The sequence below is a fragment of the Hordeum vulgare genome, chromosome 5H (genome assembly GCF_904849725.1).
Source record: "Hordeum vulgare subsp. vulgare chromosome 5H, MorexV3_pseudomolecules_assembly, whole genome shotgun sequence".
Taxonomy (NCBI): Eukaryota; Viridiplantae; Streptophyta; class Magnoliopsida; order Poales; family Poaceae; genus Hordeum; species Hordeum vulgare.
Window position 1 is genome coordinate 3,383,996 of NC_058522.1, and position 144,179 is coordinate 3,528,174.

Sequence of the window (144,179 nt, forward strand, 5' to 3'; positions counted from 1 at the left end):
TGGCTCCATGAGACAGGCTATCCCAGCCGGCGTCTCCCTCGAGCAACTCCATAAGCCGTCTATCAGGCCGTCTCCCAAGTCGGCATCGATCTTCATACCGGCTGACTCTACGGTGCAAGCGCCGTCGGCTCCACCAGCTACGCCGGCTACAGCTCCTGTGCCGGCTACGGAGGCCATGCCGACTCCAATAGCGGCACCGGCTGAGCCCACGGTGCAAGCACCGTCGGCTCCACCAGCTACACCGGCTACAGCTCCTGTGTCGGCTACACTGGCCATGCCGACTCCAATAGTGGCACCGGCTACAACAACGACTCCGGCTCCGCCCTGCCTCGAATCCTGTCGTCTCAACACCCAGTGGGTGGACGTCATGGAGGTAGACGGCAAGCCAGCTACCGCAGCAACACCAGAGACACCTCGTCTCGAGTCCACGACCGCCGCTCCATCAAGCTCAGGGGCTACAGAAGCCCCTAACAGTCAGGGTGAGGCGGAGCCAGCCCTTGTGTCGGCTCCGTCATGGGCTCAAACTATCATGGCCTTCCTCCTTCGCGGCGAGCTTCCTCAAGACGAGGCGGAGGCGAGGCAGATCCAGCGCAGGTCTGCAGCCTACGCCATCATCAATTACGAGCTGGTACGACGCAGCATGACCGGCATGTTCCAACGCTGCGTCGAATCAGAAAAGGGACAGGAGATCCTCAGAGACATTCACCAGGGGGAGTGCGGGCATCATGCCACCTCTAGAACCCTAGAGGCGAAGGCGTTCCGCCACGGATTCTACTGGCCCACGACCCTCGAGGAGGCCGTGGATCTGGTCGACAAATGCGAAGGCTGCCAGTTCTTCAGCGCAAAGAGCCACATGCCGCCTTCGGCCCTCAAAACCATCCCCCTATCATGGTCGTTCGCCGTCTAGGGGCTGGACATGGTAGGACCCTTCAAGACGGCTCGTGGTGGAATGACCCATCTCTTGGTAGCCGTCGACAAATTCACCAAGTGGATTGAAGCCAGACCTGGTTGATGACCCAGTTCCAACTGTTGTGACAGTTGTACATCTGGTTTGGAGCGGCTTGGTATTGAAACCAAAGGACACACAGTCCCGGGACACACAGTCCCTACCATATTCTCCTTGGGCTAAGAACACACAGTCCTCGCCCAACACTCGTGGTAAGTCTCAGGGCAGACTTCCAAACCCTCACAAACTTGGTCATCTGGCGATCCACAATTGACTGGTGGATTGCTCTAGACCATGACGCCTAACCGTCTGGAGGATGTACAGTTCTCAAAGGTAAAAGTTTCAGTCCCACACAGGGAAAAATTCTTCAGTGATGCTCAATCACTTGGTTTTCGATTTGTGGTTTGGTGTTTGGGGTATTACCTCACTGATGAATTACTCTCGAAGACTCTGAGGAATTTGGGTTGCTCTTATGACAAGTGTTAGTTTCTAACGGAGCAGCCAACCAACTAATGGTTGTGGGGGCGGCTATTTATAGCCTGGGAGCATCCCGACATGATTTGACATTAATGCCCTTAATAATATGACCGTTGGTGTGGATAAGACCAATGATGCGGCGTGGCTATCGATAACGGTCTGGACCCTCAACTGTGAGAGTCCTCATGTCTCTCATATTCCTCACTTGAGGCTTTTGGTAGGATTAGGCTTGGGTTGAGCATCATGAGGAAATGCATTCCAATGTGTTACCTCGACCCCCTTTAATAGTACGGTGTTCCTATTACTCAAGTGTGAAGAAAATAAAACAGAAAGGATAAATCTTCATGATTCAAAGTCTTCAGATTGATTTTCTTCAGAACACACCGAATTCCTCAATTTCAATATCTTCATGAGGAATATCAATTTCATCGCAAATTCTTCGCGATTCAATTCTTCAGCTTCAGACCAATTTCTTCAACCGAAGATATACATTTTTAGGGGTCGATATTCATCGAATATTTCAAACTCCTCAGCGACTTATAGATCATGTGTACACTCATGAACACATTAGATACTTAACCTATAAGTCTTCAAACCACCAAAATCACTAAGGGGCACTAGATGCACTTACAATCTCCCCCTTTTTGGTGGTTGATGACAATTAGGTTAAGTCTTCAATAGGGACAAAAATATGAAGTGTAAATACTCATTTGAGGAATTTGAAATCAAGATTCAGAGAGACTCCCCCTGAAGATGTGCATATCTTGAGGATTTTGCTTTTCACAGCAAATGCACATTGATGATTTATATCATGGAGATCTCCCCCTGAGTCTTGTAAATCATGCATACATGCGACATATAGTATGAAGAAATTGAGGATGCATGATGACAAATGGTATCTGACGAATTCCAGCGTGCGTGCATTAAAATTTTAAGGAATAAGCATGCGGAGAAAAATGTTCAAAAGCGTCAGAGTACCATCGGGCTTAAGTTATAACTCATTACATAAAACACTTCAGAAGACCAAGAGTTTGTAACTTAAATAAAGTTATAAGCCCCAAAATATCCTGCGTGAAGACTAACTCTCAAGTTTCTCCCCCTTTGTCATCAAGTGACAAAAATGGACAAACTGAGGACTAACGTCCGTGAAGACTTTCACTCCTTGGCGGTTGAGGAAGATGCGTGAGGATTCTTGGGAGCAGACTTCCTCCTTGGACCGGTGGCAGTGTCTTGTTGTTCTTCATCTGATTCAGCAGTGCGGAATGAAGAAAACGAACTGTCCTCAAGGTCTGGTACTGGGATTGGCCTGAATTTCTTCTTTGGTGGCCACGACCAGTCGAAGTCCCGCACAAACTCCAATTCTTCAAGTTCTGCTGGAGTCTTCAAATGAGCCAGTGTAGCCCAGGTGCGATCAAAAACCTCATGAAGATAATAATGGTGAAGCTTCACAGCATTCTACGTTTCAATGAGGGTTTTCACAATGGCGCCGAACTGGCGTTTGACCCACTTGTGATTCTGATCGACATTCTGGTGAAGACTGAGAAGAAGCTCTCTGGTATTCAACACCCTAGGAGCAACAGGACTTGGAGGATGGGTTTCAGTGTCATCCCATGAAGAATAAGCTTCGGACTCTCTGAACTGGCCATCAAGGGGCCGACTGCCTTCATCAATGACAGACTTGCCTTTTCCTTCAACAGGCTCGAAAGTCTTCTTGTTGACCCTTAGAGGAGGCATATAACCGATATGGTTGTTAAAATCAGCATGGTAGTTGATGCCTGACCTGCGTCTGATGAATCTCATGATCCATGGAGCATATATCGTGTGGTCAAAAGGGGCCATAGCATCCAAAGTTGACAAGATAACAACATGAAACCATCAAAAATTATAGATACGTTTGAGATGTATCATGCTCCGACTTCCTAACATAGTGGTTCACCATACGTGCATGCTACGGGAATCACTAACTTCAACACAAGTATTTCCAGATTCACAACACCCTGCTAACATAACTCTAATATTACCATATCCATGTCTCAAAACTAATTGAGAGGAATCAAACTTGTCTTTACTAATCAATGCACATGAATATGGAAGTTTTATTATATCCTCATTGGATGCCTATCATCTTTTGGACTACTTTCATAGCACAAGACAATTACCAAGTTTCTCATAGAGAGCACTCTCAAAAAGATATAAGTGAAGATCGAGAGTTTTTATTTCTCCAAAATATGACGCCGCCGTGCTCTAAAAATATCTAAGTGAAGCACTAGAGCAAAGTTATCTAGCTCAAAAGATATAAGTGAAGCACATGCGAGCTAAATTGCCTAACTCAAAAGATATAAGAGAAGCTCAATGAGTATTCTAGCAAATTCACGATGAGTGCATGTCTCTCTCAAAAAGGTGTGCAGAAAGGATGATTGTGACACAACAAAAAGAAAAGACTCCTATAATACATGACGCTCCAAGCAAAACACATATCATGTGGTGAATAAAAATATAGCTCCAAGTAGCGTTACCGATGGATTGAAGACGAAAGAGGGGATGCCTTCCCAGGGCGTCCCCAAGATTAGGCTTTTTGGTGTCCTTGGATTTGGCTTGGGATGCCTTGGGCATCCCCAAGCTTGAGCTCTTTCCACTCTTTATCCCATTGTCCATGAGAACATCACCCAAAACTTGAAAACTTCACAACACAAAACTTAAACAGAAACTCGTGATATCATTAGCACAAGAAAACTATCTACCAACTCTTTAGGTACTGTAGAAAAATTTATTTCTATTTATATTGGTGTTATATTACTCGTATTCTCACTTTTCCATGGCTAGTACCCCCCCCCCCCCCCCCCGATACTATCCATAGTTTCATCAAAATAAGCAATCAACACAACAAAACAGAATCTGTCAGAAACAGACTAGTCTGTAGAAATCTGTATACTTCGTATACTTCTGGTATCTCAAAAATTCTGAAACATTATGACAATTTGGGCAATTGGCATATCAACCAGCAGCAAAAATAATCAACTCAAAAGCACTTTCTGTATAAGAATTCAAAATAATTTGGTGAGCAAAAAGTTTCTGTCTTTTTCAGCACGATCAAACAACCATACCAAAACTAGTCATAAAGGTTTTACTTGGCACAAACACAAAAAGAAACAGAAAAAACACAGTCATAACAGAATTATGATGGTGTGGACACAACAAAACAGAAAGCAAAAAAGCAAAGATAAATTCATTGGGTTGCCTCCCAACAAACGTTATTGTTTAACGCCCTTAGCTAGGCATTGATAATTCAATGATGCTCACATAATAGATAGCAATCGGAAACGAAGAGAGCATCATGAAACATGTGACAAACATATCTAAGTCTAACATACTTCCTATGCATAGGCATTTTATAGGAAAACAGATTGTCAAGACAACCAATAGTTACCATATGCAAGGAAGAAGAAAGAGACAATAGCAATCTCAACATAACGAGAAGTGATTTAGTGATATGAAAGTTTCTAACACAATATTTTCCTCTCTCATAAAAATTACATGTGGGATCATATTCAAATTCAACAATATAGCTATCACATAGGATATTCTTTTCATGATCCACATGCATGCAAAGTTGACGCTCTTCAAAAATAGTGGGATTATCATCAACTAAAGTCATGACTTCTCCAATCCCACTTTCAATATTATTGCAAATATCATATTCATCATGAGGCTTAAACAAATTTTCAAGATCATAAGAAAACTCATTACCCCAATCATGATCATTGCAACAAGTAGTGGACATGGCAAAACTAGCATCCCCAAGCTTAGGGTTTTGCATATTTATAGCATGATTGACACTAATAGGATTTATAGTGAAACCATTGCAATCATGCTTTTCATTCAAGGAGCCCTCGTAAATCACTTCATAAATTTCTTCATCACGATTTTCAGATTCACGCATCTCAAGAAAAACTTCATAAATATAGTCAAGTGCACTCAACTCACTAGCAATTGGTTCAACATAATTAGATCTCTTAAAGAGATTAGCAAGTGGATGAGGATCCATATCAATAGATTTTCAGCAAGCGAAGATGCAAGCATATTGAAGGCACATAGCACACAAGCAAAGGAAAGGCAAACGAAAAAAGGCAAATATTTTTGTAAATTTTTGTTTTTCAAAAGCGGGGGAGAGGAAAATGAGAGGCAAAAAAGTAAATGCAAGAGATGAGTTTGGGACAGTTACTTGGATAAGCTTCACTTAGAATAACCCCTGGTGCCAGAAATTCACACGTTGAAGGAAGACTATTCTTGACTTGATGCTCCCCGGCAACGGCGCCAGAAATTGGCACGTTGACGGGAGACTATGCTTGACTTGATCCTCCTCCCCGGCAACGGCGCCAAAAATTCTTCTTGCTACCTCTTGAGCTTGCGTTGGTTTTTCCCTTGAAGAGGAAAGGGTGATGCAACACAGTAGCAGTAAGTATTTCCCTCAATTTGAGAACCAAGGTATCAATCCAGTAGGAGTATCAAGGCAAGTCTCCAAAGTACGTGCGCAAAAACAACAAACTTGCACCCAACGCTACAAAGGGGTTGTCAATCCCTTCACGATTGATTGCAAGGTGAGATCTGAAGGTGGAAAGTGTAACAAAGTAAAAGTATAGAGCTGAAAATATGATGTGAAGTAGACCCAGGGGCCATAGTATTCACTAGAGGCTTCTCTCATGATAGCAAATATTACGGTGGGTGAACGAATTACTATCGAGCAATTGATAGAACCGCGCAAAGTCATGACGATATCTAAGGCAATGGTCATACATATAGGCATCACGTTCGAGACAAGTAGACAGATACTTTCTGCATCTACTACTATTACTCCACACATCGACCGCTATCCAGCATGCATCTAGTGTATTGAGTTCATAAAGCACAGAGTAACGCCTTAAGAAAGACGACATGATGTAATAAGTTGTAGGCATAACATTAGGTGAAATTATCTAAAACAAAGTTAGGTAGAAAAAAATTAAAACAGTTGTGTTAGAAGTGAAGTGGACTTTAATTATTAAGCAATTGTGGCCATGTTATATCGTGCAAATTCACATGTATTGTAATTGTATAACTCGCAAAGATATTTCAAGAGCCCGTGGCAACGCATGGGCGTTCTACTAGTTTGTATAAGTAGGCAACTGGGTCATCCAGTTTTTGGGGAGCAACTAGTTAGCGAGCGCTCCCTCGGGAGCCTCACAGCGATCGCTCCCGCGCGCCGTCACTTGGCGCGTTTCCAGCCGTCGCCACGTGTCGTGCTCCGAGTGTTCCCCTTGGATTTTGTTTTTTTATATTTTTTTCCATGCATTTTCACCTTTCTAAAATAGTTTTTTTCTGATTTTTTTTGTTGTTACGGTTTTTCACCGGTCTTTCGTAAATTTGGACGGGAATAAAATTTTAAAAAAAAATCCATGAAAAAATGCGTTTTCTGTTTTTTTACGCAAAAAAACGTGTTTTCTGTTTTTTTTTGCTAGAGGCACGGCTTTGCTTCCGCGAGTCTCGGAAAGGAAAAAATGTGTTTTTTTGCGGGAGGCACGGTTTTGCTTCCGCGAAAGGCACGGTTAAGCCTTCGCGAGAGGCATGCCCGTGCCTTTCGAAAAGGAAAAAAACATGTTTTCTGTTTTTTTTTGCGAGAGACACGGTTTTTAATTCTCATCCGTTTTTAAGGATATGGTATGCACTTTCATTGTAACACCCTGTGTTTAGCTTTTCTGACTAAATTAACTTATTTCAAAAATTAAGACCAATTAAATTTTTTGTGAATGCTTATGATGCTTGAGGTGATGTTTGCTTGCTTGGCTGTTGCTTGTGTTTGAATCCAATACTCCTGCTACTCTCCAAACTCAGCTCATTGACTCACACCCTTGCCTAATAATTATGCCATGTGTGTAGGACCAAAAACTACCTTTATCAAATATTATTTTCACCCAAAAAGCATTTCTTTGATTTAAGCTTTCAAAACCCCTGAGTTGGGATTTGTACTACAAGTCCTCAAGTTAGGGAAGTTATTTTTCACAAAATGTTTTATTTAAAATCCATTATCAAAATTTCTTCCCAAAACCACAATATTATTATTTTAAAAGTTATTTTACTATTATATTTAAATGCCTTCCTGTGAGGCCAGAAATGATCTCTTATGAAGGAAAGTTATTTTTATTGCTTTCAAAATATTTAAGGAAATTTAGGGAAACTCAGTGGACATATATATTCCATATATATGAGTTTCAACGCATGGTCATGTTAAAAATATTGGGCAAACCCCTTCAAAACCCTTCGTGTCTATTTCAAACTTTTGGAATATTTCTAAATTCTTGTAAATTTTTAGCATGCCACATATGATATATGTGATGATCTTACGAAGTTTTATCTCAGACCAAGTTGATTTTATTCCCCTAATTATTCTAAAACCCTATCTGTCTAGATCCAAATTTGAGCAACTCTACATTGCCAAGTATCTTCAATTGCGCTCAAATTTGGTAGACGTGTTCTTATACTCCAATAACGCATCCACACCAAGTGGTGCATCAAGGAGAATAGAAGAACTTGTCCCAAGCCCCTCGAAACCCTCTGTGTTGATTTTTGACTTTGGAAACTTTACATTATAAAGTTTCTCCAATTGACCCAAAACTTTTTGGGTATGATTTAATGCTAAAATAATGACGCCACACCAGATAATGGATTTGTGGGAATTGATTTGAATAGATTTGTAAGCAGAAGGTCATTTCTGCCCATTTCATGGGTTTTCCAAGTCTACATTGGAACCTTCTCCACCACATATAAAATTTGATGCCCAAGGTTATTTTCATCTATTATTTGATCCTGTTAAGTTTCATATCAATTGAAGTCCATCTTGTAGCCCTGACACTCATCAAACACCTTGTGTGCACTCACCAAATTGGCTACTTTGACCCCTTCCACTATTACCCTTGAGCTTAAATCTTTACCGCGGCCTTGGCTAGTTACCTTTTACACCAGTAGCTTTGCCATGGCCACTGGTCAATTATTGGAGAGAGACCCCTTGTAGCTACCCTTCATTTTCACCATGGCAGCACACTTTTTACCTCTCTTCCTATATTTCTTCTTAATCCAAAGGCCCCACATTCTTCCAGGGAATCTCTGCTATGTCAATACATCATTTAAAACCAAGAGATGGCATGCTCATGTAGGATAAATGAGCAGCACATCTACAAGTTGATTTCTGGCTGAATTGTATCTTTGTAAAGCAAGTACTAGCTACCCTCCTTTTCTTGAGCTCAAACTTGGTAGTGTTTTAGTCCTTGCATAGCTTACATTGCCAGACATTGTTTTTCCCCAAGACTATCCATTTGAATTTCACTTTTATTAGCTCTAAGTTTACTGTTGCAAACTTAACCACACTAAAAGGCCATTCAAACCAACTCTGTGAGCTCAAACCAAGCTGGAACTGGGCCTCTGTGACCGGCTGCTTCAGCTTTCGCTCTGAGAGGGGTGTCGTCTCGTGGGCTAGGGCCACGAGACGGTCGACCTGTCTCCTCTCCTCGGCGATGATGAGGGATTCAGCCAGCTTGGAGCCGGCTAGGGCGCACTCGGACGACATCTTGTAGTCGCTTTTGATGGTGATGATGTTGTGCGGACCCAATAGCTTCATCATTAGATAAACGTAGTGGGGAACTACCATGCACTTGGCCAGGGCGGGCCGGCCCAAGAGTACCAGGTAGGGGCTGATGAGGTCGACTACCTCAAACCAGATGGGCTCGCGGCAGAAGTTCTTCGGCGAGCCGAACAACACGTCTAGCCGGACCTTGCCGATCAGGGAGAAAGAGTGGTGATGACGAGTTGATAGATATACTTCTCGACCCTCGTTGGTTACCCCAAGTGGAAGGTTGAGATGTAGTCAGCAGCAGATTTCCCTTACATGGGGACAGTAAGGTTTATTGAACCAGGAGGACTCCAAGGTTCAACAAGTAGGTGTCGCTGCTCTGGCACTAGAAGAAGACGTGGACCTGCACACAAAACAAATAACTTTGCTCCCAACGAGTTCACAGAGGTTATCAATCTCTCCGGCCTTGTAGTTTGCAAAGGATCAAACACAAGCGGGAATAGTGATAGTGATTGCAATGGAAAATTAAATAAAAGCAGTAAATGGTGGAGGTGTAAACAGTGGTGGAAATATGGACCAGAGTCTCATGATGTTCACTAGTGATGTCTCTCTCCCAAAAGACGATAAACAGTTATGTTGGGTGAACAAATTACAGCTCGACAGTTGACAGAATTATAAACGCACCACAATGCTAATCATGCTACTAGAAAGTTAGAGGCTCAAAAGTAATGGGCAATACGCCAAGGCAAGTAGACCGTTTATTCATCACCATCTACTCACTAATCATCCACCTTGAGATATCTATCCAGAACATCTTGCAGGTATTAAGTTGCGAGCCCCACCCAAAGTGTAAACTGAAAGCAACAGACAACTAAATTAACGAACTTTGCGTAAGGTAAACAATCCTTGCAACCATGGTTACAAGCACCATTGTTTTCTCCCTGGTGGCAACAACACATCCCATAGTCTCATGTTTCTGTCACTCAAGCTAGACGTCAGGGGGCATGAACCCACAATCATGCATAGCGCTCCCTCTTGGAGTTACAATCTACTACTCGGCGAAAGCAATAAAAAGCAACGGAGAACATGCATGAATCACTAAAGAACATAATATAAAAGGAGAACCAAATATATAACACATAACAATCTGAACATAATCTCATAATCCATCGGATCCGAGCAAACTCAGCATAGCAAGAGCATGTAAATTACATAGGGCGGCTCACAAGGGCTCAGAATTGAAGAACAAGATTGGAGAGAAGACATCACATAGCTATTGGTCATGGACCCATGGTCTAAGGAGGACTACACTCGGCACGTCCGGGAAGCGTCCATGATGGTGGAGAATCTCCGGGAGGTCCATCCTCCCTCCGACAAGGTGCCGAGAAGAGGTCTTCTAACGCTCCCGACCTTGGAAGCGCTGCAGCGGCGGAACGATGGAGAAATTCGCAATTCTGGATCTTATCATAGGGTTTTCCCGTCGGGAGGTAAATATAGGCGAAAGGAGGGCACCAGAGGAGGTGGGCCCCACCTAGGCGGCCTCTCCGTGCGACCAGGGGGCAAGTCACGTCACCAGGTTGCCTGGAGGCCTGGTGGCCCCCTCTAGCCCACCTTGATGCTTTGTGAAGCTTCCGTCACACTGATTTTTATATATTTTTCTCGGGATTTTTGGGACTCTGGTAATTAGGGTAAAGTCCCTGCAAATAAAGTCATCAGCAGACAGAAACTAGCACTGGGTGCACTGAGTTAGTACGTTAGTCCAAATATGTGTAAAAAGGTATAAAAGTGTAGCAAAACATATAACAATGCCACCCAAAAGATCATGTAACAAGCAGAAATTATAGATACGTTTGGGACGTATCAACATCCCCAAGCTTATTCCTGCTCATCCTCGAGTAGGTAAATGATAACATGAATAATTTCCGTGGTGACATGATAACACACATATAATAACTGCAAAGTAAAGCAAGTAAGATATGAAATTCAAGTCAAGACAATAACTGGCAAGAGTCTATATCTAGTATTAACATTAGCAAAGTAAGAACATAAAGGTGCAAGAGCTCTCGCTATCCGTGACTTGAATGTCTCCAAATGTTGTTTGCATGCAACAAGTGGGATATGGGTTGAGAGCATAAATATAGTTTTAATTGAGAACTCAATCTACCAAAACTTCACACTTGGTCTCCTTCAAAATCTTATTTTGACTCATCCCCAGACCACTAGTGAGGCACAAGTCAAAATGATCCTCTCCCTTTCGACTTTGAGCACTCATGCAATGGATGAGCGCAAGCAAGATATATTGGCACTTAGGATGACAAAGATAATAATGATGGGGAAGGAAGACAAAAAAGGTGTGAAAGTCTCACATCAATGAGGACAATCATAGGCGAGAGAAAGCCAAATGAGATATGATGTGAGGAGTAGGGATTGCCATGCAACGGATGCACATATGAGCTAAGGTAAGCTCTCCAATGGAACTAGTGGGGGTGCATCCAACTTGCTTGCTCATGAAGACCTAGAGCTCATTTGAGGAGGCTCATCATTGGAATATACAAGCCAAGTTCTATAGTGTAAGGTTCCCCACATAGTTATGCATTAATGGTAATCTCCATGGATCACAAATATAACAATGGAGTACGAGTGTGGATCATTCAAAAGAAATAGTAGTGTTGCCCCCTTCTCTCTTTTTTTCTCTTTTTTCTTTTTTCTATTTTTTGTGGCCTCTTTGGATCTTAATATTTATCTCTCATTTATCCTCTTTGGGATATTTTCATGTGTCCTCTTTTGGGATCTTTTAATTTGTCTTGTTTGGGATCTTTTCCTCACTTAAGGGCAACACTCTATTTTTTTACAAGAATAAAAAGAAGATCTTCACACTTTATAAGAAGTACTCAACATAAAGATAAATGAAAACTATCATGATGTATGAAAATGTATGCCTCTGCGAGTGTAGCAGGATATGCAAGGATACTGGCGCGTCATGTAGCAATAATAAGGGCAAAGCCCAACTAACATGTGGCTCCTTGATCAAGCAAAAGCATGTATGGCATGAAGATCAAGTCATGAAATGGTGGATGTTGCATGGCACTGTATCTCGGAAAGGCTATGGAAATGCCTTAATAGGTAGCTATGGTGGCTGTTTTGAGGAAGGGTATAATGAGGCTTATGATGACAGAGCGTATCATGCCAAGGGTTTGGATGCACCAGCGGAGTATGCACCAACTCTCAAGATTAGAAAGGGCAATGCATGGTACCGAAGAGGCCAGCAAAATATGGATGGTGGAAGTGCCAACAATCGAATACTCACATTAGTCCGAAGAACTCATGCATTTATTATCGGTAACTCTCTATCTAGTCAGGAGATTCACAAAGAGACAAGTACACCAGGGAGGAGTGTTTGGGGGTTTGGTTATCCTTGCGCATCCTCGACCCATGATAATGTGAGGGTACTCTATATATTCCAACCCCTCCAGAGGTTAGCGATCCATCTAGTATCTAGAATTCTCAACTTTTTTTTTTGAAAATACAGACGGATTTCCCAAAATACGACACCTTTCACTAATAGGTTCAAGCTCTTGACACCAATAGTCCAAACATTACTCAAATCAATACCTCAAAACTATTGCAAGTTACTACTATACTTAAATAGCAACCTCAATTACCTACTCATGCAAGACACACAACTCAGTGCAACTAGCCAACTCTCTAAACAAGATAAGCATGATAACTCACAAGAGTTTAAAAAAATCTCTTAAAAAGAATAAGCATGAAAACTAAGAGCTAAGCATGACAACGGCTATGAAAAGATAAAAAACACACAAAAAGATAAGCATGAAAACTCATGTTGTGTTCTATGGTGGAGCGTGTTTTGCTCCCAAACAAAGAAGGCTAGGGTCCAACTCTTTATGAACAGCAATAAAAACTAAAACAAACTAAAAAGTAAAGAGCGGGACGCTCCAAGCATAGCACATAACATATGAAGTGATAAAAATATAGCATGGAGAAGGAAGAACTGATGATTGTTGATGGAGAAGGGGATGCACAGGGGCATCCCCAAGCTTAGACGCTTGAGTATCCTTGAATATTTATTGGGGTTGCATGGGGGCATCCCCAAGCTTGAGGGCTTGACACTCCTGGATCTTCTTTCATCATCTTCCGTCGCATACTTGAAAACTCCCTTCATACAAAACTCATCATAAGCTGATTAGAGTGGTTAGTGCCCATTATAAAATAATTTATTCCTTACTAGAAATAAAGATTTTCGAAAAGATCTACTGTTTATCAAGATTGACAAAGGTTTTTTCAAATAAAAAACAAGCTTAAGCTTTGCAAAACAATCACAACGCAAAACAGGGCAGAATCTGGGAAAAACAGACCACCAGGTAGTAAATAATTTTTTCGGGGCACTTCTGCAACTCAAATCAAAAAACTCAAAACATACACGAGAAAGACAATTATATAGATCATACTTCCAAACAAATTCAGATCAAAAAGATAATATGGTGATTTTTGGCCAATTTTTCCGTCAAGCAGACAAAATCTGTTTCTGGACAACATGTCACAGCTTTTGAACTTTCTTGCAATCGGAGGCCAAAACTTGGCACAAAGCTTGAAAATAAAGATACAATAATTTTTCTACAGTAGTAACTAGCATCAAGACCACTAAAACTAAAAGTAAAAACAAATTGGGTTGCCTCCCAACAAGCGCTTACTTTTATGCCTTTGAGCTAGGCATGATGCAAAAAAGATCAAGTTATATCAACTGCAAAAGAATAACTTGCCCGCGTAACGGGCTCATAAGGTAACTTAATCTTCTTTAGAAGGAAGTGTTCCATTCCCTTTTTAAGGAGAAATTGGAATATTATGGTCCCTTCTTTCATGTCAATGATAGCGCCAACGGTGCGGAGAAAAGGACGTCCCGAAATAATTGGACATGAGGGATCACACTCAATGTCCACAACAAGAAAATCAACGGGAACATAATTATCATTGACAACAATAAGAACATCATGAATCCCCCCTAAAGGTTGCTTTATGGAATAATCAACAAGACGAACACCAAAAGAACATTGATCAAAAGGTTTCAAATCAAGCATATCATACATTCTTTTGGGCATAACGGAGGCACTAGCTCCAACATCACATAAAGCAAAGCAAGAGAAATTATTCAATTTAATCTTGACCATAGGATCCCAAACATCTTCTAGTTTTCTAGGAATAGAAGTCTCTAGCTTGATCTTCTCCTCCCTAGCTTTGATAAGAGCATTGGTAATATGCTCGGTGAAGGCAATATTGAGTGTACTACTGTGGGGGTCTTTAGCCATTCTTTGCAAAAAGGTGATATGTTCAGAAAGACTACAATCGTCAAAATCGAGATTACTACCATTAATTGAAGTGGTGGTGATGTCATTTAAGCTCATTCTTTTGGTAGTCTCTAAGTTCGAAGGACCTTCTTGTCCTAAATTTGAGGTATTAGCATCACCATTAATAGGTCCATTGGGACTAGGGATGTGATGGGTGCTAAAAGTTTTGAGATTCTCAATAACTTGTATAGTAGCAAGGGTAGTGTGTGTAGGAAGACTCTTAATCCTATCTTCCTCTTCTTGAGATAAAACCACTTCGGGTTCGGCCGCCATTTGATTTATCAAAGTGGCCTGGGTCTGAGACATATTGGAAACTTGGGTCTCCGTGGTGGTGAGGCTAGTCTGGAGATTGGAAATCTCACTATTCACGCTCTCAAGCTGCCTTCCAATGTTTTGCAAAATAGAAGAACGCTCATCTAATTGTCTAGAGAAGGCCTTGTTTTGTTCATATTGGGTGTGCATATAATTCTTTGTAGCCTTCTCTATCTCTAGAAGTTTTTCATAACTAGTCATTCTTTTATAATTAGGAGTGTAACTATAGGTGTTGCTGTTCCCATAGTTGTTGGATGGGAACGGTCTAGGATTGCTACCAAAATTACTCCTATAAGCATTATTATTAAATTTGTTCCTATAGATAAAATTAACATCAACTTGCCCTCTTTCTTGAGCAACCAAAGAATTTAAAGGAACATGATGAGGATCAATAGAAGATTGCTTAGTAAGTAGAGTAATGATCATGTCAACCTTATCGTTAAGGGAGGAGATCTCCTCAATAGAGTTTACCTTCCTACCTGTTGGAGCGCTCTCGGTGTGCCATTGAGAATAATTTGTCATCATCTTGTCAAATAGTTTCATGGCAGCACCAAGTGTAGTTGACACAAAGGTTCCTCCCGCTGCCGAGTCCAACAGATTCCGCGAGGTAAAGTTCAATCCTGCATAGAAAGTTTGGATAACCATCCAAGTAGTCAAACCATGTGTACGGCAATTCTTAACAAGAGATTTCATACGTTCCCAAGCTTGGGCAACGTGTTCATTATCCAGTTGCCTAAAATGCATAATGTTACTTCTCAACTGGATAATCTTAGTAGGCGGGTAATACTTCCCAATAAAACCATCTTTGTACTTATCCCAAGAATATATGTTATTCCTAGGCAAAGATTGAAGCCACACTTTAGCTACTCCTCTCAAGGAGAAAGGAAAAAAGCTCAAGTTTAACAATATCACCATCTACTTCTTTGTACTTTTGCATATCACAAAGCTCAACATAATTATTCAAGTGCAAAGCAGCAGCATCTCCAGCACCGGAGAATTGATCTATCATAACAAGGTTCAGTAAAGCAGGATTAATCTCATAGGAAGTCGCCCCAGTGGAGGGAGCAGCAATAGGAGTGCAGATAAAGTCATTATTGTTGTGACTAGTGAAGTCACGCAACTTGGTGTTCTCAGTGGAACCCATAGCAGCAGCAACAAGCAAGAACAAAGCAACAAAAAAATTTTGTGGTTTTTGGTATAAGACTCTAAAGCAAAAACTAGAAAGCAAACTAACAAGATTAAAAAGCAAAGGTAAAAGATAGTGTGCAACTCCCCTATCTTGAGGACTGGAGTCCCCGGCAATGGTGCCAGAAATTTGCTTGATGATGAGTTGATGGATATACTTCTCACACCTTGTTGGTTACCCCAAGTGGAAGGTTGAGATGTAGTCAGCAACAAATTTCCCTTACACAGGGACTGTAAGGTTTATCGAACCAGTAGGACTCCGAGGTTCAACAAGTAGGTGTTCGCTGCTCTGGCGCTAGCAGAAGACATGAACCTACACACACAACAAATAACTTTGCTCACAACAAGTTCAAAGAGGTTGTCAATCTCTCCGGCCTTGTAGTTTGCAAAGGATCAAACACAAGAGGGAATAGTGATAGTGATTGGAACGGAAAAGTAAATAAAAGCAGTAAATGGTGGAGGTGTAAACATTGGTGGAAATATGGACCAGAGTCTCATGATGTTCACTAGTGATGTCTCTCTCCCAAAAGACGATAAACAACTATGTTGGATGAACAAATTACAGCTGGGCAATTGACAGAATTATAAACGCACCGCCAAGACAAGTAGACTGTTTATTCATCAGCATCTACTCACTAATCATCCACCTTGAGATATCTATCCAGAACATCTCGCTAGTATTAAGTTGTGAGCCCCACCCGAAGTGTAAACTCAAAGCAATGGACAACTACATTAATGAACTTTGCGTAAGGTAAACAATCCTTGCAACCGTGGTTACAAGCACCATTGTTTTCACCCTGGTGGCACCAACACATCCCCTAGTCTCATGTTTCTATCACTCAAGCTAGACATCAGGGGGCGTGAACCCACAATCATGCATAACGCTCCCTCTTGGAGTTACAATCTACTACTCGACCAAAGCAATAAAAAGCAACGGAGAACATGCATGAATCACTAAAAACATAATATAAAAGGAGAACCAAATATATAACTCATAACAATCTAAACATAATCTCATAAGCCATCGGATCCCAGCAAACTCAGCATAGCAACAACAGGTAAATTACATAGATGCCTTGATCATGTAGGGCAGCTCACAAGGGCTAAGAATTGAAGTGCAAGATTAGAGAGAAGACATCACCTAGCTACTGGTCATGGACCCATGGTCCAAGGCGGACTCACGGCACGTCCGGGAAGCGTCCATGGTGGTGGGGAAGTTCCCGGAGGTCAATCCTCCCTCTGGTAGGGTGCCGGAAAGAGGTCTTGTGATGCTCCCGATCTCGGAAGCGTTGCAGCAGCGGAACGGTGGAGAAATTTGCGATTCTGCATCTTATCATAGGGTTTTCTCGTTGAGAGGTAAATATAGGCGAAAGGAGGGCACCAGAGGAGGTGGGCCCCACCCAAGCAGCCTCTCCACACGGCCAGGGGGCAGGCCGCACCACCAAGTCTCCTCGAGGCCTAGTGGCCCCCCTCTGGCCCACCTTGATGCTTCGTGAAGCTTCTGTCACGCTGATTTTTATATATTTTTCTCGGGATTTTTGGGACTCTGGAAATTGGAGTAAAGTCCTTGCAAATAAAGTCATCAGCAGATAGAAACTGGCACTGGGTGCACTGATTTAGTAGGTTGGTCCAAATATGTGTAAAAAGGTATAAAAGTGTAGCAAAATATATAACAATGTTACCCAAAAGATCATGGAACAAGCAGAAATTATAGATACGTTTGGGACGTATCAAGTGGCCGGGGACGATGTCGTGGAAAACCATCCTGGTAGGACAGAGCTCGGACTCTAGGATGACGAGCTTGTCCATGGTGTCGCGGTAGAGGATGTTGATGCTACTTCCACCGTCGATGAGCACCCGCGTGAATCTCCAGGTGCTCTGCCTGGAGACGAAGGTGGGGTCGAGAACCAGTGCTTACCCGCCTGGCATGGGCATCACAATTGGGTGGGCTTGACGGCCCCAGGTGACGGGCTTGTCCAACCAATGCATGTACTGGGGGGTCCGAAGGAACGATGGCATTGAGCTCCAGCACGCGCTGATGCTGGTTATGCTTGTCGTCGTCTTCAGTGGTTAAGACGACATATGTCGCGTTTGTTGGGGTAGTCGTCTCGAGTGCCGTCTTCTCCCGGAGCATGCGGCAGTGGCGGTTGCGGCGCAGGTGGCAAGGCCTCGCCTCGCGCGCTCTTGGTGAACTAGCTGCACTGACACCCTGTGTGTTTCGCTGGCTTGGCCCCGCTATGGAACTTGCAGGTCCCGTCGAGCATGGACTCGAAGGTGTACTTGGTCTGCTAGGGTTGCTTGCCCTCATTGGTGCTCTCGTGCTCGCTGGGGCCTTGGCCGTCAGCCATCCAATCGTCCTCGACGGTGGCGACCTGGTGGTTGGTGCCTTGGCGGGCATCTGGCTGGTCCACCTTGCGCTTGCCTTGGTCTGGCTGGGATTGGCCGGCCGGCTTGGCGGCAGTTGGCTTGCCGACCGTGTCGACGTGCACCGGGAGCTTCATGGAAGACTCGGCCATGGCGTATTGGTTGACGACGGACATCAATTGCGCCAGGTTCACCGGTTCCTGACGCATGAGTTTGCGCTTGAGGAGGGTGTCGTCTCGGGAACCGTCGATGAAGTACTATATCGCATGTACTTCATGGATGCCCTCTTAGGAGTTGCGGCACTCTTTCTTTGCATGCCAGCCATTACACAATGATATCAACGTGCTTCAACGTTCGCCGGTGTTTGAAAGGCTTGCCGAAGGGAACAACCAGTCGGTCAATGTTAACATCAACAGTCACAACAACAACAGAGGATACTATCTAGCTGCCGGAATCTATCCACAGTGGACCACTATTGTGAAGACAATCTCCAACCCTATCAGAGAGAAGAGGAAAAGATCTTCCCAAGAGCAAGGGAGTGCTAGGAAGTATGTTGAGCGTGCCTTTGGTGTTGTGCAATCTCGATGGGGCATAGTTCGGTCTCGTACTAGAACTTGGAGCACCAAGAAGTTGTGGGAAATGATAACTGCTTGTGTGGTCATTCACACATGATCATAGAGGATGAGCGCCCGGAACATCTCCATGATCAAGGGTTTGAGTTTCAGGGTGACAATATGGTGCCTCAGCATTGCGGAGAAGCGGCATCGTTTGCACAATTTACCCAATTTCATCATGAAATACGTGATTTAGAAACTCATATTCGGTTGCAAAATGATTTAGTTGAGCATATATGGGATCATGTTGGAAATTAATAGGTGTATCTTGTAGACAATTTAATTTTTATCGGGCTTGTAGAACTTTTCTATCCTCCATGTGTACCTCATATGTAATTTTTGAATTTGGTATTATTCTGCCGGAAACACATTTTAAATATATTAAGGAGCAAAATAAAGTGCACCATATTATTCTATTCATTTTTATAATCAAGCTACATATATATAGTTCATTTAATTCGGAGCGACGGTTATTAAGATATGAATTAAACCGTTTTCACATGGCATTTATGCAAATTAGTGCAAACATCAGGTTCAAACATTTTGATCATGGATGAAAGTTGGAAATTATTAATGTACACAAAATTCTAAGCATTTTCACACATATAAGTTGTTTAATTCCGATGCCCTATTGAGAAGTTATTAATATTTAAAAAACATGACATTTTTTTTCTAAAATTAAGCTATGTCCTGATTAAATGGAAAAGTTGTCCAGTGCAGAAAAATATAGATCGGGCCGAATCTGGAGCCACCGATCTGAATATGACATGGGGCGCAGAATAGTATGGATCCCACTGGACGATGTATAGGCACTGGGCAGCTCGCCTCGCTTGGCTCGGCCCAGGTCGGTGGGGACGCGACTGGGCAGGTTGGTGTGGTGGACTTGTGGGTGGCTTGGGCCGCGCACAACAGATCTAAGTAGGGGAGGCGGTCGGGCCTTACCTCTGGTGTGGTCCATAGGAGGTACTGATCAGGTCAACGCGGGGTGCTGGGCGCGTGTGCGGGCGGGCGTATCTTCGAGAGACGTGTACATGGTGGCGGCGCTGGAACTCCCTAGCACGGGACACGACTTGTTGTTGGAAGGAGGCGAGGTGCAGAAGAAGGAGATGTACAGTACGAGCAGATGTGGGGTGGCAGCATCGAATCCCTCCGACTCCGACCTGTTTTGGCAACGGGTGGCGCGAGAAGGTCTTAGGGCGCCATGGTCATGGGTCGAACTGTCGAAGCTCCTATATGTCCCCTGTAGAGATGAACGATGAAGAGAGTTGAGAGGCAGAATGGGAACCATAGGAGAAGGGAGGAGCACGGGGAGTAAGGACAAGTGCGGCCCGGCAAGGTGAGAGGTGTGAGGCCATCGTAACTAGGTGACGGCTTGAATGGGGTTGGTTGGAACCGAGAGACGCGAGTTTAACCCAGATTCGGGCCGTTGCGGTGGAGGTAAAAGCTTACATCCTGCCTGATTGATAGTGATGATGATGATGATGACCTTGATTACAAGGGTGCTATTTTGATACCTCTAGTCTCGAGACCTTCTAATCTGTCTATCTCTATTGACTGGTCTGTCTCCTCCCCCTCCCACTTGGGGCGCCTTGCCCCTCCTTATCTAAGTTGAAAGGGCAGGCTTACATATAGAGTCCTAGTAGGACTACAACTAACCTCTTTCCTATTATAAGCTAAATCCCAGTCAGGGTCTTGCTTCCCTTGTCACAGAACATTTCCTCTTCTTGGACCTTCTTTGGAGCCAGTCCTCCAGGCCTCTTTGTGCGCCAGCCTTCTGCCGGGTTGCACACTCGGCCTTAGTCTTTGTCATCCAGATCAACCCGGTAAGCGAAGTGACACATGAGCTGCCAAGTATGCACCGGGTTATAGCTCCTCGCCGGGTAAAATCGTGGGGAATATCCCCAACATTAGCCTTCAGGTTAGCTTGAATTTATTTATGCTAAGCTCCTTAAAGTAATTAATATTTTTAAGAGAAAACGGCCCGCCCCAAAGGCCGCCTCTATTCAATGAAATAGCTTCTCGAAAATCCGGATTTCTTCTCCATCAATGAGTCGGCTTCATAATTAACTTGCTAGTGTGTGTACTTTGTAATAAAATATTGAAAATAATAACCAATCCATTATTGAGCCAGTTTTCAAATTCTTCAACATATCAATGTCATCTTCCACACACCCACATTGCTCGGGTCGTTTTGACATAGTAAATGTTGAATTACGGATGAAACAGTTGTCGGCTTGTGGATATAAAACTTGTCGAGTTACGAGCGTCAAGCTTGCCGGGTCAGGTTAATGTCACCGGGTGATGGAATTGGAATCATGGAAATTTTTGGCACCTTTGTCATCAACAATCCTGCTTCACAATGAACTTGCTCACACTGGTTCCTTGAGGGAAAAATATTAGGAAATAAATCACCTATCTATCCTTGAGTCGGCCTCCAATGTTTTGGCTTGATAAATTTTTTGGAAATAAGAAAGCCACATGATATTGAGCTGGCTTCGTAGGCCTTTCTTTCAATAGCTTAGAGGAGATAAACCTTGCAAATTTCTCCACCAACAATATAAGATCTGGCTCACTCGAAATTGATAGCTTCAAGATGTTCTTCTTGTTTTTTTATCTCCATATTTCGTGATGATTTGGTGCGTTGCTTAGAAATAATAGGTTGCAACGGAGGAGCACGAGCTGACACAGATGGGAGCCCAGCAGCCGATGGTGATGTACCGCGAGCTCGTGAAATCACTATTGAGGAGTATACCTTTAAAAGATCACTCCCACCTCCCAGGTTACGACAAAGGGCGCACTATATGCATGCCACTTGTCGCAACCTCGGAGTTTTCCCTTTTTTCATAGATCTGTATTTTAAAAATGTTTTGTCTCCTAAATCATGCATCCAAATCTTGAACCGTTTTCATCGTTGGGTTTCTCGCGTCGAGATTTTTAAAACTAGATCCCATGTTGATAGGTTTTGATGAACTTTTTTACCATAAAAAAACTGGACCAAAAACTATGCCTCTCAACTAGGAAAAAACAAAAAAACACATTATTTTGTTTCCTTTTTTCTTTCCGAGAAGCACGGCCGTGGCTCACACGAAGGCAAAACCGTGCTCTCGCGGAAGCAAGATCGTGCCTCTTGTGAAAAAAACAAGCGTTGTTTTTCCTTTTCGAGAGGCACAAGTGTGTCTCTCATGAAGGCAAAATCATGCCTCTCGCAAAAAAAACAGAAAACATGTTTTGTTCGTTCCAAGAGGCACGACCATGCCTCTCGCGAAGGCAAAACCGTGTCTCTCGCAAAAAACAAAAAAAAATGTTTTTTTGTTTCCGAGAGGCATGGACGTACCTCTCATGAAGGCAAAACCATGTCTCTCGCAAAAAAAAACATTTTTTGCTCAATTTTATTCTTACTTTTGTTCATCATAAAGCTAAGAAAGACCGTTAAAAACCGAAACACTAAAAGAATCAAAAGAAAAACAATCTAAAAAGCAGAAAACGCGTGCAAAAAAATTAAAAAATGAAATCCGGAGAAAGAATTCAGAGCGCGACACACGGCGGCGGCTGAGAGCACTGTACGTTTTCGGTCTTGTACACATTGAAGTAGTTTTTTTAATTTTCCAATCGGTGTGTTTTGTTTGTATTTTGAAAAACATTAGGAAAACTTATTTACATAAAAATGCGATTGTTTTTATAAAATTTCAAAAAATCTGAATTTCTGTAAACATAGATGATGTTTATATTCTGTTCATTTTTAAAACTTTTTGAAAGTGTTTTCAAAAACACAAATATTTTTTTGAAACACAAATATTTCTTAATTTTGAAGCAAAATAACTTGAACATGTTGAAATTTATCCAATTTTGATTAAATATGCAGATATTTAGTAAACATGAATTGTGCTGAATATTTTGTGAAAAAAACTGAGAAAGGACAAAATACGAAAATTTAAACCGGAAAACAAAATATAAAAATAAAACCTTAAAAACCTTAATCCATGAAGGGTCATTAGAATTCGCAACTATTTTTTATGCAGAAGTCGTCAAATCAAAAAAGGCATGTAAAAAATGCTCCCTCCGTTCAGAATTACTAGTTATACAAATTGATAAAATTGGATGTATCTAAAACTGAAATACATCTAGATACATTCATTTTTACGACAAGTATTTTCGGACGGAGGAATACATGCATTCGCCTATACCTTACTTGTAGTAAGTCAGGATGGCAGTGGGGATTACCCGGCGGGCATTTTACTCATGCCGTCCGTCCCCGTACCCGCCTGCACGGATAAAAATATTCCCATCCCCATAAGAATTTTTTTATCCATGTGGGGAAACCCATACACAGAATCAACTATAGTATTAAACCTATTTGACCCATCAGCTTCCTCGTGGACATTAAACCTGATAGACGGAAACAGTTAACCATTGCCAACTTGATTAGCGAGGCGGAAGAAAACCTAGGGAAGCCAGCCTGGTAGGCCGGCCTAGGGCCTCCTAGGTCGGCTCGTCCTGGGCCATCATCGCAACCCATAAGACTTTGAGCCGACAATAATGAGAAAGGTGTCCAGGAGGCGGGAAAACCCCTATTTAACGCTCTTTGCGTCAAATATTAGGGTAAACGCACAGGGCCGCGACAAACTGGGCCGGGCCATCTCCCTCTGCAGACAGTTCCGGTTTGCACTTCATTTTTTTGGGTCCTTTTTTCTGTTTCGTTTTTGTCTTTTTTCTCCTTTTTTCGTTTTTCTGCTTCTGCTTCTTTTTCCTTTTTTTCCTATCATTATTTTTCTACCCAAGTTCATGTTTCAAAAAAATCTTAGATTCAGAAAATGTTCTTGATTTTATAAAAATGTTCCAAATTTCGAATATTTACCTTTTTTCAAAACATTCCTAGCTTTCAAAAATGTTTGGGATTTTAGAAAAATGACCGATATTTTGAAACAATGTTCGCAATTAAAAAAAATGATATGTTTGCTAAAAATGTTAGTTTTTCCATTTTCATTTTTCCTCACTTTTGTTCCTTTTTCCTTTTCCTATTTTCTGTTTGAAATTTCATAATTGTTGTTTTGAATTTCAAAAAAATTCTTGCATTCACAGTTTATATTTAAATGTCCGTGCTTTAGAAAATGTTCCTGCTTCCAAAATGTTCTTTCTAACAAAAAAATGTTCTATGTTTGAAAAATGCTCCTGTTTTCAAATTTGTTTATAGACTAAGACATTGCTTATGTTTTCCAAAGAATTTGTGTATTTAGAAAATTGTTCGTGCTTGCAAATTCGTTCATATTTTTTAAACTTGTTCTCGGTTTCAAATTTTGTTCTCAAAATTCAAAAAATATTTATTCTTTAAAACATTGTTCTCACTTTTAAATTTGCTTGGGGTTTTCAAAATTTGTTCTCAAGATTCAAGAAATGTTCGTGTATTTAAAAAATGGTTCACGCTTCCAAATTTGTTCACATTTTTTAAAATTGCTCTGGGTTTCAAAATTTGTTCTCAAAATGCAAAAATATTCGTGCTTTAAAAATTTCTTCGCGCTTTCAAATTTCTTCAGGTTTTTTCAAAAATGTTTTCCTTTTCAAATTTTTGTTCTCGTGATTCAAAAATGTTCGTGCTTCCAAATTTGTTCACTTTTTTCAAAATTGTACTCAGGTTCAAAATTTGTTCTCAAAATTCAAAAAATGTTCGTGCTTTAAAAATTTGTCCGTGCTTTCAAATTTATTCGTGATTCTTCAAAAATTTTCTCCTTTTCCAAATTTTGTTCTTAATATTAAAAAAGAGTGCATGCTTTCAAAAATTGTCCATGCTTCCAAATTTGTTTACATTTTTTCAAAATTGTTCACGGTTTCAAAATTTGTTCTCAAAATTCGAAAAATGTTCGTACTTAAAAAATTTGTTCGCGCTTTCAAATTTTATCTGGATTTTAAAAAATTATTCTCCTTTTCTAAATTTTATTCTCAAGATTTAAAAAATGTTCATGCTTTAAAAAATTGTTTAGGCATCAAAATTTATTCACGATTTTTATAAATTGTTATTCAAATTCGAAAAATATTGTTTCTTCAAATGAAAAAAGTAAAATGGAAAGCAAAAACAAACAAAAAAAGAAAATAAACAAAGAAAGAAAAAGTATGAGAAAAAAAAACTGGGCCGATCCAGTCGGGCGCCCCCTATGCGGCGCAGGGCTGCCTGCCGCAGTGAGCTCCCCAGGAGGCCGCCTCCAACCAACTAGGATCCCGTAATACTAGATCCTGATACCAATATAGGTTGCAGCTAGGTCCCGTAATACTAGATCCTGATCCCGTAATCCATCGAACATTGTAACCCCTATAGAGAAGCAATATAAAAGAGAAAAGTGTAGGATTTTAGAACCTTGATAAAACCCTTCTTATTTCCCATTCCGTTTAATCGCCTGGCCAAAGTTTGTTATAAATTGTTGTTCTGCAAATAACCCCAACATCTCATAATTGGACTATGGCCGGAAAGATTTCCCGCCCTATTTTATTTCATTTTGTCTACTTCTATTTATATTTAAAAATATTGTATATACATATATTTTGAAATTTTCTTCATCAATTATTAAAAGGCTTCACCGTGCCTGAAATAATGGTCATAAAATGTAATAATTTGTTCACAAAATTTGAGAAAATGTTCATCCCATCAAAAGATTGCTCGTATCTTTTTAAAATTATGCATGATTTTTTAAGAAAGTTTCATCAAATATATAAATTATTTCAAAATGGTTATTAAAATATTAAAATTGTTGGCATAATTTTTGAAAAATGATCATAGCATTCAGAAAAATGTTGACATTTTAAAAAGATAAAGAAAATCAATAAATGCTATTGAAATAGAGAATTTGTTTGACCAAATTTTAAAAATTCATATCATATAAAAATGTTTGTGAAATTTACAAAAAAAATTATAAACACTTACGAAATCTTTGTGTGCTTTTACGAATATGTTGATGTCCTAATTTTTTGAAATTTTCTGTGAAATTTACAAAAATGTTCCTAATAGAAATGCTTTTACCAAATTTATGAATATAAAATATTTGTAAAATTTACAAAAATGATCCTAGTTATTTTCTTGATATTTTTTTTGAAATTTCAGAAGTTGGTTTCTGAATTTTTCAAAATTTTGAGCTCCATGGAGTTTCAAAATTTGAAACCAAATATCCACTCTCTACCAATTATATGTATGTGTATCTTGTAGCAAGTCGCAAGGCGAGAGTTGCTACATGATCAATGACTAACTGAGCAGTGTGTTTTCTTCATCCTAGGTGGATCACGAGTGTTTAACATCTCTCTACATTGGGTATCGTTTTTCAACTAGAATTTTAAGATGACCAATCCATGTGGTTGCTTCGTTCCAGTATGGAACCAAAACAAAACTCATAATACTGCCCCTAAAATATGTCTTGCTATCTATGTTCATAACATGCCCATTGGTCGCATGGCGAAAGTGAAGGCGTGCACCTAGCTAGCGAAGCAGGCACACTCAGAGGGTGCTTGGATCCAAGGGACTTATTTTAGTCTGACTTAAAATAATCTCTTTAAGAGGCTAAAGTTTCAAGAACCCCTGACTAAAGAGGGGCTAAAACTAGTCTTGAGACTATTTTTTTTAGTCAGGGGTATCCCTACTAAATGTGGATTAGTCCTCTCTCTCCTCATTTAACTCCTCTCCTCTAACACAGGCGAGTTCTCGATTGGAGGGTTTGGAGGATAATAAATGCTCATTAATTTGATTTTAGTCTCTTTAGTATTTGGATCCAAGCATGGATGAGGCTAGCAAGTTTTAGTCCCACTACTTTTAGTCATGTGACTAAAACGTATCCAAGCACCCTCTCACTTGTGATCGCGGATCTAAGGATAACATTTACTCTATTGGAAGCCAATGGTGCATGTGGGTTCAAGCGCTACTTAGGAAATCTAAACTTACTTTGCAGGCAAGCCAAGATGGGATATGTAGGCCCATGTGAATTTCATCACAAACACTGTTAGTTCAACATTGGTTTGATTCCTAATAAAAATTGGATCAACGGTCCTGAATGGATATGTCCATTTCTAAATATCGTTGTTGTTGAGAGAGTTGATATGAGATGTATCTAGAGTACCGCACCCCTCACTTCCTCTACCTACACCACACAAACCCTAGCTTGTCCAAATCAACTTGCTTTAAGGATTTTGTGCAAAATAAGTAGTGTTAAAACCAAACCTCATGCTCTTGAACCAGAGAAATCAAGAGTCAATTTTTTTGGGTTTCCCATGGATATTAAATCGATATACCCCATGCTTGACCTATAAAATTGGTAATGCTTACCAAACATACTTTAAATTACAATGTTTGGTGCTTCATGGTCTATTATGAAATTTTTGTTTACCCATCCAATGCAACAAAAAGTATGTGAACGATGTTAACGCAATAATGAGAATGAGAGAGAGGGGGAGAGAGAGAGGGAGAGGAAGAGAGGGAGAGAGAGAGGGAGAGAGAAAGAGAGAGGGAGAGAGAGAGGGAGGGAGAGAGATGGAGAAATATTAAAGTCCATTTTTCTCGGCGTTCATCATAGGTCCACGATAATTATACCTATGAGGAGACAATCAAAATTTGGGCAAAAATAACATTGAATATGTAAATGATAGGTGATAAATATAGCCATACAATTGTGCAAGCAACCCACTAGTTTTATTGAATATTAAAATAACACAACTGATTTCTAGAACATAAAAAAATTAGGATCTTATCAACACATCATTATTTTGAGAACCATAAGGTTGATATTTATCCACCCAAAATGGGGAGATGACAAAACTATTGTGTTGTTGTTGCTGCTAGTGTGCAATTAATCTTGCAGGGACAATTGATGAAGCATTCTCCGAGATTCGGCCAGCACAAGTTATCTATTTCACAACAAAATTCTCGCCCCGGGAGCTGGTGCCCATCTTTATAACAAGGGGGTCTGGTTACATGGCTTACTTTTCTCATCATTTTTCTCCGCTTGTCGTTTATGATTTCACCTAATTAACATAAATTAAAGAATAGACTTAACAACTCATCATATAAACAATAAATGTCAACAATTTGTATCCCAAAATATTGAGTTCTTAATTACCATATGTGCCTCCAGGACAAGTCAAACACACCACAACAAGAAGAGAAAGTAGCACAAGTCCTTGCATATTGTTCCTCATGTACTTAGTCATCATCACCAAGGAACAGATGCTATATATTAATGGGTGGTACTCTTGTAAGTGGGTTGTTGAGTGTATGACCATGAAATGCTTGGTGTATGAATTGTTCATATATATAGGAAAAGCTTCTTGGCGTTGATGCGTGAAGTTATAGCAAATATTAATGCTTGGAGTTAGGACTTGTCTGATTGTCCAATTTTAGGTTCACTTCTAAAGTTGCTTTCTCATGTGTGTAAGTTACTTTAGTGCCCCTCCCCCTCAAAAAAAGTTTACTTTAGTGCCCCCTCTAGAATTGATCGCTAGATTTTTGTTTTTGAGCGGTAGAATTGACCGCTTATAATGGGTAGCTAAAAACTGGGTCATGTCAATATTATGTTGAAGTCATTAATAATAATTGGTATAATATCAATAATTCCTATATATATGATGCATTATCTGTATAATCATTAATTTCTCTCTTCATATAAGAGAACATAATTACAATCCACCAAGACTGGTCCACTTAACATTGGACTTATTTTTTTATGTATAAGCCATTGTTCTTAAGTATATCCACAATCTCCATTTTTTCTTACTTTTATCGCATGGACACTCATTAACTATGGGATGACCATTTCCTAAATATAAGGTGATGTTTTATTGCCATGTCATGAACATGAACATTTTATATTGTAATCCTTGAGCATTTATCATTTTTCTATGCACAATGTTTTCTCCACTAATATGTTAGTTTTGATTTTTATAAATAGAATAGTTTCCTCGAATTTGTCTTTACTATGAATAGTGAAAATTCCACGCTGGCTCGTCCAAGGTAAGTTTTGTTTTTCCTGTTCTCGGGACTCCCTATATGCTGACTCCTTGCGGCTGACAACTCCCCCTTTGCACAGTCCGTGCCCGACTAGGCCGGGCAAACGTCGCTACTTGTGATAGGCGTGAGGATTTCTCTAAAAATAAAGGTGATGTAATATAGTAGCAGATAGTATTTTCCTCTTTTAAGAATCAAGGTTTATCAAACCAGTTGGAGACACAACATAAACAATGACAAACAGTATATGCACACACACAAAATAAATACTTGCACCCAACGAAAGCACGAGGGTTGTCGATCCCCTTATACTCTTTAATTGCAAAAATTAAATCTAATAGTGGTAGATAGGTAAAACAAAAATGGAAATAAAAGCAAATAAATTACAGCAAATAGTTTTAGGGTTTTAGTAAATATAAAGTGAATGGGCTCGGGGGCCATAGCATTCGCTAGAGGCATCTCTCTCGTAAGCATAGCAACAACGGATACACAATTAACTGTTGGACAATATATAGAACAGAGCATAGTTATGATGATTATTTAGGGCATGATCAATATATAGGCATGACGTCCATTACAATTAGACTGACATCCATCTACATCAACTACTATTACTCCATCCCTTGACCGTTATCCAGCATGTTGGGCTGTGGTTGAGTGGATGCTGGAATTTTTGCTTTATATATAAAGCGGGACGAAAGCCTGTTTCGAGAGACCGTTATCCAGCATACATTACAAGGTATTAATTTCATAACAAACAGAGTAATTCTTGAAGCATGATGACATAATATAAACAATGTAAGACCAAATAGCAACAATACAAATACGTGCCTTGCAACTCCTCCTCTCATAGAGTAAGGACACTGCAAGATTAATACGTGTATACGCAACTGTTCTTAAGTATATCGACAATTTCCATTTTTATTACTTTTATCGCATTTACACTCATTAATTATGGGATGACCATTTTATAAATATAAGATGATGTTTTATTGCCATGTCATGAACATGAACATTTTATATTGTAATACTTGAACATTTTTCATTTTTCTATACATAATATTTTCTCCAATAATATGTTAGTTTTGATTTTTATAAATATAATAGTTTCCACGAATATGTCTTTACTAGGAATAGTGAAAATTCCACGCTGGCTCGACCAAGGTAAATTTCGTTAGACGGAGCTTCCCGCTTCTCGGGACTCCCTATATGAGGCTCCCTGCGGCTAACAACTTTCCCTTTGCAGAGCCCGCCCCCGACTAGGCCGGCCCATTTATGACATGAGTGGACAACAGCGAGCGGGTGAGCAAAGATAGTCGTTAGGATTTCCCTGAAATGGAAGGTTATGTAATATAGCGGCAGATAGTATTTTCCTCCCTTAAGAATCAAGGCTTATCGAACCAGTTGGAGACACAACATAAACAATGATAAACAATACATGCGCACACATACAAAATAAATACTCGCACCTAACGAAAGCAAGAGTGTTGTCAATCCCCTTATACTCGTTAATTGCAAAGATTAAATTTGATAGTGTTAGATAGGTAAAACCAAAAGGAAAATAAAAGCAAATAAATTGCAGCAAATAGTTTTAGGGTTTTTGTAAGTATAAAGTGAATGGACTTGGAGGCCATAGCGTTCGCTAGAGGCATCTCTCTCATAAGCATAGCAACAACGGATACACAATTAACTGTTCCTGTCACAGAGTAAGGACACTTCAAGATTAAACCTACTACTATGTGTGTGTGAGAGAGAGAGAGAGGGAGGGAGGGAGGGAGAGAGAGAATCATCTAGCTACTGCGGCGGCGATAAAATTGTTTCGAGTGCTCCTTTGAGAGTTTCTGGATAGGTGATAATTTATAGCATTGAAATTAGGTCAATCGGAGGCAGAGGTGGCCCACGAGGCACCTGGGTGCGCCCTACTCTTGGGGCGCGTCCACCTGACTTGAAACTTGCATCCTGTCTATATGCAAGCGTGGTAATTATGCAAGAGTTAAATGTTTGGCTATATTGCCAATCCCATTATATATATGTATGTGCAACAAACATATAATCTTTAGCTTGATGAAGAATAGCCATCATTTAGCAATGTATACTATTATCCTGAAGTGGCCATTACTTTACAATACTGAGCACAAGCTTTTACACGTATAGTAAATTGCACTTTATCTTTACAAAAGATTTCCATCTTTACCCCCCCTATCACCCCCACCACCTAAGCTTTATATTACATTTCCTGCTATACCCCATGCTCTCCTGTATCAAATGGCAACTACAAAGCTACACCCCCCATGCTCTTGCAGGCATGCTATTATTCTGCCACTAGGAGTTTTACAAATGCTGTCACCCCCAACCCCAATATTTGTGTCAATGGTCCTGATCTGATGTATCGTCATTCAGGCCACAAAATCATGCAGAAGAGGCGATTGCTCGAAGCGTTGTCGTTGATCCATCTGGTTCAAAGATTCGTAGTCGGAAGATGCGATGCCGACACCGAGAGGAGCACCGGCATTGTAGATGTCATCGTCGCCGACACCGGGGAAGTGTGCTTGGGCATTCGGAACCGAGAGGCCGCTGCCAGGGTGCTGCAGGCCCAACGTCAGCGACACATTGCCGTTTCCGTACCTCCCAAGCTCTGCCAAGTGGTATGCCATGAACCGCGCGTTCTCGTCCGAGTGCTGCGCAACGGCGTTGTGGAGGAGGAGGCCCCCATCCGCCTCACCGGATCGCTGCTCCTTCATCATCAGGTTCATGAAACTGTCATCAGGGTTGGCCTCAGCATGCTGGAAGCCAACCGGCGCCGCGCCAACAATCATGGTCCCGATGCTTGCTCTCGACTCGCTTAGCTGACTGGTTTCGCAAACTCGAGCCCTGGCGTTCTTCAGATCTTCATTCTCTTCTGAAGATGCCACTTTGTTCTTGCTCCTCGGCACATTGTCGGAGGAAGAGTTGGAGTCTTGCTCCAGATCACCAGTCTCTTCTTTGTACATGTCTTCAATCATTGGTTTCCAAAGGCGGACACGAGCGTTTATGAACCAATTCGAAATCTGGAAAAGCATGGAACAATAAAATAAATAATCATGAAGGAACACAGATAGCTGTTATAAGTTTGCAGTTTTTATGCTGTGGTTGGAGCTGGACACAAGTAAAGAATAAGAAATAAAATACAAACATGTACACACTGTGCAACGATACAAAACTTTGAAGGCAAGTAAATTAAGTATTCTTATACTTTTACATTTATACGAATTGCAAGACTTTTTCAGAAATAAAATCAAGTGTTCAGCACAGGAAAAGTGAAAAAACAACAGTATATATTACCTGACTCCTTGTCAAGCCAGTCTGCCTTGCAAGCATTAACTTTTCAGAATCTTTTGGATACCTGCAAATGTTCAATGAAGAACGATAAGACGCGGCGCGAGAACAAATAAATGGTCCTGATAGAAAGAAGAAACAATAACAACTGGATTGAAGTTGATGAAGAAAGGTACTTACGGGTGAAGGAAGTGTTCGAAAAGCCAAGCGCGAAGAACCGTAACCGAGTTTTCAGGCAGCCCTCTCTGCGGCCTCCAGGCATTCTGAGGGATCATACCATACTGCTGGAAAGCACGCTGTTGCCTTAGCTGCTGATCAATGTACCGGAGACGGGTCAATTTGCCTTCCTTGCCAGACGAATTCTCTTCCTCGCCAAGCTTCTTCCTGATAACATTGATCTGATCATTGATGGCATCCTTCAAGCACCGGAAATGCCGCGAGATTGTCTGAAGAGCAACTGCGGTGTAAGGCTTGGCGGATCCGGGCCCAGCCACCATGTCAAAAGATGCAACCACATTCTGCATTTGGTGGTAGTAGTGCTTGTATTTCCGGTCCACCTGAAATGTTTACTTTTTTGGTTAATGCTAGGATAATCTACCACACCATAACAAAAAACACTGTGCAAAATACAAAGCTTCATTCATTCTTAGTCACCAACCCACCTCATCCAACATCGCCATCAGTTTGGCCATCTTGTTCTGAAGCTCTTGCTTCTCAGCAGTGGAGAGCTCAGGTGCTGCATTTGCGCCGGATTCTTGCGATGCGCCCTCGCTTTTCGGCCCCCCGTCGCTCTCTTTGCCGTCTGCTTTACCTGGTTCAGCCTGCTCTTTCTGAGCTTTCCGTTTGATGTTCTTCCAAACATTCACAACTTCATCCAGCACTTCTTGAGCTGCCTTGAGATACCTCGAGTGCCGGATCGCACGAGAGGCCTCCGACTGCATGTTCTTCATCCGGATGTCGTCTATTCTCAGGCTTTCCTGGTAAGAGTTGGGCGTCAGCATGTCTGGTTTGATAGACCAGTACGGCAACGACGGCGCGAGGATCTGCGTGTTGAGGCTCAGAGACAGCCCTTGGCCTTGCCCTACCGGAACATCCGACGAGTCATGGTTGTTCAGGACACCAAACTCGAACTGCGCGCCATTGTGGGGGTCGTCATGGATGAGTTCACCACCACCACTCCGCGCTCCGTCCATCATATGCATCAACATCTCATCCTTCATATCTTTCACATGACCGAACGGGCGTTGGCCATGGTGGGAAGCAAGCATGTCATGCGACTCCCTCGCCGATGAGTCCTGGGACATTGCAGGATGATGGCCATGGCCAGGCATCTCCATGAAGTTCTGCTGGGTCTGCAGGATGCCGCCGAACTCTGCTGTGTATGGCCCAGAGGACGGATTGTTGTTGAGATAAAGCAGGTTGCCTAGAGCTGATGACATCGGGTAGGACGCATTGCCTGGGTCTCTTGAGTACATGTCTTGCGACTCTCTTTCGCTGCCGGGGCTCGAGTAGTAAGTAGCCATCTCCTGCTCCTAAATGCTCACTGACCGAGGTTACTGCGAAGCATGTATATTATTATGCACAACCAGTAGCAAGTTTCAGCACAAGATGAATCCAACCTCCTGCAATTGGCAGAAATGAAACAGAGGCTTTAGTGGCAGCAGTAGCAAACAGAGGCCAGCATTCACAAGTTGGAAACCAAAACTGAGGTTCAGGTCCCAGTTTTCGGCCTAGTCTGATGGAAATGCAGCCCCGTGCAAAAGAAATGAAAATAAATAAATAGCTCGAGCAGTGGGATTTTCGCGAGATTTCTGACAGCGTGACGTGGGAATTTGCAGGGTAAAGGTACAAGTGGTCCTTGAGATTGGATCAAGAAAGTTTTGGGGTGTGCGCTCCTCCTTTGTTATCAGGATAACAGGAATATATGCCTTTGAATCCCTACTGTGTTATCCCAACCCAAGTAGCCGGATAACACAAAGAAACCAGAATCAAATCGTTGCACCAGCCGTATTCCTTCTTTTTTCATCGGTATAAGATTCACATGGACAACGCGACGGTCGTACTCTTCGCTGCGGAGGAAAAACCGCGGCCGTATATACGAAGAAAAGGAAAACTGCATACATATAACTGGAGTTTGAGCCAACGATTATCGAGCGATTAGTTCCTCATCATTTGCCAGGAGTGCGTACCTTGTTAAACCAACGTGAAACCCCTCTAGCGCGTTACCGATGCCACCGCGGCTTCCCGATCAATCTGCAAGAAGAGAAGAACCTGCTCAGCTTAGTGAGTTGCTGGCCGGAATTTCTGTCCGAAAACTCGATTTTTCGATGCGAAAGAGGGAGCAGAGCCAGGGGGGAAACTAAGAGGTGGGACTTGATTAGCAGCAAGAGGACTTTTATGATAAAACCTAAAGTAAGCGCCCCTTAGTTCTGATGAAACAGAAGAAGGGGTAGGATTTGAATCGAGCGGCACCAAGAATCTTGTACAGTGCAGTGACTCAACACAATAACAACAAGAGATTCGGAAAGGCAATCAAGGAGACGGAGCTTTTGAAAGGAGGAAACCAGGCAGAGAAAGAAAGAAGCGAAGGAGCTCTGACAATTTGGCCGGCAATCACACCGCAGATAGTAATATAAAGCTCAAGTTACGGGCCAGGAGAAAAACATGGTGTACGGAGGAGAACAAACAGAGGGCTTTGGCAATTTGGTAGCAAGGGAACGGAGGGAAGAACAAGAAAGGCAGAACGTAGTAATTAATCATCAGAGGGAGAAACACCCAACCCTAGAAGAGAAGAACATGCATACATACATACATACATACATACTAGGCAGCAAGAAAGGCAAAAATTCATCAACAAAAGAGGGGCCATGTTTTTCTGCTGAGCTCTCAATTCATCAACAAAATCCAACCACCTCAGAATCCTCTGACACCCGTGCAAAATCCCCGGACACCAAAGAAGGAGCTCGAAATTCAGAAGGCGCACAAATCCAAGGAAGCGGAAGCATGAACAAGAAGAGCAGCAGCAAGCAGACATACATGCATGCAAGAAGAAGAGAAGGTGCAGAGCAAGGGATGGAAGGTCGTAAGAAAATGGGAGGGAGGGGAGACGAGACCTGGGGGCGCGGGTGTGCTCCTGCTCCTCGCCGGGGGCAGGCGGAGGAAGAAGAAGAAGGAGGAGGAGCAGGTTGCATCCAGAGCTGATCTTCTCTTCCACCAGCAGGCGGGCTATGGAGGGAGAGAGAGAGAAAGATAGAGGGGGAGAGGGGTGGGGAGAAAGATAATGGATCCTCCCCAATATGGGGACAAAATCAGATCCCAGGATTAAAATACCCAAAAAACCAGAGCTCAAAAGAAGCACAGGAAGAAGAAGGAGGAGGGAAAAAAAGCTCCTCCCTTTCTCCCTCTCCTCCTCTGTTTCTTCCCCCTCCCTCTCTCTATCTACTGTGCTTGTGCCTAAATAAATAAATGAAAAGAAGGGGGTGAGGTCAGGGAGACCACCCACCCAGTAACACCACAGCAGCACCAAATATGGAATAGTTTTGCTTCCTGAATTACTACTACTATTATTATTATTATCATTATCACTAGTATCATCAGTTGGTGTGGACTGAGCATGCATGTATGTGTGTATGTATGTATAGTCTAGTCTTGCCTTGCCTTGCCTTGCCCTTTAACTAACCTTCTCCTCCCAACTGCTGCCGCTTGGAGGCATTTGGTGGTGCGACCAACCACCACAGGGCTCCGGCTACTTGTCGCCGTCGCCGCCTTGTATCTCCCTTCACGATAAAGTCTATGCCATGCCACACAATTTCCACACCCATCCTATATCTAAATAAACAGGTAAAAACACAAACAAAGCAGCAGTAATTCCGCAGCAAAGAAAAAAGTTCAGAGCTTTCACCTTGCCGAGCGAGCCACCAGCAAATGGCCTTTTGGCTTTGGTGCCAGCTTAGCTAATGGAGATATGCAGCGGGATGGCCAAATCGTTTGGGATTCATCACGTGTGGCATCAACGCCCGGATGGGAACAATTTAGTGGTGGCCCTGCTGGGTGGTTCCTGTGGTCCACCACCCCAAGTTCATCCTCTCTATAACTCTCTCTTGCTTGTTTGGAGAGGTGTATTCAACCCAATTCAAGGCCCTTGAATGGGTTCAGGGACATGGCGTCCAAGTTGAGGCAGGGGCGACAACGAAGGCGGATCTTCTCGGCGCGGGGCGAAGAAGGTGCAACATGGACCGATTTGGGCAAAATTCCGCTTCAACATAATAGAATGTAGGTGTAACATGGACCGATTTGGGCGAAATTCCGCTTCGACATAATAGAATGAATGTCGCCACACAGCATATGTAGAACCGAGTAACTGGAGTTCCGGGGCGCTCAGGAAGAATGTTCCAGCATCCGCCCCAAAATATCATTCGGCTTTTCTCATGTAGTACGTTCGAAAGTGTTTTAATTTTTTGGCGCATGTAAAGAGAGATGTTTTTTTTTAAAAAAAACACTGCACTTTACTTGCCTCTGCATTAAAAAAAAACAGCGCTAACATTGTCATGAATTGCCAAATTATCTTCACCGCCTTCCTCGCGGCCAAGTTACGTCGCGCGCTCGCTCTTTTACGCCGTGGTTACCGCGCCATGTTAGGCATGTATTTTTCAATGACCTTAGCACACGTGATCCGTGATTTAGACACAATCCGGCCGGCGAAGCAGGAGCTAATTAAATTAAGTGCGGTCGCTAATGGTGGTTAACCCGGTAACCTCTCTTCAAATCAAAGGCATGGCAGGGCAGGGGAGGGGAGAGGGTCTTGCTGCGCACACATTGAGGTTGGCAGTGGGTGTTGTGGTTAGGGGTGGTCAGATGGATGGATGGATGGATGGATGCCCCTAACAACCAGTGGGTGGACCTAAATCCACAATCCAACACTTGTCTTGGACTTTAAATTAGAAATGCCATCCCCTACCTGCTGCATCACCTCCCTTTCTATCCTATTACTACTGCTACTACTACTAGTAGCCTCTTCTTCTACCATCTTCTTTTTTTACTTTCTGGTAGCCACCCACTAATCACCCTTTTATTCACCCCCTTTTAGCCAGTCACCAGGATAGCATATCTTAAGCATGATCCAGTTCCATCAAAATGTAAAGGTGGCAAATACTACCTCTTTTTGTATGTTTTCATGATTACTGCAGCAGCAATCGAAACCCATGTTTGCATCCTGATATCAAGATGAGGAAGCTGATGCAGTTGCGGGCCATAATTAAAGCGATATGTAACTAAGTAAATGGTCGAGCGATATGTAACTAATTAATCGGCGTGAGAAGTTTCATGGTGGCTTGTTGGTGAAGGCACACGCGTGGATTGGCTGTCAATTAGTTTTTCAGACCAAGAGGAGTTTCATTGCAAGTTGTGGCCGGTTCTAGCAAGCATCGATCGACTACCGATATCGTAATTAAATGTGGTGGGTTTAGGATAAAATAATTGGCATGATTAGTTTGATGGATAATTAATCCGCTGTTTGGCCGCCTCGGTACGCCATCGTCCTTGGGTCCAACTAATCGCCGTTTATGGACTATAAACATTTCTTTCATACAAAACAAAACAGAGCGTCAATGAAACTGCCATCTAACTCCCAACCACAGTAAGTTAATTACCATATAAAACAGACATATGCACAATGAAAAACAAGAGGAAACTGAATTATGCCGAGTTCTGTTCGCGCGAATATTCGGTTAGCACGGATATTAAAGCCCACTGTTTAGCTAAGCTGTTGCTGAGGTAGGCGTGACGCATGCCGATTAATTAATTAGCATCACTATATTGGCCACACAAAATGTAGTAGGGGGGTTAGGGGTTGCTGTCATGGTCCTTGATTTTTAGTGTGGGTTGCTGTTTCTGCTTGCTTACTCAGCTTTCCTACATTAACTACTGGCATCTTTTTTCCGAGCCATTTGTCGCCATTATACGCGTGTTCCTACTTGATTGCTTTCAATCACGGAGAAGCTTCTCTTTGAATTCGGTGGCCGCGGCGCGCCACGTGGCCGCCCCTGATTGGGCTGTCAAACCCTGTGAGCTTATATATGTACTACTAGTGCTAGTCTTGAGTATGAAATCATCAGCTTTTGCGCCTTACCAGCTCAGGGCCCTTGTTTGATTTGGTTTCCATGTGCGAAGCAAATCTGGTTCCATGCTTCAGACAAGATCTGCAGAAAGACCCAATTAAGCATATATGTATAGGCAGAGTGATGTGTTTTCTTACATATCTAGGCTGCTTTAGAACCATTTTTAACTTGCCGCCGAGGTGTGAATGTGTGATGTTACCGAAAACTTGACGACGTGTGAAAAGAAAAGAAAATCGGCATTTACGTGGTTTGTTTCATGCCGTGTCAGTTTGCCGATGACTCTAGCGAGCGATGATGTGTCATCCACGGCATAGACAATGCGCGTTAAACAAATCTCGGGATAAAAGCCAAAGTCCACATATGATTAACTTAACTTGACTTAAACCAACTGGATCACCATCAAGGTACTAGTCTACATTATTCTTGTCCCAACCATGTCATCACCCAAGCAGAGGCTAGCTACCAAGAAGTAGTATATATATGTTAATTCTGAGTAATAAAAAGAAAGTATGATGGCTTGCAGCCAGAGGGATTAGAATTAGGCTCTAAACAAGGCACTGATTGTGCCATTGTTTTAGCAACACCTGGACAAGCACGTCTTGTCAAATGCTGACTAAACAAATACTAGAGTTTTTGTGCCACAGACGCAAGACCTGGTTTTATATCATTTCGCCGCTTCTAGTTTGATTAATATGCGATAGATTTTCCACGAGAAAATTATTGTGTTGTTTAATTCAGCTTTGGCAGCTCTAGGTGTACGTGAGGGCATATCCATCTTTGAATATTCAGAGGGCTGTTGGGGATCTTAGACCTTGTCAAACCCTAAAGTATGTCCAAACAAGATCATATGAGACGGATTAAAAGAAGAGAGGAACATCCAAAGGCAGTTCAGTTTTCAGCTTTTTGTCCATGCCAATGATACCCATCACAACTTATTTTTGATTCCCCCTGCCTTCATAATCTACCTACTGACGAACAGACGATCATGTTTTAAACTGAATTTGTGTGCGTGACCTACTTGACCCGGTTCATGATTTTTGCAAGTCATCCGTTCCAGTAATCAATTAACTTTTAGCATCTGTAGGAATTAGTCCCCGAAATTTCTAGACTGAAATTTTACAGCTAATTAATCAGTTTGATTTGGTTCAAGGTTTTGACAAGTCATATGTTTCACCAGTTAGCTCCACAAATGGATGCCGAGCATCTTTTTTTTAAAAAAAGAAGGATGATCCTCGGTCTCTGCATCTGGGAGATGCATGCGACCATGGATGCTGAGCATCTGATAAAACAATGGTTTTGTGTGTTTAGCTTTTCCAGAAAGCCGAATTTCCATACTTGGACATGGTCACCATCTACCTTTTGTGCCCCCGGGAAATTGCGGTGAGAACAGAGGAGCATCAGAAGACTTGTTATGAAGAGTCAAGAACAATTCGGTCCGTCCATAACCTGGTTATGCTCAGACGTAAAAACGGCTAGTCGCGGTACATACATATCATGTCAGTAATCATAAGCGAAACCGACCGAACAATTCGGCGTCCCTGTCGATCCCATGATACGTTTTTGGGCACAAAAAACGCACCGGAAAGCTGCCTATGGAAAGGGACTAACATGACAAGTTCTCCGGCAACTCTGAGGCATCATCGACGACCACGACGACGACGACGGCGGTGATGGATGGATGCGATCCATGCATGCAAACGCAACCAACTGAGACATCACACGGATGATTGTGGGCAGAGCTATCCTTGTTCATATCAGTCATATATACATGATCCCCAAGAAACAATGACCCATGACCAAGCATCCCTCTCTGTGTGTATGCCCTTTCTTTCTTTTTGGAGCAAACACATCACTTTAGCTGGGCTATAAATAAATATACGCGCTTTCATGTTGGTACCACTGTAGCATCATGCCCCATTATTTAACGAGGGAATTTCACCATCAGAGCCGCAGCAGCAGCAGCAGCAGCAGTAGTGGAGTAGCTAACAAGTAAGTAAGTACTTAGTAGCTGTGCATGTCAAGGACAAGCAGCAGAGCAGGGCAGAGGCCGTTTGCACTTTTACATTGGTCAATGGCTTCCCAATCTCCTCTAGAACCCTAGCTAGATGCTCCCCAGTGACAAGTATGTACACTGTGTGCATATACACCAAGGAGGAGAGGGGTGGCACTGTTGTTCTGCCCTGTCAACATTTACTCCTCAACAAATTTGCACACTGGTCCGGCCCCCCCCCCCCCCCCCCCCCTCTCTCTCTCTCTCTGCCCTAGTGCCATGAGTAACACCATAGCCTTTTCGGAGGGGATATTTCCTGCTGGTTATTGCACACATTTGGCACTTACCACAGGATCTGTATCACTCTGGAGAAGATTGGCTGAGTTGTATGTGTATGTGCATTTCTTAGAAGCAAAGCCTTTACAGGGAAATGAGAAAACCTTGGAAATTATGTATGACGACTCTGAATGGATCAGAAGGTGCAGCTGCACTTATATAGTATAAAAAAGGGGCATGCATTTGCAGCAGCTTTGTTCTGATGATGACAACATTCTGTTAAGAAGGCAAGGTATAGGTAGGAGCTGCAGCTATCAACTGCAATCTGACCACCATTACAACGTGTGCCTCCAAAACCTAGTACTGGGAGGTGGAAGCAGGGCAGGAAAAAAAGGGTTTGCTGGTGATGCAGAGATGCTGCTGACTGACTGGCTGGCTCCATTGACACACACAATCAATGGATTAAACTGGCCACCCAGCTAGAGCCTAGAGGATGGATGGCCACTTTGGCAGGCAGAGAGTTCAGCAGCAACAGTACAGGGATAGGTTCAGTGCATCAACAGTGGTGCTCTAGTATCCAGTTGTGGAGGGACATATGGACAGGGCCTCAGTGCATGATGTACTGCACAACAAACTATTATTATTAGATGAGGAGGGTTCATCCTAAAGGTGCTGTCTATTCATGTCTACTCCTTTGTACCTAAATAATTACACTTTTGCTTCAGTACATCCCAAAACATAAAAAAAGAAAACATCTCTTATTGTACATGACGCAGTACACATATCCACCTCGTATTGCATATGAACGGCAACCTGTAATGTATAATACGAGGTGGATATACATTCTTCTTCCAATTTATCGAAGTACACCTTAAATAATTAGAGTTGGGGAGAACTATGAGATGAGAGGATTTCAAAATGGCTTTTCCTCTAGCTGGTAATGATTAATGGACTTAGACTTCAGTGGGTTGGTTATCTTATACTAGTACCAGTCATTCAAATACCAAACTGGTGCCGGCCCTGGATTAGATTTATGTGAATGATCACTTCTACAAGCATCTAATACTGGACATGCTCGCACTCATATACATGCTGCATGCAAGCTCCTCTATTATTGGTTTTGGATGCTAGCTAGGTAGGTTAATTACGGGTCCATTTGTCCATGATGTGGTGCAAGCAAGCTTCTTCTTGCACCTATGCTAGCATACATACATATATTATGTAGTGCCTAGGTGCTGGATTTCGAAACTTCTCGCCAAACTAAGGGTGTGTTTGGTTGGAGGATATCCTCCCACGGACAGGGATAACCACTTTTTTCTGTGGTTGTCATGCGTTTGGATCTGGGGCGAGGAGGGATAGAGTCAACCAGATGCTGGGAATATTCTCCAAAAAAAGGGATGGCCAGACCCGCAGAAAACGAGCGGGTGGTGGCAACCACCCCACGCGCGCTTCGTTCGGCGCGGCTGCAGGAGGCTGGGGCGGCGGCTGTAGGGGCGGCCGGCGCGGCGGCGCGGCTGCAGGAGGCCGGGGCGGCGGCAGGCGCGGCCGGCTGCAGGAGGCCGGGGCGGCGGCGGTAGGGGCGGCCGACGCGACGGCAGGAGGCCGGGGCGGCAGGCGCGGCCGGCGGCAGGAGGGGCGGGCGGCAGGAGGGGCGGCGGCAGGCGCGGGCGGCGGCAGAAGGGGCGGGCGGCAGGAGGGGCGGCAGGCGCGGGCGGCAGGAGGGGCGGCCGCGGCGGCAGGACGGGCGGCCGGGGCGGCGGCAGGAGGAGCGGCGGCAGGAGGGGCGGCCGGCGCGGGCGGCGGCAGGCGCGGCCGGCGGCAGGAGGAGCGGCGGCGGTGGGATAACCCCACCCTCCCAACCAAACAAAAAATGGGATAACCCCATCCTCCCAACCAAACAAAAAAAAGGGCTATCCCCAGCCACCTGGTTGGGGATACCCACAACCACCCTAGCCTATCCCTCCAACCAAACACACCCTAAAGTATGCCGATGAGCTCAGCTCACTGGAGATTAAACTTCAGATTAATATATAACTCCACTTGCCCGAAGCATGACTCGTCTATTTTGTTAACTTTTTTTTAAAGGAGGTTAAACCCCCGGGCTCTGCATCAATCGATGCATACAATTATTTTTATTAATTATTCCGTAAAAGTCTGACAAGATCATGCATCAAGCCATTCGAAGCCACCACTCACACCTACAAACATGATAATGTTGAGTGCTTTTACTCTTCATATCGAAAACCGATGTCATCACCAATCTATCTCTATAACGTATGGAACAACAACCGGTACAACAAACCTAAAGCATATACCACTTGCACACGTTTTAGAAGGCGCCATCATCATCGAACCGATGTCCCATCTTCAGGAGAGAGATCCGCATCACCCATGCCAGTCCGTCCATCCTTCGACGCCATCACGGTGCCCAACGGCGCCACCGCCCTGCGCTCGTCCATCCTGACATGAAGGCTCCAAAAAATATGTCGTGCGTAACACCTGCCGAGCAGGCATGACACAGTGTAGCACCTGCCGGCCATGCATGACTTGACATCTCCACCGAAGCTCCGTTGAAGACGAAGCTGCTCCATCGCCTTCCTTTTCCTTCCAGCACTGCTCCAGAAACGATGCTCCTAAGAGAGACACGACACCGTAGTGCCGCCATCGTTCGTTATAGAAGACCAGATCCTAGGGTTTCCCCCGGAGCAGCACGAGTGGGTCAACAGTAGTTACACCACGATGCCTTCATCAATGTAACGACGCAAAACTCCGCCATCGCGTGCCATCGCCTCGGTTTTCACCGGCAACTATGTCTTCCGACTCGCAGCCGGGGCTAGATGACAGTTCTCGAGATCCAACCATTCAGCCGCAGGCCGACCACCTCCGATGGACGAGATGATCGCTATTGCCGGCTGCACCTGCTAGAATAGATCTGATCGAAGGTGCCGCCGAGCAGTCCACCAGACCCTCCACACCACCGCAGATCTGAAGCCGGATGATGCGCCGCCACAGCATAGCCCGTCGTCCCACCTGAACCATGCCAGCTGCCGCACGCCGCTGCCCGTGAGCCCGACGTGCATGCAGCCGCCATCGCCCAAGGTAGGGCCGGCCACCGCGGTCGTCAACGCAACCATCGTCGTCGCTCCGATAGATCGGCCATGCCTCCGCACGTGCAGGACCCCGCATCACCCCTGGGACGCGGGAGAGAGGTATGCCTCCGCCACCGCCGTCGGCCCCTCGAGCATTGTCCAACGGCGTCCCCCAATGGCGATGGAGGGAGGGGAGAAGGGAGCGCGTGGCCCCGGCGGCTAGGTTTTGGTCGCCGCCCGTGTCGTCCAAGCGGGGGCGACGCGGGGGGCTGCGAAGCGTACAAACTCCTCCTTTAGTACTAGAGATCTATTTTTTTAACTTGTAAAAACGGTTCTACATATTAACGTTATATGTGTCCATATACATGCCGCCTACTCCCCCCGTTCACTATTATAAGCTGTTTTGAATATCTCAAGTACAAACTACATAGGTACGCACGGCCGGGAACGAGTGAGCAAACACTACAATAAAACACGTCTACATACATCCGACTTAGAAAAAAAGTTGAAACATCTCCTAATAGTGGACGGAGGGAGTACATAACTACTCTCTCCAAAAGTGTAGACTTTTCTGGTCTCAACCGCGAGCAGATCTGCAGACGTAGATGTATGATCCTCCTCCATAGGAATAATCAACACTCCTGCATTACCTTCAAACTAACACTTGCAAGCAACTCACTGGATAACCTTCTTAATTTTTGTAACATTGTACACACCCTACCTGCTAACTAACCTACGCATCATGCATCACTCAGAACAGCCCTAATTATTTCATGTTTGATCAATCAGGACATAGTTATATATAGTTAAACGGCTGCGCGATCGATCGTCAGGCAGGCTCCGTGACCACACAAGCAAGCAAGGATTAATTAATCCGTATACTTGATTAATAAACGTGGAAGGACGCATGCCCGCATTCGGATAATGACCCCTCAACCGTACTTGGCAGCGTTTTAATTTCAGGCCGGTAGAGGTTTGGATTGGAGGAGAGGCCGCCTTGGATTAAGAGGTTTTGGTTTGGCGGCCCTCTCTTTTATTTAAAAAAATATACTCCCTTCGTCTTAAAATAAGTGTCTCAATTTTATACCAGCTCTAGTACAAAATTGTACTAAGCTTGAGACAGTTATTTTGAGACGGAGGGTATCATGATTGACTTTGGAACAGTACTTAGTTTTGGGTCAAGTTGTTGATGACACAATTTCTTATGACGCGCACGAGCTCAATCGTACACGAATGGATATGCACATGAGATGATTCATTCACCCACTCATGCATGGGAGGGCCACACACGGGAAGATGATCATCTCTCTTTTCTTCTTTATTATCTTCTGTTCTTTTCTTTTCTTTACAAGGACGACTATTTGTGACGATAGATATATGTCTTGGGGCGAAACCCTATGGATCACGAGTACGCCGAGTATAATCAATGAGAGGCATACCACCTACTCCCTCCACATTTTAGAAGACACGATTAAATTTACGTGAATTTTCAAGCACGTTTTCTAAACCGCGGTGGAGGGAGTAGGAAAGTGGATTTGTTGGGGCGCCAGCTGTTGGAAATATGTCCTAGAGGCAATAATAAATTAGTTATTATTATATTTCTTAGTTCATGATAATCGTTTATTATCTGTACTATAATTGTATTGATTGGAAACACAGTGCATGTGTGGATACATAGACAAAACACTGTCCCTAGTAAGCCTTTAGTTGACTAGCTCGTTGATCAAAGATGGTCAAGGTTTCCTGACCATAGGCAAGTGTTGTCACTTGATAACGGGATCACATCATTAGGAGAATCATGTGATGGACTAGACCCAAACTAATAGACGTAGCATATTGATCGTGTCATTTTGTTGCTACTGTTTTCTGCGTGTCAAGTATTTGTTCCTATGACCATGAGATCATATAACTCACTGACACCGGAGGAATGCTTTATGTGTATCAAACGTCGCAACGTAACTGGGTGACTATAAAGATGCTCTACAGGTATCTCCGAAGGTGTTCGTTGAGTTAGTATGGATCGAGACTGGGATTTGTCACTCCGTATGACGGAGAGCTATCTCGGGGCCCACTCGGTAATACAACATCACACACAAGCCTTGCAAGCAATGTGACTTAGTGTAAGTTGCGGGATCTTGTATTACGGAACGAGTAAAGAGACTTGCCGGTAAACGAGATTGAAATAGGTATGCGGATACTGACGATCGAATCTCGGGCAAGTAACATACCGAAGGACAAAGGGAATGACATACGGGATTATATGAATCCTTGGCACTGAGGTTCAAACGATAAGATCTTCGTAGAATATGTAGGATCCAATATGGGCATCCAGGTCCCGCTATTGGATATTGACCGAGGAGTCTCTCGGGTCATGTCTACATAGTTCTCGAACCCGCAGGGTCTGCACACTTAAGGTTCGACATTGTTTTATGCGTATTTGAGTTATATGGTTGGTTACCGAATGTTGTTCGGAGTCCCGGATGAGATCACGGACGTCACGAGAGTTTCCGGAATGGTCCGAAAACGAAGATTGATATATAGGATGACCTCATTTGATTACCGGAAGGTTTTGGAGTTACCGGGAATGTACCGGGAATGACGAATGGGTTCCGTGTGTTCACCGGGGGGGCAACCCACCCCGGAGAAGCCCATAGGCCTTGGGGGTGGCGCACCAGCCCTTAGTGGGCTGGTGGGACTGCCCAAGAAGGCCCTATGCGCCATAGGAAGAAAATCAAAGAGAAAAGAAAAAAAAAGAGGAGGTGGGAAAAGGGGGAAGGACTCCTCCTTCCAAACCTAGTTGGACTCGGTTTGGAAGGGGAGGGTTGCCCCCTTGGCTCGGCCGAAGTCCTTAGGGGTCCTTGGACCCCAAGGCAAGGCTCCCCCTCTTCCCCCTATATATACGGAGGTTTTAGGGCTGATTTGAGACAACTTTGCCACGGCAGCCCGACCACATATCTCCACGGTTTTACCTTTAGATCGCGTTTCTGCGGAGCTCGGGCGGAGCCCTGCTGAGATAAGATCACCACCAACCTCCGGAGCGCCGTCACGCTACCGGAGAACTCATCTACCTCTCTGTCTCTCTTGCTGGATCAAGAAGGCCGAGATCATCGTCGAGTTGTACGTGTGCTGAACGCGGAGGTGCCGTCCGTTCGGCACTAGATCGTGGGACTGATCGCGGGACGGTTCGCGGGGCGGATCGAGGGACGTGAGGACGTTCCACTACGTCAACCGCGTTCACTAACGCTTCTGCTGTACGGTCTATAAGGGTACGTAGATCAAACATCCCCTCTCGTAGATGGACATCACCATGATAGGTCTTCGTGCGCGTAGGGAATTTTTTGTTTCCCATGCGACGTTCCCCAACAGTGGTATCAGAGCTAGGTTCATGCATAGATGTCTTCTCGAGTAGAACACAAAAGTTTTTGTGGGCGGTGATGTGCGTTTTGCTGCCCTCCTTAGTCTTTTCTTGATTCCGCGGTATTGTTGGATCGAAGCGGCTCGGACCGACATTACTCGTACGCTTACGAGAGACTGGTTTCATCGCTATGAGTAACTCCGTTGCTCAAAGATGACTGACTGGTGTCAGTTTCTCCAACTTTAGTTGAATCGGAATTGACCGAGGAGGTCCTTGGATGAGGTTAAATAGCAATTCATATATCTCCGTTGTGGTGTTTGCGTAAGTAAGATGCGATCCTACTAGATACCCATGGTCACTACGTAAAACATGCAACAACAATTAGAGGACGTCTAACTTGTTTTTGCAGGGTATGCTTGTGATGTGATATGGCCAACGATGTGATGTGATATATTGGATGTATGAGATGATCATGTTGTAATAGTTAATATTGACTTGCACGTCGATGGTACGGCAACCGGCAGGAGCCATAGGGTTGTCTTTAAACTAACGTTTGTGCTTGCAGATGCGTTTACTATATTGCTAGGACGTAGCTTTAGTAGTAATAGCATGAGTAGCACGACAACCCCGATGGCGACACGTTGATGGAGATCATGGTGTGACGCCGGTGACAAGAAGATCGTGCCGGTGCTTTGGTGATGGAGATCAAGAAGCACGTGATGATGGCCATATCATGTCACGTATGAATTGCATGTGATGTTAATCCTTTTATGCACCTTATTTTGCTTAGAACGACGGTAGCATTATGAGGTGATCTCTCACTAAAATTTCAAGACGAAATTGTGTTCTCCCCGATTGTGCACCGTTGCGACAGTTCTTCGTTTCGAGACACCACGTGATGATCGGGTGTGATAGACTCAATGTTCACATACGACGGGTGCAAAACAGTTGCACACGCAGAACACTCGGGTTAAGCTTGACGAGCCTAGCATGTGCAGACATGGCCTCGGAACACATGAGACCGAAAGGTCGAGCATGAATCGTATACTTGATATGATTAGCATAGAGATGCTTACCACTGAAACTATTCTCGACTCACGTGATGATCGGACTTGAGATAGTGGATTTGGATCATGTACCACTCAAATGACTAGAGAGATGTACTTTTTGAGTGGGAGTTCTTAAGTAATATGATTAATTGAACTAATTGTCATGAACATAGTCTAATGGTCTTTGCGAATTACGATGTAGCTTGCGCTATAGTTGTACTGTTTTTTATATGTTCCTAGAGAAAATTTAGTTGAAATTTGATAGTAGCAAACTTTGCAGACTAAGTCTGTAAAACCGAGGATTGTCCTCGTTGCTGCGCAGAAGGCTTATGTCCTTAATGCACCACTCAGTGTGCTGCACCTCGAGCGTCGTCTGTGGATGCTGTGAACATCCGACATACACGTTTCTGATGACTACACGATAGTTCAGTGCAAAATACTTAATGGCTTAGAAGCAAGGCGCCGAAAACGTTTTGAAACGTCACGGAACATAAGTGATGTTCTAAAGAGATGAAATTGTGATTTCATGCTTGTGCCCTTGTTAAGAGGTACGAGACCTCCAACAAGATTCTTTGTCCACAAAGTAAAGGAGAAAAGCTCAATCGTTGAGCGTGTGCTCAGACTGTCTGAGTACGACAATCGCTTGAATCAAGTGGGAGTTAATCTTCCAGATAAGATGGTGATGGTTCTCCAAAGTCACTGCCACCAAGCTGTGAGAGCTTCGTGATGAACTATAACATATCAAGGATAGATACAATGATCCTTGAGCGATTCGCGATGTTTGACACTGCGAAAGTAGAAATCAAGAAGGAGCATCAATAGTTGATGCTTATTAAAACCACTAAGTTTCAAGAAAGGCAAGGGCTAGAAGGGATACTTCATGAAACGGCAAAACAGTTGTTGCACTAATGAAGAGACCCAAGATTAAACCCAAACCCGAGACTAAGTGCTTCTGTAATGAGGGGAACAGTCACTGAGGCGGAGCAACTCTAGATACTTGGTAGATAAGAAGGCTGGCAAAAGTCGAAAGAAGTATATTTGATATACATGATGTTGATGTGTACTTTACTAGTACTCCTAGTAGCATGAGGTTATTAGATACCGGTTCGGTTGCTAAGTGATTAGTAACACGAAATGATAGCTACGGCGTAAACGGAGACTAGCTAAAGGCGAGGTGACGATACGTGTTGGAAGTGTTTCCAAGATTGATATGATCAAAACGTCGCACGCTCCCTCTACCATCGGGATTGGTGTTACACCGAAATAATTGTTATTTGGTGCTTGCGTTAAGCATGAACATGATTGGATCGTGTTTATTGCAATACGATTATTCATTTAAAGAGAATAATGGTTACTCTATTTTCTTGAATAATCACCTTTAATAGTTTATTGAATCTCGATCGTAGTGTTACACATGTTCATGATATTGGTGCCAAAAGATGCGACGTAATGATGATAATACCACGTACTTGTGGCACTGCCGCTTGAGTCATGTTCGTATAAATTGCATGAAGAGGCTCCATGCTGATGGATCTTTATACTCACTTGATTTTGAATCACTAGTGACATGCAAATCATGCCACATGAGCAAGGCCTTGTTTTAATTGAGATGAAACAAGATAGTAACTTGTTGGAAGTGATACATTTTGATGTATGCAGTCCAATGGGTGCTGAGGCACGCAGTGGATATCATTATGTTCTTACTTCAATGACGATTTGAGCAGATACAAGAGTATTTACTTAATGAATCACAAGTCTGAAATATTGAAAAGTTCAATTCTGTTTCAGAGTGAAGTTCGTCGTAACAAGAGGATAAACTGTCTACGATATGATCATAGAAATGAATATCTGAGTTACGAGTTTTGGTACGCAGTTAAGACAATGTGGAAATTGTTTCGCAGTTCATACCACCTGGAACATCATAGTGTGATGATGTGTCTGAACGTCATAGCCACGCATTATTTGGTATGGTGCATGCTATGATGTCTCTTATCGAATTACCACTATCGTTTATGGGTTATGCATTAGAGACAAGTGCATTCACTTTAAATAGGGCACCGCGTATTTCCGTTCAGATGACACAGTATAGACTGAGATTTAGAGAAATCTAAACTATCGTTTCTTGAAAGTTTGGGGCTTCGACACTTATGTGAAAAAGTTTCAGTCTGATAAGCTCGAACCCAAAGCGGATAAATGCATCTTCATAGGATATCCAAAACAGTTGGGTACATCTCCTATCTCAGATCCGAAAGCAAAGTGTTTGTTTCTAGAAACGGATCCTTTCTCGAGGAAAGGTTTCTCTCGAAAGAATTGAGTGGGAGGGTGGTAGAACTTGATGAGGTTATTGAACCATCACTTCAACCAGTGTGTAGCAGGGCGCAGGAAGTTGTTCCTCTGGCGCCTACACCAATTGAAGTGAAAGCTGATGATGGTGATCATCGAGCATCGGATCAAGTTACTACAAACCTCGTAGGTCGACAAGGTCGCGTACTACTGCTGAGTGGTACGGTAACCCTGTCTTGGAGGTCATGTTATTGAGCAACTGTGAACCTACGAGTTATGGAGAAAGCAATGGTGGGCCCGGATTCCGACAAATGGCTGGAGGCCATGAAATCCGAGAGAGGATCCATGTATGAAAACAAAGTGTAGACTTTGGAAGAACTACTTGATGGTCATAGGACTATTGAGTAAAGATGGATCTTTAAAAGGAAGACAGACGATGATGGTGATAAGTCACTATTAAGAAAGGCTCGACTTGTCGCAAAGATGTTTCCGACAAGATCAAACAGTTGACTATGATGAGACTTTCTCACTCGTAGCGATGCTAAAAGTCTGTTAAAATTATGTTAGTAGTTGCTGCATTATTTATGAAATATTGCACGTAGGATGTCGAAACATTGTTTCCTCGACGGTTTCCTTGAGCAAACATTGTATGTGATACAACCAGAAGGTTTTGTCGATCCTAAAGATACTAACAAGTATGCAAGCTCCAGCGATCCTTCAATGGACTGGTGCAAGCATCTCGGAGTTGGAATATACACTTTGATGAGATGATCAAAGATTTTGGGTGTGTACAAGGTTTATGAGAAACTTGTATTTCCAAAGAAGTGAGTGGGAGCACTATAGAATTTCTGATAAGTATATGTGGTTGACATATTGTTGATCAGAAGTAATGTAGAATTTCTGTGAAGCATAAAAGGTTGTTTGAAAGGAGTTTTTCAAAGGAATACCCGGATTGAGCTACTTGAACGTTGAGCATCAAGATCTATGGAGATAGAACAAAACGCTTAATAGAAGTTTCAACAAGATGCATGCCTTGACAAGTTTTTGAAGGAGTTCAAAATAGATCAGCAAAGAAGGAGTTCTTGGTTGCGTTGTAAGGTGTGAATTTGAGTAAGACTCAAAACCTGACCCCGGCAGAATAAAGAGAATAGACGAAGGTCGTCTTCTATGCCTTAGCCGTATACTCTAAAGTATGACATGCTGAGTACCGCACCTGATGTGTGCCTTGCAGCAAGTCTGTTAAGAGGTACACAGAGTGATCCAGGATTTAATCACTGATCAGCGGTCAAAGTTATCCTTAGTAACTAAATAGAATAAGGAATTTTTCTCGATTATGGAGGTGGTTAAAGAGTTCGTCGTAAAGGGTTACGTCGATGCAAGCTTTGACACTAATCTGAATAACTATGAGTAGTGAAACGGATTCGTATAGTAGAGTAGATATTTGGAGTATTTCCGAATAGCACATAGTAGCAGCATCTATAAGATGACATAAAGATTTGTAAAAGAACACACGGATCTGAAAGTTTCAGAACCGTTGACTAAAACCTCTCTCACGAGCAAGACATGATCAGACCCCATAACTATATGGGTGTTGGATTCGTTGGAATCACATGGTGATGTGAACTAGATTATTGACTCTAGTGCAAGTGGGAGACTATTGGAAATATGCCCTAGAGGCAATAATAAATTAGTTATTATTATATTTCTTAGTTCATGATAATCGTTTATTATCCATGCTATAATTGTATTGATTGGAAACACAGTGCATGTGTGGATACATAGACAAAACACTGTCCCTAGTAAGCCTCTAGTTGACTAGCTCGTTGATCAAAGATGGTCAAGGTTTCCTGACCATAGGCAAGTGTTGTCACTTGTTAACGGGATCACATCATTAGGAGAATCATGTGATGGACTAGACCCAAACTAATAGACGTAGCATATTGATCGTGTCATTTTGTTGCTACTGTTTTCTGCGTGTCAAGTATTTGTTCCTATGACCATGAGATCATATAACTCACTGACACCGGAGGAATGCTTTGTGTGTATCAAACGTCGCAACGTAACTGGGTGACTATAAAGATGCTCTACAGGTATCTCCGAAGGTGTTCGTTGAGTTAGTATGGATCGAGACTGGGATTTGTCACTCCGTATGACGGAGAGGTATCTCGGGGCCCACTCGGTAATACAACATCACACACAAGCCTTGCAAGCAATGTGACTTAGTGTAAGTTGCGGGATCTTGTATTACGGAACGAGTAAAGAGACTTGCCGGTAAACGAGATTGAAATAGGTATGCGGATACTGACGATCGAATCTCGGGCAAGTAACATATCGAAGGACAAAGGGAATGACATACGGGATTATATGAATCCTTGGCACTGAGGTTCAAACGATAAGATCTTCGTAGAATATGTAGGATCCAATATGGGCATCCAGGTCCCGCTATTGGATATTGACCGAGGAGTCTCTCGGGTCATGTCTACATAGTTCTCGAACCCGCAGGGTCTGCACACTTAAGGTTCGACATTGTTTTATGCGTATTTGAGTTATATGGTTGGTTACCGAATGTTGTTCGGAGTCCCGGATGAGATCACTGACGTCACGAGAGTTTCCGGAATGGTCCGAAAACGAAGATTGATATATAGGATGACCTCATTTGATTACCGGAAGGTTTTGGAGTTACCGGGAATGTACCGGGAATGACGAATGGGTTCTGGGTGTTCACCGGGGGGGCAACCCACCCCGGGGAAGCCCATAGGCCTTGGGGGTGGCGCACCAGCCCTTAGTGGGCTGGTGGGACTGCCCAAGAAGGCCCTATGCGCCATAGGAAGAAAATCAAAGAGAAAAAAAAAAGAGGAGGTGGGAAAAGGGGGAAGGACTCCTTCTTCCAAACCTAGTTGGACTCGGTTTGCAAGGGGAGGGTTGCCCTCCTTGGCTCGGCCAAAGTCCTTAGAGGTCCTTGGACCCCAAGGCAAGTCTCCCCCTCTTCCCCCTATATATACGGATGTTTTAGGGCTGATTTGAGACAACTTTGCCACGGCAGCCCGACCACATATCTCCACGGTTTTACCTCTAGATCGCGTTTCTGCGGAGCTCGGGCGGAGCCCTGCTGAGATAAGATCACCACCAACCTCCGGAGCGCCGTCACCCTGCCGGAGAACTCATCTACCTCTCCGTCTCTCTTGCTGGATCAAGAAGACCGAGATCATCGTCGAGCTGTATGTGTGCTGAACGCGGAGGTGCCGTCCTGTTCGGCACTAGATCGTGGGATTGATCGCGGGACGGTTCGCGGGGCGGATCGAGGGACGTGAGGACGTTCCACTACATCAACCGCGTTCACTAACGCTTCTGCTGTACGGTCTACAAGGGTACGTAGATCAAACATCCCCTCTCGTAGATGGACATCACCATGATAGGTCTTCGTTTCTGGAAAATTTTTGTTTCCCATTCGACGTTCCCCAACACCAGCATCATCAGGGTACAGTGAATTTGGCATCCCGTGTATTCGAACAAATTAAAGGTTTCGTATATGCTCCCTCCGTACGGAAATACTTGTCCTAGAAATGGATGTATCTATACTTATTTTAATTAAATATACATCCATTGTATATATTTTTAGGACAAGTATTTCCGGACGGAGGGAGTACATATATATATATATATATATATATATATATATATATATATATATAGAGTCTAGTTGCAAAACTGAATTGACGCCGTCCACAAACCATCCCTTGTATCCGCGTCGTCGACTTTTCTCAGGACATATGTAATCTTTCTCCCAGGAACAAAACAAAACAGCTTTGGTTTTGTCATGGCCCTTAATAATGATGTCTGGCTAAGCCGGCAGTAAGAAAGGAGGCTATATATATGTGCATGGATTGGTGGGAAACATTATTGCGTTGCGGGCAGGCAGGCATGGATGATGGATGGACCATGGCATCTGGCATCTGGCGATAATTAAGCGCGTGGAGAAAACCAAACCCTGCGTGGTCCGTGATCGATCCAATAATTGGCTTACAATCTTGCTGCATCTTCCTTCTCTTTGGATCCCATGGAGAAAAAGAAAGAAGAAGGGATTGAGATGGGTGCAGATTATGATGAATTGATTCTTCTTCTCTGCTCCCTTTCAAGATGCAGCGTGGAGTCATAAAAGAAAAACATGGCGTCTATGTATATAACCTGATGAGGATGGGTGACTTGCATCGCACTGGTAGGTCACACTAGATTTTTGTGCTGAGGTTCTCCCGGTATATATACGTGCAGTTCAGAGTTCATCACATCAGGGAGTATTATGTGGATTGCTCCATCCATCTGGATCCACATGGAGATCGGCGGAGACATACCCACAATTCGTTAAGAAACGCTCGGACCGGGCCGGGCGACAACGTTGCTCGAATGGCTAGCCCATCGCGTACGTAGTGCATCCGGCCCACGTACCCAAGTAACACGCAGAACGCCCGTCTAAAAAAAACCTAACTTCAGTTCGGAGTTCGCATTTTCAAATTTTGTTCGGGATTCCAAAAACCGTTCACATTTTTTTTAAAGGTTAAACAAATTTTAAAAAATTGTTCACATTCTCGTAAATTGTTGGTTTTCCAAAACAAATGTACGGTAGGTGCAAGAAATGCGCTGCACGAAATTCATATCTAGGTGTGCAGCGTTTTTCCCTCGTAAGGCATGTTTCTAAAGCAGTTATGATGTGTTAAGAAGGAGGCGAGGACTGAATTAACTTGATCATGCATGCTTTATATATATATGGGTCATGTGTCAGCCTGAATTTATCTTTTGCGGGTGTAAAAGAAACGGCGTGTGCAAGGGAATGAACATGTTTTAAGGTCGTAGATCGATTGTAGGCAGAAAATAGAATTTATAATATATAAAGTGGAATAACGGATGCCAAAGTTGAAGTTGGCCGTGATCTAAATTGAGCTTAAAAGAAGGTTTCTCCATACATATACTTTGGTATGATAGATAGTATCTAGAACGTATGAAAGAAAAGTGAAAATAACGACACCCGGACGTTATGTTTTTACCTGGGCACACTTGTGTTCTTGTATTTTCCCTCACAACTATTTCTCTTCATAGGTTGTCAGTTTGTCAGTATGGTCTCAGGTGATTCAACTCGTGATATTGATCTAGACCTTGCCAAGACTAGATGAAGAAATTGATTAGTGAGGACAGAGTTCTAAGAAATCAAGTGCAACCCCAGTGAAACAAAAAAAAATGATACTTTGGACCTTTTGATGGATAATCTCGTGTGAGGGAGAGGGAGAGGTGTGAAGTTGAGTGCACTTGGATGTAGTGTATATTTTTCCATATTTTTTATGTGACACTCTTGGCTTTTGTAAGTTTGCCAGTTAGAAAAGATGTTGATAGACATATGCTGAGATCATTTTGATCAAGGAAATAATTTAGATGCCCAAAAAGATGTTTCGGTAAGTTAATTCTATGTTGTAACGCCTTAATTCATGCCGACCATGGCACTAGAATAATATGTTTCATACGTTAATTATATGGATTGCTTTACAGGTGAAAACGTTTGATGCTATCAAACTTTGTCGGAAAACTAGAAACTTGATTGTAGTTATATCGGATTGTGGAGAGGACATTGTGAAAGGTAAACATCTCTCTATTATAAGTCACTAGCAAAAGGGCCTGTGCGTTGCAACGGGAGGAAAAACCATCATCTTCAATGACCATGAGCACATTATGTTCATATCTCATCGCAAGAAAATATTTCTTTTTTTAATTTTATTCACAATTCAGAATTTGAAACAATGTTCATATTTTTTAAAAAAATATCATGGTTGTCAAAACACATGGTAACTCAAAGAATTATTATGAATTTCAAGAAACAATTTTTAAAACATAGCAAGGGACCCGTGCGTTGCAAGGGGAGAAAAAAACCACCATCTTCAATGACGATGACCACATCATGTTCATATCTCATTGCATGATTTCAAAAGTTTGTTCACAAATGCAAGAAATATTTCTTCTTTTAATATTATTCACAATTCACAAGTTGAAACGATATTCATATTTTTCTAAAAATATCATGGTTGTCAAAAAACTTGATAATTCAAAGAATTATCCTGAATTTCAAGAAACACTTTTTAAAATATACTATAATATTCCGATCCACCCTGACAATTAATTCAAAATTCACTCACGTATTTAATATGAAAGACTCAGAAGCATTACTGTTGAAATACATACATTCGGTCATTCGTGAACATTTTTACAAATTTGGAAACATTTTCAAAATCAAGAACATTTTTTACTATTTATAAACTTTTTTAAAAAATTCCAAACAATATTTTATATTACGAACTGTTTACAAGCATTTTCTTGTGAATTGACGAATAATTCATTTTTTGAATTATCAAAAAAAATTAATTGCATTAAAGAAATTTCGCAAAATGATGGACTTTTTTTATTCACGAATGTTTTCCCCAAAATTACTATTTTTTTAATATTTAAACATTTTTACAAAAAACCCAAACAATTTTTGAATTTGCAAACATTTTATGTGTTATCAATTATTTATGTAAGTATAATTTTTTGAATTTCGAAAGTTTATTTTTGATTTATTGAATTAGAAAAAATAAAAAGGTACAGATAAATAATAGTAACTAAAAAACTAAAAAAATAGGCCATCTCCCATGGGCTGGCCCAAATGCGTGTGCTGTGTATTTCCAGCGAGCAGAGCGTAGTATAGCTGGTCCCTATGATTGGGCCGGCCCATGCGAGGATTCCCTGCAAAACGTTTTTTATAACTTATAGGTGGCACTGGTGGGTAATATTAGAGAATTTTGGAGATAATTTGAATAACGTACCACAGAAACAATAGGTGCTTTATTAGTACTAGCAAAAATGCCCATGCGTTGCAACGGGGTAAACATTTTATTTTATTTAAGTTATTATTTTAATTTTGATACATTTTTTATTTTTGACTCGTCATATTGATGACGTGCACTTACGATTACACTCACGCATCATCTGGATGGGCCGTTCGATACTTATAATCTTTGATGAGAAATACTACAAAGGAGAAAAGGAGACGTTGAGTGGATAGACATTATAACGAAGATTTTTGTGCAGATGCTAAATCATTCACACGCACACATTATTAACATGCGTTTATACAAACACTGAATACTCAAAGATATAAGATGCAAGATTTACGATTGATTACCTTCGGTTGATATATGGTCATGTCTATTCACCTGATCGGAAAGCCTTTATACTCAAGCATGTCCATCGCTAAGAATGCAGTTCCAACGCCCTCCTATTTTTCATTTGTGTCGTTCATTTACCTCGTGCAGGGTAGAATCCTCCTCTAATATACACCTCAAGGCTAATTTGGCTGCTGCCTTATTGAGTAAATTGAAGGGAGGAAGAAAAAGCTGTTGCGTTGGAGTAGAGAGAGAACACTCTCCAAAATTGAGTTTCTTAACATGCCAAATGTGATCATGAAAATGTGCTTGTGGTGTGGATGATGATTCATTCAGGTCGTCGGTACATTCAACTGGATTATATATTGCTTTCATTGGTATAACCATTTGCCTGTTGCTCGGCCCACCCAAATATCTGAATTATATTTGAAAGTTGCAACACATTTCAGATGGATTATATTGTCATTAATTGGTGGTCCAAATGGTCAAGATGCTTCCGAGTTCTGAATCGTATTACTCCTGCAGTATAATGCAGATTGTATAGCTCACAATCCATGAAATCTGCACGCCATGTCCGTGCTTTCTGTTTCTGCAAAACATGTTTTGTGGTCGCACGAACACCAACCTGGCTACTTGGTTCTTTCTTGCAGTCGAGGGAATCGCAGACTGTCCCGAAGCACACGGGGTCGAACAGGTAGCGGGCGTACGGACCCCGATATCCGACCCTGCTCGTCGACCGCCGCCATTTGGTGCCTATCCCCCGAAGCTCCGCGAGTCCATCTTTCCATGTAGCCTCTTTGTGGTTGTGCTCGTCCTTGCCATGACCAACCGCCATCACCTCTGCCGGGACCCAGGTCAACCCCGCTCTCCCTGCCCTTCTTCTTCCCTACATCCTCCTCCTGGCATGGTAGCTTTTTAGTTGATCTTGTCCCAGAACGGGGAGGAGACGGCGAGGACGACGTGAGGTAGTGATGGCATTGGGCTGGGTCGGTTCGTGGTGGTCGACGACTTGCTGGAGAGGGGAGGCGGCGGTGTGATCCGTGGCTAGCGACGGGAGCCCCACGCCCCTGTAGTTGTACCCGCCCGTGGCGGCCGGGCCGTCCCCGGCGCCTCCGCCGACGCGCCAGGATACGAGGCGGTGGTTGAGGGCGACGTCGGCGGCGCGCAGCCTGCGTGCGCCCTTGGCCTTGTCCCGCGCCTTGGTGGTGGCGGTGGCGGCGGCGGGCGGGCGCTGGTGGCACCCGGCGTACCGCACCGTCCCCTACACAAAAAAACGAAATCTTATCTTAAGAGAAGGATCTCCGGTGGAATACATCAAAACGCGAGGTTCTTTTTATAAGAACGAAACGTTTTCTTGATTAGTCACTTAAATCTGGACGGCGGGTTGAATACCCAGAAACAGAGGGATGTTTTTGCAAAACAGCTAACGACGGACGCCAGAAGCGGTACGTACTTTATTAGTAGGTATATAGACTAGCAAAAGGACCCGTGCGTTACAACAGGAGAAAAACAATTATAATCTCCAACGGTGTTGATCATATTATGTCTTTAAATTTTTAGGACATATCTTGAAATGCATGAACGTTTTTTGAATTAGCAAACATTTTTTTCAATTGCACTTAAAAAATAGCACACAAACTTTTTTTCAAAATCATGGACTTTTATTGTTTTCACCAACATTGTTCTCAAAATTATGAACATTTTTCTGAATATGCGATTTTTTTATAAAAATACTGAGCATTTTTTGAATTCACAAACATTTTTATATTTTCTTCAAACTTTTATTTCAAAATTCCCAGTTTTATAAATTGCAAAAGTTTTTCAAAGTTCTAAATTATTTAAACTAAAAATGGAACAGAAAAATGAAAATAAAAAATGAGACTAAAAACAGAGGCAGGAACTGTTTTTAAGATTTTTATACGGACTTTTGTTTAAAATCGTTGAACTTTTTATTTTATGGACATTTTTCAAAGTTTAAACATTTTTTTATATGCAAACATTTTTCAAAACTCCTCAGTAGTTTTTTTAATTTTTTTAAATACTTTATTTCGAAATTCTCAGTTTCTTAAAATTGAGAAAGTTGTTTGAAGTTCTAAATTATTTAAAGTAGAAAAAAAAGGAACTGAAAAGAAAAATAAAAAAACTAAACTAAAAAACAGGCGCCCACGCATGGGCCGGCCCAAACAGGTGTGTTGCATCTTTTTCCAACACCCAGTGCGTAATATAGAATGTGCCTACAAGGGCCGGCCCAGTCCGGACATTTTTCTGTTTGAAATGTTTTTTATGACTTATAGGTGACATTGGTGGGTAATTTTAATCAACTTTAAATGTAATTTGGAAGACGTACGGAAGAAGCACTATTTGCTTTATTAGTAAGGTAAGAGGTAAGATAGCAAAAGGGCCCGTGCGTTGCAACGGGAGAAAAAAAGCCATCATCTTCAATGGCGATGACCACATTATGTTCATATCTCATCACATGATTTCGAAAATTTATCCACAAATGCAAGAAAATATTTCTTCTTTTAATTTTATTCACAATTCACAAGTTGAAACAATGTTCATATTTTTTTAAAAATATCATGGTTGTCAAAAGACTTGGTAACTCAAAGAATTATTTTGAATTTCAAGAAACATTTTTTAAAATATACTATAATATTCCGATCCACCCTGAAAATTAATTCTTAAAAATTCACTCAGGTATATAATTTGAAAAACTCAGAAGCATTACTGTTGAACTGCATACTTTCGATCATTCGTGAACATTTTTACAAATTTGGGAACATTTTTTCTATTTATAATCATTTTTTTAAATTCGAAACAATATTTTATATTACGAACTATTTTCAAGTATTTTTTTGTGAATTGGCGAATAATTCATTTTTAAAATTATCAAACATTTTTTAATTGCATTAAAGAAATTGCTCAAATGATAGACTTTTTTTGATTCACGAATGTTTTTTCCAAATTTACGATTTTTTTAATATGCAAACATTTTTACAAAAATCCCAAACAATTTTTGAATTCGCAAACATTTTATGTTTCATCAAACATTTTCTAAAGTTTTTTCTTGTTTTTTTTGAATTCACTAATAAAGTTTTTTTATTTGAATTATAAAAAATAAAAAGGAACAGATAAATAATAATTAAGAAACAAAAAAACAAGCCCCCGCCCATGGGCTGGCCCAAATGGGCGTGCTGTTTATTTTCGACCGAGCAGAGCGTAGTATAGCTGGTCCCTATGCTTGGGCCGGCCCATGCGAGGATTTCCTGCAAAACCTTTTTTAAGGTGTAGGTGGCATTGGTGGTAATATTAGTGAATTTTGGAGGTAATATTAATGACGTACCACAGAAGCAATATGTGCTTTATTAGTAGGGATAGATAGGGATAGGGATAGGGATATATTTTTCTGTACTAGCCGAATATACATCTACTCTAACTGTGATACAACATTTCGTAATCTCCTATCACGGGTAAAGAAGCCATGCCAATCTCTTATGATTCTTGAGCTGGGACTGAGAGAGAGAGAGGTAAACATCCCCCCTTTTAACATATTTTAATTAGGTTCAACATGTTTTAACTCAATTTCGAAGGTTATATAGGAGATTATCAGGTGCAGTAAAAACTTCTTGAAGAAATCAAGTGTTATTTATCTTATGTCATTTTGTTTGCATTGGAAGAAACACACTATTTTGATAAACTTTCGCTAGCTTTAACCACTGATCGCGGGTGAAACATGCTTTCCAAAGTTGTATGGTCGAACATCTATGTTTTTCATTTGTGTAGGTACTTGCTCACTGGTGGTTTTCATGGACGAATGAACGGAATTAACCCGTGTATTTTAACTGCAAACTCAAGTTGGCTTAACTTTTGTGTGTTGTTGGACAAAAACTTAAATTATGGTGCCTATGGACAGTAAAAGTACCTTAGCTTAGAGCATAACCTATATGTTAGAGTAGAACATGTCTTGACCTTGGCTACAACTTATTTTAGCAACTTGATTATACCTCTTTATATCTTTATTTTTCTCAATATACTTCATCAAATATTCTAAGATACCCTAATACGAGTTTTCTGAAAAAATTATCTTTTGTGACGTACTTTTTATAATGTATCATTTTCACGTACGAACAAATCAGTATATATGTAAACCTTTTAAAAATATGTAGACTCGCATGCACTTTTTCATGAAACTCACTTTGAGGTATCAAATAATTATTAATGAAGTATATTAAAAATAATAAAGAGGTATACAAGATTGATTCCATGGATAGAGAGCCAGTTTCAATAGACTTATGGAATGTATCCATTAGTGGGCATCCAGCAGGAATTGAAATTTACCAATTATGAGTCAGGGGCTTTAACCATTCAGCCATGGATGCTTAACAGGGATCATCATACATTGTAAATAACCAATTTTCATATAGAAAGACATATCATAGAAAAATGAAATAAAAAATATTCCGAGATGGCAAATATTCGGAGATGACTATGAAAATACCCCTCTGGATCCTCGAATTGAAAGAGAGATTGAGAGGGATCAAGAATCCTAATTCTCGCTCTTTGGAATGGATCCAACATCTATGTGGTATAAACCTCCGGTTTTTAGCACACCTATGACATGACAGATTTTAGAAGATATGTATTTAAGTCTGAAAAAACTAGACCATACATTAATCCTTTGAGACCATCTACATAAAGCTCATTGGCCACATCACACATGCATGCACACTACTCCCTCCGTTCCTAAATATAAGACCTTTACAAGATTGCATTATAGACTATATACAAAGTAAAATAGATGAATCTACATTCTAAAAGATGATTAGGATTTGTGGATCTTTAGAAGGTTAAGTAAAATAGATGAATCTACATTCTTTAAGTTTTATGTACATCCGTATGTAGTCCATAGTGTAATCTTTAAAAGGTTTTATATTTTAAAATGTAGGAAGTGTAGATCATGTGTAATCTACTGCACAAATTCGGAGGTGGTGGGTTGTCAGAATCGTGACTCAAGTCTTAGAATCTCACGACTTTACGATCCAAACTATCCCCTTCGATCCTATGATTTTTCTCATAGAATCTAAGTTTCTACGATCCTAATAGATATGATTCTATGATTCACGATCCTACCAACGGAGCTCCGATCCGATTCAGAATCGCGATGTCTAAGCCATTGGATTACAATGATGAACAACCCACATAATTTGATGTACTGTAAAAACGACTTTCTAATTTTCTGAATTATCTTGTGACTTTAGAAAGAGATTATCTCCCACGAACAATTCATATAGGAGAGGCAGATAGCAAGCCGACTGCTCCATCTTCGTCCTCCGTCGAACAACTCAAGGAGCATCCTGTAATCATCTTGGTTCATCAAGCACTCCGGTAGGACTAGGGTTATTATCTTCCACGAAGAGCCCCAAACCTAGGTACATCGTGCGTCTTGCATCGCTAGTTACCAATCTCGTTTCCGGAGCCCGCCGGTGTCCCTTCGGTCCCAACCACTCTCGATAAGCCTACCCATGGCATCTGTCGTGAGAAAACGACGACAAATATTTAAGCCATTGGATTAGAATGATAAACAGCCGAGCTAATTTGATGTACTGTAAAAAGACTTTCTAATCTTGCCTTGTTTATGTAATATCTTGTGACTCTAGAAAGAGATTATCTCGTGCAACATATATATATATCATCGTGTCCTTTAATTATAATTTGGTGCTCATTCCCATTATACCCACCGCCGGGCCAAGAGACTGAAGACACTCTTATTTACGCCTAGTTGAGTTACACACACACACAAGGCAGCTCAAATGGAGATGCTGTTGGGGATGCCCATCTCCATCACCATCTTCTCGTCCGTGGGATCACCGTCCGACGGCCTGAGCAGCACATACGGCACCATGCCGGCGCCGTGTCGGTTTTTCCGGTCGGGGTCGTTGTTCCACTCATCCACCTGCTCCACGATCTTCCTGGTGCTCTCCTTGAACTCCTCAAATGCCTGGTTGATCACCCCATCCTTGGTCCATGCCGGCTCTTCGTGCGTGCCCATGTACTCCTCATCCGACGAGTGCGTGGACAAGAGGTCCAAGATGGCAAGGACTATGGCACTCTGGTACTGGGACGGGAACGTGTCCAGCAGCACCTTCTCCGGGGCCTCCACAAAGTCGCGCATGTCGTCGCCGCCAATCTCGGTCGGCATGTTCCTCCGGGCCATGGTCGGGCGGTTAGGGATGTACCCGGCCATGGGGTACTGCCCGAAGTTGACGGCGGCGTGATGACCCGACGTGACCCACATGATGGTCGCCAGGGTCTGCGCCAGGTTCTCATGGCTATCCAGCTCGGGCCACCACGGCTCGTCCTGCTTGTCAGCATGGCCTTTGGTGCGCACCTCGGTCCACCAAGCCTGGAGCTCCTCGTCGTCGACGATGTCCGCGGCGCACGGGTAGTAGTGCTGCACGTACGTCAACGCCCACTGCTTGATGGCGTCCCAGACGAGCAGGCCGTCGTTGGCGTAGGGGTAGTCCTCTATGGCCAGCTCCAGCTCGCCGTTTGGGTTCCTTACCGCCATGCCCCTCCGGATGAGGTCTTCCGGCAGAGCCTCCATGTCGAACCGCCACTGCTGGTCATAAGCCACGGAGCTGAGCTCCAAGGAGTATTCCCCCGGTACGAAGGAGCCCTCGATGATCCCGCCGGCGTTGATGAGCATCGCGCGCGCCTGCGCGTTGATCTCCATGGTGAAGCGGAAGTGCGGGTGCAGCAGGCGGTAGACGGGGTGCATCTGGCTGAGCTGCCGGTTGGCGGCGATGATGTAGGGCTCGGTGCAGGCATGCGTCCTCAGCCAGTGGCTGACGAGCTGGTGGACGCCGGCGTCGTGAGCCAGGATATGGGCCTTGGCCAGCTGCCACAGCCATGATCCCGTGACGCTGCCGTCGCATCCAGGCGTGAAGACCTGGCGCCACTGCGGCTTCTTCTTTGACTTGGGCCGGGTCAGCTCGATGGCGATGGGACGGAGCGTGCCGTCGGCGGTGAGGAAGAAGAGCGCGCGCGAGCCGTACAGGGTGGTGCCGTCGAGCTTGCGGACCTTGTGTACGTATGGCAGCAACAGGTCGTGGTAGTCGAGCATGAAGAGCTTCTTGTTTTGCACGGCCTCATCAGCTGTCATGACACGCCTGATCTGCTCTTCAACCACCTCTTTAGTGATGAGGGAGTCTGCCGGGCCGTAGGTTGCCTCGTCCAGATTGCTCTTGATAGGAAACTCCTGCACGCATGCATAGTTTTCATATCATATACTCCCTCCATCTGGGTTTATAAGTCTTTCTACAAGTTTCACTAGTGCTTTTGATAAGAAAGTACTGCATGCATAGTGCTCTTTCATATCATATAGAAATTGGTATGAAGATTTTTCCTTTCCTTTCCTGCATAAATAGAGCCATGCATAATTAATAACAACATACATACCGTGACCAGTTGGATGCTCATTGGGTTCATCCCTGCGATGGTTTGTCGCGCGAATTCCTCGTCTCTGAACCAAGCAAACTTGTCCCCTGCATTCCCAACATGTTTGCTACTAATTAGTCAACTGCAATTATCGACCCATCAAGCAAGCGTGATGTGCAATGGATGAACGAATCTATGTATGTATGCTTGTTGTTGTGCGTACTGTCATGAATCTCGGGCGTCTCGAACTTGAAGACCCTGCGTATCCCCTCGAGGAACGCGGCCCCTTCGAGCTTGAAGAGGTGGAGCAGCTCCGTCTCAAGCAAGTCGATGACGAACCTGAGCTTCCCTCCTTCGGGCTGCACCGGCTGGTTCCTGAAGTTGTCGTCGTACAGCTGGTCAATGGCCGACAAGGAGGGGAAGCTCTGGCTCTTGTGCTTGGCCGTCTTTAAGCCGGTGGTGAGGGCGTGCAGCTGTGACATGAACTTCTTTGTGTCGAACGCTCCCATCTTGCGCTCCGTGAAGGCCTCGTCCCGGGGCACGTAGATGTGCTCCTTGTGGCTCCTCTCCTCGGAAAACGGGTCTTTCTTGCTGCGAGGGCGGCCCGTGCGGCACCGTCGTGGGTAGGGGTGCTCCTTGCCACCGAGCACGGGCCGCGTGGTGGGGTTGTTGTCGTCGTCGGGGTTGCCCAGGTCATTGTACACGTCGTAGTCGTAGATGCGGTCGTGCTCCTTGCGCTCCCCGCAGCCGGTGCCGCGGAGGATCTCCAGCTCGCGCTTGCGCAACCCCTCCACGCCCTTGGGCGTCTGCGACGGAAGGTAAGAGTGCTGCACCACAAAAATATATATTTGGTTTATAAGCATGCATGCAATGCTAAAATCAGTTAATTATATATGGGATCAATGGTGTTTTCGATCATTACTTTACTTTTTAGTTATCTATAAACGATCTTATATATATATATATTAGTTTACAGAAGAGGAAGACAATGGTGTTTTCGATTGAAAACACAAGTATTTAGGTAGTCCATTTCTGAGACAGAGAGAGTGAATAAAGAGGGATCGACCGACCGCGGGAAAGAAGACACGCTTGTCGGGGGTGCAGTGCGAGGGGTCGATCCAGGACTTGCAGTGGAAGGTGACGGCGGACTCCTCCTGGCCGGTGGGGAAGACCTCGATGTCCCCCAGCAACATCTCGCTGTGGTGGTAGTTTGTGACCTGCACGGCGCCGATGGGTCCGAACGACGCCGGCACCTTGAAGGTCGCCTCGTACATGTCCCACTCGTCGTCCACTCTACCCGAGTGCTTGACGGCCCCGGAGATGGGCTCCCGCTCCTGCCCCGTTTCTGCACCACGCAAACATACTATATTAGTATCAATCTTTCCTTTCGATCGGATTTACCTGTCGCCTCAAACATGGGATGTATGTATACTTAGGGCTAAAACTAAATCATTGTGCGTGCATTCTTTGGACCTGGTTCGTAAGCCAACCGGGGCTAAAGACCCCGCTTGAAGAATCGGGACTAAATCCTCTCTGAAACCGGAACTAAATCTCTGTTTTCAACTAATGCATTAATGTACCTACAATGCAAGGGCGGGAGGATTGTGACTCACGTGGATCCAACTCTGAGCTGACGAGGTCGACGTGCAGCCAGGTTTTGAGGATGAGGTCGTAGAGGAAATCACGAACCCCGGCTGCCTTACTCATGTGCACCGTCACCGTGGCCTTCATCTCGGTGGCGTGCGTGCGGTCCTGGACGTGGACGTCCGGGCGGGTTACCGTGCCAACGGCCGCCCCATTGGAGTCGGCGGACAAGGTGGTGGTGGTAGTGGTGGTGGTGCTGGTGCTGGTGCTGCCCACCTTGGAGACGCTGGTGCGGCGGCCATTGCCTGGTTTCCGGCGAGCCTCGGGCACCACGAACGTCCTCCGCCGGGCCGACGACGACGGCGCGGCACACGCGCCCCCTACTAGCGGCTTGGTCGCCGTCAGCATCGTGGGTACGCTACGGTGTTGGCTATTGCGCTACGCGATGGGGCGGAAGGTTGCACCGTCTTGGTTGGTTTCGACCTAGCTAGACAGTGCAACCCTGCCCTGGCAGATCAGGAAAGGAAGAGGTGATGGAAGGATCTGATGTCGGAGAGAGTGAGCCCTGGGTGCCCTATTTATAGAAGAAAATACTCCTACATATGTATAGGGAGCTGAGACGACAGAGATGGAACAAGTATTTTGATGAATTCGTCTATTTTATGTGTGTATGTACGTATCTATCACTATCAGCCGTGCAGCTATACAGCGCATCTAGATCTGAGGTGCAGGTAGTACGTAGTGTAGTAGCATCTTGCGCTGTGGCTTGCATATCATATGTATCCTGGGTCCATGCAAAATATGTCATATATATGTGGGCTTGCATGCATTGCATGTGCGTGTGCGTTGGAGTGATAAGGTCCCCGCGGATACGTCCGGTTCTTGGTTTTGGCCGGTACCCGGCCGGCGTGTTCCCCGGGGAAACACGCAGGGAGGGAGGGAGGCGTGTGCCACGATTCCGCTCCAGTCCACCGGCGGAAGGACGGACGGACGGTGGCGACGCCTCTCGCGGCGTCAAGCGGAGGCGTGTTCCACGTTCGGCTCCCAGCCAAAATGTTTCCTGGGGGAGGAAAACGACCTCCCAGCTAGGCACAGCCCTTGCCATCCCCCATTGCCGCCAAAGGGGATTAATGGATGATGAACGCTTACTGCTACTCCCTCCGTTTCGGTTTATAAACATTGATAACCTAAGATAACTTAATTGTACACCAGGACGGAGGGAGTAATTAATGGGAATCCATGCATATTTACGGGCGTGTTTCAGACATCCAAAACCGCACGAATGCTGCGTTTCAGTTTCGTCCCGCTGAATTAAGCTTGCTTTCTTTCGAATTTCTCCGGTCGCCGATCTCGTGCTGGATATTTCGTCCGGCTGGATTCTTTTTTATCCGCATTCCGGTCGAATTTCCAGACCTCTTTCCGAGAGGCCTTCATTTTCAAAAAACACAAGGATCATTTAGAAATGTAGTCAGTAGGGTGATACGGGATTTAACCCTGAATCATAAGCTTATTATGGCGGCAGGTCCAAAGTGCCTATACCAAGGCCGCAAACGAACACCAAATGATTCCATGATGTTCCCACGAGTATCGGGAAGGTGGGGGGAAATGATCTCTCGAAATGAATTGAGGTCCCATTTACAGCCGAAGCTTTCCCGAACACAGCTCCACATGAATTTGGCCGCTGCGCGTTGGAACATTGGTATGATCAACGTCTTCCAGAGCCCCAGAAAGTGCACACGAGCCTTTCCCAGGCCCGTGTCATTTCTGAAGGTTGAGGTCCGAGCCGCTTTGCAAAGGAAGATACGGATTTTGAGTGGGACAATTGTAGACCAGATGGCTTTGGCATGGCGGATAGGAGGGCCATGAACAATTTTTGCGTAGATATATAGCTTTCACCGAGGGGCAACCCCATGCTTTAAGGTCCCAACGAATGACGTCCCTTTCATCCGAGAGATGGATCTGGCCTAGATCAAGTAGCAGGGCTTCATAGGATGCCCTCTCCTCGCTATTAGGATGAGGAAAAAATATTAATAAGTTTGGGCACATCAAGTCCTTCAAGTAGTGTTTATAATGGATCAGTAGTAATGATGAAGAGATTTGGATATTTGATATATAAAGGCAAAATTTATGAACAAAAAAACAGTGGCGAAGGCAGGAATATTTTTCAGGTGTGGCAGAATTTATGAACAAAAAAACATATATAATGTAACTATGCAAGAGCTCGCAAGAATGCTATCTATGTATAACTTTATGTTCAGAAAATACAACCGAAATGCAGAAGTTTTGTATTGACACTCAAAATATATATCTCACTAGATGGAGTTTCTTCTTACTCAATGAAAATTACATGGATGACCAATCACAAATTTATCGTCTATATTAACTACACGAACATAAAGCATATCTGCAAATTATAGAAACAATGGATAAATCATGAATTGAAATAGTATCATAGAAAACACATTATAGAAGTTCGGTTAGTTAGAAAGTATACATTTCCATGAGGAGGTTTTACTTTTATTAAGCAGACAGAGAAGTTTCCTGGTCAAAAGAGGTTCGGTTCTGTAGGCGTAATCTCTGGAATTGTTTTGCTAAATATTATCATTAGTAATTTTGTTACGTACAGGTTGTGTACTCTATTTTATAAGGGGCATGTCCAATGCACTGAAGCCACATGCTGAGATGGTCGGCTGGATGCATGGCTCAGCTAAAATCAAACACGTACTACAGGAGTATGCTAGTGTATTTGCACCAAATTTTAGGTGTGGCGGGCGCCAAATCTTGCCAGATTGCTGGCTTCGCCCCTGGTTATAAAGCGATTTAGTAAGCTAGAACTTTGTGTCGGCCCATCGCCAAACACAAAATGGGCACCCAAATGAAATATCTCTTTGCATTTCTGGACCTGATTCCATAACTGGGAGCCCCCATTTTATGTGAAGGATAAGGAGCTGCAAAAGTATCTACCCCCTCCGTTCCTAAATAACCGTAGTTCAGGAAAACTAGTCTGGTTCTCTTCAACTAGAATTTTTTTTTGAAGGGTAAAGCAACGCTTTATTAATCATAGGCCACAAATTGTAGAATACAAGATTGGTCGTGGGGTTGGCTCAACCAAACGTAGCGTCCCGGACCAAGAGAAAGAGAGTAGTTGGCTAAGCTATGTGCTTTTGTGTGGGCAATAAGTCCTTCAAAAGTAAATTTACAATCAAAATAACTCGATCCGAGCTTAATCTCATTGACTATGGCCCCATGCTTTCTCCGGCTTAAAGCCGCAATGTCTGGTACGGTTTGCTTGGAGTCCGATGAGACCAACATGCGCTACACGTGCAAGTCTTCCGCCAGAGCCAGAGCTTATCTGCACGCGATCACCTCCAGGATGGCGGGATCCTCGACTCCAACTATCACCAGCGCTGAACTTCCCAAAAAATTTCCATGTTCATCCCTGCATACAGCAGTTGTAGAGCCACCCCGTCCCTTCCAGACACCAGCATCAACATGGATTTTGATGCAGCCTGTTGGAGGCGCTCTCGGCCGTGCCCCATGCGTCTCCCGCGCCGAAACAGAAGGAGCCGATGGTGCCTCCCTTACCTCCAGAGCTTGCAGTTCAGCAATATATCTGTGGACAAACATCTGTGTACCTTGTGGGGATTGAAAGATACCTTCATGGATCGCTTTGTGACGTGAAGACCATAACGCCCAGAGAGTAACCGAGAAGAGGATAAATTGTTCATGTGACAGAGCATCCATGAGGGTGAAGAGCCATTGTTTGGCATTTGTTCAGTCGTTGCCAACACTTACATTGCTATTTCGTCATCCACAAGAGCCCATGTGCACCTGGCCACCGTGCAACTTATGAGTGACTGCCTCCATGAGTCCGAGGATCCACACAGTTTGCACCGCGAGTTATGTGACATATGCCCGTGGGGTCTCACATCCTCCATTGTGGTAGAGAATGTTTGGCTAGTCTCCATAGGAACATTCGAACCTTCGTAGGTACATTGGTTTTCCATAGGGATTTCCATGCCCTTCCTCCCCTGTGCTCGAGGAAACAGGGGACTGCTCCAGCCAAGCTTCACGGCGGTTCCCCATCGCCACCAGCTTGCAATAGGCAGATCTGACTGTGAAGTTGACATTTCTTTCAAAGTGCCAGCTCCAGAAGTCTAGGAAGTTCATAGTGGCGAGTGGCATGGACAGAATGCTCCGATCGTCCATGGGCATGAAGACTTGCTCAACTAACTGGCGATTCCAAGAAGCCATTGTATAGTCAATAAGTTCAGAGACTTTAGTAGGAGGATCCAGCACCTTGGCACCGTAAGGTCTCAGCATTTCACCTCGCGGCAGCCATGTGTCGCCCCGTATATTGGTTGTCTCTCCATTTCCGATTCTCCTGCTTAGTCCCTGTTTACACTACTAGGAAAAGGGCTATAGATGATATAGACACTAATGGCGCACCAGACAAGTAGTGCGCCACTCCTATATAGCAGTGGCGCACCAGACAAGTAGTGTGCCACTACTATATAGAAGTGGCGCACCAGACAAGTAGTGTGCCACTACTATATAGAAGTGGCGCACCATGTGGAGGTGTGCCATTAGTGTGATGGACACTAATGGCGCACCACACACTCGGTGCGCCACTACTATTTTTTGTGTGCAAAACTACTAATGGCGCACCACCAGCTGGTGCGCCATTAGTAACCAGGGTTACTAATGGCGCATTTACAGGTGATGCGCCACTACTATATTTTTTTTTTGCAAAACTACTAATGGCGCACCATCAGCTGGTGCGCCATTAGTAACCAGGGTTACTAATGGCGCATTTATAGGTGGTGCGCCATTAGTAACCTGATATTTTGGACAGCCACCTACCATCACTCCTTTGAGCTTGCGCGCTCAATGCCCACCACTCCCGCGTTCCAACTAACAAAATATCTCGAAATATTCAGATCACGCGCTCGATCTCTACTCCAACACCGCCGCCGCTCCAGATTCACCCTACCTCAGCCCCGCCGCCACCGACGAGGACGACGACCTCCTCCACCCCACCCCGGCCTGTCTCCCATCGGCGCCGGCGTCGGCGCCCCCACCCTCTCCCCTTCTCGATCTTGATCTGGTCAGGCGGCATGCAGATCAGCCACTGCCTACACCTCTATCCAAACCAACCGCCGCTGACCACCCACCGTCGTCCTCGACCAGCACGATCAATCAACCCCCTGTCCCCACCCAAATCGAACCTTCCCTGAGATGGCAATGGCAGCGCCGGCGAGCCCTGGCGAGGACATGGACGTGGAGGTGGCGGCCTTCCTGGCGTCCTGCGCAGCCTCCGAGTACGGCGCCGCCGAGGCCCTGCTCGACCGCCTCGATGCCCCCGCCTCCCGTGCAGCCGCACGACGCCTCCTCGGAGCCGTGCCGCTGCCTCGCGGATCCCGCCGCTGGACAGGACTGCCTCCGCCGCGCCTTCAACTTCCGCATCATCCCCGACGACCCGCGCCTACAACAACAAGGTCTTCTACTCCCTCCCTCCCTTGGCCACTAGTCGATTTATCCCAGGGTCATTCGGTGAAATTCACAGACTGAATTATCTGGGTTTCTTTGTTTTTCTTTTGAGGGATGATTTATCCACCAAAAGTTTACCAAGTAGTAATACTACTGTATACTGTCTGTTGTGAAACTTCTTCTACTATTTTCTTTCTTTTTCGCGGAAGCAATCCCGACTAAGAATGATGAACAACATTAATATGTTGTATGTACTATGTACTATGTGGAATTGTGAATGCAGACAGTTCACAGTTGGTGATCTTTGTAAATTGTGACTTACCATATATCCTTGGGTGAAGCAATCAAGAAATTTTCTTTACAGGCTTCCATGTGTTCTGACATTCTAGACTTGTTTCAAGAGAAACAGACAAGTATTTCCCCGTGGCTATTTATAGCCTGAATTCATCTATTTGGCTATTGAGATTCACATCTAATCAATGTCAAGTATTATCTCTGTCCCAAAAAGCTTGTCTTAGATTTGTTGATACAGATGTATTTAACACTAAAACGCTTCTAGATACATCCATATCTAGACAAATCTAAGACAAAAAATTTGGGACGGAGAGGGTATATTTTACATCGTAGTGATTTGGTGTATGCAATAATCATATTATGTTAACAATGGAACATAGTTCGTCACAATTTCTTTCCTTCAGGTTCAGAATTACGAGCATAACCTCAGTATCTAGATGCAGATGTTCCTCTGAATTATCCAGGAGTGCTCCTTCTTCCTTAAAGTAGACAAAATAGTCACATTGTTATAGAAGGTACTACCTCCGTCTCATAATATAAGATGTTATTACAACAAATATACTCGCATATTGGTTGTAATAGCATCTTATATTATGGGACAGAGGGAGTAATGTTGAACATTTGAGCAAGAAGATGTCATCGCTGCATATGCAGTTTCCAACACTTCTATAGTTCTATTGTTCTTAATCAACAAGGTCAGGATATAACAAATTGCAATAAGTGATTATTTCAGAAGCTCGGAATATAAAGGATCTTATTTGTATTGCATACAGTGGGACCGAGTATCTCCTCTGGTGTGTCTAACTGAGTATGTGTGCTCATGGGCCACTTTCCCGTGTTCAAGGCACATCGTTCTCAGGGTGCTTGCTCAGGTTCTTCTTCATCTTCAAGAAATGCCACCAGGAGAGATAGTCCCTGGCTGGTCTAGCATTGCATAAACCTAATGAAATTCAAAACAAAGCGAATCATTAGTCCGTTGGAGTAAATTCTTACAGATGACATATTATGTTTACTCTTTGAGAGCCCAAGTCATATTAATTTACCCTAATATCAATGCTGAGCTTAGAACTTCAACTTTGCCTTATGCTACTCTCTCTCTCTCTCTCTCTCTCTCTCTCTCTCTCTCTCTCTCTCTGTGTGTGTGTGTGTGTGTGTGTGTGTGTGTGTCTTAGTGTGCTCTCTCTTCTCTTGGACAGATTCAGTTCCATGCCTGCCTGCTACTTCCTCTGCTAGTATCTGTCTACTCCACTCGAGAGTAGCATGTGAACGCTAATTAAACAAAAGAAGATGAATTTGCCTGCTCCTTGTGCGGCTATGCCATTATTACTTCTCCTGAATTATTACTGAACATCAGTCTTGCCTCACCATCATTACCTAAAAAGGCTAGTTTGCCCCTGGGTCTCCTTGACCCTGCTGCTGTCCTGCTTGCTAGGTGAGCACACTGATCATAGCGGAGCATGAAGGCGAGCTCGTCAAGCCATCTTCCCTGAGTGCGTTGGCGGCTGCCGAGGTCATCGCCAAAGTGAACAAGGTGTCTCTTCTTCTCGGTGGATCCGGACCGACGCTGCACAAGGCTGCCCAACATGCTGCGTCTAGCCACCCATTGGTCAATGAGGTATTGTTGCTTGCTGCTGGCTACCTCCCGTTCCCATACATAATACTATTAGTTGCATCTTTTTCTTTTTTGCCATGCTCTGCATTTCAGTTCAGCAAGGGTGAAAGAGAACTTGGCGAGAATGGAAGCACATGTTCATTTCTTCATCAGTTGTCTCTCTTTTGTGGCAGGTTCTTGTTGCGGATTCAGACGTGTTTGCGCATCCTTTAGCCGAGCCTTGGGCCGAGCTGCTCCGCTCCGTGCAGCAGAAAGGTGGATACTCTCATGTGATAGCCTCGTCGACGTCGTTCGGGAAGAATTTGCTTCCACGTGCAGCGGCTCTTCTAGATGTCTCCCCTGTCATGGACGTCACTGCCATATGTGAACAACGCGTCTTTGTGAGGTATGGCAGTCCAATGTTTTTGCATTGTTATCGGTGATTCATGGAGAATTCGTGGTATTCATAGGGTAATCACCATCTCTTTGGTGTTTAACATAGACAACTCGATGCTATAACCCATCAGCAATTAAACTTTTGATGATTAAGATAAGACACTCTTTTCTTCAGGCCAATTTATGCTGGAAATGCACTCTGCACTGTACAATATACCGGAGAGTCTCCTTGTATGATGAGTATTAGATCAACATCATTTTCTCCAGCTACTGAGTCTATGTCAGAAACTAAAGTTGCGCTCATAACCCAGGTTGATCTCTCTTTCCTCAGTGAAGGTTTGTGTGGTTCCCTCACCATATTCTTCTATTATCAACACTCTTCTATGCCTTGCAGAGTTTTTGTTGTTAATGTTGCATTACGTTTCTTAGACCATGGATCTGTTAAGACAATATTCTGACTTTTGCAATAGAAGTTCAAGGTCTGATTGAGTGTTAGTACTAGGTTTCCATTTCCATGGACTTGTTATGGTTTATGGTCCATGGTTCAGTCTTGAGCAGCCGCTCATGCTTGGGTGTGTGGGTGCTGATGTCACAGGTTTGTGGGTGCGTATGCGGGTTGTATTTACTGTTACAAAAACATGCTAATAATAACAGTTTATAAATCATGCGACATCTTTGTAAAACTCTTTCCTTCGATCTGCAGTGAGCTCAAGGAATCTTCATGGGTGAATCTTACATCCCAAGACACAGAATGGCCAGACCTGTCAAATGCACGTGTGGTAGTCACTGGAGGCAGAGGTTTGAAGAGCGCCGAGAATTTCAAATTGTTGGCGCAGCTAGCAGAGAAACTTGGCGCAACAGGTTTGTGATTTTACCTGATTGTCCATTGAACCTAGTTGACAACGAACCTGTGAAGGCCAGGCCTCGTCTGAAATCCATTCCTGTTTTACATTTTTTGTTCCTTGTGCAGTGGGTGCGACCAGAGCTGCCGTCGATGCAGGATATGTGCCGAATGAACTTCAAGTAAGCTCCTCAAGTCTATTAGTCAGAATCGAACTGATTGTCATCCGGCTTATTTGCGATGGGGCAACGCAAAAGAATCACAACTCTTGAGAGACCATAGGACGAACATGCGCTGCTTTGTATCAGGTACTTTGATCCACCTTTCCTTCTTGTTTGATATCCATTCTGCATCTGAATCCTTATCGCTGATGCAAATCACCTTTGAAAATATCATATCTGAACCACACGGCATGTCAGACGTAGGTCTGGAGCACGATGCATACCATGCTGAGGAAATGACGTCGGAGCAGCTAATCACAGAGGAGAAGCTAAGTATGATACTGAATGTTGCTGATATGAGACTATAATTAACTGAATTCTGCCGTCAAGTGATTCAGGAACAGGATGTCTAAGGGTCCAAATGCTAGACTTATTATACCTAGCAGGGTCCAAATGCTAGACTTATTATACCTGATAAGAGATGTTTGCATGTATTGTTGGCATGTCCTTTGATTCAACACAAGAAGCATAACAAAGTAAATCATATTTTTTATTGCGGACAATAGATGAATAAATCTGCTCTAGTCTGTAGCAGGTGTAGCAGTACAGTTCATATTAGGCTCCAAAAATTTCCAACTCAGGGAAGGAGCAGACATGAGCTCAAATTGTTAATGGCATGTAGGAACAATTTGAACAATGTCATCACCAGTACGATATTGCCATTTTGTGGAGGAAAAAAAATCCTTGGCCTTTGTTTATAAGTTTATTTATCAACCTGAAAGTGAAAAGAAGCCATGTTTGAACAGCACAGTTAATATGGTTTGTTGCCATTTTGAACTCCTTTGCATTTTGCTCTGACTGTATCTTCATGCACCATTCTTTGGTTGAACTTTTAAAATAGAAGCTTAGCTTTGCCATTAATGTTTTATTAGGTACTCAATATGCTGGAATAAATCTGGTTTGCATGATCGAAGTTATTTTAGGAACAACTGGGAGGAAACAAGGCACATCTTCAAAGGCAGCATCCTTACCCTCCACCGAGTCATTGCTCTGCAAGTAAGAGAGTTCCCTTTCTCATTCCTAGCATTCTGAAGTCCTAATGTAAGCCTGGCAAAATATCTGTGTTTTGATGGCAGGATAAGATTGGCAGAGGCCTTCATATCACTTGAACATCCATTAGCCACAAAATTTTGTCACGAGAAGATTGCTTATCGTGCAATTAAGGTATTTCATCCTATACTGTACGGTTTTTAATTAGTTAGATGGATAATGAGTTGAAGCCATAGAGCTAGATTACATTAAATGATTTCTGATTCTTTGTGAGCAATGATTGTGAATGCAATAAGTGAAGGTTTACGATGTCTCATCTCTGTTGCAGGATATGGCTTGTGAGTACCAGCAGATGCTTGAGCTTCTTAGAAAGGCCCCATTTTTTGACAGATGGCGTGCTAAGCCAGGATCCGTTGATTCGTTTACAGTTCCACGGTGATGACCAGATCTTGAGGTTCTATGCTGCGTCGCAGAGGCTGGTTCTTGAAGTTTCTTGATTTCACCACAATTTTAGCAGTTTTGTGTACCAGCTCTTTCAGCTTATTTGTAGCATGTGTGCTTCTGCACAATACTGAAGTTTTAAACAGTGGTAGCCAGTAACAAACCTATAAAGCCCTATGATGTTTGGCACCATGAGGTGTTTATATGGATCGGTAACTCTGTAACTCCTATTAATTTAATTGTTGGAGAGGAAAAGAAAAGTAGAAGGAATTGGCTCACAATAAATATGTTAACTCTGTGATGTTTGGTCATCACCGTGAGCTATACTAATGGTACACATGGGAGGCATACTAATGGCACACCTGGGAGGCATAGTAATGACACACCTGGGAGACACACTAATGGCGCACCTGGGAGGCATACTAATGGCGCACCTGGGAGGCATACTAATGGCGCACCTGGGAGGCATACTAATGGCGCACCTGGAGCTATACTAATGGCGCACTGCCTGGTGCGCCATTAGTATACCAGATACTAATGGCGCACCTGTGGTGCGCCATTAGTAAAAAATTCTAATGGCGTGATGCTAGTGGCGCACCTATAGTGCGCCATTAGTAGCCAAAATAGGTGCGCCACTAGCAGGCCTTTTCCTAGTAGTGTTAGTGTGTCCCTCCCCTCGATGATCACCCGCCAAATTTGGCTCGGATGGCTGCCTAATGATGCATGCAAAATATCTGTGTTTGGGAAGTAGATGCTCCTCAACAACCGTGCGCTCAAAGAAGTTTGGTTCTGAAGCAAATGCCAAGCCTGGCCAGCCAACATGGCTAGATTAAAAATCCCTTGGGTTGTATCATTGTTTTCCGCGAAACCCGGTGTGGCTTGTGTTTACCCTCCTTGCTTCCCGATGAGAACTTCTTGATCAACATATTCAGATGTTCACAAAGACCCCTTGGTAGCTTGAAGCATGACATAGAGAACACACGTATCGCTTGAGCGACATACTTGATCAACACTTCTTACCCGACAGAGGACATTGTATTTTCTAGCCATCCTTGTACCTTGTTCCATACCCGGTCTTTTAAGTACATGAAGGCCCCATTTTTTGAGCTACCAATATCTGATGGCATCCCCAGGTACTTTTCATTCACTATTTCATTTGTCACATTGAGCAACCCCTTTATGTCTTCCTTGGTTCCCTCTCGGACATCCTTGCTAAAGAAAATGGATGATTTTGACATATTTATGTGTTGCCAAGAAGCCTGACTGTATAAGGCCAGAACTTGGTTCACCTCATTAGCTCCCACAATGTTTGCCTTGAAGAAAATGGTTTACTGATGACCCACAAGTATACTGATGGTGTACTGATGACCCACAAGTATAGGGGGTCAATCGTAGTCCTTTCCATAAGTAAGAGTGTCGAACCCAACAAGGGGCGGAAGGAAATGACAAGCGGTTTTAAAGGTAATTTCTGCAAGCACTGAAATAGCGGTAACAAGTTGTTTGACAGGAAGGTAATTGTAACAAGTGACAAGTATCAATAGTAACTATAGGTGCAGCAAGGTAGCCCAATCCTTTTGAGGCAAAGGACATGCCAAAACAGGTTCTTATAATAGGCAAAGCGTTCTTGAGGGAACACGAGAATTTCATGTAGTCACTTTCGTCATGTTGGGTTAATTCGCGTTCGATATCTTGATAATTTGATATGTGGGTGGACCGGTACTTGGGTGCTATTCTTACTTGAACAAACCTCCCACTTATGATTAACCCTCCCGCAAGCATCCGCAACTACGAGAACAGTATTAAGAATAAATTTATGGTTTTTGTATTTATATTTTATTTACACATGGTTTTAAATATTAATATACAACAATACTTGTGCAAGGAACAACATTTAGATTAAAGTGGATGGATGCAAGTGATCAAGGTGAATTAGAGGAAAATATGATGGTGGAAATCGCAACATCATATTTTCCACTAACTTAATGTGGTCACTTGCAACATCATATTTTCCTCTAATTAAATTTGATCACTTGCATCCATCCACTTTAATCAAATATATGCCATATAACTTATCATCCTCTTAATCATCTAACAACTCATCATCCTCTTAATCATCTAACTACTCATCATCATCTTAATCATACCAAGTTAAAATTTCATAAAACAGAAAACACCATAATAATCATCATCCTAATCAATCATGACAAGTTAATATAAATAAATAAAAAACTTCTCTCTCATAGGACCTAGTCCTCCCTTGTTGGTAAAATGTCATAAAACAGAATAACACCTATGTCTCTATGATAAAGCACAGAAATCCAACGGTCTTCAACTTGTGGCTTGCAATCCTTCTTTATTTCTCCCCATGCTTCAATTTGGAGACGTCCTTGTGGTTTGCGCTGAGTCGAGTATGAAAAGAAAATTGGACCCTCGTAGGGCTTTTAATTGTCATAAAACCTTTGCCATGCGTCAATAGAAGCATAACACCATTTGACAGTTTATGTTGAATAACAAAACAGTAGCTTAGTTAGCAATGTAATCAACACTATTTATGCAATGTAATCAACACTATGTATGCAATAGTAGTGTACTTAATTAGCAACTCTTACCAAGATATTTGCATGAATGTCATCAGCCCTCAACCTATGCACTAGTGCCATGTATAATGTATAATTTGGGTCAGGTCCCATATTAAACGGGTTGTCCCTAGCACACAGGTCACGATGGAAGTGGATGCACAAGCAGTATTCCCGCTTAGTACAAGTGAAGGCTAGCAAAAGACTGGGAAGCAACCAACTAGAGAGCGACAACAGTCATAAATATGCATTGAGATTAACCAACATTGAGTGCAAGCATGAGTAGGACATAAATCACCATAAACGTGAATATCATAGAGGCTATGTTGATTTGTTTCAACTACATGTGTAAACGTGCACCTAGTCAAGCCACTTGAATCATTCAAAGGAGGATACCATCCTATCATACTACATCATAATCATCTTGAAATTCATGTTGGCATCCAAAACAAACCATTATAAGCTCCTAGCTAATTAAACATGGCATTAGAAACTATGATCTCTAAGTTGTCATTGCAAACATGTTTCTCTCGCAACAAAGCTGAATCAGGAACGATGAGCTAGTCATATTTACAAAAACAAAATAGATCGAGTTCATACCAGCTTTTTCCAGGCTCAGTCACTTCATCATTATTGCCTTTCACTTGCAAGACCGAATGATGTGAGCAATAATAAGAGTGTTCGTGCATTGGACTAAGCCGGAATCTGCAAGCAAACATAAAGGAGAAGACAAAGTAATATGGCTCTTTGATAGATAAACAGATATGCATGCGAGAGCCACTAAACATTGTAACCATGGTCTTCTACCTTGACCCAAAGAAAAACTAAATATTTACACGAGAAAGCTCCTGATAACCCACAAGTATAGGGGATCAATTGTAGTCTTTCTCGATAAGTAAGAGTGTCGAACCCAACGAGGAGCTAAAGGTAGGACAAATATTCCCTCAAGTTCTATCGACCACCGATACAACTCTACGCACACTTTACGTTCGCTTTACCTAGATAAAGTATGAAACTAGAAGTACTTTGTAGGAGTGATAGGAAAGGTTTGCAAGAAAATAAAGAACGTGTAAATAAAAGCTAGGATCTGGTTAGAATTACGTTAGTTTAACGAGTGTGGAAAAGTGGTGGTAGGAGTTGCGGAATTGTCCATAAGCAATTGACTGTGTTACTAGACCGATAGCAAGTTTTATGTGGGAGAGGCCACTGCTAGCATGTCATCCCTTACTTGGAATTCTATGCACTTATGATTGGAACTATTAGCAAGCATCCGCAACTACTAACGTTCATTAAGGTAAAACCCAACCATAGCAATAAGATATATTGATCCCCCTTCAATCCCGTATGCATCAATTTCTATGCTAGGATGAAGCTTCTGTCACCCTTGCCCTCCAATACATAGTACTATCAACATACTACTAACCCTGTGCTGTGATCCACGTGCGCGCTCATATGATGGGCACCAAAGGACAGCAACAAAACCACAAGCAAATTAAACCAATCATAGCAATTCATCAATCATCGATAGGACAACGAAAATCTACTCAGACATCATAGGATGGCAACACATCATTGGATAATAATATGAAGCATAAAGCACCATGTTCAAGTAGAGGTTACAGCGGGTTGCGGGAGAGTGGACCGCTGAATATAGATGGGGGAAGTTGATGGAGGTTTTGGTGAAGATGACGGAGGTGTTGGTGTAGATCGCCGTCACACGATGATGTCCCGGGCGGCGTTCCGGCGCCGCCGGGAGAGAGGGGGAGGGAGCCCCCCTTCTTCTTCTTCTTCCTTGACCTCCTCCCTAGATGGGAGAAGGGTTTCCCCTCTGGTCCATGGTCTCCATGGCGGCGGAGGGGCGAGAGCCCCTCCGAGATTGGATCTCTCTCTCTGTGTTCTTCTGTTTGTGCGCTCCCAGATTTTTGCCTTTCACCGTTTCTTAAATTCCTGGAGATCCGTAACTCCGATTGGGCTGAATTTTTAACACGATTTTATTCCGGATATTATCTTTCTTGTGGAGAAAGAAGGGCACCAACCGCCTTAGTGATTGGTCACAAGCCTGCCAGGCGCGGCCCCACCCCCAGGTCGCGGCTAGGGGGCTTGTGACCCCCTCGGGCATCGTTTCGCATTGATTCTTCTTCCCAAAAATCATAAATAATCCAAAAAAATCCCCGTAGGTTTTTTATTGCATTTGGACTTCGTTTGGTATGGATAATCTGCGAAAAAAAACATGCAACAAACAGGAACTGGCAGTGGGCAGTGGATCAGTATGTTAGTCCCAAAAATAGTATAGAAGTTGCCAAAAGTATATGAAAGTTGTAGAATATTGGCATGAAACAATCAAAAATTATAGATACGATGGAGACATATCAACATCCCCAAGCTTAATTCATGCTCGTCCTCGAGTAGGTAAATGATAAAAAAGATAATTTTTGATGTGGAATGCTACCTAGCATAATCTTGATCATATAATCTAATCATGGCATGAATACTAAAACACGAGTGATTCGAAGCAATAGTCTATCATTTGACATAAAGACAACAATATTTCAAGCATACTAACAAAGCAATCATGTCTTCTCAAAATATCATGGCCAAAGAAAGTTATCCCTACAAAATCATATAGTTTGGCTATGCTCCATCTTCCCCACACAACGTACTTAAATAATGTACAACCCCGGTTTTAGCCAAGCAATTGTTTCATACTTTAGTGTTCTCAAACTTTTTCAACTTTCCCGCAATACATGAGCGTGAGCCATGGACATAGCACTATAGGTGGAATAGAATATTGTGGTTGTTGAGAAGACAAAAAGGAGGAGATAGTCTCACATCAACTAGGCGTATCAACGGGCTATGGAGATGCCCATCAATAGATATCAATGTGAGTGAGTAGCGATTGCCATGCAACAGATGCACAAGAGCTATAATTGTATGAAAGCTCAAAAAGAAACTAGTGGGTGTGCATCCAACTCGCTTGCTCACGAAGAGCTAGGGCAATTTGAGGAAGCCCATCATTGGAATATACAAGCCAAGTTCTATAATGAAAATTTCCCACTAGTATATGAAAGTGACAACATAGGAGACTCTCTATCATGGAGATCATGGTGCTACTTTGAAGCAAAAGTGTGGTAAAGGATAGTAGCATTGTCCCTTCTCTCTTTTCTCTCATTTTTTTTGGTGGGCTTATTTGGCCTCTTTTTTTTATTTGGGCTTCATTGACCTCTTTTATTACGTCCTCGCATGGGACAATGCTCTAATAATGATGATCATCACACTTTTATTTACTTACAACTCGATATTTAGAACAAAACATGACTCTATATGAATGCCTCCAGCGGTGTACCGGTATGTGCAATGATCCAGCGTAGCAATGACATAAAAAAATACAAGCCATGAAAACATCATGCTAGCTATCTTACAATCATGCAAAGCAATATGACAATGATGGTGCGTGTCATAATAAACGGAACGATGGAAGTTGCATGGCAATATATCTCGGAATGGCTATGGAAATGCCATAATAGGTAGGTACCGTGGCTGTTTTGAGGAAGGGTATATGGTGGGTGTAATGCACCGGCGAAAGTTGCGCGGTACTAGAGAGGCTAGCAATGGTGGAAGGGTGAGAGTGCGTATAATCCATGGAGTCAACATTAGTCATAAAGAACTCACATACTTATTGCAAAAAGCCTATTTGTCATCGAAACAAGGTACTACACGCATGCTCCTAGGGGAAGGGTTGGTAGGATTTAACCATCGCGCGATCCCGACCTCCACACGAAGGATGACAATCAATAAATAAATCATGCTCTCACTTCGTCACGTAACGGTTCACCATACGTGCATGCTACGGGAATCACAAACCTTAACACAAGTATTTCTAAGAATACACAATTACTCACTAGCATGACTCTAAAATCACATCTTCATGTCGCAAAAATATTGCAAGGAATCAAACATATCATATTGAGTGATCTACAAGTTTTATGTAGGATTTTATGACTAACCATGTGAATGACCAACTCCTGTTAACTCTCTAAATAGGTGTAAGTGAAGCATGAGAGTTTAATTCTTTCTACAAAAGATATGCCCCGCTCTAACAAATATAAGTGTAGCAAAAGAGCATTCTACAAATGGTGGTTTTCAATGTGTAGGGAAACCGGCAATCCAAACTTCAAATGATATAAGTGAAGCACATGAAGCATTCTATAAAGCCATACTCAAAAGATATAAGTGAAGTGCAAAGAGCATTCTATAAATCAACCATGTATTATCTCAAACCAGCATGGTGCATAAAAGAAAAAGGAAAAATAAACACAAAATACGCTCCAAGCATTTGCACATATCATGTGACGAATAAAAATATAGTTCCGAGTAAAATTACCAATAGATTGTAGAGGAAAGAGGGGATGCCTTCCGGGGCATCCCCAAGCTTAGACGCTTGAGTCTTCCTTGAATATTACCTTGGGGTGCCTTGGGCATCCCCAAGCTTAGGCTCTTGCCTCTCCTTATTCCTTCATCCATCGTGGTTTCACCCAAAACATGAAAACTTCAATCACACAAAACTGAACAAAACCTTCGTGAGATCCGTTAGTATAATAAAGTAAATCACCACTTTAAGTATTGTTGTGAACTCATTCCAAATTCATATTAGCATTATATCTACTTTAATCCAACTTCACCATAGTTCATACCCCCCGATACTACCCATAGATTCATCAAAATAAGAGAACAATGCATAGAAAACAGAATCTGTCAAAAACAGAACAGTCTGTAGTAATCTGAACTTATACCATACTTCTGATTCTCCAACAATTCTGAAAAATTATGACAATTAGGGAAATTCGCATATAAATCAGCAGCAAAAAGAATAAACTCAAAAGATCTTTTTGGATAGGAACTAAAAGTAATTTCGTGAGCACAAAGTTTCTGTCTTTTTCAGCATGATCAAACAACTATCACCCAAAGTAATCATAAAGGCTTTACTTGGCACATTATTTTTATGATACAATGGAATTGTACAAGGGGATAATTATTTTTGCGAGAAACTTCCATGAAAAATTCTACATTGTTTCCATGAGCATGAACACAAGTGTTCAAGGTCGACCCTTACTTCCGCAATGCATCACCTTTCAATCGCTTCTCTTTTTGAAAAAGTTTTAAGTTCCCCTCTATATTTTTTTTGTTTTTAAACTATATAAAAGCACTCAACAGAAATAAATGACTCTCTAAAACTTTCGGGTTGTCTCCCAGGCAGCGCTTTCTTTAAAGCCATTAAGCTAGGCATAAAGTGCTCAAGTAATGGATCCACCCGGATCCCAAGGTATATCAAAGCCAATTTTAATTAACAATGATTTGTAATTTAGTAGTGAGCACAAGGTAACATATATCATGCAATGACGAAGTTTAACTCTCTTCCTATGCATTGGCATGTCATAAAAGAACAATTCATGCACATCAAGTAAAGGCCAATACATAGCATAAGCAGTTTCTTGCAATTTTATCGTATTGGAAACATAGAGAGGTGGAGATGTAGTTCCTCTCTCATAATAATTGCAAGTAGGAGCAGCAAGCACATGAATATTATATTCATCAAAATCATCATGTGTAATAGTAGAAGGCAACCCATCTATGTAATCCCTAATAAGAGCAAACTTCTCCGATATAGTGTAGCTGGGAGAGTTCAGAAAGATAATAGGACTATCATAAGTGGGTGCGATAGCAACAATTTCATGTTTAACATAAGGAACTATAGCAAGTTCATCTTCATAAGCATCATTCATATTGGCATCATGGCCACAATCATAGCAAGCATCAAGTTCATCAAAAAGGGATATTTCAAACGAATCCAAGGGATCATAGCAATCAACATATCATTCATCCTTCGAAGGGAAATTCAACAATGTATGAGTTGAAGAGGTACTCTCATTAGAAGGTGGGCACGAGTAGCTAGTCCGCTCTTCCTCCTTTTGTTCTTCACTCTCCTTGTCATCTTTTTCATCTAATGAGCTCACAGTTTCAACGTTTTCTTCTTCCATAGTTTCCTGCAAAATATTAGTCTCTTCTTGGGCGTAGAATTTCTCCATAAATAAATAAATATGGGCATTCTATTCATAATTAGTGTAAAAATAACGAAGCATAACCAAATTTTCAGATCGGTAAGCAGCATCATCATTATCATCACACCTTTTAAACAGAGCTTCAATCTCATAAGCACCCATTAAAGCAACAAACTCTTCTATTTGTTCCACATCATAGTAATCATATATACCATTAGCATAAGAAGCCAAGGTTTCATTAGCATTAAATTTACAAGAAAAGGAAAGGTGTTTAGCCTTCATCCTAGAGCAACAAGTAATATCATATCTCGAGCATAGCTCCCAAGCATACCATTTCAACATATGAATTTGATCCCATAATAGTTTCCCTTTTTGAGTCAAGCGATAATCCCTAAAGTATTCACGTTGATCCAATGTGTATCCCATTATATAATTTAATGGGGTTTTCTCAGGATTATTAAAGAAGTGCATAATATTTTCCACATAACGAGCATCGAGGGTTTTAGGAGGTTCCCCATCTCCATGAGTAGCAAGTACACCTAATTTTTTTGGTATTTCTTGTTCCATATCCATAACTAAAGATAGAGAACAACTTAGAACAACAAATAAATCTACTTAGTGATAAAGAAAAAAGCACACACGAGAATATTCATCCCACGCTATTGCTCCCCGGCAACGGCGCCAGAAAAAGGTCTTGATAACCCACAAGTATAGGGGATCAATTTTAGCCTTTCTCGATAAGTAAGAGTGTCGAACCAAAAGAGGAGCTAAAGGTAGGACAAATATTCCCTCAAGTTCTATCGACCACCGATACAACTCTATGCACACTTTACGTTCGCTTTACCTAGAACAAGTATGAAACTAGAAGTACTTTGTAGGAGTGATAGGAAAGGTTTTCAAGAAAATAAAGAACACGTAAATGAAAGCTAGGAGCTGGTTAGAATTACGTTAGTTTAACGAGTGTGGAAAAGTGGTGGTAGGAGTTGCGGAATTGTCCCTAAGCAATTGACTATGTTACTAGACCGATAGCAAGTTTTATGTGGGAGAGGCCAATGCTAGCATGTCATCCCTTACTTGGAATTCTATGCACTTATGATTGGAACTATTAGCAAGCATCCGCAACTACTAACGTTCATTAAGGTAAAACCCAACCATAGCAATAAGATATATTTGTCCCCCTTCAATCCCGTATGCATCAATTTCTATGCTAGGCTGAAGCTTCTGTCACCCTTGCCCTCCAATACATACTCCTATCAACATACTACTAACCCTATGGTGTGATCCACGTGCGCGCTCATATGATGGGCACCAAAGGACAGCAACAAAACCACAAGCAAATTAAACCAATCATAGCAATTCATCAATCACCGATAGGACAACGAAAAACTACTCAGACCTCATAGGATGGCAACACATCATTGGATAATAATATGAAGCATAAAGCACCATGTTCAAGTAGAGGGTACAGCGGGTTGCGGGAGAGTGGACCGCTGAATATATATGGGGGAAGGTGATGGAGGTGTCGGTGAAGATGACGGAGGTGTTAGTGTAGATCGCCGTCACACGATGATGTCCTGGGCGGCGTTCCGGCGCCGCCGGGAGAGAGGGGGAGAGAGCCCCCCTTCTTCTTCTTCTTCTTCCTTGACCTCCTCCCTAGATGGGAGAAGGGTTTCCCCTCTGGTACATGGTCTCCATGGCGGCGGAGCCCCTCCGAGATTGGATCTCTCTCTCTCTCTCTCTCTCTCTCTCTCTCTGTGACCTTCTGTTTCCGCGCTCCCAGATTTTTGCCTTTCACCGTTTCTTAAATTCTCGGAGATCCGTAACTCCGATTGGGCTGAATTTTTAACACAATTTTCTTCCGGATATTATATTTCTTGCCGCGTAAGAAGGGCACCAACCGCCTTAGGGATTGGTCACAAGCCTGCCAGGCGCGGCCCACCCCCAGGCCGCGGCTAGGGGGCTTGTGACCCCCTCGGGCATCGTTTCGCGTTGATTCTTCTTCCCAAAAATCATAAATATTCCAAAAAAAATCCCCGTAGGTTTTTTGATTGCGTTTGGACTTCGTTTGGTATGGATAATATGTGAAACAAAAAACATGCAACAAACAGGAACTGGCACTGGGCACTGGATCAATATGTTAGTCCCAAAAATAGTATAAAAAGTTGCCAAAAGTATATGAAAGTTGTAGAATATTGGCATGAAACAATCAAAAATTATAGATACGATGGAGACGTATCAGCTCCCAACAAGCAAAAGAAGAACGAGAAATCTTTTTGGATTTTCTCAATCTAAATAAACACACGAGAAGAAAGCAAGAAAAAGAAGTAAACTAGCATGGATGATACAGTGGCAAGGTGTGAACACCGACTAATAAAGTGAAAGTGTCAACATGAATATAAAGTCGGCGAGAAACACGTACTCCCCCAAGCTTAGGCTTTTGGCCTAAGTTGGTCTACTCCCATGGAGGGAAATAACCATCTCCGAGGTACTCCGGAGTGTACTGAGGGTGCCACTGTTGGGAGAGCTCCTCTGGCTCCCACTGATAAACTGGCGTCTGGTACTCGACTGGTAGCTCGGGCACGGGCGCCTGTGGTGGTGCTATGCCCGAATATGCGTAGATGTCCGAGGGCATAATAATGTACCTGCCTAGATGAAGATTGAACAAATAAGGCGCGGGCAAAGTAATAGGCTCACGAGTACCCTGACTAAACACCAGGTTATAAATCATCCTCTTATTTATATCTTTATCAAGAAAGTCATGGCGAACCATGCTATCATAATCTAGATATCTCTCACGAAGAAGAATCTCTTCTTCCTCGTGCAGTCTAATAGGTATCTCAAAATGTCTAGCAAGACGGGTAGCATAGATACCTCCATAAACAACGCCTTTAGAACGGTTCGTGTTCAACCGTTGAGCCACTATAGCGCCCAAACTATAAGTTTTATCATTATAAAGGGCTTCATGCAGAACCGCAAGATCTAGGGAGCTAAGGGCCCTAGCTTTTCCACGGCCAATCAAACATTTTCCCACAAATAATAAGAAGTACCGAAGCACGGGAAAATGAATGCTAGCAACTCCAGCGCAAGATACTCCTCTCTCCTCTCCTACAACAATAGTATCAATGAAAGCCTCCAAGTCCCGTGGACGAGGTTCATGAATATCCCCAACATAAGGTAATTTGCAAACATTGCAAAAATCATGAAGTGACATGCGCTGGGGAATATCATATAGCTTGAAGTCAACCATAGGAGGACTCTTCCTTGGATAGAAGTTAAAGCTTTGCACGAAAATATTAGTGAGGGGGACGTATTGTGGACACTTATCTTCAACAAATGCAGTAAGGCCTGCGTTCTCCCCCAAGTAATAAAAATCCTCATAAACACCGGCGGCACGTAAGAACACATCGCTTGGCCACTCGCACGCTCGAACTTATGCAACTCAGGGGACCGGATACTTGGGTTTCTTCTTCTCATGTTCATCATCCTTGGGGTCACGGCTTGAAGAGCCTCTTAGGAACCTCCTCATCTTTTCCTTTTTCTTTCTCTAAAAATTTCTGAATTTTTTAGTGACTCAAAGCAAAAGTGAACAAGGCTCAACGAAACTCATAGCAACTACTCCTACAAGTGCCTAGAGGCCATACCATGCATCAAAACTACTTGGGACCAACTAAAATTAACATGCATAGCTCAAGAACAGGGTCACCAAGGCAGCAATAATACACAACAAATAAGGCACTAGAGCAAAAACTAATTGGACCAATGGAGGAGTCACATACCAAGGAACAATTCCCCCAAAACAGTATGGTGAATGGGGCTTTGCACAAGGAGATCGAAAATCGCAGCAAGAAGAGCAAGAACACGGGTTTGAGCTGTAGAATGAATTTTTCTGGAGGTAGGAGAAGGAGATGGGAGCTGGAATAAGTAGAGGGGGGACACGAGAGCCCCACAAGCCTGGTAGGCGTGGCCAGGGGGGTGCCCGCACCTCCCGGGCTTGTGGCCCACTGGTGCATCCCCCTAACTAGCTCTCCGTCTCAGAGTTTTTCAAAAAATCCAGAAAAAATCGTACTTGATTTTCAGGGCATTTGAAGAACTTTAATTTTCGGGACACTTTTCTACGGGACGGAAAAAGCAGAAAACAGGAGAAACTAAAGCTAAATCTATCATTTTTCTTCTAAACAACGGAAAATAAAAGTTTGGAACAAAGGGTTGTGACTCTCAGATTCATCCATCTCATGGTCATCAAAAGAAATTTGTCAATGAGGCTGATCAAGTCTCCTTGGCAAAAAAAATTTGAATCGCGTAAAACCGGAGTATTTTAGAATAATCACTAGGTTACCTCAATGGGAATGTGCATATCCCCAACAATCAAATCATACTTCATCTTAACAGTAGGTATAAGGCATTCAAAGCTCCCAATAAGAATCGATGAAGTTTTTTCAATAGCATTGATGCAATGTACTCGATATTGTTTCTTCGGAAAGTGCACCGTATGCTCATTACCATTGACATGGAAAGTGACATTGCCTTTGTTGCAATCAATAACAGCCCCTGCAGTGTTTACAAAGGGTCTTCCAAGGATGACCGCCATGGCATTTTCCTCAGGAATATCCAGAATAACAAAGTCTGTTAAGATAGTAACGTTAGCAACCACAACATGCACATCCTCGCATATGCCGATAGGGAAAGTAGTTGATTTGTCAGCCATTTGCAAGGAGATTTCAGTGGGTGTCAACTTGTCCAATTCGAGTCTACGATAAAGAGAGAGAGGCATACCACTAACACCGGCTCCAAGGTCGCATAAAGCAGTTCTAACGTAGTTTCCTTTAATGGAGCAAGGTATAGTGGGCACTTCGAGATCACCTGGTTTCTTAGGAGTTCCACCCTTGAAGGTGTAATTGGCAAGCATGGTGGGAATCTCAACCTCAGGTATCCTCCTCTTATTAGTCACAATATCCTTCATGTACTTAGCATAAGGAGACATTTTGAGCATATCTGTCAAACGCATTTGCAGAAAGATAGGTCTAATCATTTCAACAAATCGCTCAAAATCCTCATCATCCTTTTTCTCGGATGGTTTGGGAGGAAAGGGCATGGGTCTTTGAACCCATGGTTCCCTTTCTTTACCATGCTTCCTAGCAGTGAAGTCGTTCTTATCGTATCTCCTATTCTTAGGTTGTGGGTTATCAAGATCAACTGGTTCAATCTCCACATCCTTATCATTGCTAGGTTGAGCATCAACATGAACATCACTATCGATATTATCATTAGGCTCATGCTCATCACCAGATTGTGTTTCGGCATCAGAAACAGAGATATTGTTTGGATTCTCGGGTGTAACAGCAACAGGGTTGCTAGCATGCAAGTTCCTATCATCTTTCTTTTTCTTTCTAGGATGACTAGGTGCATCAGTGCTAACTCCTTGAGAATCTTGTTCAATTCTCTTAGGATGACCCTCAGGATACAAAGGTTCCTGGGTCATTCTGCCACCTCTAGTGACGACTCTGACAGAATTGTCATTCAACTCATTGAGCAAGTCATTTTGAGCCTTAAGTATTTCCTCTACTTGAGTAGTAACCATAGAGGCATGTTTACTCAAAAGCTTAAGATCATTGACGTTTCTATCCACACAACCACTTAAATGACTAAGCATACGGGCATTCTGTCTCAATTGTCTGCTAACATAATCATTGAAACTTTGTTGTTTGGCAACAAAGTTATCAAATTTATCTAAACATAAGTGATACGTCTCCATCGTATCTACTTTTCCAAACTGTTTTTCCCTTGTTTTGGACTCTAATTTACATGATTTGAATGGAACTAACCCGGACTGACGCTGTTTTCAGCAGAATTGCCATGGTGTTGTTTTTGTGAAGAAATGAAAGTTCTCGGAACGTCCTGAAAATTTACGGAGAATTTTTCTGGAAAATATGAAAAATACCTACGCAAAGATCCACCAGAGGGGATGGGCCAGTGGGCCACAAGCCCTGTTGCCGCGGCCACCCCCCTAGCCGCGACAACCAAGCTTGTGGGGCCCACGTGGCTCTGCCGCCCCCAATCTCAGCTCTATAAATTCACTTTCGCCCAGAAAAAATCAGAAGAGAAGATTTCGTCGCGTTTGCGATACGGAGGCACCGCCACATCCTGTTCTTCATCTGGAGGACAGATTTGGAGTCCGTTTTGGGCTCCGGAGAGGGGAAATCGTCGCCATCGTCATCAACAAGCTTCTTCCCTCTCCAATTCCACGAAGCTCTTCATCGTTCGTCAGTAATCTATTCGTAGGCTCGCTGGGCGGTGATGAGTAGGATGAGATCTATCATGTAATCGAGTTAGTTTTGACGGGGATTGATCCCTAGTATCCACTATGTTCTGAGATTGATGTTGCTACTACTTTGCCATGCTTAATGCTTGTCACTAGGGCCCGAGTGCCATGATTTCAGATCTGAAATTATTATGTTGTCACCAATATATGTGTGTTTTAGATCCGCTCTTGCAAGTTGTAGTTACCTACTATGTGTTATGACCCGGCAATCCCGGAGTGACAATAACCGGAACCACTCCCTGTGATGACCATAGTTTGAGGAGTTCATGTGTTCACCAAGTGCTAATGCGTTGTTCCGGTTCTTTATTAAAAGGAGAACCTTAATATCCTGCGGTATCCTTTTGGACCCCTCTGCCACGGGAGGGATGGACAATAGATGTCCTGCAAGTTCTTTTCCCTAAGCACGTATGACTACACACGGAATGCATGCCTACATCACATTGACGAACGGGAGCTAGCCACATATCTCTCCATGTTATAACTGTTGCATGATGAATATCAACCAAACGAATCACCGACCCATTGCCTACGAGTTTGTCCCACTGCTGTTGTTACTTGTTTTGCTCCGTTGTTGTTACTGCTGTTACTTGCTCTGCACTGCTGCTGTTACTATTGTTGCTACTTGCTACTGACGTTACTACTTTTGCTTGTTCTGCTGCTACTTGCTACTGTTGTACTTGCTACTGCTGTCACTACTGTTGTTCCTTGCCACTTTTGTTACTCGTTACACTGCTGCTACCTGCTACTATTCTGGTTCGCTCGTCGTTGACGGGAAAAGACAATTTCCGTCAACGGGCAACTTCTGGCGCCATTGATACGACCGTTAGAAATAGTCTGCCGTGTCAACAGATCGTTTCTGACACCGTTGTTATCATACTACTTTGCTGCTGATACTTTGCTTGCAGATACTAATCTTTCAGGTGTGGTTGAATCTGACATATTCAGCTGCTAATACTCGAGAGTATTCTCTCACCTCCTGACTGGCGTACCAACAAATTTGGGTCGAATACTCTACCCTCGAAAACTGTCGCGAACCCACGCGCTGGTGGGCCATTGCGAGACAATTGCTAATTGTTGAGCAACTGGGAGCAGTTCTGGCTCTGTTGTCGCGAAGGCATCAAGTCAGTGACTCGTCAACAACATTCTTCTAGTGTCGTTGCCGGGGACTGCTAAGCAATAAGCTAGCAGGTTTATCAAAAGGAATATCACTCTCATTGAATCTACGAAGAGAATTTACCTCTACTACATGTGTTGGGTTATCAAGACCATGGATCTCTTCGATAGGTGGTAGATTTTTGACATCTTCAGATTTAATGCCTTTCTCTTTCATAGATTTCTTAGCTTCTTGCATATCTTCAGGACTGAGGAATAGAATACCTCTTTTCTTCCGAGTTGGCTTCGGAGGTGGTTCGGGAATAGTCCAAGCATTCTCATTGCACAAGATATTATTCAATATAATCTCAGCTTGTTCCAAAGTTCATTCCCTGAAAACACAACCAGCACAACTATCTAGGTGGTCCCTAGAAGTATCGGTTAGTCCATTAAAGAAGATATCAAGTATTTCATTCTTCTCAAGAGGGTGATCAGGCAAAGCATTCAGCAGCTGGACAAGCCTCCCCCAAGCTTGTGGGAGACTCTCTTCTTCAACTTGCACAAAGTTATATATTTCCTGCAAGGCAACTTGTATCTTATGGGCAGGAAAATATTTCTCAGAGAAGTAGTAGGTCATATCCTGGGGACTACGCACACAACCAGGAGCAAGAGAAGTGAACCAAGTCTTAGCATCATCCTTTAGCAAGAAAGGAAATAGCTTAAGGATATAGTAGTGGCGGCTCTTTTCCTCACTCGTGAATAGGGTGGCTATATCGTGCAGCTTAGTAAGATGTGCTACAACCGTTTCAGACTCATAACCATGAAAAGGATCAGATTCAACCAGAGTGATTAACTCAGGGTCGACAGAGAATTCATAATCCTTATCGGTCATAAAGATAGGCTAAGTAGCAAACTTCGGATCGTATTTCATTCTAGAGTTCAGAGATTTTTCTTTCCACTTGCGCAATAAGTTCTCAAGATCATAGCTATCCTTACAAGCAAGAAAGTCCTCAGCTATCTCTCCCTCCATAACATAACCCTCAGGTATATCAGGCAACTCATATCTAGGAGAGCTAGTTCTAACAGGTGAAATAGCAGGTTCTACTTCAATAATCTCAGCAGTTTCAGAAGTATCATCACATTCGGCAGCAACTCTAGCAATTTGTGCATCAAGAAATGCACCTAGTGGCAAAGCAGTATCAAGCAAAGCATCATCACAAGCATCATGGATAGCAGAAGTAGCATCATCAAGCACATGCGACATATCAAAATTTCTAGCAGGAGGTGGTGTCGCAAACTTACTCATAACTGAAGGTGAATCAAGTGCAGAGCTAGATGGCAGTTCCTTACCTGTCCTCGTAGTTGAGGGCAAAACTTTAGTTTTTGGATCTCTCGGATTCCTCGTAGTGATTAACAGACGTAAATCCCAAGTGACTCAGAGAATAGTGCTATGCCTCCCCAGCAACGGCGCCAGAAAATAGTCTTGATAACCCACAAGTATAGGGGATCGCAACAGTTTTTGAGGGTAGAGTATTCAACCCAAATTTGTTGATTCGACACAAGGGGAAGCCAAAGAATATTCTCGACTATTAGCAATTGAGTTGTCAATTGAACCACACCTGAAAGACTTGGTATCTGCAGCAAAGTATCAGTAGCAAAGTGGTGTGATAGCAACAGTAGCAATGGTAACAGTAGCAGGAGTGACAACAGTAGCAGCAAAGTAACGTAGCAAGGACCAGTAGGAAAAACTCGTAGGCATTGGATCGGTGATGGATAATTATGCCGGATGACATTCATCATGCAACATTTATAACATGGGGAGATATGTAACTAGCTCCAGTTCATCAATGTAATCTAGGCATGCATTCCGTATATAGTCATACGTGCTGAGGGAAAAGAACTTGCATGACATCTATTGTCCATCCCTCTCGTGGCAGCGGGGTCCTAATGGAAACTACGGGATATTAAGGTTCTCCTTTTAATAGAGAACCGGAACAAAGCATTAGCACTTAGTGAATACATGAACTCCTCATACTATGGTCATCTCCGGGAGTGGTTTCGGCTATTGTCACTCCGGGGTTGCAGGGTCATAACACATAGTAGGTGACTACAACTTGCAAGATAGGATCAAGAACACACATATATTGACGAGAATATAATAGGTTCAGATCTGAAATCATGGCACTCGGGCCCTAGTGACAAGCATTAAGCATGGCAAAGTAGTAGCAACATCAATCTCAGAACATAGTGGATACTAGGGATCAATCCCCATCAAAACTAACTCGATTACATGATAGATCTCATCCAACCCATCACCGTCCAACAAGCCTACGATGATATTACTCACGAACGGTGAAGAGCATCATGGAATTGTCGATGAAGGAAGGTTGGTGATGACGATGGCGACGATCTCCCCTCTCCAGAGCCCAGAACGGACTCCAGATCTGCCCTCCAGAGGAAGAACAGGTGGTGGCGGCGCCTCCGTATCGTAAAACGCGGTGAACTCTTCTCCTTGATTTTTTTTCCGGACGGAAGGGACTAAATAGAGCTGGAGTTGGAGGCGGCGGAGCCCTGAGGGCCCCACAAGCCTGCTAGGCGCGGCCAGGGGGGCCCGCGCCTCCTCGGCTTGTGGGCTCCTCGCTCCACGCCTCCGGTTGATTCTTGCGCCAGTATTTTTATATATTCCACAAAAAATCCTCGTAAATTTCCAGGTCATTCCGAGAACTTTTATTTCTGTGCAAAAACAACACCATGGCAATTCTGCTGAAAACAACGTTAGTCGGGGTTAGTTCCATTCAAATCATGCAAATTAGAGTCCAAAACAAGGGCAAAAGAGTTTGGAAAAGTAGATACGATGGAGACGTATCACCTCCCAACTTTTTAGCACATGCTATGTGCGTGAAATGATGATACCATGCCAACTTTCAACCTATTAAGATTTCATTTGTAATGCTTTTCAATTTCTGGGTCATTTAGCTCCAAAAAATCAGTAAAAGCATGAAAAATACCAAATGAAGTCAAAAAATGTTGAAAATTGATGATGTGGCCTTGAATGGTTCATTTTGAACACACAAAAAGTCTCGAGTTTAAATAAGTTCGAAAAAGTGAAATGCCTTTTGTAACAGATGAGTTTTCGTATGAAACCCTCAGACTTCGAAAGAGATTGTCCGATTTATACACGAAGTGCATCTAGTTTTTGTGGCAACCCTCTCAACTGTTTTGCACATGCTATGTGGGTTAAATGATGATACCATGCCAACTTTCGACCTATTAACATTTCATTTGTAGTGCTTTTCAATTTCTGGGACATTTAGCTCTAAAAAATCTGTAAAAGCATGAAAACTACCAAATGAAGTCAGAAAGTGTTGAAAATTCATAATGCGACCTTGAATGGTTCATTTTGAACACACAAAAAGTCTCGAGTTTAAATAAGTTCGGAAAAGTGAAATTCCTTTTGTAACAGATGAGTTTTCGTATGAAACCCTCATATGTCGAAAGAGATTGTTCGATTTGTACACGAAGTGCATCCAGTTTTTGCAGCAACCCTCTCAACTTTTTAGCACATGCTACGTGGGTGAAATGATGATACCATGCCAACTTTCAACCTATTAACAGTTCATTTGTAGTGCTTTTCAATTTCTAGGTCATTTAGCTCCAAAAAATCAGTAAAAGCATGAAAACTACCAAATGAAGTCGGAATGTGTTGAAAATTGATGATGTGGCCTTGAATGGTTCATTTTGAACACACAAAAAGTCTCGGGTTCAAATAAGTTCGAAAAAGTGAAATGCCTTTTGTAACAGATGAGTTTTCGTATGAAACCCTCATACTTCAAAAGAGATTGTCCGATTTGTACACGAAGTGCATCCAGTTTTTGCGGCAACCCTCTCAACTTTTTAGCACATGCTATGTGGGTGAAATGATGATACCATGCCAACTTTCAACCTATTAACAGTTCATTTGTAGTGCTTTTGAATTTCTGAGTCATTTAGCTCCAAAAAATCAGTAAAAGCATGAAAACTACCACATGAAGTCAGAAAGTGTTGAAAATTGATGATGTGGCCTTGAATGGTTCATTTTGAACACACAAAAAGTCTCGAGTTCAAATAAGTTCGAAAAAGTGAAATGCCTTTTGTAACAGATGAGTTTTCGTATGAAACCCTCATACTTCGAAAGAGATTGTCCGATTTGTACACAAAGTGCATCCAGTTTTTGCGGCAACCCTCTCAACTTTTTAGCACATGCTATGTGGGTGAAATGATGATACCATGCAAACTTTCAACCTATTAATAGTTCATTTGTAGTGCTTTTCAATTTCTGGGTCATTTAGCTCCAAAAAATCAGTAAAAGCATGAAAAATACCAAATGAAGTTAGGAAGTCTTGAAAATTGAGGATCTGGCCTTGAATGGTTCATTTTGAGCACACAAAAAGTGTGGAGTTCAAATGAGTTCGAAAAAATGAAATGCCTTTTCTAACAGATGAGTTTTCGTATGAAACCCTCATACTTCGAAAGAGATTGTCCGATTTGTACACGAAGTGCATCCAGTTTTTGCGGCAACCCTCTCAACTTTTTAGCACATGCTATGTGGGTGAAATGATGATACCATGCCAACTTTCGACCTATTAAGAGTTCGTTTGTGGTGCTTTTCTATTTTTGGGTAATTTAGCTCCAAAAAATCAGTCAAAGCATGAAAAATACAAAATGAAGTGAGAAAGTGTTGAAAATTGATGATGTGGCCTCGAATGGTTCATTTTGAATCATGTGGAGAATAATAGATCTTGTTGGCATTTCTTGAATCATGTCGAATCATGTGAAGAATAGATCTTGTTGGCATTTCTTGAATCATGTCGAATCATGTGAAGAATAGATCTTGTTGGAATTTCTTGAATCATGTCGAATCATGTGAAGAATAGATCTTGTTGGAATTTCTTGAATCATATCGAATCATGTCGAATCATGTGACGAATAGATCTTGTTGGCATTTCTTGAATCATGTCGAATCATGTGAAGAATGATAGATTTTGTTGGCATTTCTTGTATCATGTCGAATCATGTGAAGAATAGATCTTGTTGGAATTTATTGAATCATGTCGAATCATGTGAAGAATAGATCTTTTTGGAATTTCTTGAATCATGTCGAATCATGTGGAATCATGTCGAATCATGTGGAATCATGGGAAGAATAGATCTTGTGGGCATTTCTTGAATCATGTCGAATCATGTGAAGAATAGATCTTGTTTGGCATTTCTTGAATCATGTCGAATCATGCGAAGAATAGATCTTGTTGGAATTTCTTGAATCATGTCGAATCATGTCGAATCATGTGAATAATAGATCTTGTTGGAATTTCTTGAATCATGTCGAATCATGTGAAGAATATATCTTGTTGGAATTTCTTGAATCATGTCGAATCATGTGAAGAAAAGATCTTGTTGGCATTTCTTGAATCATGTCGAATCATGCGGAGCTTGGTGAAGAACCACTTGTTCTTGCCGGTCTTGAACCTATCCTCGAGGTTGAGGAAGACCTTGATGCCGTACTTCTTGGACATCTTCTTGGCCGAGTCCTTGCGGATCACCTTCTTCGGGTATTTGGCCAGGCCGGCGACCAGGCAGTGCCCGTAGGGGCGGTCGCGAGTGCCCTCCTCGAACACGAGCATGATCACCGCCTTCTTCTTAGAGGAATTTGTCTCGACGTCAACGATGCCTGATGACCCACAAGTATAGGGGATCAATCGTAGTCCTTTCGATAAGTAAGAGTGTCGAACCCAACGAGGAGCAGAAGGATCTGACAAGTGGTTTTCAGCAAGGTAAATTCTGCAAGCACTGAAATTGTCGGTAACAAGTGATTGTGTGGTGAGATGATTCGTAGCAAGAAACAAGTAACAAAAGTAGCAACGGTGCAGCAAAGTGGCCCAATCCCTTTTGTATCAAGGGACAAGCCTGGACAAAGTCTTATAGGAGAAAAATGCTCCCGAGGACACACGGGAATTTCTGTCATGCTAGTTTTCATCATGTTTATATGATTCGCGTTCGTTACTTTGATAGTTTGATATGTGGGTGGACCGGCGCTTGGGTACTGCCCTTACTTGGACAAGCATCCCACTTATGATTAACCCCTCTCGCAAGCATCCGCAACTACGAAAGAAGAATTAAGACAAAGTCTAACCATAGCATTAAACTAGTGGATCCAAATCAGCCCCTTACGAAGCAACGCATAAACTAGGGTTTAAGCTTCTGTCACTCTAGCAACCCATCATCTACTTACTACTTCCCAATGCCTTCCTCTAGGCCCAAATAATGGTGAAGTGTTATGTAGTCGACGTTCACATAACACCACTAGAGTAAAAACAACATACAACACATCAAATTACCGAACGAATACCAAATTCACATGACTACTATTAGCATGACTTATCCCATGTCCTCAGGAACAAAAGTAACTACTCACTAAGCATAATCATATTCATGTCCAGAGAGGTAATGAGTAGCATCAGGGATCTCAACATAAACTCTTCCACCAAGTAATCCAACTAGCATCAATTACAAAGAGTAATTAACACTACTAGCAACCTTACAAGTACCAATCGGAGTCGCGAGACGGAGATTGGTTACAAGTGATGAACTAGGGTTTGGAGATGAGTTGGTGCTGATGAAGATGTTGATGGTGACGAGTCCCCTCCGATGAGAGGAGTGTTGGTGATGACGATGGCGACGATTTCCCCTCCGAGAGGGAAGTTTCCGCGGCAGGATCGTCCTGCCGGAGCTCTAGATTGGTTCGGCTCAAGTTCCGCCTCATGGCGGCGGCGAATCCACGAAAAAGCTCCTCCCTGATTTTTTTCTGGGCGAAACCCTTCATATAGCAGAAGAGGGGGGCCAGTGGGCCAGCAGGCTGCCCACAAGCCCCCTTGGCGCTGCCAGGGGGTGGCCGCGCCAAGCAGGCTTGTGGCCACCTGCTGGCTCCCCTCTGGCGCTTCTTCGGCCCAGTATTTTTCATAAATCCGGAAAAAAATCCCCGTTGAGTTTTACGGCATTTGGAGTTGCGCATAATAGGTATCTCAACTTTGCTCCTTTTTCAGGCCAGAATTCTAGTTGTCGCCATTCTCCCTCTTCATGTAAACCTTGCAAAATAAGAGAGAAAAGGCATAAGTATTGTACCGTGAAGTGAAATAACAGCCCAAGAAGCGATAAATATCAACATGAAAACATGATGCAAAATGGACGTGTCAACTCCCCCAAGCTTAGACCTCGCTTGTCCTCAAGCGGAAGCCTAGCTCAATAAATATGTCCACATGTTTAGGGAGAGAGGTGTCGATAAAACAAGATACGAACATGCATGCATCATGATCATGATCAGAACAGCCATACCAACATATAATCTCTCATGCTAAAGTGATAATTCCTTCACAAAGTAAAGCATGGATCAAGAACCTTACCGAGAAGTAACAACCGATAGCCTTTAGTCATTGAAGCAATTGCAATTTATCACAACATCAGAAAGAGTCAAATAAGAGCTTGTAAAGCAAATCCACATACTCAATCATTCTTTCGTTCTCTACAATTGCTACAGCTCACGTGGTACTCATGAGATCGAAGTTTTAGCTGGACACAAAGGAAGATAGGGGCTTCTAGTTTTGCCTCCCAACAGCTTACCTCAAGGGTAATGTCAACAATAATACTCCATGAATACTTACTTCCAAGTTGACATATGAATATAGATCTTTCCCAAGCATATGATGTTAGCCAAGATAAAGGCGAAATAAGGAATTGGTGAAGATCACCATGACTCTGTCAAGGGCAAAAAGTAAAGGTACAAGATAGGCCCTTCGCAGAGGGAAGCAGAGGTTGTCATGCGCTTTTGAGGTTTGGATGCATGTCCTCTTAGTGCGGAGGAACGTCACTTTATATTGCCTCCTGTGATAAAAAAACTTTATTATGCACTCTGTCGCTTTTATGTCTTCCTCATCACAGGTTCGTACAAATCTTATTTTCCACACACTAATAGATAATACATATTAGAGAGCAATTTTTATTGCTTGCATCGATGACAACTTACTTGAGGGATCTTATTCAATCCATAGGTAGGTATGGTGGACTCACATGGCAAAACTAGGTTGATGGTTTATGGATGCACAAGTAGTATAACTACTTAGTGCGGGAGGTTTGGCTAATGTGAGGTGGAAGCAACCGTCGCATGCTAAGGGATCTCTAATCATATAACATTGTTCGGATCCAAGCAAACACAATTCATTATGTTGTGTTCCTTGTCCAACATCTACTTATAGGCATGCAATAGTTTAGTGAGTGTTCACAATCATAGATGGTGTGAGAGATGATATATTTATATGTGAACCTCTCCTTCTTTATCACTTCCTATTAATTGCAACAATGACCTAGGTCTACGTTTGTCTACCCTCAACAAGTTTCAATCATCATTCTTTTTATATGTGAAGCCATCACTTCCCATAAGATCATTACATGATCTTTCATGCTTTTGTTCTATTCTCACTCTTTTGATCATGGCAAGAGACAAAGCCCTTCAACTAAGACACTCTTTATTATATGGCTCGCGAGCTCGAATACATCAGGGGTGACACAAAGCAAAACTCAAGACTAAAACACTAAGACTTTTAATCTACTAGAGAAAGAGAAAACTGAAAAGGAAAACTAAAACAAAGGTAAAGGCAAAAGATGTGATGGTGATACGATACCGGGGCAACTCCCCCAAGCTTGGCACAAGCCAAGGGGATTGCCCATACCCATGTTTAGTTGTCTTCCTTTGGTGGTGATGGTGGAGGACTTGTTGCAACATGGGTTTGATCCTCCGTCTTCCAAGGCATAGGTGCTCCATCATGGAAAGATGAACGAGTCTCCGGAATCCTCAAATCTAAAGCCAACCGTACTGATTTAAATCTATATTCATACTCACAATTTTGGTTCTGCAGGTCATAGATCTGGGCCTGGAGTTGATCAATCCTGTCATAGAGCCTGGAGAGGTGCTTCCCAATGTCATTGGCATCAATCCTGTGCTTGTTGGTGAACTCCGTGATCATCATGTGGTTGGCGTTGAGTCCATGCTCCCCCATCCCTTGGAACTTGAGGACTTGTTGCTCCATTGCTTCGAGCCTCGTCTCCACGCTTCCGGTCTTCTTGGGGCCCTCAACATCACGGATGTGCAACATCCCCTCACGCATCTCGATAGATTGAGGGTGTTGCAGCACTCCCGTGAGGTAGGGATTGATGACCTTCTCAAAGATCTTGTCCTTCGGAGCTTTTGGGGAAGTCATAGCGATCTAGATCTGCAACAGAAACATGCTCGAAACGAAAAACAAAGGAAATCTGCGTGATGCAGGGGTCAGACCAAACGGGAGTACATATAATGATTTTTTTCAGACCAGAAGGAGTACCCCGCACGAAAACGGGGTCCGGGAGGCGCACGAGGTGGCCACAAGCCCTCCCGGTGCGGCCAGGGGGTGGACCCGCGCCGGGCAGGCTTGTCGCCTCCTCACGCACTTTCCGGACTACTTCCAATTTTTGTATTTTTTCAAATATTCCAAAACGGAGAAAATTTCCTACTGGAAAATTTTGGACTCTGTTTTCTTACCGAAACACATACCTCTTCATTTTCGGAGTCTGAAACAGGCTGATAAATATCCCTTAGGTATTCTTCCGGAGTTATGGTGTTGATAATATTGCTTTCAACATTTATGGGAGTACCTGAGATATAATGCTTGATTCTCTGCCCATTTACAACTCTCGGACAATTACCTTCCGTGTTGTTGATCTTGATAGCACCGGAACGATATACTTCTTCAACAACATAGGGACCTTCCCATTTAGAGAGAAGCTTGCCTGCAAAGAATCTTAAACGAGAGTTATATAGCAAGACATAATCACCTACATTGAACTCACGCTTTGGTATCCTCTTATCATGCCATCTCTTGACCTTTTCTTTGAACAACTTGGCATTCTCATATGCCTGAGTTCTCCATTCATCAAGCGAGCTAATGTCAAATAACCTCTTCTCACCGGCAAGTTTGAAATCAAAGTTGAGCTCTTTGATTGCCCAATAAGCTTTATGCTCTAACTCAAGAGGTAAATGACATGCTTTTCCGTACACCATTTTGTAAGGAGACATGCCCATGGGATTCTTATAGGCAGTTCTATAAGCCCACAGTGCATCATCGAGCTTCTTAGACCAATTCTTTCTAGACCTGTTGACAGTCTTTTGCAAAATTAGTTTAATCTCTCTATTTCTTAGCTCTACTTAACCACTGGACTGAGGGTGATAGGGAGACGCAATTCTATGGTTGACATCGTACTTAGCAAGAGTTTTACGGAAAGCACCATGAATGAAGTGTGAACCACCGTCAGTCATTAGATATCTAGGGACTCCAAATCTAGGGAAAATAACTTCTTTAAGCATCCTGATAGAGGTGTTGTGATCAACACTACTAGTGGGGATAGCTTCTACCCACTTAGTGACGTAATCAACAGCAACTAGGATATGAGTATACCCGTTGGATTTTGGAAAAGGTCCCATATAATCAAAGCCCCAGACATCAAATGGTTCAATGACAAGTGAATAGTTCATAGGCATTTCCTGACGTTTGCTAATATTATCTATTCTTTGACATTCGTCACAAGACACGACAAACTTACGGGCATCCTTGAAGAGAGTGGGCCAATAGAAACCTGATTGCAATACCTTGTGTGCACTTCTATCTCCCGCATGGTGTCCTCCGTAGGCCTCGGAGTGACACTTCTGTAGGATCTGTCCCTGTTCATGTTCAGGTACACAACGTCTAATAACACCATCTACTCCTTCCTTATAAAGGTGAGGATCATCCCAAAAGTAGTGTCTCAAGTCAAAGAAGAACTTCTTCTTTTGCTGGTACGTGAAACTAGGTGGTATGTATTTGGCAACGATATAGTTCACATAATCAGCATACCATGGTGCACTACGTGAAGCATTCATGACATTCAATTGCTCATCGGGAAAACTATCATCAATAGGCTGTGGGTCATCAAGAATGTTCTCCAACCTAGACAAGTTATCCGCTACTGGGTTATCAGCACCCTTTCTGTCAACAACGTGCAGATAAAATTCTTGTAGCAAGAGAACCCATCTGATAAGTCTAGGCTTAGCGTCCTTCTTCTCCATAAGGTACTTAATAGCAGCATGATCAGTGTGAATAGTGACTTTGGAATCAACTATGTAAGACCTGAACTTTTCACATGCAAACACGACTGCTAAAAATTCCTTCTCCGTAGTAGCATAGTTTCTCTAGGCACTGTCTAGAGTTTTACTAGCGTAGTGAATAACATTCAACTTCTTATCAACTCTTTGCCCTAGAACAGCACCAACAGCATAACCACTAGCATCACACATGATCTCAAAAGGCAAGTTCCAATAAGGTGGTTGAACAATAGGTGCGGTTATCAAAGCCCTCTTAAGTATTTCGAAGGCTTCCTCACAATCATCGTCAAAAACAAAAGGAATATCCTTTTGCAAGATATTGGTAAGAGGCCTAGAAATCTTAGAGAAGTCTTTAATGAACCTTCTATAGAAACCAGCATGACCAAGGAAGCTTCTTATACCTTTGATATCTGTTGGGTATGGCATTTTCTCGATTGATCAACCTTAGCCTTATCGACTTCAATACCTCTTTCAGATATTTTATGTCCTAAGACGATGCCTTCATTAACCATAAAGTGGCACTTCTCCCAATTCAAGACAAGATTGGTGTCTTTACATCTCTGTAAGACTCGATCAAGGATGCTGAGGCAATCATCAAAAGAAGACCCGTAAACAGAGAAGTCATCTATGAAAACCTCAACAATCTTTTCACAAAAGTCAGAGAATATAGCCATCACACATCTTTGAAAGGTGGCAGGTGCATTACACAAGCCAAAAGGCATACGTCTATAAGCAAAGGTACCGAAAGGGCAGGTGAAAGTGGTTTTCTCCTGGTCAGATTGTGCAACAGGTATTTGGGGGAAACCAGAATAACCGTCTAGAAAGAAAAAGTTTGTGTGTTTGGACAGCCTTTCTAGCATTTGGTCGATAAAAGCAAAGGGTAATGATCTTTCCTAGTGGCCTTATTCAATTTCCTAAAATCAATCAGCATCCTATAGCCAGTAATGATCCTTTGTGGGATCAATTCATCCTTATCATTAGGGACAACGGTAATGCCTCCCTTCTTAGGGACGCAGTGCACCGGACTCACCCAATCGCTATGAGCAACATGATAGATAATACCCGCTTCCAGGAGCTTTAGTATTTCTTTTCTTACTACTTCTTTCATCTTAGGATTCAATCTCCTTTGATGATCAGCAACTGGTTTGAAATCAGGATCGGTTTAAATCTTGTGCTGGCATAGAGTAGGACTAATGCCCTTAAGATCATCAAGAGTATATCCAATAGCAGCACGGTGCTTCCTCGGATTTTTTTAGTAACTTCTTTTCTTCATGCTCTGAGAGGCTAGCACTAATAATAACAGGATATATCTCTTTTTCATCAAGATAAGCATACTTAAGAGTATCAGGCAACTTTTTAAGCTCGAACACAGGGTCACCCTTTGGTGGGGGTGGATCCCCAAGCAGTTCAATAGGCAAGTTATTCTTAAGGATAGGATATTGTTCTAAGACAGCTCTATCTATCTCATCCCTTTCATCCATATGCATATCATTTTCATGCTCAAGCAACTATTGCTCTAAGGGATCAGTAGGAGGCACGGCAATAGAAGCTAAGGCAATAGTTTCATCCTTACTAGGCAACTCCTTTTCATGAGGTTGTCTTCCAAACTTGGAGAAATTGAACTCATGTGACACACCTTCAAAGCCAATAGTTACAGTTTGCTTATCACAGTCAATATGAGCATTGATGGTATTGAGAAAAGGTCTGCCAAATATAATGGGACAAAAGCTATCTTGTGCGGTAGCAAGAACGAGGAAATCAGCAGGATACTTCTTTTACCACACAAGACTTCAACATCCCTAACAATTCCCATAGGGCAGATAGTATCTCTATTGGCAAGCTGAATAGTGACATCAATAGGCTCTATCTCAACAAGTGCAATCTCGTCTTTGATTTCATCATATAAGAATTGAGGTATTGCACTAACACTAGCACCCACGTCACATAAACCATGATAGCAATGATCTCTTATCTTAACCGAAACAACAGGCGTGCCAACAGCAGGCCTATGTTTGTCTCTAGTGTGAGGTTTAGCAATTCTACCAGCATCTTCACAGAAGTGAATATCATGTCCCTCAACATCGTCGGACAGGAGATCTTTGATGATAGCAATGCTAGGTTCAACTCTAATTTGCTCAGGGGGTGTAGGTGTTCTAATATAGCCTCTACGTATCACAGTTGAAGCTTTAGAATGATCCTTTATCCTAACAGGGAAAGGTGGTTTCTCAATGTAAGCACTAGGAACCACAGGATCATTATAGGCAATGACTTTCTCTTCAACTGGAGTGGGTTTAACTACATTGACTTCTAAAGGAGGATGATATTTAAACCACTTCTCTTTGGGGAGATCAATATGAGCAGCAAATGATTCACACAATGAAGCTACTATCTCAGAGTCAAGTCCATACTTAGCGCTAAAGTCACAAAAAGTATTTGTCTCAACAAAGGATTTAACGCAATAAACGTGAAATTCATACCTGACTCCTTACCTTCTTCAAGCTCCCAATATTCAGAGTTGCGTTTAATTCTCTCCAATAAATTCCATTTGAAGTCAATATCTCTCTTCATAAAAGAACCGGTACAAGAAATGTCGAGCATGGTGCGATCACCATGAGAAAGCCGAGCATAGAAGTTCTGAATGATAATTTCTCTCGAGAGCTCATGATTGGGGCATGAATATAACATTGATTTAAGCCTCCCCCAAGCTTGAGCGATGCTTTCTCTGTCACGAGGCCAAAAATTATAAATATAATTCCGATCATGATGTACTAAATGCATAGAATAAAACTTTTGAGGAAATTCCAATTTCAACCGATTGTAGTCCCATGATCCAGTATCATCACATAGCCTATACCATGTCAACGCCTTATCCTTCAAAGATAAAGGAAAGACCTTCTTCTTGACCTCATCCTTGGGCAAACCTGCAAGCTTAAATAAACCACAAACTTCATCTACATAGATTAGATGCAAGTCTGGATGTGATGTTCCATCTCCTGTAAAAGGATTAGCCAGCAGTTTCTCAAGAATACCTGAAGGAAATTCAATGCAAATATTTTCAGTAGGTGCAGCAGGTTGAGGAGCAACTCTTCGTGCTTCCGTTCGAGGTGAAGATACCCCGAACAAGCCCCTCAAAGGATTAGTATCCATAGTGACAAGTGACAATAAATTTCAGCACACTATATGAATGTTTCCTTACCAAGTTCCACTTACCAAAGGCGCTTCACTCCCCGGCAACGGCGCCAGAAAAGAGTCTTGATGACCCACAAGTATAGGGGATCAATCGTAGTCCTTTCGATAAGTAAGAGTGTCGAACCCAACGAGGAGCAGAAGGATCTAACAAGTGGTTTTCAGGAAGGTAAATTCTGCAAGCACTGAAATTGTCGGTAACAAGTGATTGTGTGGTGAGATGATTCGTAGCAAGAAACAAGTAACAAAAGTAGCAACGGTGCAGCAAAGTGGCCCAATCCCTTTTGTAGCAAGGGGAAAGCCTGGACAAAGTCTTATAGGAGGAAAAACGCTCTCGAGGACACACGGGAATTTCTGTCATGCTAGTTTTCATCATGTTCATATGATTCGCGTTTGTTACTTTGATAGTTTGATATGTGGGTGGACCGACACTTGGGTACTGCCCTTACTTGGACAAGCATCCCACTTATGATTAACCCCTCTCATGAGCATCCGCAACTATGAAAGAAGAATTAAGACAAAGTCTAACCATAGCATTAAACTAGTGGATCCAAATCAGCCCCTTACGAAGCAAAGCATAAACTAGGGTTTAAGCTTCTGTCACTCTAGCAACCCATCATCTACTTACTACTTCCCAATGCCTTCCTCTAGGCCCAAATAATGGTGAAGTGTTATGTAGTCGACGTTCACATAACACCACTAGAGGAAAAACAACATACAACACATCAAATTACCGAACGAATACCAAATTCACATGACTACTATTAGCATGACTTATCCCATGTCCTCAGGAACAAAAGTAACTACTCACAAAGCATAATCATATTCATGACCAGAGAGGTAATGAGTAGCATCAAGGATCTGAACACAAACTCTTCCACCAAGTAATCCAACTAGCATCAACTACAAAGAGTACTTAACACTACTAGCAACCTTACAAGTACCAATCGGAGTCGCGAGACGGAGATTGGTTACAAGTGATGAACTAGGGTTTTGAGATCAGATGGTGCTGATGAAGATGTTGATGGTGACGAGTCCCCTCCGATGAGAGGAGTGTTGGTGATGACGATGGTGACTATTTCCCCCTCCGGGAGGGAAGTTTGCTCGGCAGTGTCGTCCTGCCGGAGCTCTAGATTGGTTCTGCTCAAGTTCCGCCTCGTGGCAGCGACGAATCCACGAAAAAGCTCCTCCCTGATTTTTTTTCTAGACGAAACCCTTCATATAGCAGAAGAGGGGTCCAGTGGGCCAGCAGGCTGCCCACAAGCCCCCTTGGTGCGGCCAGGGGGTGGTCGCGCCAAGCAGGCTTGTGGCCACCTGCTCGCGCCCCTCAAGCGCTTCTTCGGCCTAGTATTTTTCATAAAACCAGAAAAAAAATCCTCGTTGATTTTTACGGCGTTTGGAGTTGCGCAGAATAGGTATCTCAACTTTGCTCCTTTTTCAGGCCAAAATTACAGCTGCCGGCATTCTCCCTCTTCATGTAAATCTTGCATAATAAGATAGAAAAGGCATAAGTATTGTACCGTGAAGTGAAATAACAGCCCAAGTATTGTACCGTGATGCAAAATGGACGTATCAATGCCCGGCCCGCATCCTCGTCGTTGAGTGGTCAGCGAGAGCCTGCTTGATAGGCGCCAGCATGTCCGGGACTGGGCTCTGCCGGGCTGGCACTGGGAGGTGCTACCTTCCGGGGGGTGCACCTTGGTGAGGAATCCGGGTCTCATTGTTGACCCGGAGCTTCTTTGGTGGCGGTCGCGTGGGCCATTATCGGTGCCGAGGGAGTTGGCCCCCCATGGAGGTGGTACGTCGCGGTGTCAGGGTGGAGGACGAGCACGTCTGTCGCTACATGGGTGCGTTGGATGCAAGGTTCTCCAATACCTGGCAGGTTCTCTAGGGACATCACCCGAGCTATGATCCGGTGATGGTTCCTTATCTTTGGGTTCCCACTGCCTGCACCGTGAGACGTCAGCTAGGTTTTTATCAGTGATATTGTATGATAATATTCGAGATGTATTAGTGATAATATCGGTTATGTTTCGGTTTGTCGTTGCTCCTTATATGACTTCCATGAGTTGTTAAATGAGTAAGATGATGATGAGTTATATGTCATTTATTTTATGTATGGAACGGGTTGACTTTAGGTGTCGTGGGGGTCGCTTCTCCTTCTTTTCCTTGTGTGCTTGATAGAGGAAGAATCACGACTATTTTCGTGGGGGTCGCTTCTCCTTCTTTTCCTTGTGCTAGATATTTGTAATGCACTAGGGAAATAAGGAGTAGCGACCATCACCGACGGTCGAAATATCAAAGGGAGTGTCCACCATATACGTGAGATGAGAGTTTAGGAAGGAAAGACTCGACAGACCTAAAGTGAACCCGTTGCATATTGAGTAATAGTGATCTGTGTGTTGATCAGTTTTAGGAAGGAAATGTCTGACGACGAAAGAAAATTCGCTATGTGTGAATACTGCCAAGACGAGCGCGACATGTGCGACACGCCTCACCTAGTTGATGATAGGCGCTTCAGCATCATGCTGGATGAGGTGTTCGAAGTGGATACAGTAAGTCACAGCGATAAGTCTTTTTTCGTAATTAAGCATGACTTCTTTTGCTTCGACTTATAATTTTTATTTTTTACTATTCTACTAGTGTATCCCCTGTCATGCAAGAATTTATGTCTTGGATAAGATTGGTTTCACTACTGAAAAAACTATGAAGGTAAAGAGAGTTCACTTGAGGACCGAGCATGGTTATGCTTTTGCCGTAAAGTTGTACAATGCACACACCTACTCCTATCTTGAATGCACAAATTGGCAAGCACTATGCAAGGCTTATGCATTTGAGCCTAATATGCTTATCACCTTTGATATTCGTCCGGAAGATGAAATTGAAGGTAATATCGACATCTGGGTCGATATGCAGACACCTCCAGTTATACCATTATGTGAGTTTCTCAACCATATTTATTAAGTAATTTATATTGTTTATTTAAAAATAGTTGACAACTTATTTTCATTGACAGCTTATTTTGGTTTTTCAAAAAATGTACGGAAGATGGTAGACAGAACCTATTACTACAATGATGAAGCGGAATTAACTTGTAAGGAGAAACATCATTTTGTCACATTTATCAATGATCTTGAGAATTACAATACCTATCAGCAAGCTTCCCCACATTATGGTCAATACGTGCTACTAGTGGACGTGCTGAACTACGGTAACATGCATGGAGATTGCATGGTCAGATTTTCTACTATTACGACATCCGTGCATCTTTTGCATAAATTCTTGTAAAACTAAACTACATTGCTAGCTACAAAGTTAATACTATGTTTTTCAACAGAAAATCCCGCAAGATTGTGTGCCTCATCTGATGTTTCCAAGAGGCCGCGTTGATGTTATGAGCATACGACCAGCATGGCCAGGTCAGCCTAGGTATCTGCATCACTCCTGTCCATACCGGATTTCTAAAACCGATGAAATGACAATCAAAGATTGGAAAAAAATGTTTGGTCAATTGTAGAGAGCTACTTGGAAGCAACATTGTGCATAGGCCAAGAATGGGAGACAAGATGATCTCCATTCTCCATAATGGAGAGTCAGGGCCTATCTTGTTTTATGATATTCTACCTAAGAGAGGGTAGAGTAGGTCCTATGAGAGAGGAGTAGGTCCTAGGTACAATGTGTTATTATGTGCTACAATGTGTTATAGTTGATGATGAGGAGGAGGAGTTGTGATTATGACTAGTGACCAACTTTTGTTATATATACGATGTCTCATTGACGAAAATGATGATTAAATAGTGTTGGTGGTAATGACTATGATGATTATTAGCTATAGTGATGCAAGAGTTTTTACATTAATATGATGATGATGTTGATCGTGATTATCATGATGATTTGTTATTATGATCATGTTTGGTTATTATATCATTGGGGGAAGGAAAGAAGATTAGATTCATGTGTGGATGAATCTTCGGCGTTGGGTTCATTAGCCGAGATGTTGTAAATGAATGGTCGGTATGACACAATACCTAAGAGATCGAGGATAACTTGCTAAAGTCATTACTTCTACATCAAGGAGAAAGAGATGACACTTCTCTCTATTAGCTAGCTAACACAATATGAAACCCTTAAATTAACCCTCCAAAAACCCCAACACCCCCCCAATTCAAAAAAAACACCTCTTGGTCCCAGTTGGTATTACCAACCGGGACTATAGGCCCTCCTGACTGGGCTCCCCGCAGAGGCCACGTGGAGGTTCTTCTGTCCCGGTTGGTAAAGGAACCAGGACTAAAGGTTTTGGGCTTTAGTCCCGACCATTTAGTTCCGGTTCAAGAACCGGGGCTAATGAGCCTCTGGATCCGGGACAAATGGGTTATTTTCTACTAGTGAGACGACCCCCCGGCCTACAATATGGATATAAGTTACAAGATGGGGGACCCGGCTGCCAGCCTCTCCGGCTAGTCAGTGGGCCCGCCGTTGAGCAGTCTTGTCGTTGGCGGGGCCCGCCGGCTGCAGGGTCCCATTAGGCTCTGGGACCCGCCGGCTGGCCAATGGGATCGGTGTGTGCCCCTCACACGAAGCACAGATGGCACTGTGGCCGTCATCCAGCGGAATCCTGCACCGGTCAGCGGTACGACCGCCTCCACCGTAGCCACACCGGGCGAGGTAATGGAGTGGGTTATGGCGGGCGAGCATTGTACACGGTTGACGGGGCGCAGCCAACACCGGTCAGCGGTACGGCCGCCACAACTGTAGCCATACGTATCCCACTCAATCGCACCCCAGCTGACATGCCTTCGCCTTTAAGAGAAGGCCTTCGTCGCACCAGAGGAGCTGATGCAATAGGTGCTCCTCAGCCGGCTGGCGGCTAGCCATCCGGCCAAAGAGTAGACTGCTGTGCCCCTAGCCGACACACGATGCGCAGACAGCCAGGGGGAGCCGCAGGAGGCTTTCGCCCCAATCTACGCCGGAACATTGTGGAGCAGGCCTAGTGAGCATACCCCGGGGTTATCCCCCCGTCATAGGCCTTGATATCTCCCCTAATAATAAAGCGCGGAGCGCTTCTGCCGTCCGTCGAGGCAATTTTGCAGAAAAACTCCTGTATTTTGTCACAATTCAACCCGCAGTCCTCCAATTAGTTGGAAAAAAAACGTTTGGCTTTTACAAATTCACCCCTCCGCACGGAGCGTCCAAGGGACGCCGGAGATGGCCGGAGGAGTCGCTGCGCTCACGGGAGCCCTGGTCATCTTCCTCGGCGGGGCTTCCTCCTACTACCGCCTCCCGAGGCTCGCCGTGCCGGACGTGCTGCGCCCTGCGCCGGCGTGCGGCCAGCAGGAGGACCAAGCACAAGGACCCATGATGACCTCTCACTCCACCCCCCGGTTCCCCTACCTCCCCACCCACCCACCTACCTCCGGCAATGCCGTGCCTAGCTAAACACCGGATCCGGGATCATCATCTGCCTTCCTCTCACACGCCTGCCTCGACCTCCCACTGCCGCCCTCACCTCTCTGCCCTACCGTGCTAGCCATTGGAACGATGTCGGTCACATCCCCCACAACCTCCACCCAGTGGCGCCTCCACCCTCAACCCAGCCCTTGCGTCGCGATCTGGAACCGCCGCCGGCCACCCACTACCCACCTTCTCCCAGAACGGCCCATCCTTCTGATCCAAAACTGCCAGAGGCCACCCCACGCTCTCCTCCCATCCAGAATATCTGCTGGCCACACACCTCCCCATCAGGTTGCCGTCGCCGTAGTTCTCCCAGATCCAAGACCAACCTCGCAATGAAGGGCTTGCAACTGGCCGCGAGAAGGTGCTGGAGGTCGGCTCCTTCTCCACAGTCACGCCCGGTGATGGGGCCCTCCGCGGTGATTACGCGACCGTTCTTCCACTGGACCACTCAATCTCGATCTCCATCTGGATCTATGATGTGCCCGTCAGTGCCGTTGAAGCAGGATCCCGCACTTCCCAAATGGGTAAGTCTTCTCTTCCTTCCCTTGTTTCTCCAATCACCACCCTCCTCCAACCTTTTGGTAATCCTGGACATGGTGATGATGCATACCTCATGTAATTAAGATGGTGACGTACTGAAGATGTTTGGTTCACTCCGTGTGAGATATCTGATTGTTTCAGAAGATACGTGTGCACATCAATCTTAGTCGCTTTTTTAATGCAATGTTGTTTATTCAGTTAATAATGCACAAAGTTCGCCTTCTGTTGTTCTGAGTTCAGTGCTAGCAATGTCTCAATTTCATTTATCCTATCATCATTTGGTTCTAGCAAATATATGTTCATTCCTACATCTGTAGTAGCTCGACCAATTACTTCCTTGAGAGCTATAACTTATAATATAGGTTGTTAGTGCTTATATGCTTAGTACTTATGTCTGTCATGCTAATATTGATGTAGTATGCACGCCATGATTGGCGACTCTGTAATTTGCATTCATTAAATGATTATTATTTTTTAGATAATTACATGTTGTGATGATGACTGTAGAAATTGGAGGGATTCTATTTACTTTTTTTGGGAGAAAGGATTATCTCCAAGGTTGCCAAACCTGTTGAGCTATTAATTATTATAGATTAAAAAAACAATGGCTAACGAAGTGTTCTTGGTTAGGATGAGCAGGCAACATGCCTAAATACTTCAGATTATCCTATACATTTCCTTTATTAACAAAGAGCAACCTATAATCTGTTAGGCATTACATCTCTGTTTTGCGCAGAAAATTCAGAAATTAGCCTGCTTTCGGAAAGGACTTCTCAAGATTGGTTTGACATTTTGTTCCGGTGGTCACAAAATACTCATGGGATTTTATTTGAATGATTATTTCTGATATTATGGCGAACTAATTATGAGCAGTTTGGTGTGGTGTTTGGTTTCAATGGAGAATTTGGTGTGCAGGAGTTTCTGAATCTGAAGCAAGGGTGAGCACCAAGGAAGGAAGCGTAGCCACGGGCGACGGTGGCGGGGCTGGTCGCTGGCGGCCGCAATTATTAATCGTTGTTCCTGAAATACACAATCACTTGCTGCACAATCTCAACTAGGAGGAGAAGTCTTCTTATGTGGCACATATTATTAGCACTTACCCTGGTGAAGACCCATTCTTGAAGAAGTACTTGCCAATTGACCTGTCCGGCAACCAACTATTTTATCTTATTAGGGATGGTTTCCTGCTCTGGTGAGATGGCTTTCTGGCTAGCTGTAGGGTGCATGCTCATTTAGTATTTGGACATAAATTGTTTGCTAGCCGTAGCTGATGTTAATTCATTGACCAATAGGTTGATCTATGTAGCTTTACATGGAGCCATTGATGAGCGAGAAATAAATAAAAAATAGAGCTATTAACCCATGAGAGAGGAATCAAAATCACTTGTTGTGCCTCAACTCTGCAAAGGCGATTGGATGTACTGTTCTCAACATTGGCACGCATGATTTAGTGGAAGGAAGGGTATGTCGTGTATTCCCCACTTGTTATCCATTCTTATAGGCTATGATGTAGTGTGGTTGGTATAGAAATGTTGCGCAGCTCTAAACTATCCTTTTTGTAGTAACCTGAATAGCGTCTCTCTTTAATTCTGCCATATCATGTATAGTGATGTACTATATTGTTGTGATTAATTGACATGTAAACTTAGGTACCAAATACTCTTATCATTGCAAAATCATGCTTATCCTTTGTGCTTGTTCACTGTATCCTGCCAGATAAGCAACAGTTATTAAATACATTTTTTTGTTCGACGGGCAAATTGAGTTGTAGGACTGAATACAATGTTAACAAGGGCACTTAAATGGATATTGAGAGAACAAGTGCAGTGGAAGTCGGTTACACGGTTACACGATGGTAAAGAACAAGCCTATACAGAGTTCAGGCTTCATGTGCACCTTTGCTAATAGAAAATAAAACAAACGTGAAGTTAGAATTAACATAACAAAGAAGTTCGAAGATTATTAAAACCTAGGATTTACATGTTCAAAAAACAAAACAAAAACACAACGCCATTTTTAGCATTTAAAAAAACTCATAAAATAAAAAACAATTGTTGCTAGAAGTTCAAGTGCTCGGCCAAGAGAAGTTCAAAATTGCTACCCACTTTATACACACATAATTCTCTCTCCCGTATGTGTCGACGTTTTTTCAAAACTACAACGACCCAAAAGATAAAACTTCACATCTAACAAATATGAAAAGTTCTGCAATTACTACTATTTGTTGTGATGTCTAAAATATAATTGAGTTTTCGTTGAAGTTCAAATAAATAAATATGAGTGGTTATATGTAAATAAATAAAATAAAAAGCCTCAAGAAGTCCAAAGTAAAAAAAAGGAGCACTTCAATGTTACAAAATCCAGATTTTCCTCGTTACTCAAGAATGAAAAACATTAAGTTCAACAATAAAAAACAAGAAGTGAAAATTCTAAAAATAGAGTAGTTCAATATTCACACAATGTGGTTGACTACCTCGTCTGTTCAAAAGAAGTTTGTTTCATCAAGGTCGAAGTTTATTGTGTGTTCTTGGGTCGAAATTCACATAAAAAATGGCAGAAGGTCGATGCGTGGATGTGATCCCACCTTGATAATGACTGCATGACGACCCAACTTCCTTTCCATATGTCACTAATCACTTGTTATGCATATAATGCCACGACGAAGTTCTGGAGGCCAAGGTCTTCTGCCAATGTGAGGGCTTCGCGACATGCTATTGTCTCAAGTGTACTAGCATCTTGCAGACTTGGAATGACCGGAGATCAGCTCCCCATATAGTTGTCATGGTGATCTCGGTAGACCGCCACTACTGCTACTCTCGATCTTCAAAAACCGGCATCAACGTGTGTCTCATTTTTTTCTTCATGTTGTTTGCAGAGATTAAATAATAATGTTGTTTGCAGAGATTAAATAAGTAAAACTATGGTGATGGTCTTGTGGTAACTATATGACCAATCTGTGTGAAGTTTCACTCCATTTGTATGAAAGTTCATATGTTTGAATCTCTACTTGCACTTCAATGAAGGTACGGAGCTGAAGTAGATGTCGACGTAGAGTGAGGGCGGGACTTTTCAAATACAAAATTCATGATTCAAATATCAACAATCTAACCCGGTGCAACGCACGGGCACTTTTACTAGTCCTTAAATAAGCAACTTCAAGCCTTACTTGAGACCACACTAAGCTGAGCAAATATATTGTGCAGATGCACATCTATCGGTTTCTTGAAACAAAATAGTGAGATGTTGAGCGGCTTTAGGTTGAACTCCACATTTAAACTAGTATATGACGAACAAAAGGATGCATCTCTAGATTTCACATGCATGAGAGATGGATCTATCATGCACGGCATCGAGGTCCATCTGTCATGCACAACATCCAGGTCCCTAGTAACTAACTTACAGCAATTCCTGACGGACTTGAATATCATCCATTTTTTTATTGATGGATGGAGTTCACTGTCAATAAGGTAATATGCCTACCAAAAAAACTAACCTAAAGGCTACAATAACAAAAAAAATAAACCAAGCAATGATGGACCTTAGAGGCACTAAGAAGTTTAATTGTTTCTTGCAACAAAGTCAGCACCGCTTGACCTCCAATAGATCTCAAGAGGCAAAAGACTTAACTTAAGCGTACAAAACCCCTAGCTTGCTACATACAAAAACATAAGAAGATAACATGTTTTGTGTTTTTGCCTTGCAACAGTATATGATTTTTATCTAGTAGCAACAAAGAGACTAATTTAAACGACAAGATGGGGGTAGAAGACAACCACCACAAACAACAAGAAAACTAAATCATTGGCTGGATGGCCAGACCATCTCAGGTTAACAGGCAGAGAGAGGGAATACGAGGAACTCACCAGAACCAAGAAACCGCCAAGGTTACAGCCAAACTGCTTTCATCTCGCATTCTCTTGGTCAAGGAAGCTGAGGCATCTGCCTGAGGGAGAGGTAGTTTGCTGAGCCGTAAGTAGCCGGACTTGGAGGTTACGACGCAGGCACCATCGTCCACTTTTGTCCTGCAGATACACATGATTCATAGGTAACACTGGACAGGTAAGAGTAGAAAAACTACCCTTACATAAATTGCCATAGTCGTCCATGGCTAAAGTGCCAGTACAATAAAACAAGAAAAGATTACATTTTTTTATGGATTCGACACTTGGTCATTAATAAAAAGAGGCAAGCTTATTTACGTATCACTGAGGTACGTACTGTGCAAAAAGAAGCCTAGGAGGAATCAAATAGTCGTGTCACTGCACTAGTAGATAAAATCAAGGCCAAGCTACATCGGTGTTTTAGATGTATGACAAGATCCACCCCATCATGTGCTGGAATGTTCGTGGACTGAACAACCCAGCCAAGAGGACAGCGGTCGGGGAGATGGCGGCTGCTCACTGCATTGCCATACCCTGCATTCAGGAGACCAAGATCGCAGCTTGGTCACCTGATCTTGTTCGCGAGATCGGGGGCGCCAAGCTCACGGAGTGCATCGCTCTACCGGCCATAGGCACTAGCGGGGGAGCGGCCATTCTTTGGGACAAGGAGTTAGCCATAGTTACATCGCATGCCGTCGGGGTTTTCGCTATTACAGCTAGAGTGACCTTCCTCGGGCAGTCCGAGAGTTTCTGGTTATCGTCGGTCTACGGCCCGGCGGATGACGCGAGGAAGGGTGATTTCTTACGGGAACTATCCCTCTCGGCGCCCCCTGCCACCGAACCTTGTCTCATCAACGGGGATTTCAACCTCATATACGAGGCGCAAGACAAGAACAATGCCAACCTCAACCGTAGGCTTATGGGTAGGTTCAGATCAGCCATTGACGCGACGGGACTAAAAGAGATTAGATGTAAGAACCGTAGATACACATGGAGTAACGAGCGGCAAGACCCTACCCTAGTGAGCATCGATAAGTTCTTTTGCAATACCTCCTGGGAATGCATCTTCCCATCGGTCTCACTCCTCGCGGCGTCAACAGCAACATGAGACCACTGCCCGCTGATTCTGGCTGACACCTCGGCCTCCCCTCGCACTGCCCTCTTCAGATTTGAGAACTTCTGGCCGAGTTTCCCTCGTTTCCATGTCACGGTGGAACGGGCATGGAGCAGGCCGGCGCAATCCACGTGTCCTTTCCAACGTCTTAGCATGAAGATGGCGAGGACTGCTCGGGACCTGAGGATTTGGAGCAAGGGTTTTTTTTATCCAGGCTAAGATTCAATTTCACCTGGCGGCAGAAATAGTGCTCCGCCCGGACGTGGCTTAGGAGAGCCGACGCCTCTCAGACGCGGAGTTCAATCTCCATAAGCTTCTCAAGCTTCGTCTGCTGGGACTCGTGGCCTTAGAACGAGCTCGCCGGCGCCAAGCTTCACGGCTCACCTGGCTTCGGCTAGGAGACGCGGGCACAAAATATTTCCATGCCAAGGCGACGGCCAGGAAACGAAAGAACTTCATCCACTACCTCCGAGTTGGCGATGAGGTCTTCACGGCGCACGATCAAAAGGAAGAAGCCGTTCATAACCATTTCCAACAGTCCATGGGTAGCAGGGCAGCGCGACCGCTGCAAGTAGATTGGTCCATCTTCGATCTACCATCCGTCCGCAATAGAGGTTTAGACAACCCTTTCTCCGAGGAGGAGGTATGGGAGGCGATCAAAGCATCACCGGCGGAGAAGGCACCTGGGCCGGATGGATTCTCCGGGGTCTTCTACAGATCCTGCTGGTCCATAGTCAAGGATGACATCATGACAGTGTTCAGTAGTTTCTACAACCTAGCTAGAGGGGATTTCGGCAAGTTAAACACCGCTCTGTTGGTGCTGCTACCGAAAAAAGACGGTGCAACTACGATCCAGTATTTCAGACTTATTAGTCTCATTCATTTTGTGGCCAAGATCATCACCAAAGTTCTATCAAGAAAACTTTCCACGGTGATCAGCAGCATCATCTCCCCGGCGCAATCAGCGTTCCTACGCTCCAAGTCAACACAAGACAGCTTCCTATACGTGCAGAATATAGTTAGATCGCTGCATAGGAAGAAGCAACCAGCCCTGCTGCTTAAGATAGACATCGCAAAAGCCTTCGATAGCGTTTCATGGGAGTACCTACTCGAGGTACTGTAGCAGCTCGGGTTCCCGGCGCGCTGGCGCGACTAGGTATCGCTGCTCCTTTGCACGGCCTCTTTGGCCGTCATGCTGAACGGCACGGTCGGCAAACACTTCAATCATCAACGGGGTCTACGGCAGGGGGACTCACTCTCTCCACTTCTTTTCATCATCGCCATCGACACCCTGCACCGACTCCTGGAGAAGGCAACGGAGATGCACATAATTGATCCGTTGCCTGGCAGGGACATCTCTCTACGAGTGAGCCTTTATGCAGACGACGCCGTCATATTCGCAAATCCGGCCAGGGAAGAGATCGAAGCACTGATGGCTATTCTGTGGGATTTTGGACACGCGTCAGGTCTACACATCAACCCGGCAAAATCCACTGCGTCATCCATTCGTTGTGACGACATGGACCTGCAGCACATCCTAGCTAACTTCGGAGGGACAGTTGTCGCCTTCCCGCTAAGATACCTAGGGCTACCGATCACTCTGTCCAGACTAAGGCTAGTTCACATTCAGTTCATCTTAGACAGAATTAGAGGTAGACTAGCTGGATGGAAGGGCAAGCTACTAAATGTTGCCGGCAGGCGAGTCCTGGTATGTAGCGTCCTCTCAGCCTTACCGACTTTTGCCCTCTCTGTGCTAAGGGCGCCCAGGAAGTTCTTCGATGAGATAGACAAGGCTAGGCGACGTTTTCTTTGGGCGCAAGAGGACGACGAATTTGGTGGAGGGAAGTGTAAAGTAAACTGGCCGACAGTTTGCTCCCCAGTGGAGAATGGGGGTTTGGGCATCCTAGACCTAAATCGCTTTAGTAGAGTCCTTAGACTACGATGGCTTTGGCTGGCATGGACGAGCCCAGGCAGGGCATGGCGGGGCATGGCGGGGCATGGCTCTGCCTTGCGACGAAGCGGACAGGGCCCTTTTTAATGCCTCAATGACAGTTGTCCTCGGCAACGGCGCAACGACATCCTTTTGGCATTGCTCGTGGACGGGAGCAGCCACCCTAAAGACGGCGTTCCCGTCTCTCTTCAAGCACTCCAGGAGGAAGCATAGAACGGTAAAGGGGGCACTAACCAACAACACCTGGTTAGCAGACCTAGCCCATGGTAACAATGCGCACCTATGGGAGGAGGCGGTTAGACTCTATAGATGGCTCCAGGATAGGGATCTTCACCTTCAGGGAGGAACTAGCGACACTATCAGATGGAACCTTGAGGCATCAGGGACATATACGGCACGATCTACGTACAAGGCGCAATTCCAAGGAGTCATGAAGTTCGACTTCAAGAAGATAATCTGGACAACTTGGGCGCCCCCTAGACTGAAGATTTTTGCCTGGCTCCTCCTAAGAGACAGACTGTGGTGCAGCGATCGACTGCAACGACGGGGCTGGCCAAATGGGTATTTCTGTCAGCTTTGCCTCCGGAACCTAGAAACATCCGCACATTAGTTCTGGGAATGTCCGATGTCACTGGGGATCTGGGCACACGCTGCCTCGCGGGCCGGCTGCGCCTCGTTGCACCCTGATGCATGGGCAGCGAAGAAGAGGTCATCCGATATAGTCGCCACTATGATAGCAACGGCTATACCTATCCACCGCAAGGCCACCAGGACGATGATCATCCTGATCCTATCTGAGATTTGGAAACACAGAAACGATTGCACCTTCACACACAAGCAGGCACACCTACAAGATATGAAAAGCGCAATCACAAGAACCGTCGAACTTTGGAGACAAGCGGGAGCATCGTTCTTGGAGCACCCTTTCTGGGACCCGCCATGAAATTAACGACCATGTAACCTCTGTTCGGGTCCGGTTTTCTGTTTCTTTTTCCTTTGTTCTCTGTCTTTTTTTCCTTGATCCTACGATCAGCACCACCCTTGTTTTTGTAACCGCACTTCTCCCTGCTATGTTTTAATATATTCCAGCATCTAGCTGGATCTTTCAAAAAAAAATATCAATTGAGGGCTAAATCCAACCAATAAAGGGGTGACCATAGTTAGGATCGGAGAAGCAAACGCTAGAAATGTTAATTCGCTTTAGCAGCACATCTGAAAACAAACAAACAAGCAAACAAGCACTTGAAATCGATCGATCTAGAAAACATGTGAGCAAAGGAGAGGAACCTCCACCTATGTGTGTCGTCAGAGTGAGGGCAGAAGCAGCTAGGAAGAACCAAACTTGTGTGTCTCGACACCGGGGTACGACCAACAACCAACCATGGTGTGTGCTGGTGGCTAGGGTTGACCGGTGGTGAATATGTTGGGTCTATCAGGCCAACGTGCACCTACTAAGGGAATGAAATCGGACAAGCCAAACTAGAGCACACCAGAGAATCGAAGGTAAGAAAAGCAAATGGAAGAAGAGTAGTTACGTACCTTAGGGAGGAGTTGTTGCTGCACTAGGGTAGTGTCGGAGGAAGCTCCATGGTGTCCTAGGTCATGCTTCTTTTTGCCATTAGTGAAGGTACCGGAGTTTAACAAACAGCTAGAGAGACAATGTTGCTTTCCAGCTCAAGACAATGTTTTGCTTGCTACATTAAAATATGTATTTAGTAAACCTAACCAATGATAAACATTGCCTAGCATGTGAAAAAAGAAGCACCAACATGCTTGCTCACGCGGTTTCATGCTTACAATAATATGTTGAGTAAGAAAAAATTAATTGCGGTGGCCAGAAGGAAAGACCAGTAGTAGCACAAATCCTAGCATGAAATCGCTCAATGCCAAGCATGCTATTATACTTTAATTGTTGTTTCTACTATGCTTGTTATTTGTTAAAAAAACAAGGAGGCTAGTTCACATATGTTTGAGACCCTAGGTATTTGGTAAGTGGTAAAATCATTAGATATTTGAAATTTGATCATTCAAGAAACAAGGCCTTATTCTGGAAACGAGACCACATTTCACCTCTTTATTGCAGGAGCAGAAACACACAGACGACATCCTTTGGAAGAAAATAAATGAACAACAACATGAGTTGAGGATGCAAGTGCATATCTGGTACAAGGACCACATATATAGTCAGGGAACAAATTAAGTGGTGATACTATACCACAAAATGAATAAGACCACTCTAGTTTGTGAAGGGAAACTACATACATATGTGCATATTCGGGAATTGCCTCTCTACCCAGGAAATTTAGCATAAACAGATCGGACCCAGGTGATGAACACTAGCGGTGCAAATAAGCAACAGCAAACTAAGAGATAGGATGGGAGAGGAAAGGTGCTAGTGAGGGAGGGAGCTTGATGTGGACTACTTGACGGAGCAGACAAAGGTGCTAGGGAGGCGAAGGTACTACTCGGAGAGGGATCCCATCCATTGCTGCTCCCCTAGTGGCTGCCACAGGAAGGTGATTAATCATGTACAGGGGTAGAGAGGAGCTCCAAGTTGACCCTTGTGGTGAGCAAGCCCCTGCAAAAGGTTCTCTTTCAGGTACAACCAATTGATCATCAAGGAAAAAAGAATTTTACTAGTAAACGAAGCTTGGCGGGCAACCAAGGACAACTTGACTTGGTGTGCATCCATCCATACTTACAGAAATGAAAATGAGAAAAAATTCACATGAGAGCACGCATGGCTGGCTGCCGGACCCGGATGAGCTTGACATGGTGCTTGATTGTTGTCCTGGCTATGCCGAGTTGTTGGAACAAGTCCGAAAGGATTTGAATTGGATGGACCCAAGTGATGTTGTTGAGTTTAATGGTAGGCATAATGTGGGATTTGGAATGCACATTCATTGGAAGATCATGCGTGTCAACTCCGAGCAACGTTGGCTTGCATACAAGGAGACGATGGCCGAATCACTAGACAAGGCTCTAGAGTTATTTGCCATAAAAAAAATTGATCCTAAATTGCACTTGGATTTGAACCGAGTTGCCTCTTTGATTGTTGATGCTAGTCCTTCACGGATCAACGAAGAGGCCAACATTAAACCTCTTTTGACCCAACAATCGAGGACAACATTGACCCAGAATTTGAAGATCCAACATGAACCATTGCTAGAGGAGAATAATGAGCATGATGATGATGAGAATGAGGATCTTGTTCTCCATGACAACAGCCTTGGTGATTTGGACAAATATTATTTGCAAGAGACAATGTACCATCCCCTTCCGTACTCACATGTCTATGCATCGGAGTCGGACGATGACGATCCCGATGAAGAAGTTGATGAGGAAGGTTTCACGGCAAAGGAGGATGAAGCTTTCATGAAGGTATTAGGGCGGGATCACCGGACACCATTGTTCGAGGATCTTAGTCTTCGGATGAAGCCGTGGTTGACGGTGGCGAAGGCATATTGTTTGGAGTTAGGCCAACTTCTCACCGGGGCAAACATGGGAAGAATATTATTTTGCTCGGGTCAAAGTTTGAAACATTAAATCCTGGAACTGAAGATGTGGTTGGATGACTATTCAGTTACGCATTATCGTTCTCACAAAGTTGTTCATTGGAACATGAAGGTGTGTTACATGGTTGCATGTGAGGATTCAGGATATCCATGTATTGTCCGTGCAAGACCATGGAAAGGAGGGCCTGGATGGAACATTGTGACTTACTTGTATGCCTCACCCATGCCGAGGCAAGAGGGTTGATGGCGAGATTTTGTCCCAAAACCATAGACAACTCACCTCAGCGTTCATCTCTTATAGGATTTCCAACTCCATCTCCTCTCTTCCGAGTTCATCGCTCACCGCTGAGTTCATCGCACACGCCGAGGCAAGAGAGTAAGATATAGCATTTTGACAAAAAATTCCATTTGAACCGAAACTAGAGTGTGAGAACAAATAATAAGCTTAATATTATTTCCATTAGAACCAAAAGCTTGATTTCATTGTACTACGAGTTAACCAAAGACAACTTAAAACATCGACAACTTAAGACATTGCTACTTGTTCAACAACTTAAAACACCGACAACACTACTACTCTGTTCATCGCGTCTTGTGGCCTCGTCCCCTTTTAGAAGGTATCTTAGTCCTCACAGCCGGTTGCGGTTCCTCCAACTCATCGTCATCATCCATACCTCTCATCCTTGTCACATCTTCTGTCATATGGGAGCCCTCGGAGATCGGCTTCTTTCCTTTGTTCGCATAGTCCTCCAATGTGTACCGCTTAAATCCCCTCCTAGGCTTCAACAAGTAAGAGAAGCATTGGAAAGCCTCCAATGTCATGTCGTCATGAACCTTTAATATAAAAATGGTATCGTCATCATGAAGCGTGGTATGAAGAGTTGAAAGTGCAGATTCTATGATGGGTATGGCATATATACCTCTCGAGAGACCACATCATCTTCTAAATGAGCTGCTGAGGTAATGACACCATCGTCCATACGAGCTCCCGGTGTATTTGAATTGTCTAGAGTATTCCTATGGGATGAACCGGATCCCGACAGTTCTGAATATTCGGGGTCACGACAACCTAAACTGTTGGATATTCGACGCAACTTCTGGCCCTGTTTCTGTAAGATTGAAAGGTGAATGAGATATAGAATGTACCAAATGTTGCACTGATCAGCAAATTGTGACATATGACACAACACCTTGATGAAAAGTCAAAGTGCAAATTCTCCCTTTTTTCCTCTATGTGTTGTGTCTAGAATAGCCTCAGTTTCATCAGCTTGTTTCTTGATCTCTTTGCGCTATGATGACACGAAAATGACATGTAAGACAAGCAAAGATGTGTATTCTCAAAAAAAAAACATAGGGGAGCACACTTACCACAATGTTGAGCACTGGAGCAAAAGGTGTTTGGTACCCGTCGCGAATTAGCTTGTTGTACTCGCCATGGGAAAGTTCATCGAATAAAGTGGGATCTTCCAATATGTCCTCGTGAAAAGCCGACGGACAAATCTCCACTCGAGTATTCTCCTGAAACCATCTGACATAATTGTTGAACGCAAGTGGACAATGCTCGCGGAGTTGGGTTCCTGGCATACTCCTAGCTTCCTCCACACTTTTCTCAAACATGGTGACATACTTCTTATGATGCTTATTCCAATCCTTGATCAGTTGCTACCTCCTCCTATCCAACCCGCTTTTTACATACCTCATTATTATCTCGCTCCACACTTAGCTCAAACATAGTTGTTTATTGTGCATGCTTTGTTACCTGTGAAGCCGTGCGTCCGTGTCCACCCACTCTCGCGGGTGATTCTGAAACAACCCAAATTGATGCAACACACGATGCGGGAGATGAAACTCAACCGCCTAATTGCATATCAATGGGCACCACATTAGCCAAAGATGTTTTTCCTGCAAGAATATTGGATTGAGCTGGAACGTGTGTGCATCACCAAATCTTGCCCCGACACCATATGGCTACCATTCCACCTACAACACAACACAAAAAGGAACCATTCATATTAATTGCAACAATGACCTAGGTCTACGTTTGTCTACCCTCAACAAGTTTCAATCATCATTCTTTTTTTATGTGAAGCCATCACTTCCCATAAGATCATTACATGATCTTTCATGCTTTTGTTCTATTCTCACTCTTTTGATCATGGCAAGAGACAAAGCCCTTCAACTAAGACACTCTTTATTATATGGCTCGCGAGCTCGAATACATCAGGGGTGACACAAAGCAAAACTCAAGACTAAAACACTAAGACTTTTAATCTACTAGAGAAAGAGAAAACTGAAAAGGAAAACTAAAACAAAGGTAAAGGCAAAAGATGTGATGGTGATACGATACCGGGGCAACTCCCCCAAGCTTGGCACAAGCCAAGGGGATTGCCCATACCCATGTTTAGTTGTCTTCCTTTGGTGGTGATGGTGGAGGACTTGTTGCAACATGGGTTTGATCCTCCGTCTTCCAAGGCATAGGTGCTCCATCATGGAAAGATGAACGAGTCTCCGGAATCCTCAAATCTAAAGCCAACCGTACTGATTTAAATCTATATTCATACTCACAATTTTGGTTCTGCAGGTCATAGATCTGGGCCTGGAGTTGATCAATCCTGTCATAGAGCCTGGAGAGGTGCTTCCCAATGTCATTGGCATCAATCCTGTGCTTGTTGGTGAACTCCGTGATCATCATGTGGTTGGCGTTGAGTCCATGCTCCCCCATCCCTTGGCACTTGAGGACTTGTTGCTCCATTGCTTCGAGCCTCGTCTCCACGCTTCCGGTCTTCTTGGGGCCCTCAACATCACGGATGTGCAACATCCCCTCACGCATCTCGATAGATTGAGGGTGTTGCAGCACTCCCGTGAGGTAGGGATTGATGACCTTCTCAAAGATCTTGTCCTTCGGAGCTTTTGGGGAAGTCATAGCGATCTAGATCTGCAACAGAAACATGCTCGAAACGAAAAACAAAGGAAATCTGCGTGATGCAGGGGTCAGACCAAACGGGAGTACATATAATGATTTTTTTCAGACCAGAAGGAGTACCCCGCACGAAAACGGGGTCCGGGAGGCGCACGAGGTGGCCACAAGCCCTCTCGGTGCGGCCAGGGGGTGGACCCGCGCCGGGCAGGCTTGTCGCCTCCTCACGCACTTTTCGGACTACTTCCAATTTTTGTATTTTTTCAAATATTCCAAAACGGAGAAAATTTCCTACTGGAAAATTTTGGACTCTGTTTTCTTACCGAAACACATACCTCTTCATTTTCGGAGTCTGAAACAGGCTGATAAATATCCCTTAGGTATTCTTCCGGAGTTATGGTGTTGATAATATTGCTTTCAACATTTATGGGAGTACCTGAGATATAATGCTTGATTCTCTGCCCATTTACAACTCTCGGACAATTACCTTCCGTGTTGTTGATCTTGATAGCACCGGAACGATATACTTCTTCAACAACATAGGGACCTTCCCATTTAGAGAGAAGCTTGCCTGCAAAGAATCTTAAACGAGAGTTATATAGCAAGACATAATCACCTACATTGAACTCACGCTTTGGTATCCTCTTATCATGCCATCTCTTGACCTTTTCTTTGAACAACTTGGCATTCTCATATGCCTGAGTTCTCCATTCATCAAGCGAGCTAATGTCAAATAACCTCTTCTCACCGGCAAGTTTGAAATCAAAGTTGAGCTCTTTGATTGCCCAATAAGCTTTATGCTCTAACTCAAGAGGTAAATGACATGCTTTTCCGTACACCATTTTGTAAGGAGACATGCCCATGGGATTCTTATAGGCAGTTCTATAAGCCCACAGTGCATCATCGAGCTTCTTAGACCAATTCTTTCTAGACCTGTTGCCAGTCTTTTGCAAAATCAGTTTAATCTCTCTATTTCTTAGCTCTACTTAACCACTGGACTGAGGGTGATAGGGAGACGCAATTCTATGGTTGACATCGTACTTAGCAAGAGTTTTACGGAAAGCACCATGAATGAAGTGTGAACCACCGTCAGTCATTAGATATCTAGGGACTCCAAATCTAGGGAAAATAACTTCTTTAAGCATCCTGATAGAGGTGTTGTGATCAACACTACTAGTGGGGATAGCTTCTACCCACTTAGTGACGTAATCAACAGCAACTAGGATATGAGTATACCCGTTGGATTTTGGAAAAGGTCCCATATAATCAAAGCCCCAGACATCAAATGGTTCAATGACAAGTGAATAGTTCATAGGCATTTCCTGACGTTTGCTAATATTATCTATTCTTTGACATTCGTCACAAGACACGACAAACTTACGGGCATCCTTGAAGAGAGTGGGCCAATAGAAACCTGATTGCAATACCTTGTGTGCACTTCTATCTCCCGCATGGTGTCCTCCGTAGGCCTCGGAGTGACACTTCTGTAGGATCTGTCCCTGTTCATGTTCAGGTACACAACGTCTAATAACACCATCTACTCCTTCCTTATAAAGGTGAGGATCATCCCAAAAGTAGTGTCTCAAGTCAAAGAAGAACTTCTTCTTTTGCTGGTACGTGAAACTAGGTGGTATGTATTTGGCAACGATATAGTTCGCATAATCAGCATACCATGGTGCACTACGTGAAGCATTCATGACATTCAATTGCTCATCGGGAAAACTATCATCAATAGGCTGTGGGTCATCAAGAATGTTCTCCAACCTAGACAAGTTATCCGCTACTGGGTTATCAGCACCCTTTCTGTCAACAACGTGCAGATCAAATTCTTGTAGCAAGAGAACCCATCTGATAAGTCTAGGCTTAGCGTCCTTCTTCTCCATAAGGTACTTAATAGCAGCATGATCAGTGTGAATAGTGACTTTGGAATCAACTATGTAAGACCTGAACTTTTCACATGCAAACACGACTGCTAAAAATTCCTTCTCCGTAGTAGCATAGTTTCTCTAGGCACTGTCTAGAGTTTTACTAGCGTAGTGAATAACATTCAACTTCTTATCAACTCTTTGCCCTAGAACAGCACCAACAGCATAATCACTAGCATCACACATGATCTCAAAAGGCAAGTTCCAATAAGGTGGTTGAACAATAGGTGCGGTTATCAAAGCCCTCTTAAGTATTTCGAAGGCTTCCTCACAATCATCGTCAAAAACAAAAGGAATATCCTTTTGCAAGATATTGGTAAGAGGCCTAGAAATCTTAGAGAAGTCTTTAATGAACCTTCTATAGAAACCAGCATGACCAAGGAAGCTTCTTATACCTTTGATATCTGTTGGGTATGGCATTTTCTCGATTGATCAACCTTAGCCTTATCGACTTCAATACCTCTTTCAGATATTTTATGTCCTAAGACGATGCCTTCATTAACCATAAAGTGGCACTTCTCCCAATTCAAGACAAGATTGGTGTCTTTACATCTCTGTAAGACTCGATCAAGGATGCTGAGGCAATCATCAAAAGAAGACCCGTAAACAGAGAAGTCATCTATGAAAACCTCAACAATCTTTTCACAAAAGTCAGAGAATATAGCCATCACACATCTTTGAAAGGTGGCAGGTGCATTACACAAGCCAAAAGGCATACGTCTATAAGCAAAGGTACCGAAAGGGCAGGTGAAAGTGGTTTTCTCCTGGTCAGATTGTGCAACAGGTATTTGGGGGAAACCAGAATAACCGTCTAGAAAGAAAAAGTGTGTGTGTTTGGATAGTCTTTCTAGCATTTGGTCGATAAAAGCAAAGGGTAATGATCTTTCCTAGTGGCCTTATTCAACTTCCTAAAATCAATCACCATCCTATAGCCAGTAATAATCCTCTGAGGGATCAACTCATCCTTATCATTAGGGACAACGGTAATGCCTCCCTTCTTAGGAACGCAATGCACCGGACTCACCCAATCGCTGTGAGCAACAGGATAGATAATACCTGCTTCCAGGAGCTTTAATATTTATTTTCTCACTACTTCTTTCATCTTAGGATTCAATCTCCTTTGATGATCAACAACTGGTTTGAAATCAGGACCAGTTTCGATCTTGTGCTGGCATAGAGTGGGACTACTGCCCTTAAGATCATCAAGAGTATATCCAGAGCAGCACGGTGCTTCCTCAAAGTTTTTAGCAACTTCTTTTCTTCATGCTCAACTGCCGTTACTTGGACAAGCATCCCACTTATGATTAACCCCTCTCATAAGCATCCGCAACTACGAAAGAAGCATTAAGACAAAGTCTAACCATAGCATTAAACTAGTGGATCCAAATCAGCCCCTTACGAAGCAACGCATAAACTAGGGTTTAAGCTTCTGTCACTCTAGCAACCCATCATCTACTTACTACTTCCCAATGCCTTCCTCTAGGCCCAAATAATGGTGAAGTGTTATGTAGTCGACGTTCACATAACACCACTAGAGGAAAAACAACATACAACATATCAAAATACCGAACGAATACCAAATTCACATGACTATTATTAGCATGACTTATCCCATGTCCTCAGGAAGAAAAGTAACTACTCACAAAGCATAATCATAATCATGATCAGAGGTGTAATGAGTAGCATCAAGGATCTGAACATAATCTCTTCCACCAAATAATCCAACTAGCATCAACTGCAAAGAGTAATCAACACTACTAGCAACCTTACAAGTACCAATGGGAGTCGTGAGACGGAGATTGGTTACAAGAGATGAACTAGGGTTTGGAGATGAGATGGTGCTGATGAAGATGTTGATGGTGACGAGTCCCCTCCGATGAGAGGAGTGTTGCTGATGACGATGGCGATGATTTCCCCCTCCGGGAGGGAAGTTTCCCCGGCAGGATCGTCCTGCCGGAGCTCTAGATTGGTTCTGCTCATGTTCCGCCTCGTGGCGGTAGCGAAACCATGAAAAAGCTCCCTTCTGATTTTTTCCTCGACGAAACCCTCCATATAGAAAAAGAGGGGGGGGGGCAGTGGGCCAGTGGGCTGCCCACAAGCCCCCATGGCGCGGCCCTGGGGTGGTCGCGCCGTGCAGGCTTGTGGGCACTCCTTGGTGCCCCTCCGGCACTTCTTCGGCCCAATATTTTTTATAAATTGGGAAAAAAATCTCCATTGATTTTCACGGCGTTTGGAGTTGCACAGAATAGGTATCTCAGCTTTGCTTCACTTCCAGGCCAGAATTCCAGTTGTCGGTATTCTCCCTCTTCATGTAAACCTTGCAAAATAAGAGAGAAAAGGTATAAGAATAGTATCGTGAAGTGAAATAACAGCAAAAGAAGCGATAAATATCAACATGAAAACATGATGCAAAATGGACGTATCATGGGTAATCAAGAACGTTCTCCAACCTAGACAAGTTATCTGCTACGGGGTTATCAGCACCCTTCCTGTCGACAACGTGCAAATCAAACTCTTGTAGCAAGAGAACCCATCTGATAAGTCTAGGTTTAACGTCTTTCTTCTCCATGAGGTACTTAATAGCAGCATGACCAGTGTGAATAGTGACTTTGGAATCAACTATGTAAGACCTGAACTTTTCACATGCAAACACGACTACTAAAAATTCCTTCTCCGTAGTAGCATAGTTTCTCTGGGCACTGTCCAGAGTTTTACTAGCGTAGTGAATAACATTCAACTTCTTATCAACTCTTTCCCCTAGAACAACACCAACAACATAATCACCACACATGATTTCAAAAGGTAAGTTCCAATCAGGTGGTTGAACAATAGGTGCAGTTATCAAAGCCCTCTTAAGTATTTCGAAGGCTTCCTCACAATCATCGTCAAAAACAAAAGGAATATCCTTTTGCAAGAGATTGGTAAGAGGCCTAGAAATCTTAGAGAAGTCTTTAATGAACCTTCTATAGAAACCAGCATGACCAAGGAAACTTCTTATACCTTTGATATCTGTGGGGTATGGCATTTTCTCGATTGCATCAACCTTAGCCTTATCGACTTCAATACCTCTTTCAGAAATTTTATGTCCTAAGACGATGCCTTCATTAACCATAAAGTGGCACTTCTCCCAATTCAAGACAAGATTGGCGTCTTTACATCTCTGTAAGACTCGATCAAGGTTGCTGAGGCAATCATCAAAAGAAGACCCGTAAACGGAAAAGTCATCCATGAAAACTTCGACAATCTTTTCACAAAAGTCAGAGAATATAGCCATCATACATCTTTGAAAGGTGGCAGGTGCATTACATAAGCCAAAAGGCATACGTCTATAAGCAAAGGTACCGAAAGGGTAGGCGAAAGTGGTTTTCTCCTGATCAGATTGTGCAACCGGTATTTGGGAGAAACCAGAATAACGGTCTAGAAAGCAAAAGTGTGTGTGTTTAGACAGCCTTTCTAGCATTTGGTCGATAAAAGGCAAAGGGTAATGATCTTTCTTAGTGGCTTTATTCAATTTCCTAAAATCGATCACCATCCTATAGCCAGTAATGATCCTTTGTGGGATCAATTCATCCTTATCATTAGGGACAACGGTAATGCCTCCCTTCTTAGGGACGCAGTGCACCGGACTCACCCAATCGCTATGAGCAACATGATAGATAATACCCGCTTCCAGGAGCTTTAGTATTTCTTTTCTTACTACTTCTTTCATCTTAGGATTCAATCTCCTTTGATGATCAACAACTGGTTTGAAATGAGGATCGGTTTAAATCTTGTGCTGGCATAGAGTAGGACTAATGCCCTTAAGATCATCAAGAGTATATCCAATAGCAGCACGGTGCTTCCTCGGATTTTTTTAGTAACTTCTTTTCTTCATGCTCTGAGAGGCTAGCACTAATAATAACAGGATATATCTCTTTTTCATCAAGATAAGCATACTTAAGAGTATCAGGCAACTTTTTAAGCTCGAACACAGGGTCACCCTTTGGTGGGGGTGGATCCCAAGCAGTTCAATAGGCAAGTTATTCTTAAGGATAGGATATTGTTCTAAGACAGCTCTATCTATCTCATCCCTTTCATCCATATGCATATCATTTTCATGCTCAAGCAACTATTGCTCTAAGGGATCAGTAGGAGGCACGGCAATAGAAGCTAAGGCAATAGTTTCATCCTTACTAGGCAACTCCTTTTCATGAGGTTGTCTTCCAAACTTGGAGAAATTGAACTCATGTGACACACCTTCAAAGCCAATAGTTACAGTTTGCTTATCACAGTCAATATGAGCATTGATGGTATTGAGAAAAGGTCTGCCAAATATAATGGGACAAAAGCTATCTTGTGCGGTAGCAAGAACGAGGAAATCAGCAGGATACTTCTTTTACCACACAAGACTTCAACATCCCTAACAATTCCCATAGGGCAGATAGTATCTCTATTGGCAAGCTGAATAGTGACATCAATAGGCTCTATCTCAACAAGTGCAATCTCGTCTTTGATTTCATCATATAAGAATTGAGGTATTGCACTAACACTAGCACCCACGTCACATAAACCATGATAGCAATGATCTCTTATCTTAACCGAAACAACAGGCGTGCCAACAGCAGGCCTATGTTTGTCTCTAGTGTGAGGTTTAGCAATTCTACCAGCATCTTCACAGAAGTGAATATCATGTCCCTCAACATCGTCGGACAGGAGATCTTTGATGATAGCAATGCTAGGTTCAACTCTAATTTGCTCAGGGGGTGTAGGTGTTCTAATATAGCCTCTACGTATCACAGTTGAAGCTTTAGAATGATCCTTTATCCTAACAGGGAAAGGTGGTTTCTCAATGTAAGCACTAGGAACCACAGGATCATTATAGGCAATGACTTTCTCTTCAACTGGAGTGGGTTTAACTACATTGACTTCTAAAGGAGGATGATATTTAAACCACTTCTCTATGGGGAGATCAATATGAGCAGCAAATGATTCACACAATGAAGCTACTATCTCAGAGTCAAGTCCATACTTAGCGCTAAAGTCACAAAAAGTATTTGTCTCAACAAAGGATTTAATGCAATAAACGTGAAATTCATACCTGACTCCTTACCTTCTTCAAGCTCCCAATATTCAGAGTTGCGTTTAATTCTCTCCAATAAATTCCATTTGAAGTCAATATCTCTCTTCATAAAAGAACCGGTACAAGAAATGTCGAGCATGGTGCGATCACCATGAGAAAGCCGAGCATAGAAGTTCTGAATGATAATTTCTCTCGAGAGCTCATGATTGGGGCATGAATATAACATTGATTTAAGCCTCCCCCAAGCTTGAGCGATGCTTTCTCTGTCACGAGGCCAAAAATTATAAATATAATTCCGATCATGATGTACTAAATGCATAGAATAAAACTTTTGAGGAAATTCCAATTTCAACCGATTGTAGTCCCATGATCCAGTATCATCACATAGCCTATACCATGTCAACGCCTTATCCTTCAAAGATAAAGGAAAGACCTTCTTCTTGACCTCATCCTCGGGCAAACCTGCAAGCTTAAATAAACCACAAACTTCATCTACATAGATTAGATGCAAGTCTGGATGTGATGTTCCATCTCCTGTAAAAGGATTAGCCAGCAGTTTCTCAAGAATACCCGAAGGAAATTCAATGCAAATATTTTCAGTAGGTGCAGCAGGTTGAGGAGCAACTCTTCGTGCTTCCGTTCGAGGTGAAGATACCCCGAACAAGCCCCTCAAAGGATTAGTATCCATAGTGACAAGTGACAATAAATTTCAGCACACTATATGAATGTTTCCTTACCAAGTTCCACTTACCAAAGGCGCTTCACTCCCCGGCAACGGCGCCAGAAAAGAGTCTTGATGACCCACAAGTATAGGGGATCAATCGTAGTCCTTTCGATAAGTAAGAGTGTCGAACCCAACGAGGAGCAGAAGGATCTAACAAGTGGTTTTCAGGAAGGTAAATTCTGCAAGCACTGAAATTGTCGGTAACAAGTGATTGTGTGGTGAGATGATTCGTAGCAAGAAACAAGTAACAAAAGTAGCAACAGTGCAGCAAAGTGGCCCAATCCCTTTTGTAGCAAGGGACAAGCCTGGACAAAGTCTTATAGGAGGAAAAACGCTCCCGAGGACACACGGGAATTTCTGTCATGCTAGTTTTCATCATGTTCATATGATTCGCGTTCGTTACTTTGATAGTTTGATATGTGGGTGGACCGACACTTGGGTACTGCCCTTACTTGGACAAGCATCCCACTTATGATTAACCCCTCTCATGAGCATCCGCAACTATGAAAGAAGAATTAAGACAAAGTCTAACCATAGCATTAAACTAGTGGATCCAAATCAGCCCCTTACGAAGCAAAGCATAAACTAGGGTTTAAGCTTCTGTCACTCTAGCAACCCATCATCTACTTACTACTTCCCAATGCCTTCCTCTAGGCCCAAATAATGGTGAAGTGTTATGTAGTCGACGTTCACATAACACCACTAGAGGAAAAACAACATACAACACATCAAATTACCGAACGAATACCAAATTCACATGACTACTATTAGCATGACTTATCCCATGTCCTCAGGAACAAAAGTAACTACTCACAAAGCATAATCATATTCATGACCAGAGAGGTAATGAGTAGCATCAAGGATCTGAACACAAACTCTTCCACCAAGTAATCCAACTAGCATCAACTACAAAGAGTACTTAACACTACTAGCAACCTTACAAGTACCAATCGGAGTCGCGAGACGGAGATTGGTTACAAGTGATGAACTAGGGTTTTGAGATCAGATGGTGCTGATGAAGATGTTGATGGTGACGAGTCCCCTCCGATGAGAGGAGTGTTGGTGATGACGATGGTGACGATTTCCCCCTCCGGGAGGGAAGTTTGCTCGGCAGTGTCGTCCTGCCGGAGCTCTAGATTGGTTCTGCTCAAGTTCCGCCTCGTGGCAGCAACGAATCCACGAAAAAGCTCCTCCCTGGTTTTTTTTCTAGACGAAACCCTTCATATAGCAGAAGAGGGGTCCAGTGGGCCAGCAGGCTGCCCACAAGCCCCCTTGGTGCGGCCAGGGGGTGGTCGCGCCAAGCAAGCTTGTGGCCACCTGCTCGCGCCCCTCTAGCGCTTCTTCGGCCTAGTATTTTTCATAAAACCAGAAAAAAATCCTCGTTGATTTTTACGGCGTTTGGAGTTGCGCAGAATAGGTATCTCAACTTTGCTCCTTTTTCAGGCCAAAATTACAGCTGCCGGCATTCTCCCTCTTCATGTAAATCTTGCATAATAAGATAGAAAAGGCATAAGTATTGTACCGTGAAGTGAAATAACAGCCCAAGTATTGTACCGTGATGCAAAATGGACGTATCAATGCCCGGCCCGCATCCTCGTCGTTGAGTGGTCAGCGAGAGCCTGCTTGATAGGCGCCAGCATGTCCGGGACTGGGCTCTGCCGGGCTGGCACTGGGAGGTGCTACCTTCCGGGGGGCGCACCTTGGTGAGGAATCCGGGTCTCATTGTTGACCCGGAGCTTCTTTGGTGGCGGTCGCGTGGGCCATTATCGGTGCCGAGGGAGTTGGCCCCCCATGGAGGTGGTACGTCGCGGTGTCAGGGTGGAGGACGAGCACGTCTGTCGCTACATGGGTGCGTTGGATGCGAGGTTCTCCAATACCTGGCAGGTTCTCTAGGGACATCACCCGAGCTATGATCCGGTGATGGTTCCTTATCTTTGGGTTCCCACTGCCTGCACCGTGAGACGTCAGCTAGGTTTTTATCAGTGATATTGTATGATAATATTCGAGATGTATTAGTGATAATATCGGTTATGCTTCGGTTTGTCGTTGCTCCTTATATGACTTCCATGAGTTGTTAAATGAGTAAGATGATGATGAGTTATATGTCATTTATTTTATGTATGGAACGGGTTGACTTTAGGTGTCGTGGGGGTCGCTTCTCCTTCTTTTCCTTGTGTGCTTGATAGAGGAAGAATCACGACTATTTTCGTGGGGGTCGCTTCTCCTTCTTTTCCTTGTGCTAGATATTTGTAATGCACTAGGGAAATAAGGAGTAGCGACCATCACCGACGGTCGAAATATCAGAGGGAGTGTCCACCATATACGTGAGATGAGAGTTTAGGAAGGAAAGACTCGACAGACCTAAAGTGAACCCGTTGCATATTGAGTAATAGTGATCTGTGTGTTGATCAGTTTTAGGAAGGAAATGTCTGACGACGAAAGAAAATTCGCTATGTGTGAATACTGCCAAGACGAGCGCGACATGTGCGACACGTCTCACCTAGTTGATGATAGGCGCTTCAGCATCATGCTGGATGAGGTGTTCGAAGTGGATACAGTAAGTCACAGCGATAGGTCTTTTTTCGTAATTAAGCATGACTTCTTTTGCTTCGACTTATAATTTTTATTTTTTACTATTCTACTAGTGTATCCCCTGTCATGCAAGAATTTATGTCTTGGATAAGATTGGTTTCACTACTGAAAAAACTATGAAGGTAAAGAGAGTTCACTTGAGGACCGAGCATGGTTATGCTTTTGCCGTAAAGTTGTACAATGCACACACCTACTCCTATCTTGAATGCACAAATTGGCAAGCACTATGCAAGGCTTATGCATTTGAGCCTAATATGCTTATCACCTTTGATATTCGTCCGGAAGATGAAATTGAAGGTAATATCGACATCTGGGTCGATGTGCAGACACCTCCAGTTATACCATTATGTGAGTTTCTCAACCATATTTATTAAGTAATTTATATTGTTTATTTAAAAATAGTTGACAACTTATTTTCATTGACAACTTATTTTGGTTTTTCAAAAAATGTACGGAAGATGGTAGACAGAACCTATTACTACAATGATGAAGCGGAATTAACTTGTAAGGAGAAACATCATTTTGTCACATTTATCAATGATCTTGAGAATTACAATACCTATCAGCAAGCTTCCCCACATTATGGTCAATACGTGCTACTAGTGGACGTGCTGAACTACGGTAACATGCATGGAGATTGCATGGTCAGATTTTCTACTATTACGACATCCGTGCATCTTTTGCATAAATTCTTGTAAAACTAAACTACATTGCTAGCTACAAAGTTAATACTATGTTTTTCAACAGAAAATCCCGCAAGATTGTGTGCCTCATCTGATGTTTCCAAGAGGCCGCGTTGATGTTATGAGCATACGACCAGCATGGCCAGGTCAGCCTAGGTATCTGCATCACTCCTGTCCATACCGGATTTCTAAAACCGATGAAATGACAATCAAAGATTGGAAAAAAATGTTTGGTCAATTGTAGAGAGCTACTTGGAAGCAACATTGTGCATAGGCCAAGAATGGGAGACAAGATGATCTCCATTCTCCATAATGGAGAGTCAGGGCCTATCTTGTTTTATGATATTCTACCTAAGAGAGGGTAGAGTAGGTCCTATGAGAGAGGAGTAGGTCCTAGGTACAATGTGTTATTATGTGCTACAATGTGTTATAGTTGATGATGAGGAGGAGGAGTTGTGATTATGACTAGTGACCAACTTTTGTTATATATACGATGTCTCATTGACGAAAATGATGATTAAATAGTGTTGGTGGTAATGACTATGATGATTATTAGCTATAGTGATGCAAGAGTTTTTACATTAATATGATGATGATGTTGATCGTGATTATCATGATGATTTGTTATTATGATCATGTTTGGTTATTATATCATTGGGGGAAGGAAAGCAGATTAGATTCATGTGTGGATGAATCTTCGGCGTTGGGTTCATTAGCCGAGATGTTGTAAATGAATGGTCGGTATGCCACAATACCTAAGAGACCGAGGATAACTTGCTAAAGTCATTACTTCTACATCAAGGAGAAAGAGATGACACTTCTCTCTATTAGCTAGCTAACACAATATGAAACCCTTAAATTAACCCTCCAAAAACCCCAACACCCCCCCCCCAATTCAAAAAAACACCTCTTGGTCCCAGTTGGTATTACCAACCGGGACTATAGGCCCTCCTGACTGGGCTCCCCGCAGAGGCCACGTGGAGGCTCTTCTGTCCCGGTTGGTAAAGGAACCATGACTAAAGGTTTTGGGCTTTAGTCCCGACCATTTAGTTCCGGTTCAAGAACCGGGGCTAATGAGCCTCTGGATCCGGGACAAATGGGTTATTTTCTACTAGTGAGACGACCCCCCGGCCTACAATATGGATATAAGTTACAAGATGGGGGACCCGGCTGCCAGCCTCTCCGGCTAGTCAGTGGGCCCGCCGTTGAGCAGTCTTGTCGTTGGCGGGGCCCGCCGGCTGCAGGGTCCCATTAGGCTCTGGGACCCGCCGGCTGGCCAATGGGATCGGTGTGTGCCCCTCACACGAAGCACAGATGGCACTGTGGCCGTCATCCAGCGGAATCCTGCACCGGTCAGCGGTACGACCGCCTCCACCGTAGCCACACCGGGCGAGGTAATGGAGTGGGTTATGGCGGGCGAGCATTGTACACGGTTGACGGGGCGCAGCCAACACCGGTCAGCGGTACGGCCGCCACAACTGTAGCCATACGTATCCCACTCAATCGCACCCCAGCTGACATGCCTTCGCCTTTAAGAGAAGGCCTTCGTCGCACCAGAGGAGCTGATGCAATAGGTGCTCCTCAGCCGGCTGGCGGCTAGCCATCCGGCCAAAGAGTAGACTGCTGTGCCCCTAGCCGACACACGATGCGCAGACAGCCAGGGGGAGCCGCAGGAGGCTTTCGCCCCAATCTACGCCGGAACATTGTGGAGCAGGCCTAGTGAGCATACCCCGGGGTTATCCCCCCGTCATAGGCCTTGATATCTCCCCTAATAATAAAGCGCGGAGCGCTTCTGCCGTCCGTCGAGGCAATTTTGCAGAAAAACTCCTGTATTTTGTCACAATTCAACCCGCAGTCCTCCAATTAGTTGGAAAAAAAATGTTTGGCTTTTACAAATTCACCCCTCCGCACGGAGCGTCCAAGGGACGCCGGAGATGGCCGGAGGTGTCGCTGCGCTCACGGGAGCCCTGGTCATCTTCCTCGACGGGGCTTCCTCCTACTACCGCCTCCCGAGGCTCGCCGTGCCGGACGTGCTGCGCCCTGCGCCGGCGTGCGGCCAGCAGGAGGACCAAGCACAAGGACCCATGATGACCTCTCACTCCACCCCCCGGTTCCCCTACCTCCCCACCCACCCACCTACCTCCGGCAATGTCGTGCCTAGCTAAACACCGGATCCGGGATCATCATCTGCCTTCCTCTCACACGCCTGCCTCGACCTCCCACTGCCGCCCTCACCTCTCTGCCCTACCGTGCTAGCCATTGGAACGATGTCGGTCACATCCCCCACAACCTCCACCCAGTGGCGCCTCCACCCTCAACCCAGCCCTTGCGTCGCGATCTGGAACCGCCGCCGGCCACCCACTACCCACCTTCTCCCAGAACGGCCCATCCTTCTGATCCAAAACTGCCAGAGGCCACCCCACGCTCTCCTCCCATCCAGAATATCTGCTGGCCACACACCTCCCCATCAGGTTGCCGTCGCGGTAGTTCTCCCAGATCCAAGACCAACCTCGCAATGAAGGGCTTGCAACTGGCCGCGAGAAGGTGCTGGAGGTCGGCTCCTTCTCCACAGTCACGCCCGGTGATGGGGCCCTCCGCGGTGATTACGCGACCGTTCTTCCACTGGACCACTCAATCTCGATCTCCATCTGGATCTATGATGTGCCCGTCAGTGCCGTTGAAGCAGGATCCCGCACTTCCCAAATGGGTAAGTCTTCTCTTCCTTCCCTTGTTTCTCCAATCACCACCCTCCTCCAACCTTTTGGTAATCCTGGACATGGTGATGATGCATACCTCATGTAATTAAGATGGTGACGTACTGAAGATGTTTGGTTCACTCCGTGTGAGATATCTGATTGTTTCAGAAGATACGTGTGCACATCAATCTTAGTCGCTTTTTTAATGCAATGTTGTTTATTCAGTTAATAATGCACAAAGTTCGCCTTCTGTTGTTCTGAGTTCAGTGCTAGCAATGTCTCAATTTCATTTATCCTATCATCATTTGGTTCTAGCAAATATATGTTCATTCCTACATCTGTAGTAGCTCGACCAATTACTTCCTTGAGAGCTATAACTTATAATATAGGTTGTTAGTGCTTATATGCTTAGTACTTATGTCTGTCATGCTAATATTGATGTAGTATGCACGCCATGATTGGCGACTCTGTAATTTGCATTCATTAAATGATTATTATTTTTTAGATAATTACATGTTGTGATGATGACTGTAGAAATTGGAGGGATTCTATTTACTTTTTTTGGGAGAAAGGATTATCTCCAAGGTTGCCAAACCTGTTGAGCTATTAATTATTATAGATTAAAAAAACAATGGCTAACGAAGTGTTCTTGGTTAGGATGAGCAGGCAACATGCCTAAATACTTCAGATTATCCTATACATTTCCTTTATTAACAAAGAGCAACCTATAATCTGTTAGGCATTACATCTCTGTTTTGCGCAGAAAATTCAGAAATTAGCCTGCTTTCAGAAAGGACTTCTCAAGATTGGTTTGACATTTTGTTCCGGTGGTCACAAAATACTCATGGGATTTTATTTGAATGATTATTTCTGATATTATGGCGAACTAATTATGAGCAGTTTGGTGTGGTGTTTGGTTTCAATGGAGAATTTGGTGTGCAGGAGTTTCTGAATCTGAAGCAAGGGTGAGCACCAAGGAAGGAAGCGTAGCCACGGGCGACGGTGGCGGGGCTGGTCGCTGGCGGCCGCAATTATTAATCGTTGTTCCTGAAATACACAATCACTTGCTGCACAATCTCAACTAGGAGGAGAAGTCTTCTTATGTGGCACATATTATTAGCACTTACCCTGGTGAAGACCCATTCTTGAAGAAGTACTTGCCAATTGACCTGTCCGGCAACCAACTATTTTATCTTATTAGGGATGGTTTCCTGCTCTGGTGAGATGGCTTTCTGGCTAGCTGCAGGGTGCATGCTCATTTAGTATTTGGACATAAATTGTTTGCTAGCCGTAGCTGATGTTAATTCATTGACCAATAGGTTGATCTATGTAGCTTTACATGGAGCCATTGATGAGCGAGAAATAAATAAAAAATAGAGCTATTAACCCATGAGAGAGGAATCAAAATCACTTGTTGTGCCTCAACTCTGCAAAGGCGATTGGATGTACTGTTCTCAACATTGGCACGCATGATTTAGTGGAAGGAAGGGTATGTCGTGTATTCCCCTCTTGTTATCCATTCTTATAGGCTATGATGTAGTGTGGTTGGTATAGAAATGTTGCGCAGCTCTAAACTATCCTTTTTGCAGTAACCTGAATAGCGTCTCTCTTTAATTCTGCCATATCATGTATAGTGATGTACTATATTGTTGTGATTAATTGACATGTAAACTTAGGTACCAAATACTCTTATCATTGCAAAATCATGCTTATCCTTTGTGCTTGTTCACTGTATCCTGCCAGATAAGCAACAGTTATTAAATACATTTTTTTGTTCGACGGGCAAATTGAGTTGTAGGACTGAATACAATGTTAACAAGGGCACTTAAATGGATATTGAGAGAACAAGTGCAGTGGAAGTCGGTTACACGGTTACACGATGGTAAAGAACAAGCCTATACAGAGTTCAGGCTTCATGTGCACCTTTGCTAATAGAAAATAAAACAAACGTGAAGTTAGAATTAACATAACAAAGAAGTTCGAAGATTATTAAAACCTAGGATTTACATGTTCAAAAAACAAAACAAAAACACAACGCCATTTTTAGCATTTAAAAAAACTCATAAAATAAAAAACAATTGTTGCTAGAAGTTCAAGTGCTCGGCCAAGAGAAGTTCAAAATTGCTACCCACTTTATACACACATAATTCTCTCTCCCGTATGTGTCGACGTTTTTTCAAAACTACAACGACCCAAAAGATAAAACTTCACGTCTAACAAATATGAAAAGTTCTGCAATTACTACTATTTTTTGTGATGTCTAAAATATAATTGAGTTTTCGTTGAAGTTCAAATAAATAAATATGAGTGGTTATATGTAAATAAATAAAATAAAAAGCCTCAAGAAGTCCAAAGTAAAAAAAAGGAGCACTTCAATGTTACAAAATCCAGATTTTCCTCGTTACTCAAGAATGAAAAACATTAAGTTCAACAATAAAAAACAAGAAGTGAAAATTCTAAAAATAGAGTAGTTCAATATTCACACAATGTGGTTGACTACCTCGTCTGTTCAAAAGAAGTTTGTTTCATCAAGGTCGAAGTTTATTGTGTGTTCTTGGGTCGAAATTCACATAAAAAATGGCAGAAGGTCGATGCGTGGATGTGATCCCACCTTGATAATGACTGCATGACGACCCAACTTCCTTTCCATATGTCACTAATCACTTGTTATGCATATAATGCCACGACGAAGTTCTGGAGGCCAAGGTCTTCTGCCAATGTGAGGGCTTCGCGACATGCTATTGTCTCAAGTGTACTAGCATCTTGCAGACTTGGAATGACCGGAGATCAGCTCCCCATATAGTTGTCATGGTGATCTCGATAGACCGCCACTACTGCTACTCTCGATCTTCAAAAACCGGCATCAACGTGTGTCTCATTTTTTTCTTCATGTTGTTTGCAGAGATTAAATAATAATGTTGTTTGCAGAGATTAAATAAGTAAAACTATGGTGATGGTCTTGTGGTAACTATATGACCAATCTGTGTGAAGTTTCACTCCATTTGTATGAAAGTTCATATGTTTGAATCTCTACTTGCACTTCAATGAAGGTACGGAGCTGAAGTAGATGTCGACGTAGAGTGAGGGCGGGACTTTTCAAATACAAAATTCATGATTCAAATATCAACAATCTAACCCGGTGCAAAGCACGGGCACTTTTACTAGTCCTTAAATAAGCAACTTCAAGCCTTACTTGAGACCACACTAAGCTGAGCAAATATATTGTGCAGATGCACATCTATCGGTTTCTTGAAACAAAATAGTGAGATGTTGAGCGGCTTTAGGTTGAACTCCACATTTAAACTAGTATATGACGAACAAAAGGATGCATCTCTAGATTTCACATGCATGAGAGATGGATCTATCATGCACGGCATCGAGGTCCATCTGTCATGCACAACATCCAGGTCCCTAGTAACTAACTTACAGCAATTCCTGACGGACTTGAATATCATCCATTTTTTTATTGATGGATGGAGTTCACTGTCAATAAGGTAATATGCCTACCAAAAAAACTAACCTAAAGGCTACAATAACAAAAAAAATAAACCAAGCAATGATGGACCTTAGAGGCACTAAGAAGTTTAATTGTTTCTAGCAACAAAGTCAGCACCGCTTGACCTCCAATAGATCTCAAGAGGCAAAAGACTTAACTTAAGCGTACAAAACCCCTAGCTTGCTACATACAAAAACATAAGAAGATAACATGTTTTGTGTTTTTGCCTTGCAACAGTATATGATTTTTATCTAGTAGCAACAAAGAGACTAATTTAAACGACAAGATGGGGGTAGAAGACAACCACCACAAACAACAAGAAAACTAAATCATTGGCTGGATGGCCAGACCATCTCAGGTTAACAGGCAGAGAGAGGGAATACGAGGAACTCACCAGAACCAAGAAACCGCCAAGGTTACAGCCAAACTGCTT

The 144,179-nt window shown here is 43.2% G+C and overlaps 4 protein-coding genes and 1 long non-coding RNA gene across 6 annotated transcripts; 2 read left to right on the top strand and 3 right to left on the bottom strand.

Annotated features, from left to right (window-relative positions):
• Window positions 1-27,498: 27,498 nt before the first annotated feature.
• LOC123397728 lies at window positions 27,499-28,113 on the bottom strand. The gene is made up of 2 exons (XR_006610011.1): window positions 27,948-28,113; window positions 27,499-27,852 (listed from the first exon to the last, which is right to left on the bottom strand). It is a non-coding gene; the product is annotated as an uncharacterized LOC123397728 (long non-coding RNA).
• Window positions 28,114-30,886: 2,773 nt separating this feature from the next.
• On the bottom strand, window positions 30,887-35,571 carry LOC123395499 (BEL1-like homeodomain protein 7). Its single transcript, XM_045090501.1, has 6 exons — window positions 35,260-35,571; window positions 34,336-34,399; window positions 32,809-33,768; window positions 32,327-32,703; window positions 32,153-32,213; window positions 30,887-31,878 (listed from the first exon to the last, which is right to left on the bottom strand). The coding sequence occupies exons 3-6, from the start codon at window positions 33,667-33,669 to the stop codon at window positions 31,228-31,230; spliced, it is 1,950 nt and encodes a 649-aa protein (XP_044946436.1). The 5' UTR covers window positions 33,670-33,768; window positions 34,336-34,399; window positions 35,260-35,571; the 3' UTR covers window positions 30,887-31,227.
• A 27,578-nt stretch (window positions 35,572-63,149) lies between these two features.
• On the bottom strand, window positions 63,150-67,175 carry LOC123395664 (lipoxygenase 2.1, chloroplastic). The gene is made up of 5 exons (XM_045090687.1): window positions 66,536-67,175; window positions 65,993-66,267; window positions 65,146-65,749; window positions 64,944-65,029; window positions 63,150-64,743 (listed from the first exon to the last, which is right to left on the bottom strand). Exons 1-5 carry the CDS (start codon window positions 66,912-66,914, stop codon window positions 63,292-63,294), a joined length of 2,796 nt encoding a protein of 931 aa, XP_044946622.1. The 5' UTR covers window positions 66,915-67,175; the 3' UTR covers window positions 63,150-63,291.
• A 4,569-nt stretch (window positions 67,176-71,744) lies between these two features.
• LOC123452780 (electron transfer flavoprotein subunit alpha, mitochondrial-like) lies at window positions 71,745-74,975 on the top strand. Its single transcript, XM_045129494.1, has 4 exons — window positions 71,745-71,906; window positions 73,723-73,905; window positions 74,076-74,287; window positions 74,453-74,975. Exons 1-4 carry the CDS (start codon window positions 71,745-71,747, stop codon window positions 74,733-74,735), a joined length of 840 nt encoding a protein of 279 aa, XP_044985429.1. The 3' UTR covers window positions 74,736-74,975.
• Window positions 74,976-74,997: 22 nt separating this feature from the next.
• Window positions 74,998-77,016, top strand: LOC123395407 (tRNA-specific adenosine deaminase TAD1-like). Of its 2 annotated transcripts, none has more exons than XM_045090395.1 (5): window positions 74,998-75,138; window positions 75,248-75,426; window positions 75,538-75,612; window positions 76,212-76,335; window positions 76,658-77,016. In XM_045090395.1, exons 2-5 carry the CDS (start codon window positions 75,408-75,410, stop codon window positions 76,824-76,826), a joined length of 387 nt encoding a protein of 128 aa, XP_044946330.1. In that variant the 5' UTR covers window positions 74,998-75,138; window positions 75,248-75,407; the 3' UTR covers window positions 76,827-77,016. The 2 variants fall into 2 exon arrangements, with proteins under 2 accessions (XP_044946330.1, XP_044946331.1); XM_045090396.1 differs by lacking the exon at window positions 76,658-77,016 and adding an exon at window positions 76,416-76,651.
• The last annotated feature ends 67,163 nt before the right edge of the window (window positions 77,017-144,179 follow it).

Coding starts and splice junctions, on each gene's coding strand:
- LOC123395664 (XM_045090687.1), bottom strand. CDS start 66,914: ATGCTGACGGCGACCAAGCCGCTAGTAGGGGGCGCGTGTGCCGCGCCG. Junction 65,030..65,145: donor GACGCCCGAGATTCATGACA/GTACGCACAACA, acceptor TTGGGAATGCAG/GGGACAAGTTTGCTTGGTTC. Junction 64,744..64,943: donor TGAGCATCCAACTGGTCACG/GTATGTATGTTG, acceptor GCATGCGTGCAG/GAGTTTCCTATCAAGAGCAA.
- LOC123452780 (XM_045129494.1), top strand. CDS start 71,745: ATGGCAATGGCAGCGCCGGCGAGCCCTGGCGAGGACATGGACGTGGAG. Junction 71,907..73,722: donor CACGACGCCTCCTCGGAGCC/GTGCCGCTGCCT, acceptor CCTGCTTGCTAG/GTGAGCACACTGATCATAGC. Junction 74,288..74,452: donor GAACAACGCGTCTTTGTGAG/GTATGGCAGTCC, acceptor TCTTTTCTTCAG/GCCAATTTATGCTGGAAATG.
- LOC123395407 (XM_045090395.1), top strand. Junction 75,613..76,211: donor AATCACAGAGGAGAAGCTAA/GTATGATACTGA, acceptor ATGTTTTATTAG/GTACTCAATATGCTGGAATA. Junction 76,336..76,657: donor ACCGAGTCATTGCTCTGCAA/GTAAGAGAGTTC, acceptor TCTCTGTTGCAG/GATATGGCTTGTGAGTACCA.
- LOC123395499 (XM_045090501.1), bottom strand. CDS start 33,669: ATGGCTACTTACTACTCGAGCCCCGGCAGCGAAAGAGAGTCGCAAGAC. Junction 32,704..32,808: donor TGATGGCGATGTTGGATGAG/GTGGGTTGGTGA, acceptor TAAACATTTCAG/GTGGACCGGAAATACAAGCA. Junction 32,214..32,326: donor TTCGAACACTTCCTTCACCC/GTAAGTACCTTT, acceptor GAACATTTGCAG/GTATCCAAAAGATTCTGAAA.